Source organism: Bos taurus, chromosome 20 (genome assembly GCF_002263795.3).
Source record: "Bos taurus isolate L1 Dominette 01449 registration number 42190680 breed Hereford chromosome 20, ARS-UCD2.0, whole genome shotgun sequence".
In the NCBI taxonomy this organism is placed as follows: domain Eukaryota; kingdom Metazoa; phylum Chordata; class Mammalia; order Artiodactyla; family Bovidae; genus Bos; species Bos taurus.
Window position 1 is genome coordinate 31,134,096 of NC_037347.1, and position 126,238 is coordinate 31,260,333.

Sequence of the window (126,238 nt, forward strand, 5' to 3'; positions counted from 1 at the left end):
GGCCCAAAAAAGTCAAGTTTTAAAAAAAGAAACTATAGAGTATAAGTGGAAGAGAAATTAATCATCAACTGCCCTTGCGAGAAAAGAGCTAAGAATTTTAGTTAAGTTAAATACAATAAAAATAAGTGTCTAAGAGGTAATATGCTCATGGTGGTTGTGGTTTAGGCACTAAGTCATGTCTGACTCTTGCCACCCCATCGACCATAGCCCACCAGGCTCCTCTATCCATGGGATTTTCCAGGCAAGAACGCTGGAGTGGGTTACCATTTTCTTCTCCAGGGGACCTTCCCCACCCAGGGATTGAACTCACGTCTCTTGCATCTCCTACATTGCAGGCAGATTCTTTACCACTGAGCCACCACATGACTGAAGTGACTTAGCATGCAGGCACTCTAAAAAGAAGTGGTTGATCAATGGTGTCAAATGTTAGAGATGTCCAAGAAAATGAATTCTCAATTTATGTTTGATGATAAGGACTCATTGTTGACTTTCGAGATGACTGTCATTGTTGTCTAGTCACTAAGTCATGTATGACTCTTTTGCAGCCCCATAGACAGGAGCCCACCAGGCTCTTCTGTCAGTTAGGATAGGAACAAACAGCAAAACTTTTTGAGGCCTGAAGAGAGTATGAGCTAAAGTAAACTATCTATTGGAGAGCCTGATCAGTAAAGAAAAGAAAATAATCAGGAGATAAACTAGTATTGGGTTAATTTCTCTTGCTTTAGAGAACTTTTTTAATTTTATGTAATTTCAAGCAAAAGCCAAAACTATAATTAAAACGAAGAAGAAATATGATTAGTGTCCTTAGATTATTATACAACTTCAGTTATGCTCTGACAGCTTTATATTTTAAATCTATTATATAACCAAGCAATCAGAAAGACTAGCTCTGAAGTAATATAAAAGAACTAGAATATAGTTTAGCAGATTTATAGGCTAGTATAAAGAAAGAAGTTTAAACTATGGATGGAAAGACAGTTTTTAAAAATTTGATCAGCTCTACTGTAAAGAATCACCTCTGCAGGGAATCTGGACTATTCTCCAGGCAAGAATAATGGAGTGGGTTGCCATTCTCTTCTCCAGGAGATCTTTCTGACACAGGGATTAAACCCAGGTCTCCTGCACTGCAGGCAGATTATTTAGCAACTGAGCCACCAGGAAAGCCCCAGCATGGGATAAACAAGGTCAAAAGATGATGGAGAACTCAGATAATAACAAAAAGGAGGACCAGAAAGAAAGGACAGAGAATCTGCCCCCAACCAAACTGGATTACAGGCTTCATAACTTTCACTAAAGAAGGTATGGTAGTTAACACTGGAATCATGATGTGCTTTGGTAATCAAATTATTTGTGACCTGTTGTATGGATATGTATGCTTAAGTATACAATAAGATCTACACTACACTATACAAATACAGCTACACTATACAAAAAGAAAGAAAGGGAAAACCCAAGAGCAGCCTGCACTTAAAAACAAGCAAGTTCATACTGTAGGAGTGAAGCACATGATCCTTCTCATGGCACCACATCAAGATGACAGATTCTGTATTTCTAAAAGGTGAAGAAATCTCTTGGAAAAATTGACTCTGCCAAACACATGCATGAAGTTAAGCAAATGTCAAACTGGTACATTAAACTGTACTTCTTGCTTCTTTGTTTAGCATCCCAAGGAGTTCACAAATTACAAGTAGTTCCCAACTTACCAAGAAGTTGTTTTCTAAAAGTTAGTTGGCAAGTCAGTTCTATGACAGCATAGTACTGTGGTTCAGAGTGAAGCCAGATGGCTCCTGTTCAAATCCTGACTCCATTTAATTAATTGGACTCTGAGCTCCCATATCTGTACAATGGGATGCCTACTGAAAGGATCGCTCTGTTGTGATTAATGAATTATTACATTGAAAAGCTTTAGAATTATGTCTGGCACGTAATCAGTATTCAATGAATGTAAGTATTCTTGCCTGGAGAATCCCAGGGACAGAGGAGACTGGTGGGCTGCCGTCTATGGGGTCGCACAGGGTTGGACACAACTGAAGAGACTTAGTGGCAGCAGCAGCAGCAAGCTATTATTATAATTAGCACAGTTTTAGGAACAGGAACAGAGTTGTTTAGTTCCTAGAACAGGAGGCTCATAGGGCTGTGGTTAAGGGAAAGGACAGGAGAGAAATACATCACCAGGGATTTGGTAAATGCCAATACCTCTCCTATACCTATGCATAAGAGGATACTTCTCTCTGGGCTACATCTCCCAAAATGTTGGTGTGCTTGGTCGCTCAGTCATGTCTGACTTTTTGCAACCCCATGGACTGTAGCCCGCCAGGCTCCTCTGTCCATGAGATTCTCCAGACAAGAATACTAGAGTGGGTTGTCATGCCCTCCTCCAGGGAATCTTCCCAACCCAGGGATCAAATTCAGGTCTCCCGCATTGCAGGCAGATTCTTTACCATCTGAGCAACCAGGGAAGTCCAAAGTATTTAGTAGAACACATTTAAATTCCAAAGAACATGCAACACAAAAAATAAAGTGCTTAAAAATTCAGTGATCAGATGATAATGGGAAATGCTGTATATTATATACTTTCTTCTTGGAGATTTACAGTGCATGTTACTAATAGCAGCCCTGTAATTTAAAAGAGAAAAATATTATTGAATTTTGTTTAATCCAGCATTTCCTAAACTTTTGTAACCACAGAATCTGTTTTTCTTTTACCTGTCATTACCATCACATTTTGGGAAATGTTTCTCCAGGTCAATTACCTCCCAAATAACCTAAACTGAAGAACAAAGAACAGTTACTCCTAAGGAAATAAAATTGGAGGCTTTTGATTCAAAACTCTCAGAAAATTATAAAAATGCTATTCATAAGTGGAATATTGGCTAAATCATGACTGTGATTCTTGCTCAACCAATTCAAAGTCACAATAGCCATGTTAAAATAAAATGTCACACTCCAACACTTCCTTTTTCTGCTCATATTAGTAAACCCACATTAAGCATTAAGCATTCTTTCTGCTTAATTCCTACAGATCTTAAGGAAGATAAATCTGAGAACTGCAAAGTGTATTAAAGCATTATAGTTCTGGCACTGTCATGATCATTTCTCAGTGCATACAAATATAGAACCATTATGTGGTACACCTGAAAATAATACAATGTTATATGGAAATTATACCTCAATTTTTAAAAAGCTTTAGAGTTCTTCCTTCATAAATCCAAAATCATTTAATTATAAAAGCAAAGGAAGCTTTTAACTATTATTGCATGGAAAAATAGGACTAATTTTTATGGCAGCCTAGTGATGTTTCGGAGAAGGCAATGGCAAGCCACTCCAGTACTCTTGCCTAGAAAATCCCATGGATGGAGGAGCCTGGTGGGCTGCAGTCCATGGGGTTGCTATGAGTTGGACGCAACTGAGTGACTTCACTTTCACTTTTCACTTTCACGCAATGGAGAAGGCAATGGCAACCCACTCCAGTGTTCTTGCCTGGAGAATCCCAGGGACGGGGGAGCCTGGTGGGCTGCCATCTATGGGGTCACACAGAGTCGGACACAACTGAAGCGACGCAGCAGCAGCAGCAGCAGTGATGTTTTTACAATGCATGCTAGTACTCATGCTAGCTCTTAGTTTTCTTGCTTCTGAGAATGTTTTTATCCATGAATTAGAATTTGAGTAAGGGAGCCCACATTGCTCTGGGTCTTAGTTTCCACATTGCACTCTTAGCTTTTATTTCCCCTCTTGAAACATCTCATAGAACTTTTAGAATGCCATGTGCCTGTGTGTCCCCTTAACCACAACAGTAAGAAAACACCCAGTCCAGGCACAAAAGTTTCTAAAGTACAAAAGTAAGAGAAAATTGCATTGTTCAGAATCTCTCAGTTCATTCATTCATTCATTTAACAAATATGTTTTGAGTATGTTCCAGAAGTCAGAATATATGCTAAATATTGTGGGCAAAAGAGACAAAATTTCTCCTTTTGGAGCTTACAGTTCTAGGCAATATAAGCATAATTACATATAAGAAAGTTGAATTGAAATTTCTCTGGAGATGAGATGTTTGGTTCTATTCAGTTCAGTTCAGTTCAGTTCAGTCGCTGTAGTGTCCAACTCTTTGCGACCCCAAGAACCAAAGCATGCCAGGCCTCCCTGCCCATTACCAACTCCTGGAGTTTACCCAACTCATGTCCACTGAGTCAGTGATGCCATCCAACCATCTCATCATCAGGTGGCCAAAGTATTGGCATTTCAGCTTCAACATCAGTCCTTCCAATGAACACCCAGGACTGATCTACTTTAGGATGGACTGGTTGGATATCCTTGCAGTCCAAGGGACTCTCAAGAGTCTTCTCCAACAACACAGTACAAAAGCATCAATACTGTGGTGCTCAGCTTTCTTCGTAGTCCAACTCTCAACATCCATACATGACCACTGGAAAAACCATAGCCTTGACTAGACGGACCTTTGTTGGCAAAGTAATGTCTCTGCTTTTTAATATGCTGTCTAGGTTGGTCATAACTTTTCTTTCAAGGACTAAGCGTCTTTTAATTTCATGGCTGCAGTCACCATCTGCAGTGATTTTGGAGCCCAGAAAAATAAAGTCTGACACTGTTTCCACCGTTTCCCCATCTATTTCCCATGAAGTGATGGGACTGGATGCCATGATCTTCCTTTTCTGAATGTTGAGCTTGAAGCCAACTTTTTCACTCTCCTCTTTCACTTTTATCAAGAAGCTCTTTAGTTTTTCTTCACTTTCTCCCATAAGGGTGGTGTCATCTGCATATCTGAGGTTATTGATATTTCTCCCAGCAATTTTGATTCAAGCTTGTGCTTCATCCAGCCCAGCAATTCTCATGATGTACTCTGCATAGAAGTTAAATAAGCAGGGTGACAATATTCAGCCTTGATGTACTCCTTTTCCTATTTGGAACCAGTCTGTTGTTCCATGTCCAGTTCTAACTGTTGCTTCCTGACCTGCATACAGGTTTCTCAAGAGGCAGGTCAGGTGGTCTGGTATTCCCATCTCTTTCAGAATTTTCCACAGTTGATTGTGATCCACACAGTCAAAGGCTTTGGCATAGTCAATAAAGCAGAAATAGATGTTTTTCTGGAACTCTCTCGCTTTTTCAATGATCCAGCGGATGTTGGCAATTTGATCTCTGGTTCCTCTGCCTTTTCTAAAACGAGCTTGACCATCTGGAAGTTCACAGTTCACGTATTGCTTAAGCCTGACTCGGAGAATTTTGAGCATTCCTTTACTAGCATGTGAGATGAGTGCAATTGAATGGTAGTTTGAGCATTCTTTGGTATTGCCTTTCTTTGGGATTGGAATGAAAACTGACCTTTTCCAGTCCTGTGGGTCCTGCTGAGTTTTCCAAATTTGCTGACATATTGAGTGCAACACTTTCACAGCATCATCTTTTCGGATTTGAAATAGCTCAACTGGAATTCCATCACCTCCAATAGCTTTGTTCGTAGTGATGCTTCCTAAGACCCACTTGACTTCACATTCCAGGATGTCTGGCTCTATCTAGGTGAGTGATCACATCATCATGATTATTCAGGCCATGAAGATCATTTTTATACAGTTCTTCTGTGTATTCTTGCCACCTCTTCTTAATATCTTCTGCTTCTGTTAGGTCCATATCATTTCTGTCCTTTATTGAGCCCATCTTTGCATGAAGTGTTCCCTTGGTATCTCTAATTTTCTTGAAAAGCTCTCTAGTCTTTCCTATTCTGTTGTTTTCCTCTATTTCTTTGCATTGATCGCTGAGGAAGGCTTTCTTATCTCTCCTTGCTATCCTTTGGAACTCTGCATTCAAATGGGTATATCTTTCTTTTTCTCCTTTGCTTTTCATTTCTCTTCTTTTCACAGTTATTTGTAAGGCCTCCTCGGACAATCATTTTGCTTTTTTGCATCTCTTTTTCTTGGGGATGGTCTTGATCCCTGTCTCCTGTACAATGTCACAAACCTCCGTCCATAGTTCATCAGGCACTCAGTCTATCAAATCTAGTCCCTTAAATCTATTTCTCACTTCCACTGTATAGTCATAAGGGATTTGATTTAGGTCATACCTGAATGGTCTAGTGGATTTCCCTACTTTCTTCAATTTAAGTCTGAACTTGGCAATAAGGAGTTCATTTTCTGAGCCACAGTCAGCTCCCAGTCTTGTTTTTGTTGACTGTATACTTCTCCATCTTTGACTGCAAAGAATATAATCAATCTAATTTCAGTGTTGACCATCTGGTGATGTCCATGTGTAGAGTCTTCTCTTGTGTTGTTGGAAGAGTGTGTTTGCTATGACCAGTGCATTCTCTTGGCAAAACTCTATTAGCCTTTGCCCTGCTTCATTCTGTACTCCAAGGCCAAATTTGCCTGTTACTCCACGTATTTCTTGACTTCCTACTTTTGCATTCCAGTCCCCTATAATGAAAAGGACATATTTTGGGGATATTAGTTCTAGAAAGTCTTGTAGGTCTTCATAGAACTGTTCAACTTCAGGTTCTTCAGCATTACTGGTCAGGGATTACCGTGATATTGAATGGTTTGCCTTGGAAATGAACAGAGATCATTCTATTGTTTTGAGATTGCATCCAAGTACTGCATTTTGGACTCTTTTGTTGACCGTGATGATTACTCCATTTCTTCTAAGGGATTCTTGCCCGCAGTAGTAGATATAATGGTCATCTGAGTTAAATTCACCCATTCCATCCATTTTAGTTCACTGATTCCTAAAATGTCAATGTTCACTTTTGCCATCTCCTGTTTGACCACTTCCAATTTGCCTTGATTCATGGACCTGACATTCCAGGTTCCTATGCAATATTGTTCTTTACAGCATCAGACCCTGCTTCTATCACCAGTCACATCCAGAACTGGGTATTGTTTTTTCTTTGGCTCCATCCCTTCATTCTCTCTGGAGTTATTTCTCCACTGATCTCCAGTAGCATATTGGGCACCTACCAACCTGGGGAGTTCATCTTTCAGTGCCCTATCTTTTTGCCTTTTCATACTGTCATGGGGTTCTCAAGGCAAGAATACTGAAGTGGTTTTCCATTCCCTTCTCCAGTGGACCACATTCTGTCAGACCTCTCCACCATGACCCATCCATCTTGGATGGCCCCACATGGCATGGCTTCATTTCATTGAGTTAGACAAGGCTGTGGTCCATGTGATCAGATTGGCTATTTGTCTGTGATTGTTGTTTCAGTCTGTCTGCCCTCTGATGCCCTCTCTCAGCGCCTACCGTCTTACTTGGGTTTCTTTCACCTGGACGTGGGGTATCTCTTAACGGCTGCTCCAGCAAAGCTCAGCCACTGCTCCTTACCTTAGATGTGGGGTAGCTTCTCTTGGCTGTTCCTACAATTGGGGGTTCTGGGACACTTCCCTAAGTATGGGGAGTGAGGTGGGAGGGGGGGTCCAGGATGGGGAACACATGTACACCCGTGGCGGATTCATGTCGATGTATGGCAAAACCAATACAGTATTGTACAGTATTTAGCCTCCAATGAAAATAAATAAATTTATATTAAAAAATAAAAGAGCTTTCAAAAAAAAAAAGAATTAATGGATTCAAGAGTGGGAGGAAGAGTCATAGTTAACTAGATGGCAAAACAGGGGAGGAGCAAAACAGGAGTAAGCAAAAGTAAGCATGTGGGCAAGGTCCTCTGGCAAGCCAGAGCCAGTAAGCAGTCCCTCTTAGCCATTTCCTTGGAGAGCAAACTAACAAACTAATCCTGACTCAATGGTGAATGCTGCTGCTGCTGCTAAGTCACTTCAGTCATGTCCGACTCTGTGCGACCCCATGGACTGGAGCATACCAGGCTCCTCCATCCATGGGATTCTCCAGGCAAGAGTACTGGAGTGGGGTGCCATTGCCTTCTCCAGAGAATAAATGCTATGTATCCAGGATTAGCTGCATATTCATCATTGGAGATGGAAATTCTTGGCTTAAAGGAAAAAAAAATCATTATTTAAATAATGTTAAAGATTCATGTACCAGGACAGACTGATAAGGAAGATATTCTGGGGTAAGCAGGGGTTCCAAGTGTGTCCTAACTCTTGCTGCCTAGAAAAATGACCATCCATGCTTCCACAGGAAAAGGGAAAGTGGAGACAGCAGGAAGAAATAAGAAGGAATCTAAAAATGGACAGAGGGAAAACTACATGAAGAAACAGGGAAAGACAATCATATACATGCCAAGGAGAGAGGCCTGCGAAGGAAACATTTCTGACACCTTGCTTGGACTTCTAGTCTTCAGAACTTTGAGTAAATAGATTTCTATGATTTAAGTTGTCTACTCTGTGGTACTTTATTATGGCAGCCCAAGCAAACTTATATAGAAGTTCATGGCTGCCTTAGAAGGCATTGGTGTTTCATGCAACAAAGCATATTCATATAAAAAAGACATGAAAGAAAAAAAAGAAGGAAGGGATAAAAAAATAATAGAACTAAGTTAATGCATAGTTTAAGGGGGAAAAAAAGGGGGTCAAGTTTGCTATTAATGTTTTGCCATAGCTTGTTTCAGCCGTCCATTGCTGTATAACAACCACCCCAACCAACAATCTGTTATTTCACAGAAATCTGTTTGTTAGGCATGCCTGCAAGGTCCGTCTCTCAAGCTGCCCCTCATGACTCAGCCCAGCTTCTTTTTAACATGGCAACAGGCTCCCAAGTAGGAACTTTCCAAAAGATGAAGCCCTAGTGCACAGGTATTTATCAAGAGTCTGCATGTTACTTGTTAATGCCCACTGCCCAAAGTGGAGTCAAAGAGCCAAAGAAGGATTGATCCCCACATGCAAAAATGAGTGCACTTTGAATTTCTGAAAGTGGAGTCAGTCTTTCTCTGGATATGAGCATATACTATCACCAAAGCATCACTAAAAATACCTTTCTTCAAATGTTCAAACATCATCCCCACACATCTGCACTCTGACACAAAGAAGATAGATGTTACAAGTGTTTTAAATCTCCCTTGGTGGTGTATCATGTCCTCTAGAAAAAGGAATCATTTATTAGAAGAATCATTGAATCTATTGCTCAATCTGTTTGTAAAACGTGGTGAAATGTGTCATCTAATTTTAATGTTAGGAGAAATGGTTGCAGTCATTAAATGAGATGTTTTGATCATCATACCTTCAATGATTTATGTAAAGAACATATTGTGAAAAATCTCAGGAATATTATTTCTATTTTATTTTTGCTTGACAGCAGCATAAGGAAAGGGAGACAAGTCCGTATCAAAATTGACAAATAACTACTGAAAAGGAGTTAAAAAAAAAAATAGTGACTGTTTCAAATCATGACCTGAAGTCTCTTCCTCACAGTAACCTGGAAGATAGCAGTCCTCTAGTACAAGCTTTATATAAAACATTGATAGCTATTAATTAAAAAGCTATATTGTGTTCCACATTTGAAGAGAATTACTTCCTTTGAGTTTTCTTGATCCAGTTAATTTTCATATGCTTTCTCCTCCATTTTAAATACCTGCTTCTTCCTGTGTGCCTGCTACTGCTGCTGCTAAGTCACTTTAGTCGTGTCCAACTCTGTGCAACCCCATAGACGGCAGCCCACCAGGCTCCCCCATCCCTGGGATTCTCCAGGCAAGAACACTGGAGTGGGTTGCCATTTCCTTCTCCAATGCATGAAAGCGAAAAGTGAAAGTGAAGTCGCTCAGTCGTGTCCGACCCTCAGCGATCCTATGGACTGCAGCCTTCTAGGCTCTTCCGTCCATGGGATTTTCCAGGCAAGAGTACTGGAGTGGGGTGTCATTGCCATCTCTCTGTCCTTTGTGCCTAGTCATCTCTGATTTATCTTCCAGAACACTTCTCTGCAAATGTTCCCCAGAATTTCCCACTCTTCCTCATGCAACAATAGTCATTCTCTTCTCTAAGCTCCATCCACGACTTGCAAATCCTTTCAATTTTACATTTACACCAAACTATGCTCCTCTATGGAGAAGGAAATGGCAACCCACTCCAGTGTTCTTGCCTGGAGAATCCCAGGGACGGGGGAGCCTGGTGGGCTGCCGTCTATGGGGTCACACAGAGTCGGACACGACTGAAGTGACTTAGCAGCAGCAGCAGCATGCTCCTCTATGCATCTCATACTTCACTGCAAGGGACCATGTCATGTGTATCTGTTACCTGGCACAGCACAACGTGCACAATAAATAATAAATGGTTAGGCTTTTCACTGCCACATAATTACCTATTTTACAGACAAAAGAGACCAAACTAAGTCAGTGGTAGAGGAAACAGAATTCAGGACATTTCAAATATAAGCAATTTCTCACATCATCTTATAATCTAGAAAATGTCATTACTCCTATCACTAGCCCGTTTTATGATTTCATTTACTTTGAATTGCAACTTCTTACTCCACCATCCCTTCCAAAAACCTCATGCCAGTGAGCTCTCTGATTCTTCTCTCCTTCGACATCCCCTGCCTCCATATTTAGAATCAACAAGAAGCACTGTGAGTTGATTTTCTCTCATCTCATGAGATGCTCCTTGGGTCTCTCTCTTTGCAGGGGGGTTTCCTCCCCCTATGGTGCGAGTGAGTGGTCTTCTATGCTCAGCAGTGGCCACTGCACTCGTCTTAGCCTCTGTTCCACTTTGGCAAGCTCCTCTCATCCCAGGTACTTCAGGAACATCTTTTATGCTAAGCACTTCACTATTGCCCCAGGTTCTATCTTGTAGTCTATTGCAAGTGGTAGCATGAAAATACTAAATCAAGGCAGTTTTAAATAGCCAAGATTTTAATATCTTATGATTTAATGTCTTGTTTTGCTCAATTTCCTACAATTCCATGGGGGGGGTGGGGAATATTATTCCAGACGACCAAAAAGCTTATGCATAAAATAGGAACCATGGAATTTATTCAAACAACCAGGCACTCATGATTTAAGAAAAAACACAGCTAAATGGCAGAAGATAAGGTTCTTGCTGTTCCATCTGCCACAGGGTAATTATGGGAAGATTGTGACGCCCTATTCTCCAATTTCTCCAGCTGAAGATTACAATTAACAACATACACAGAAATTACTATTAAAAAAATATTTCATTGGTACAAAAAACATTAGTTGGGCTAGAAATACTAATTTGTGTCCTTAAAAAAGATAATAATTATCAAAGGAGGTGTGATTTGACCTTGCTTTGTTTCAGAGGTGCTCCAACTATGAATGAATCTATTAAACTTTTGATTATAGATTTAACACCAAAGCACTGTTAATAAACTAACAGAAATTAGAGATAGTCCAATTCAGGTATTCACAGAAGAATTAAATGACTCCTTAAAACTCTTGCTGGAAGCATTTGGATCAATTCCATTTCAAATTATTTAAACAATAGGGCACCTACTACATTCTTTGTAGGAATAACACTAATATTCCATTTTCACACAAAGGCAAAAAAAGTTTATCCCCAAATATAAATTGTATTTTGTTTTCAGAGCCTCACCCCAAATATAAATTGTAGGAATAGGAGAAATTTGCCAAGATATATTGAGATTATCTTATCTTTGACTTGTGCATTTCTTCCTCCCCATTCCATATTGCTTTAAATGATCTTGTGTAACTTCTTTTATTTCATTTAGTAGATGATGTCAATCGGCAAAGATGTTAGAAACCAGGACTAGGTGGAACAATGTGTATTTCAGAGCATTCCAGACTGGACAGATGAAGACCAAGGATCTGACTCATCCCTCTCAAACTCTGAGGTTATGTAATTCACCTTGCCTCCAACCCACCTTGCCTCAGAAGGAAGGAGTGCCCCCAGGGGTAGGAGAGGGAAATGCCCTGAATTAAAGGTTAAGTTTCCAATTCCAGCAAAAATCAGAGGTCTGAGGAATTCAGTTCATTCATGGAAAAAATAGTCATATTTTGGCACATCTCGAGTTTTTGACCTAGGAGACAAAAATTCACAGCAAAAAGCTTTGGCCTGACTGGTTGTCGGGTGGAAAGGTGTCAGAGGCCAAAGCAGGCAAGGACTTTCAGCAGGTGTGATCCTGGAAAGCAAAGCCCAGAAAACTAAAGCACCTGCTCCAAAAGTTCCTTTATCCTGCTCCTGAGTAGGAAGCATCCTCAGGACTTAGGTGCTTGTGTAGAGGCAAAAAGAGAGAATGAGCGGAAGGACAAACCCTGACTGGATAACCAGCAACTTTTGTAATGCCATATAAAGACAGCAGGCAGTTGTTACACATTTCTGCCTGTAAGAAGTTGGCTTCTTCTGGCTGAGATTTGAACTGTATTTTTAATAATTAAATAGTGTATAATATAAACTGCCCTCCTTCTGTCCCGCCCAGTAAAATATTTATATAAATGGCTTTGTGCTTAATTTACTGAAAAGCGATACACTCCAAAAATGAAGCATGACCAAAAGTGATTCATTATGTAGAAAACAGTAACATCTTTTATAGTGACCACTAAAAACTGTTTAACCGGGTTCATCGTTAAAATCCACCTTTGGTGCTACTTACACAAATAGTATTTGGGGTGAGATGCACTCTTTGTGTTTGTGTGCATGAGTGCGTGTGTGCATGTGCTTGGTCGTGCCCACCTCTTTGAGACCCCATGGACTATAGCACTCCAGGTTCCTATGTCAATAGAATTTTCCAGGCGAGAATACTGGAGGGGGTTGCCATTTCCAGCTCCAGGGAATCTTCCCAACCCAGGGATCGAACCCATGTCTTTTGCATCTCCTGCAGTGGCAGGAGGTTTCTTTACCACTAGCACAACCTGGGAAGCCCAAGAGGCACGACAGCAAAGACCAGAGCCAGTATAGGTACTCAAATTCTTATGCATACAGTAAGCTCGTAAGATTTTTTGCTATGGTCTCATTTACAATAATGATTCCAATCTTTATGAGACCATGTCTCCAAGTTACTAGAATTACACCCAACTCTAATGAAGCAGTTACCCCCAGTCAGACACAAGGGTGTGGACCTGAAGTATGCCTAAGTCGTCATGCCCATATATATCCCAGTGGGACAAAACCACACAGCTAACTATAATCTTCAAGAATAAAATTTTCCATGAATCAGTAAAGCCCTGAAAGTTTTAAAAGGCCTTCTAGAAGGCGTGACTTCTGAAGCATAATGTTCCAGTAAACTTGGGAGAGTGGTGACAAAACATTCTAAAGTCATGACACTATCTCATCCCTCTGGGGAAAAAAACCATCTCCCCTGCAGACATAATACAAAGGAGTTATTTATTTAGTCACACTTTCTCGCATTTCTCTGGAGAGATTCAGATGTAATCTTTCAGTTCTAACCGTGTGTGTGTGGCGAGGACTGGAATCGCATGGTCTGAATAGAATTAACCAGCACAAGACCCTGGTTTAGCCACTGTATTGTACTTCTTAGGAAAGTGCACTCCCTAACTCGGGGAAATAAGGAAGAAAAAAACCAAGGCTGACTGATAGCAACCCACGGGCATTTGGAAAATCAGTTCCAGGAAAGGACTGGTTTAAATCAAAATCCACAGGCTAAATCTAGTCCTACACCTTGTTGTGGAAGTTTCCCAGTGCTGCTTTTTCTATTGTAAACCAAAGTAGTAGGGTGGGGAAAATTGGCCTTATTTCAATTCAGAAATGATTCATTCCATGGGTTTTTACTATCCCCTACATCAGATCACATGGCTGCTGTTTTTCATTTTCCCAAATGCCACAGGAAGGAGAATGAGAAAAAGTTATAAGATCCTCCTATTCCATCTTTACAACAGAGGAAATAGGAGCAATCTTGATCCCTTTGTCCACACCAAAATCAGATTGATTATATTCTTTTCAGCTAAAAATGAAGAAGCTCTATACAGTCAGCAAAAACAAGACCAGGAGCTGACTGTGGCTCATCAGATCATGAACTCCTTATTGCCAAGTTCAGACTTAAATTGAGGAAAAGTAGGGAAAACCACTAGACCATTCAGGTATGACCTAAATCAAATTCCTTATGATTATACAGTGGAAGTGAGAAATAGATTTAAGGGACTAGATTTGATAGACAGAGTGCCTGATGAACTATGGACAGAGATTCATGACCTTGTATAGGAGACAGGGATCAAGACCATCCCCAAGAAAAAGAAATGCAAAAAAGCAAAATGGCTGTCTGGGGAGGCCTTACAAATAGCTGTGAAAAGAAGAGAAGCAAAAGGCAAATGAGAAAGGAAAGATAAACCCACTTGAATGCAGAGTTCCAAAGAACAGCAAGGAGAGATAAGAAAGCCTTCCTCAGTGATCACTGCAAAGAAATAAGAGGAAAACAATAAAATGGTAAAGACTAGAGAGCTCTTCAAGAAAATTAGAGATACCAAGGGAACATTTCATGCAAAGATGGGCTCAATAAAGGACAGAAATGGTATGGACCTATCAGAAGCAGAAGACATTAATAAGAGGTGGCAAGAATACACAGAAGAAATGTACAAAAAAGATCTTCATGACCCAGATAATCATGATGGTGTGATCACTCACCTAGAGCCAGACATCCTGGAATGCGAAATCAAGTGGGCCTTAGGAAGCATCACTATAAACGAAGCTATTGGAGGTGATGGAATTCCAGTTGAGCTACTTCAAATCCTAAAAGATGATGCTGTGAAAGTGCTGCACTCAATATGCCAGCAAATTTGGAAAACTCAGCAGTGGCCACAGGACTGGAAAAGGTCAGTTTTCATTCCAATCCCAAAGAAAGGCAATACCAAAGAATGCTCAAACTACCGCACAATTGCACTCATCTCACATGCTAGTAAAGGAATGCTCAAAATTCTCCAAGTCAGGCTTAAGCAATACATGAACCGTGAACTTCCAGATGTTCAAGCTGGTTTTAGAAAAGGCAGAGGAACCAGAGATCAAATTGCCAACATCCTCTGGATCATCAAAAAAGTGAGAGAGTTCCAGAAAAATATCTATTTCTGCTTTATTGACTATGCCAAAGCCTTTGACTGTGTGGATCACAATCAACTGTGGAAAATTCTGAAAGAGATGGGAATACCAGACCACCTGACCTGCCTCTTGAGAAACCTGTATGAAGGTCTAACTGTAAAACAGTTAGAACTGGACATGGAACAACAAACTGGTTCCAAATAGGAAAAGGAGTATGTCATATTGTCACCCTGCTTATTTAACTTCTATGCAGAGTACATCATGAGAATTGCTGGGCTGGATGAAGCACAAGCTTGAATCAAAACTGCCGGGAGAAATATCAATAACCTTAGATATGCAGATGATACCACCCTTATGGCAGAAAGTGAAGAAAAACTAAAGAGCCTCTTGATGAAAGTGAAAGAAGAGAGTGAAAAGTTGGCTTAAAACTCAACATTCAGATGCCATGGATTATGGCATCTGGCCCCATCACTTCATGCAAATAGATGAGGAAACAGTGGAAATAGTGGAGGACTTTATTTCTTGGGGCTCCAAAATCACTGCAGATGGTGACTGCAGCCATGAAATTAAAAGACTCTTACTCCTTGGAAGGAAAGTTATGACAAGCCTAGACAGCATATTAAAAAGCAGAGACATTACTTTGCCAACAAAGGTCCGTCTAGTCAAGGCTACGGTTTTTCAAATGGTCATGTATGCATGTGAGAGTTGGACTATAAAGAAAGCTGAGCACCGAAGAATCGATGCTTTTGAACTGCGGTGTTGGAGAAGATTCTTGAGAGTCCCTTAGACTGCAAGGAGATCAAACCAGTCCATCCTAAAGGAGGTCAGTCCTGAATATTCATTGGAAGGACTGATGTTGAAGCTGAAACTCCAATACTTTGGCCACCTGATGCAAAGAATTGACTCATTTGAGAAGACCCTGGTGCTGGGAAAGATTGAAGGCAGGAGGAGAAGGGGATGACAGAGGATGAGATGGTTGGATGGCATCACCAACTCGATAGATATGAGTTTGAGTAAACTCCAGGAGTTGGTGATGGACAGGGAGGCCTGGCGTGCTGCAGTCCATGGGGTCACAGAGTCAGACTGGCGTGCTGCAGTCTGTGGGGTCGCAAAGAGTCGAACATGACTGAGCAACTGAACTGAACCAAACTTGATCCTTTGGCTGAGTTCTCACTTCCCTTTTCCCTTCTCTCCATTGTGGTGGGAAGGAACTATTCATCATCAGTCCAGGTGTTACCTGCATAGCCCAAATGCACATCCCCTTCTCAATCCTTCTCAAAATCCATGACAACCACTTCTAGTCCCTGCTATTCCCTTGCTGCCACATGGACTCTCCCACACACATCACCCCATCTCACGGGCACCCTCTCCATTACAGCATCTTCATGATTTTGTTACTCACAATAACCCAGACAATGCAGCCCAAGCACCCAGTTCTCAGAAGATCTGGTTTGGTCTTTGAAATTTGAAATATCAAGGGGCAAACTGGACTCCATATCCTTTAAGCAATCTTCCCATTGGTATTAATTTTCACAAATAGGCTTTTGGAAAGAACTGAAAAGCAAAGTTCAAGGTTATAATCTTTGGCAAAAATATGAAGTACAAATAATTCATATTGAATAAGGCAGTCTTATGCTTTGACCATCAACATGACTGAGATGTAATACACCTCACTTTTAAAGTTCTCTGTAAACTGACCTTTCTCTATCTATCCAATATGGTTTTCCACTTTTTCCCCAAATGAATTATCTACTATGATCTAACTGTTTTTTTCTACCACTGTCTTAATCATTATATGTAACAGCTCCAAATATTGGTCATTCTAATTACTGTATCATCTATATCACTATTTTACCAGCATCCAAAAGACTTCCATCCACAATTACAGTATATACCATGTTAAATATCTGTAATTACTTAAGTATTATAGTAAGAAAATAGTTCGTCAGCCCACTACATAAAATGTCTAAGAGATAAGAGTTTAAGAACAGCAATCTTGAGTGTTTTGAAATTCAAATGTTACTATTTCTGCTGCCTTAGTAAATCAACACTTTAAAAGTTTCACTTAGAAAAGTTTTTTTTTTTCTTTTTTTCTGTTAATTAACCTAATTCTTCTTTCCCTTGAGAAGCTAAAGAGCAATCGGGTTATGCAAGTTACTGCCACTGGAGTGAAGTTTGGAGTTTAGGTTCTTTTCTTTTTAACCATTCTGCCCCAGTACTATTTGTTGGCAAAGACTTTCAAAAACTGGCAAGAGCTATAAATTAGCTATCTGAACTATTCTCCCCTATCTACACAAAAGAGCTGTCCAACTTTCCAGTGCTAAAACACTTTAATTCACAAGACTTATGCCTTTGGGGACTAGAAAATTTGCCTCTAAGTCATATAAACATATGGGTTATAAGTTTTTATACAAAGTAAGGCTTTGGGACCAGATAAATTGAACTAAACCCTAAAGCTGACTGATACATAATAACATAATATATCCCATATTTGTGTTGGATAAGAAAAGAGTAAAATCTAAAAATCAGGGTCATGACTTAAATGGACTCCGAAAGACCAAGGCCCACCTTCCAGATCCATTACCAAATACTTAACTGATATCCACTGGCTCAGAAAAACTGAAAGTCTACTGAAGAGATCAGTCCCCTCTCTTAATCTCTCTATTCCAACCATAGAAAGAAGAGTATATAAAATGATAAAAAGACTTATGTACTAGAAAACTGTTCAAAGTTAGATAAATAGATATACAGATAGAATATATAAAAAGGTATACATTTACTTATATAATATGTTTTAGCTAGATTAGTAACTTAAACACAAACTCCCAAATTGAGACAAACGTAAGAAAATTAAAGGATGGTTAATAAGACTAAAAACATAAGTCAACATTACCACTTCACTGCTTCTTTTTTTTTTCGGTAACAGATTGTAGGATATAATGGATTTTTTTTGATTATTTCTAGTTGAATATCAAAAAGACATACTGAACAATAGATCAATACAGAAAGAAATAAGTCATATTTACCAGTTGTATGACTTATCAGAAAGGGAGGAATAGTAAAAGAGGAATGAAAATTATTTTGTTGATCTTAGACCTCACTGTAATAATGATCCAAGATCAATAATCTTTCAGAGTATTACTTTAAGGAATTATATATATATATATATATATATATATGTATATATTCAAAAATCCCTTAAATAAAGTAAAATAAAATCAACCAGAATATGAATTTTCAATTAACACAAGTGAATGATTAGTAAGTATCAAAGAAATGAGATCATCATAAATCTTAACAATATAGAAAAATATTTGCTATAAATGATGGAAATAATAAATCCAAGTATAATTATTTTAGTTTAAACAGAATGAAGGAATTATCTCCCCCCACCAAAAAAACCCAGATATACCTACAACTACTTTGAGAAAAGGAAAGGGAATGAATCAAGATACTGTTTACTTTCTTCAAATAGAACTTTCTTTGTATAAATCACTCATGAAGTTACAAATGATCTGAGATCCATTAACAAATTGCATTTACCACTTAAAAAGGAGTCTTTCCTGATTTAAACACATGCACACACATGCAGATCTTAATCTCAGGCACAGCAAAATAGAAACTGATGATCAAACCAATACTGAGTTATAAATTCAATAAACATGAGCATTATAGTAAAAAAATTTCACACCAGTTATTTCTTTTTATGATTTACAGATAGTGTTTACATGTTAATAACTGTCTCAAGAAACAATGCTCGGACTTCCCTAGTGGCTCAGTGGTAAAAATGCAGAAGACACGAGTTTGACCCCTGGTTCGGGACGATCCCACATGCTGTGGAGTAACTAAGCCCATGTGGTACAACTGTTGAGCCTGGGCTCTAGAGCCCAGGAGCCGCAACTACCGAGCCCACACGACATAGAAGCCTGCTGAAGCCTGGGTGTCCTACAGCCCATGGTCAACGCAGCAAGAGAAGCCACCACAGTGGGAAGGCCGCACACGGCAACTAGAGAGCAGTCACCACCCTCCACAATGAGAGGAAAGCCCATGCAGCAACGAAGACCCAGCACAGCCAAAAAGAAGGGAAAAGAAAGAAACTCAATGCCAAATTAACTATATAGAGAAACAGGCATTCCGAATATTCACCACACATTCAACCTATATAGAACTTTTGGCACACTAGCAAAGACACAAAGAAAATTACACTTTTACTGCAAAAGGACAATCTTTACTGGTGCTAAAAAGGCAGAATCTGTACTGCTGCTTAAACAAAGAGGTAGCTAGAAAAATGCCACCATTTCTCTCAAACGTTATCATTTACATAACACCTTAAAATACACAATGATTTAGGGAAAAAGTCATTCTTCCAAACAGGTAAGACAATTTAATCTCATCTATTTCATGATAGCAATTCCTTCCTCAGCTGTTAACAGGCAGAATTATTTGATTTTAGCCTTTTGTCACCAGAGACAACTGCTACATCATTATGCAAACATGATGAACTCATTTTATTAGGCAAATAGTAGAATTTCATTCAAGTGCACTTAATACAGTACTACACATATAAACTGAAATTAAAAGAGATCTCCAATTGGAAATGGGGTTTAAAAAATACAGCTAATACTGATTTCAAGTTACATGTTTCATTGGTGTTCTAATGAAACATACAAAGCAAATGATTTGCTTCCAGCATCTCTGAAAGATTATCTAGTCCTTTAATGTATTGAAATAGAAGTGAGAAAATATACCCTTGAAATACAGACTTTAAAGTACAGTTTGAAAAACTGAAACCAATTTGATACGCTTATTTCAGATTATGGTTAAATGGTTAAGAAGACAGCTCAAGAGTTGATAAAAGTTTCAAATTAGTCACATTTGGTGAAAAAAACATAAATTCAGGTGGCTGTAATGTTTACACTGTGTCAGATTTTTTCAAATCCATGTATAATGTAAGTCCCCAAAATCATAGACTTAATTTCTTAAAACATTGCTGACTATTGAGGAAAATCCAAATGGAATATACCTAAAATGAGACTGTTTTTTCTCCTTTTGTAAAATACTTTTAGAATTCATAACAAAAAAATATGCACAGAAAGACATTTAGAATTATCAATCCTTTTTTAAAATCGATGGATCGCAGCTCTTGAAAATTTTCCCTTTATTGGCTTTGTTTCTTCAGAGTCTTCCTTTTCTTCCAAGAGTTTTGCTACAGATGTGTATCAGCTGTATACGTTAATAATTTATTTGCCTGTTCCCGCAAGTGAAGAAGTGGTTTGATCTTCATATTTTACTTCTGGTAGGATTCTCTAACTTTCGCCTGCAGAGCATCACACGTCTTCTTGGCATCGCCTAGAAGCATGGCTGTGTTCGGTTTGTAGAAGATTGGATTGTCCACTGCAGCATAGCCAACACCTAGGGACCTCTTCATAACAATGACCTAAGAACCAAAGATTAGGCGAGAGAGTACATTTAACAGACCTGGCCAGGACATGTCAGACACAAACTGTGTCCTGCCCTAACCTTGAACAAAGCATGTACCACTACTGATTCTTTACTACAAAGACTTTTAAAATACACAAGGAGTAGTTTTAAATGCATGTTTACTTTGTATTAACTTGAATTCTTCAAATATGCCCATACCCTTACATCCACTAGAGAAAAGGTCCTGTTAAAAACAGTGTATCTCTTGAGTGATAAGTGATTCCCCCCACCAAGTGTTTTTGTCTATAAAGACAATGTATAACATTTTACAATAAAAATAATAATAATAATAATAACCATCTTTCTCTGGGCTAAAGACAACAAATTTAGTGCATAAATTTCTACTACCAATCCTAAGATAAAAGTAGTTGAGTGGGAAAATGGTATGATTCTTAGCCCACTGATTTAAAGTAAAGAATACTGGACAAGAAAGATGTAAGACAAGAGCCCAAAGAGTAATCCAGTGTGCCCCAGAACAGAGCTAATGACTAATAGAATGCTTCCACAAATAAAAATGAAGAGGTAAGTCTTTCTCTAACACTGATGTGTTCTAGACATTTACAATTACACAGATTGTAGATGTCGCTATCCTGTTGAATATCAAGTTAATTCTTCAAGAAATAAAAAGCCTTTCTACGTTCTTCTAGGACACAGAGTCTATTCAAAAATGGAAGCAGAGCAAATGTATTCATGTCCCCTATACCATTAATACAGTAAGGTACTGTGCAAACTCTCAAATACTGATGATTGATGCAGTAACTGTTTAAATATATATGAACAAGTGCATGTCCCATCTACTCACCCACCACAGACACTATGTTTAAAACTCCACATTTTTACAATAAAGAGAGACAAATTAAAGGGAAATATATATGTTATAATGATTCTTAAAATCCAGATATGAGTTGAGAGTGGTGAAAAGAGTTGCCCACAGTTGGGACAGAGCAAAATCATAAGGGCTAGATCTCCCTACAATCTAGCAGTTAGCCTTTTCAGAAGTAATGTGCTGTGAGCAGGGCTTGCTTCTGTATGCCATGTTACTGTTTGGATTTCTAAATCACCTTTCTTCTGGACACTCCATAACGTACAAGTGAAGTGAAAGTCACTCAGTCGTGTCCGACTCTTTGTAACCCCATGGACTATACAGCCCATGGAATTCTCCAGGCCAGAATTCTGGAGTGGGTAGCCTTTCCCTTCTCCTGGGGATATTTCCAACCCAGGGATCAAACCCAGGTCTCTCACATTACAGGCAGATTCTTTACCAGCTGACTGACAAGGGAAGCCCAACCCTTTCAAAAAAATTAAATGAAAAAATGTGCTCATCTTCATATGTGAAGGTGATGATATTAACTCACTGTCCCAGAGGGAAGCCATCTGCTTCACTGGACTCGGCCTGGAATTCAGCCAGCCTCATCCCCAAAGCTCACAGGTCCTTTTTCAGTTGTGGTTACAGATTGCATTAATCCACCCAGATAATCTCCTCTAGTTCTAATTGCGGAGAAGGCAATGGTACCCCACTCCAGTACTCTTGCCTGGAAAATCCCATGGATGGAGGAGCCTGGTGGGCTGCCGTCTATGGGGTCACACAGAGTCAGACACAGCTGAGTGACTTCACTTTTACTTTTTGCTTTCATGCATTGGAGAAGGCAATGGCAACCCACTTCAGTGGGTTGGGGTCGCACAGAGTCGGACATGACTGAAGCAACTTAGCAGCAGCAGCAGCAGCAGCAGTTCTAAATGAGGATGCCTTAAGGGCATTCACTCCGTTTCTCTGGTGACCACAGAAAAGACAGAAGCTGTATCTAGAGAGCTGGACCCTAAATCTCCTCTTAACTCCTGAGCCTCCTAAAAGGCATCATCATTTCTCATCAAGTGACCAACGAAAAGTTCTGTGTACATATCTTAAGAGACTTTTAATTCTTAGAATGAAATGCAAGTCTGAAACTTTACCTGCTTTGATTTCCAGACTTCAAGGACTGGCATGCCTGCAATGATGGAGTTGGGGTCTTCTTGAGCTGCTGAATTAACAGTGTCATTAGCTCCAATTACAAGGACCAAATCAGTGTCTACAAAAGAAAATAAAAATATCACATTGGTCACTTCAGGCAAATGATGTGATCTTACTTTTTAAAAACAATATAATAGTTGTTATAATAAGCTAATAGTTAGAGGACGAACACTTGTGCCAGGCACTGTACAAAGAGCTTTATCAGAGAGGTTCAGTAACTTAGCCAGCGTCACACAGCTTAAAAGCAATAGGTCCTGAATCTGAACCTGAGCACCCTGACTGCAGCTTGTATTATTATGCTTTCCCTCCCCTCCATGGATCTACCCAATCTGACTTTTGCTGTTGCTTTTGTTCAGTTGCTAAGTTGTGCCTGACTCTGCGACCCCACAGACTGTAGCCCGCCAGACTCCTCTGTCCATGGGTTTTCCAGGCAAGAATACTGGAGCGAGATGCCACTTCCTTCTCCAGGGCATCTTCCTAACACAGGAATCGAACCTGCATCTCCTGCATTGCAGTTGTACTCTTTACCACTGAGCCACCAGGAAAGTCCAATCTGACTTTACAGCTATTATCTCAAAATGATCTTGCCAGTAACATTAAAGATATGCATTCCATTTTCAACTTTCAAAATGACCACTTAATATGCAATCTGACATCTAAAAGAACATGGTCTGAGAGTCTGTACTATATTAAAGCTGTGTCCATAATTCCTGGAACTGCCAAGTTTCACACATAATTTAGCAACAGTGAAATCTAAAACGGGGACATAAAATTAAAATGGCCTAAATTCCCTCTTTAAGGACCGCAATTTAAATTACCTTAGAACTTTGCCAAAAATGCCACGTGAATCTAGACATACACACAATTTCATTATTTTTCTGTAATAAACAGTATTTTTTTAAGTTTACAGTGGATACTTGCCAGAGGGAACTGGTTTAATTTTAACAAACATGATTTGGGGTCAAATGTCATTAGCATTCAACATCTAGCCAGTGAAAGCCACCAAGTCCAGCCCCTTATTTGTGAAGTCCCAGTACTTCAAAGAAAATAGGAAAAGTACTGACTGACCATGAATCGGTGCAACAGAAAACCAGTAAAATCTCAAGACATTGGCAAGAATCAGATACTAAGCCATCAATGGAAATGATTTTATAAATGAGAAGCCTGAAGTTGAGCACCAAGTTCAAGGGCACGAGCAAACCAGAGTCAGGACCTGGATTCCAAAACCAGCTCTGTTCCTAAAGCCTCTGCAAGGCACTCCACTCCACCGCACTGTCCCCCAAGACTTCCACCCTCCTTCAGATCTCCTCGCAACAAAATGACTACTCACGGTGCTCCCAGATCCTGTCTCGCTATTTTTCAGTATCATCTTTCGTTGATTTAATTTCAACTGCTTACTTACTAGGAGCAGGTTACTCTTCCTCTGGGAGCAGGTCTGTAGTAATCCCTCAATTTATGTCCTCAGACTGGCATTGCTCTATTCATATTAAGAACACTTGAATTTCACCAGTACCCCATCACTTACCTGGGAAATCATGATTGATCTCGTCCATTTCCAACACAATATCATATGGCACCCCAGCCTCAGCCAGCAGCACATTAAGCTGACCAGGCATCCGGCCTGCAACTGGGTGAATTCCAAACCTAGACAGGAAACAAATGAACAGCTGGCCTTACTTAATGGGCCAAAGTACAGGGACCCCAGGATCACCTCCAGACCTGCACACTCTGTTCTTGGCACCTCTGCTTCTCCTGGTACTATCTGATCTCTGCAAGAAGGAATAGAATCAGTCCAGATATACCATTAATCTACAAATAATAAGGTTGGAGATTCAAGATCTCAGTATATACAAACTATAACTGCTCTCAAGAAAGTAAGTGTGGCTTTAGAACCTGACTCATCCACATATGTTTTAAGTCCAATGAACTCCCAACAATATTAATAAATAATACCACCTTACATTTAATAAGTATTATGCTCTCTCATGATACTTTCTGATATTTTTTTAATCTTTCTGAAGTCAGCCTGGAATTAAACATTTGCCATGAAAAACACTGTCATGCACGTAAGTTAAAGGCCTACTTTCAAAGAGAAAATTATCCAACTATGTTATCCAAATTTTCTATGAGAATGAACAGCTTTACAGTGGAAAAAAATTAACTTCATTTAAGAGAAATTAACATTCATGTTTTTATATTGTGATACAATTTATAAATTTCTTATATATTATTTCATTCTATCCCTAGATCGTCTTTAATAATCTCCATCAAAAATTAGAATTCAGAGCACCTGATTCAAATTTAGGACTTAGTTAAATAAACTGAGCTATAGAGCTACAACCCTATATCTAAAAAAAGAGCGAAAGAGCAAGAATGTAAATAACAGGGGTTGCTTGCATATATTTTGGCATAACGGCTAATGCCGACTCTTCAAGATGTGCCATGCAACCTGACAACTTTTTTAGTAAACGGGTAACTGGAGATTCAAACTCAGGTCTCCTTCAAAAGTCTGTACTTTTCATTACTATACAACACAGTCAGTATGGTCAGGCAATTTAAGAGTTATTTTTGTTATCAGCTCAAGATAACCAGCTATATGATGTTTAGTAAGTTACTAATCAGCTCTCTCAAATTTCTAACCAGCTGTTATAAGCCCACCTCATGCCTAAGGTTATATAAAACCCTGAAGAATACCTATTTATCTCTGCTTAAATGGGTGAAATAAGGAATTCTAAGAATCCAAATTACAGTAGTATTCTCTGAGAAAAATTGAGAACACAGGAAGTTTCAAATAATAATTTTTTTTTAATTTTTTAAATGTTTGCATGGACACAGGAAGCAAAAAAAATGTTTCTGTACAGAAAGTACCTACAATAGTGCAAAACATTTACCAGCACCTCTACATGCTGGGAAGTAGGTCCTGAAAACCTACTAGGGGTGGGAGGTAGAATGAACTGTATAGAATGGACTATTAATAATCTAAGACTCGAGAAAGAAGGTCAGCAGCCAGTAACTTCAGGAATGACCAAGCTGTGTTGAGGCCGTTTTGGGACTTTGGAACTTTGTATGGTGGCATGCACAACTCTTCAGCTATAATTGTTTTTGTCACAGGAATGAAAAGACTGGAAATTCTCTCCACTCCACTCCGGGCTTACTCCCTTGGGGGAACTGAGCCACTCTGGGTTCCCTGAGTGCCAGCTCTGCATCTGCTCTCAATCTACATGGTAGCCTCTCTCTGGGAGTAGAAGTGGAATCTTCGAGCTATACTTTGACCTTCTGTTTGTGGGACAATGTTTTATTATTTGTATGTATGTGTGATGGTACTTACTTTGACTGGCTGAACTATATTTAATTGACTTAAAGATACGTGCTTATGAATTAAATCTAAATATATAGAAAAAATAATCCAAGACTTGTGTTTTTTTTAATGTTTACTAGAGTATAGTTGATTTACAATCTGTGTTAGCAAAGTGAATCAGTTATACATATATTCATCTTTTTCAGATTCTTTTCCCATATTGACCATCACAGAGTATTCAGTAGAATTCCCTATAGTATAAAGTAAGTCCTTATTAGTTATCTATTTCATATGATAATATTTTATATACAGTAGTGTGCATATAGAAGACTCTGTTAAAAGGCATTTATCGTCTCTTTCCTCAGTGAGTTGTTTACATTTTAGTGAGAATAAAATGAAGGCAGTCAGTTTACTCCAGACTGTGGTCACCCAACCTCACCATCTCATAAAGCTTAAATTCTTTAACCACAAATTCTATCATTTTTGGAAATGTAAATGTTCAATACTTGAGTAAAATTTTTAAATGTTCTCTAAAAACAAGATTGTTAAGACTGTTCTTATTTTATGGCTAGACACTGCTATCCTAGTATCACCGTCTGTTTCAAATGAGAGTTTTTAATCACCCCGAAAACAAAAGAAATGAGGCAAAATACTGACAGTTCATGTTCACATTCTTCATGTAGTAATACAAATTACATTCGGCACTTCCAAAATATCACACAGACTCTGGGATTGAGATGTCTACTCTAAAATTTTAACATTTTCACAATGGCAGTACGACAAGACATTTGAAAAGAATTTCTCCAGGCACCATAGTATATGTTCATTAAATGGGAGTTATATTACAAACCCTCAAATCTGAAGATAAATGTCGCTTTACTCTAACAATAATATTCTAAGCATTAATATAAAAAATGGGAGAAAATGTAGCATATTGAAATAACCAAAATATACTCCTAAGCCTTCTAATTACATGAATGTAGGAAAAGAAAAGACATATGAATGAAGTTTCAGAGGTGACTGATTTTGTAAACAAGCATCACAGTCTTCAATTCAGGACTTCTAAACCTTTCTTCAATGATGGGAAGGGATGCATAATCCCTTAGGTTCACAAGTAATAACAGAAGCAGAAAGAAAAAAAGATAATAACAGACTCAGAAAAGGTAAAGCTCACTTATATGGAATAAAGAATTTAAATTTCATAAAAGAGGAAAGATTCAATTTGTTTAATCCTCACAAAAACTGAGAAAGAAGGCAGAACACAAAGCAAAATAAACACACATACGAGAGGGACACAGATGTGTCACGCATGACATTAAGGTGCATAAAAATAAGAAGTAATTTGAACATCAAAATAAATAAGGTTAGTAATGGACTATAACCCTCTGGGGGAAAAGGCAATTCAGGAGTCAAGACTGATAACAGGGATCTCCCTGGTGGTCCAGTGGTCAAGACTCTGCACTTCCACTGCAGAGGGCACGGGTTCAATCGCTGGTTGGGAACCAAGATCCCACATGCCTCTCGGCATGGCTAAAAATTAATAAAATAAAGCTATTAGAAACTTATTTTTTAAAAAAGACTGATAACAGATTAGGTCAATAATGAAAGAAAGAAATGGAAGGAGGGAATACTCTCCCCTATAATGGCTTAAAGCTCAACATTCAGAAAACTAAGATCATGGCATCTGGTCCCATTACTTCGTGGCAAACAGATGGGGAAACAGTGGCAGACTTTATTTTTGGGGGCTCCAAAATCACTGCAGATGGTGATTGCAGCCATGAAATTAAAAGACGCTTACTCCTTGGAAGGAACGTTATGACCAACCTAGACAGCATATTCAAAAGCAGAGACATTACATTGCCAACAAAGGTCCGTCTAGTCAAGGCTATGGTTTTTCCAGTGGTCATGTATGGATGTGAGAGTTGGACTGTGAAGAAAGCTGAGCGCCGAATAATTGATGCTTTTGAACTGTAGTGGTAGAGAAGACTCTTGAGAGTCCCTTGGACTGCAAGGAGATCCAACCAGTCCATTCTGAAGGAGATCAGTCCTGGGTGTTCATTGGAAGGACTGATGTTGAAGCTGAAACTCCAATACTTTGGCCACCTCCTGCGAAGAGTTGACTCATTGGAAAAGACCCTGATGCTGGGAGGGATTGGGGGCAGGAGGAGAAGGGGACGACAGAGGATGAGATGGCTGGATGGCATCACCGACTCGATGGACATGAGTTTGAGTGAACTCCGGGAGTTGGTGATGGACAGGGAGGCCTGGTGTGCTGTGATTCATGGAGACGCAAAGAGTTGGACATGACTGAGCGACTGAACTGAACTGATAATGGTAGAATACCAACTGATAAATATAGTGGGTTATAAAACCACCATTTTGCATCAAGACTGGTTCAGATAAAAAATCATCAGCACACACTCAATCTAAGGAGTAAAGCTTGAATGAGAAACAGGATTTTGCTAGGTCTTAAAGAGAGCTCAACAGAAAAAAAAAATCAATAAAGACTTTCAGCATGTTCTCTGAGAGCTACTTCATTGAAATTGATCAGTAATAGCTGGTTCTTAGACACAGAACACCTGGATACTCTGCTGAATGGGCATCTGGTTAAGTGTGCACAGTCCATATTTCTTTTTCTCCCCAGCTAACAGTTCCTTATAATAGCTAAAAAATATATATATTACCAAGATTATAAAACCAAATCTCAGCCAAGAAGAACTTAAATTGAAATTATAGCTTATTATGATTTTAATGCAGTTTGATATGCACAGATACTTACAGAATATTGCAACTTGATGTTCTTTTAAATATCATATAAAAGTGAAAGTCGCTCAGTCGTGTCCGACTCTTTATGACCCCACAGACTATATAATCCATGGAATTCTCCAGGCTGGAATACTGGAGTGGGTAGCCATTTCCATCTCCAGGAAATCTTCCCAACCCAGGGATCGAACCCAGGTCTCCTGCATAGCAGATGGATTCTTTACCAACTGAGCCACCAGGGAAGCCCAAGAATACTAGAGTGGGTAGCCTATCCCTTCCCTAGGGGATCTTCCTGACCCAGGAATTGAACAGGGGTCTCCTGCATTGCAGGCGGATTCTTTACCAGCTGAGCTACCAGGGAAGCCCAAACAGCATGTGGAAGAACTAAAAGCACAAAGAATGTGCCCACCAAAGCAGATATTCTGTAATTAAATTTGGGGACCCTAACATGTCATTATTTTTGAATAATGATAGAACAAAATAATTTCCAAAAGAACACATCCTAAACTCAAAAATTTTAGTTTGGAAAGGTCATTTCACTTCATAGAGTTTCTTAGTAATACAGCTGATATATCAAATTATATTGTTAATCAGCTGACTTTTATTCAAAGGCAATGCCAATTTGTATTTCAACTGTGGTGATTTCAAGTCAACATTCAAAATTAATGCAGGATTGTTTTCAAATATCAGTAGAAGGTACTCTATCTTCCACCACTGACTAGATCCCATAATATAACTAAATAACTAGATTTAGTTAGGGAGCTGCAGCTTAAAAGGATCACAGGGCACTTGGATAAGGTTCAAGAGAAACATAAAATACCTAACAACTTAGAAAATAACCCACACTAAGTGAAAAAAAGATCAACTGGCTAGAAAGAAAAGCAAAACTGATTTTCAAACAGACCAAATAAAACAGAAGTTGGCCAAATATTCCCCATTTTCATTTAACAGAAAGAAAGAAAGTGGTCTTCAAATGCAAAAGAAAGAACTGGAATTAAATTTTTAAAAAAATACTTTCTGTCAAAAACTTAGGAAGTGAAAGTCGCTCAGTTGTATCTGACTCTTTGTGACTCCATGGACTGTCCATGGAATTCTCTAGGCCAGAATACTGAAGTGGGTAGCCTTTCCCTTCTCCAAGGGATCTTCCCAACCCAGGGATCAAACCCAGGTCTCCCGCATTGCAGGTGGATTCTTTACCAGCTAAGCCACAAGAGAACAAACTCCCTAGTTAGGAGAAGTTTCAGGCCTCTTTTCTGTGGATCAGAAGAGACAGTTTCATTCATCTGAGCTGATGTTCAAACCACCAATTTAGTACAAAATGGATTCAAAAGGATTTCACAAATAAATGCTAAGGATGGTTGGCCCACAGTGGACACAGTCAAGGCAGTTACGGCAGCTGAGACAGCTCTTTATTTAATGGTGGGGGTTTGGTGGGGGAGCGGGGGGCGGTGTCAAAACCACTAGGAAGAGAGAACAGCAGCTTTGGTAAAACTTAGGATTCCCAGAACAACTGCAAGACACTGCTCTACCTACATCCTATGCCACTGCTAAGTCACTTCAGTCGTGTCCGACTCTGTGCAACCCCATAGACGGCAGCCCACAAGGCTCCCCCGTTCCTGGGATTCTCCAGGCAAGAACACTGGAGTGGGTTGCCATTTCCTTCTCCAATGCATGAAAGTGAAAAGTGAAAGTGAAGTTGCTCAGTCATGTCCTACCCTCAGCAACCCCATGGACTGCAGCCTTCCAGGCTCCTCCATCCATGGGATTTTCTAGGCAAGAGTACTGGAGTGGGGTGCCATTGCCTTCTCCGTCCTATGCCACTAACTGTAATGAATTTGTGCTCTTTTGAGATCCTCATGGCAAATTTTGGACACCAAAAATTTCTCCTAATCTCACAATCCTTCTGAGCATCAACAAGTGCTTCCTGTTGCACCCCAGTCTGTTCCTCTCCCCAAAACCTGATTGGTGAGGCTTGTACTTAGTCATGTCCAACTCTTTGTGACCCCATGGACTGCAGCTCGCCAGGCTCCTCTGTCCATGGAGATTCTCCAGGTAAGAATACTGGAGTGGGTAGCCGTGCCCTCCTCCAGGGAATCTTCCCAACTCAGGTCTCCTGCATTGCAGGTGGATTCTTTACCATCTGAGCCACCAGGGAAGCCCAAGAATACTGGAGTGGGTAGCCTATTCCTTCTCCAGGGGAACTTCCCAACTCAGGAATCAAACTGAGGTCTCCTGCATTGCAGGCAGATTCTTTACCAGCTGAGCTAGCAGGGAAGCCCAGGTGAGGCTCAAGAAAGACTCAGTCACTGTGCTATAGGACATATAAGGTCTGTATTAGTGTCCTATTAGTGATATAACAAATTACCACAAATTTAGTAGCTTAAAACAATATGCATCGATTACAGAGGCCTGACATCCAAAATCAGCACCCATGTGCTAAAACCAAGGTGTCAGCAAGACTGTATTTCTCTTAGAACCTTGAGGAGAAAATCCACCCATCCCTTGCCTTTTTCCCGGCTTCTGGAGGCTGCCCCCTTTCCCTGGCTTGAGGCTGCATCGCTGTCTTCTACTTCCACTGTCACATCCCCTCTTCTGACACTGACCCTCTTCCTCTCTTTCGTAAGGACCCTAGTGATTACATGGACACAAACAAATAATTCAGAATCATCTCTCCATCTCAAAATCATCACTGAATCTACAAAGCTCCTTTTGCCATATAAGGTAATATATTCACAAGTGTGGGGTATTCAGAGGTGGGTTTCTTTGGGGGTCATTAATCAGCTTACCCAAACTCCCTTTCCAGTCCTAAAATTCCATGAACCAGGGATTCCATTCTAGCTGAATAAGTCAGTATACACTTTGTGATTTACTTTTGTATTTTGTGATTTGCTTCTGCATCCCTCCCTGATTCCAGTGATTTTGTAAAATTTTACTGCCTTTGCTTATCTTTAATCCATCTGGCTATCATCTTCATGTTTTAACTGAGGTGTCCTGGACCAAATTAGAAGTTAAAGACCTCCAAATGTATTTGTTATTATTGTAGTATTTGATTATCTGCAGACTGCATAAAGACAACGTTTCTGCTGAGCTAGTTGTGAGGGGTAAATAGCTAACCAGCATGTTATGCTGAATATCCCAAAGGACAGCTCACTTTATATCTGTTTGTATAACAATTTATTATGCTAAATTTTAAGACTCTAAAGTTGGAGAGCAACACCCGAAGGCTATTACCAGAGAATGCCAATGTTTTGAGAGAAATGACAGAACACACTAAATTTGTAGGAATATATATGAGCACGTTGATGAGTCAATGTGAATTTATAATAATTCTGGCCTATGCAACTGGCTAATCTTCAAAGTATGGATTAAAGCTAATTATATCAGACATTGGTTGCCCATGACCAGCAATTTCCAGGAACTGATGGCTAAAGTTCATCAATGTTCCATCATCACATGAAGAATATCCAGAATTCAGAAATGCAAAGCCTACCAGCCTTTTGGTTCTCCCCTTTAAACCGCAAAAATTATCTTGATTGTACACTTACTTATTAACAAAACATGATCAGCTGTCCCTGTCCACAACCTAACTTTACAGAACAGGAATAACTACTAAAATGAGATCACAGGAAAATCGTCCAGGCCCCCAGAACTCACTCTTCACGCTCCTTCTCCTTACAAAGCACTGCATTATAGGAACTGGCTGATGACTGTGCTTTCCAAACCGGCAGCAACTTGAGAACAGGGACTGTGTCCTATTTACCAGTTCCCAAAGTACCTGGCACTCTAGTAGAGCAACTCAAATAAAGAGAGGGAAGTAAGGACAGGAGGGACGTAGGGAGAGGAGGAAAGGGTTTTAAGGAACATAGCGTGCCCAATAAAGTGCACTGATTCAATAAAGTGCAAACTTGTTATATCTCTTTTGAAAAAAAGATTTCAGAGAAGTAGTAAAGAGTAGCAGCTAAAAGCTCTAGGGTGCCACTGCCTGGGTTCAAAACATTCAGACAATTTGCCTCTGTGTGCGTCCCTTTCCTCCTGTGTACTATAGGAGTGATAATAAAGCCTTTTCAGAGGATTACTGTGACATTTAAGGGAGATAATTCATGTAAAGAGCATTTTATACAAAGTACTTTAGACCAATGCCTGGCACACCTAAGTCCTTAATGAATGTAACCTGCAATTATAATACCCCACTGAGACATATTTTTGTGATATAAATGCTCATCTGTATTGTTCAAATAAATGCACATTTTTAATGATCATTTATATAAAAAGAAAGGGATATTTTCACATTAAAACAAATGTTGATTTGTCAGCATCTTCTAAACTGGTTTTCTAATTTTTACCTTGAAATCCCAATAAATATCAATATGGTACAATAAAAGCCAGAAATTCTTTGTACTTGCAATTACATGCAAAAGCTAGAGAAATTATATCATCAATATAGACTGAGGTCAATAATTGTGACCACTGGACTCATTGATCACTTGGTCGTGGCTATTATTCAAATTATTATAATAGTGTCAAATTTCAAAAGGCCACATTTAACTCTTCTATACATACTATTAAGGCAAAAAAGTACTGTTTCCTTAACTGGAAGATACAACAAATGTCACTGACAAGTCAAGGTAATCTTCTCAATTATCTTGAAGATAATTTAAGAAAAAGTTAAACACTTTTTGCTATTTTCCTCTCTCAAGCATAAAAACAATAAAGTCTTTTGTGTAACTTTATATAATAAAAACTAAGGCCTCCATCACTAGTTAAAAACAGACCCAGGCACAGTTCCAAAAAGGTGGAACAATACACTTAAATGAAACAACTGATCTTCAGAGCCTTTTAATCAACCAAGAAAGAATAAAAACAAATAAAAGTGCACATAGAAGCTATTCATAAATTCCATGTAAAATAGTTAAATTTAGTAAAAGAGCAATTTTTAAAAACTATGAATTTTAAGCCTCTTTTACAATTGTTGCTATTGTTCAGTCACCAGGCTTTCCTGTCCTTCACTATTTCCCAGAGTTTGCTCAAATTCTTGTCCATTGAGTCGGTGATGCTATCTAACCACTTCATCCTTTGCAGGCCCCTTCTCCTTTCACCTTCAATCTTTCCCAGCATCAGAGTCTTTTCCAAAGAGTGAGCTCTCTGCATCAGGTGGCCAAAGTAATACACGATGATATAAGTCCCATTCTTAGAGTTTTTCTGCAACTTCAAATTAGATGTCAGACATCACATGTGCTAAAGGGAACAACATGAGTTCCCATGATCAAGGGCCATGGGGACAATAGTCCTGATCACAGAGTATCACAACAGTTATTGACTTTTACAGAGTGTAAACCATTCACTACATGGATCCTACCACAACGTTTAAATAAACTACATTTCCCTGCTTGCATTACGGAAACATCCGGATTTAGTTTAGCAATAAAACATGATGAAGAGCCAAGTATCCCAACTCAGTACCAAGACAAAGAAACTACAGAGACAACTGGGCCCCGTTCTGAAGTATTTAGTGTGTTTTCTCCACTTTGCAGCCTCTTATTGCAAATACTGAAAAGGATCTCCAGATTTTAAAAAATCTTTTTACAACCTTCAACTATTTGGTTATATGTTTTGTGAGACACTATGAAATTAAAAGATGCTTACTCCTTGGAAGGAAAGTTATGACCAACCTAGATAGCATATTGAAAAGCAGAGATATTACATTGCCAACAAAGGTCTGTCTAGTCCAGGCTATGGTTTTTCCAGTGGTCATGTACGGATATTAGAATTGGACTGTGAAGAAAGCTGAGCACCGAAGATTGATGCTTTTGAACTGTGGTGGTGGAGAAGACTCTTGAGAGTCCCTTGGACTGCAAGGAGATCCAACCAGTCCATTCTGAAGGAGATCAGTCCTGGGTGTTCATTGGAAGGACTGATGTTGAAGCTGAAACTCCAATACTTTGGCCACCTCCTGCGAAGAGCTGACTCATTGGAAAAGATCCTGATGCTGGGAGAGATTGGGGGCAGGAAGAGAAGGGGACGACAGAGGATGAGATGGCTGGATGGCATCACCGACTCGATGGACATGAGTTTGCGTAAACTCCCGGAGCTGGTGATGGACAGGGAGGCCTGGCGTGCTGTGAATCACAGGGTCGCAAAGAGTCGGACACGACTAAGCGACTGAACTGAACTGACTGATGCAAAATTTATTCTCATACCCAAGATGTTCAAAGGGTTAATATCCTTTCTTTTACTGTTTCATATTTTAAAATTGAACTTTACACAGAACAATGTATGCTGATAGCATTTTGAAATTCTGCCTTCCCAATAACATCATTGCACAATTTTCCTAAATGTATCATTCTCAGCTCCTAGGTGGCTGACAAATTAACTCAGGAAAAGATATATAACAAAGGGAAAATAAAAAGCCTACTTATTCTTCCTGTTTTTAACCATAAATATCTATAAATCAATAAAAGTTTAAGAGTTAAAATTGACTTTCAAGTCTCTCTAATACAATGCTTCCTAAGGCAGGACGCTTTTAGAGTAACAACAATTACATGTACACTGTGTTCTGTCACAAAACAGACTGGGAATTTCACTACAGATGTAACAGAATCCCTGCTAGGAGGTACGCCCAAAGAACCTTTGTATTTTATGTTTGCATGTAGCAATGCTCCATTCTGAGGAAGGTTCATGGAGGTAATAAAAAGATTTGCTATTATTTTCAATATTTTTAATTAAATGTTTGTTTATTTTATTTAATTAAATATTTTAATTAATTTTAACCTTTGAAAAATATGACAGGATCTGGAAAGACAGGGTTCTTTGGTTTATCACATTCTGACCAGAACTTCTGATTGACAGCTACAGGTCACCTATTAAAAGCACAAGGAAAACTTATTTTTTTAAAAGAAATAATTTTAGTAAATGCATTTTGAAGTAAAATCTTATAAAATACGAAGCAGACTAAATGTCACACACAGTATCCTTCCTGGTGAAAAGGCTGGGACCAGCTGTGCGGGGTTAGTACATCCATCAAAAGAGAAGCATGGAAACAAAGTGGAAAAAAAAATCTGCCCAGCAATGCAGCTGTCATCCACAAAAACTGATTAATGAGAAAGGTTGTGGAGTCGATGTTTAGGCAAGTCTTCTTAGCAAAAGGATAGAAACCCAACTTTTTGAAACTGTGAGTCCTTTTCAGAAGTAATGGTTCAGATAAACCCACTCACAATTCTCAATGAAAAAGAAAATTCTAATTTCCTTGAACTTTCCAACTGCCAGAATTGGAGAACACTAAGTACTTTTCTCTTTTTTTTTTGAATGTGAATAAAGGCTGAACTCTGATCTGAATCTGGTATTCATCCACGGCCTCCCCTTCTTCAGGAAAAAATAATGAATGTTAAAGGGCTTACAAGAGTGTCCCAGGGGCAGTTTTCCTATTACAGAACAACAGAACCTGTTCTACAAGTATGAGTGAAGAAACGTTTGACAGGACGCTATGGCCACACGTACCATGTGTTTAGGTGGCCCGTGACACCAGGGCCATCCCAAAAATAACAAGAAGCCATCTAAACAGGACCAGGTCAGATGACTGGTGTGAATGTCAGTGCAGAAACTGTCCCAACACTTCCTTTTCCACTCCAATGAGATTATTATAAATTGTGCCCAAATCTGCCTTTTCCTTCACTGAACCAAATCCAGTACAGTCAAGAACAGCAGCTGTATGACTACTGACATGGTTTCTATTTCAAAATAACTACTAAGACTATGAAGAATGATATTGGGGGGAAAACTGAAATTCTATTTGTAGATAAAGTTCTAGAATATATATGCTTGCACACTGGAGAGAAATAGTGAAAATTATACATAATTTCTTATTTCTGACTGAATAATTTTAATGATGCTGAGTGACTCTTGAAATGCAATGGCTAGTAAACAGCATGAAATGGAAAATATTAACAAGATACTGAAGAATTTGAACATGAAATGACAAGAGGGTTTCTATTTACTTCTCCTCTGCCATGTTTACATGAACCTCATTGACAAAAATCAGCTCAAATCTCTATAATAATTAATAATAGACCTAGAAGCCAAACATCACTCTGATGGTCAGAGGCACTGGTTTCCATCAATAGCGAGAGTTTCTCCCCTTGACCACTGGAATGCCTGTGATCATCATTTCCAAGGAATGAGTCCTAGAACAGCATGGCTGGCAGGGGCTTTATAAACACCTACATCACAGCCTTTAACAGAGTCTTCTGTTCTTTCCACTATATCAATACGCTGTGGACAGCACGCAGTCAGAGGCAATCTAATCAACAGTCAAGAGTCTGGAAGGATGATGGCCCTTTTCTAGGACACCTTTGATCTGAGAGATTCCTAGAAATTTTATACAACAGGTTGACCAGAGATATAAGAGAATGCACACACACTGGTTTTCCTCTCTTCTACCAAAAGTTTCACTCATTTGACTAATTACACAAATAATTCCCATCACCCATCCTCCTGTCACCATGTTTTATAAGAAGGCAGGCTCAGTGCACAAAAACACAGCATATTCTTTCAGAACACCAGAAGCACTGGCTAATTCATCACCAAAGAGCGCCAGTGGAAACTGTGAAATAATGATCAAGGCTCCTGCTGTTCTTCATCATTTCAACCAGTGGCTGAACTGAAAACATAATACGGTTATAAGTGTCAATTCAGAATATCTCAACACCTTTTAACTAAGTTCTCCTTAAATGTCAGCTCCACATGGGTCAAGAATTTTGATCTTTGTATCCGCTGGTGTATTCTCAGAACCTACAACAGTGCCTGGCACCAAGTACTGTGTAATTATTCACACAGTGAAATGGTCACTGACATGAATAGTCACGGCTAATAAGAAAGTAATGCAAAGCTGGCAAGAAACTCATAAAAAATATCTATTTCCTTCCTCAACTGCTACACTGGATCTTTTTATCTGGCCTAACCTCTGTTCTCTTCAGAAGCACATATCTTTATTACTTAACAAATCTGCATGTCTTAGATTTTCCTGCGCCCCAAAATATAACAAATCCAAGATAGCTGAACTCTGTTTATTTAGACTGCATTTAATCCATGAAAAACGGGAAAATCCAGTTAGATCAACAAAATATTTCATCTTCAAGTATCTTCAGAGAATAGATTTCCTAGCAAAAATAACATACATTTAAACTTACAGTCATGTCACACAAGACTGTAAAACACTATTAAACTGTAAATACCATTGGCAGCTAGATATGTTTAGACAGAAGATGAAAAAAATAATTAAATATTTATTTTTTAAAACCTGCAAAAAAGTTTCATGTTATGAGTAGAACAAAAGGTTTAAAATATTCCCTTGACAGCTATCTGCTCTTGTCCTTTGCCTTCCTGCCCTCCTCCTGCTCCACTCTTCTTAGCATACTGGTACATTAAATGGAATTCATTCACTCGTTCATTTGCTGATCAATTTGTTCTCTATCTATAAACTTTTGAGAGTGGGAAATGAGCTTCTGCATTCTTGTATTCTCAGCACCTAGAAGTAAATTTCTATCAGCAAATTATTTATAGAAAGACAGAGTTGAACATTAATAGGAAAGCCATATATAACATCAGTTAGCCAATCAAAGTTGACAAATTTTAAAGCAATAATGTTTTACACAAAGAAAATCAAGCAGTGATTAATTAATTGCAAAAAGAAAAAAAAATATGTCTTTCTAAGGATTATTTGTTGGAAACACTACCTCAACTTTATAATGAAAAGCTTGTATTGACCCAAAGACTGGAAAACGAAGAGAAAAAAATGTCTGTGCTCTTGTATCATAAGATTTTTATAATAAAATGCTTTCAGAGATCAAGCATAAATTAGGTATCTGGGTGCCCAGGAAGCAACAATATCCTGGCCAGTAAAGATGGCTACGTCAGTGAACTTCCAGGACATTCTGAAACGAGCTCTTTTCATGAAATGTCATGTGCTTCATTATATAACCTCAGGTCTCTGTGAGCATGTTATGACTATGGCCAAAGTAAAGGAAAACAGGAATGTCTCTAAATCAATCATGGGCCATGAAGCCAGACAGACTGTATGACAGATGCAATTTTTCTTGGCACCACTTGGGCATAACTAATTGATGACAATCGTATGTCCACACTGGCACATTTCCATGGGGAATGTGTGAAAATATGTCACCACATCTGGATGTGAGGCATGCCGGGGTCCTGAGGCACAAAGATCTACTAACAGCAGAGGCCCAGCAGCTGTACTCAATGAACACCGTGGGAGCTCCAGAGTGATGAAAGGACCAAATTACCGCCAACTGTAAATACAGATTTATTTCATTAAAATACGAGGTAACCGCTGCAGCCATCTCTTGTTCAAACAGACATGTGCCTCTTAAGAAAAAGCCAACACCTAACTTCGTAAAGAAAATCTGCATTTCTGCTACAGAAAGATGATGATGCACATAAAGCACAATCAACAAAGTTGCTATGATTCCCTTTAAAATTAAAAAAAAATAAAAAAACTCCCGTGGAAGCCATAAAGGAAAAATATGATAATCTACTGTCATGTTAGCAAGAATAGCTCTCTTTCATTTAATACAAATATGAGACTTACATAACTTACTACAAAGCCCATGTTGAAAATTCATTATAGTAAAAAAAAGAAAAAATTTGAACATATTAATATATAATTCCATCTTTAATATGAAACAGAGTAATCAATATAAGTGGCTAACTCTTCCTAACTCACAAGTAGAAATTAGGCTGACAAATAATATCATTCACATACTAAATTATTAGCATTTACTATTAACAAATTATTATAAAAATTGATGATTATACACAACGATTAAAAACGCTCATGAAAAGCCTGATGTCCTGGTCACAAAACTACTTCTTCTTGGGGGGCGCTGTGCCATGGGAGGCTGTGCCATGTGGCTTGCAGGATTAGCTCCCCAACCAAGGATCAAATTCGGGTCCCCTGCAGTAGAAGTATAGATTCCTAACCACTGGACTGCCAGGCAAGTCCCAAAATTATTTCAATTAAAAAAAAAATTATGACTGAGAAACTATTCATACATGTTTAACTAAATACCTGCCAGAAATCTTAAGTCAAATAGTTACTTTTTCAATGCAGTGTGACAGAAATCCTCCTAAAATAGCACTTTATATTATGTCTTCATGGATAAAATTCAAATTTTAAATGAGGTCAGAAGCTAAAATTTCCTTTGTCTTATCCCTTTTCTTTATCCCTGATTTTTTTTCCCATCTCTCTTAATTCCTTCCCTTTCACATCCTGCCTTCTGTCAAGCTTCCCATCCTTGCACCCACAACCTGGGCTGACCAGTGGGTAACAAGAGAGGTTATGTCAAATTAATCATTCCTTTCCCTAAGAATAACTAAGACATTAAAGCCATCTTTCTGTTTTATTATGATTGCCACTCATCTCCTAAACATGTGGTGACAGAAGGCATCGCTAATACATTTTACATTTTTACATGTGGATCAAATAAAGAGAAAAAATTTCTTTTTAGGAAAATCATAAAAGATTCTGTAACACATCCTTTCCACTTGTAGGTCTGCAAATGCTTTAAGTGGCAAAGACTACTAAAAGGGAAGCCCCATTTAATACACTCTATGAAAAGACGAATAAGCTACCAAAATGAGACCTCTCATGTGAAAATTAAAAAACAAAGACGATGCCTTTTCTCATCTTCTATCGATCCATCTTAGACTTTACTAAACATGGAAGCCATCTACATGACAGAAATGCTGGACCTATCGTAAAATAGTATTTTAATTCTGTGTATTCAAAAAGCACAGGCTCACTATAGATCCCAGGAAGGTGGAGAGTGAGAAAAAGATTGAGAGAAGGAAAAAAGGGTGGGAAGAAAGAAAGAAAATGCAGCTGACGTTAAAACTTTTTAGATAACCCTTTGATTTAATCACCTAAGACTGTTCTACTGCTGTTCATAGAGGCAACATTCGAGCTAAAGATTCGGACTCTGCATCGAGTCTGCACAGATAGTCTGATTAATTCTAGGCCCTCTGTTTGGCTCACTTTCTTATCATCTTCCTCCAGGCAAAAGTGTAAGATTGATATCTCAAAGGAATTTTATTAACAGACATAAATAATTTTGTCAATATGCAATGACATCTTGGTAAATGAACCAATCTTATTTAACAATGGAGTTATCCTGTTGCTCTGACTTCCTTGTCAGTGAAACTGCTAGTGAACCAGTCTCCCCACACAACACGCAGCAGCTATGCTCCCAGGGACAACTCCAGCCGGCCCCTTCACTGCCTCCAGACAGCAGAGTTCCAGAAGGCAGACCCAAAGGTACAGAGGACAGACATGAAGCACTGCAAGGGCTCGCCACCCTGACCCCATTTTCACATACCACAAACCCTTTATCCAAGGTCGGGGGAATAATCTAGAAATGCAGAGTCCTTGACTTCACATTCTGCTTAATAACCATCCACCCAAGAGCAGAATCCAGGGCCCAAGTAGCACATAGCAATAACAGGAGCTGTTCTAATTCACAGTCCAAAAAGTGTATGGCTTTATTATCTATCTTATACACAGAAAAAGAAAGTTTTCTGCAGTCTTTTCTAGCCTGAGTGTGAGAGCTAAATCCATCAGCCAGTCACAGGTTCACCATTCGGGCTCACACCCTTCGGAGACCCCCTGTTTGAGATGTTCTCCTTCTGTGTGAACAACAGAAACCCAAAAGACACAGCTTGATGGGACTCAGATGCCTTGATGACCTCCTTCCCCAAGTCAAACCACAGAGAAACCAGGATCCATTTTTCCCTATTGATAAGTATCCTGGAATGCAGTACCATAAGAATTTCTGTTTCTAAAATGAGACTATATTGAAGTTGGATGCTATTAGAGACAGTGAAAACTAGGAAGTAAGACTAAGGCTAGAACAGGGTCTTTCACAACTTCTCTACCTAGTACCACAGGTAAAACCCCACTTGAAGAAACAGGCACCTGAAAGAAGCCATCGCTCTTCCTTTCCTTTCACACATGCACGGCAAGCACTTACCTGACTTTTTTGCCTTGTTCAGAGAGCATCTTCACCAAATCAGCAATGGGGTACTGAGCTTTGGCTGCACAGAGCCCGTAGCCTACAGGAGCATTGAGAATACAGAAGAATGTGGTTTTATTTCAAATTGTATGAACTACAACTTCTCTCTTGATTGAAACATATTTTTATGCCAAAAAGGGCAATCAGGTAACAGGACTAGAAGTGAAAACAAAAAACTGACAAATATGGACTTTAAAAAATACTGGCCTAAATTTCAAATTCAAAATCTCATGGTCCCTCCTCAGTCCCCTACGGTGTCTAACAGTGCTGGGCACTCCCTCCCACATCACACACACATGCACAGTGGATACACTCTCGCCCGCTCTCACGTAAATGTTTTCAAACTGTCACCCTACTGGGCTTTGAGATCACTGCCGTCCCTACTTTCTTCCTCGATTTCCTTGAACAGATCTTTTCCTTCTGTACTCCCGCTCTTAAATCCTGAGTCTCCCCAGGGCTTTAACTTTGCGCCTCACTCTCTCCTTGGAAAACCTCAGCCCATCCCACAGCTTCAATAATCTCCTGAAAGTTACAAAGTAGTCAGTCAGTCACGTCCAACTGTTTGCAACTCCATGGACTGTAGCCCGCCAGGTTCCCCTGACCATGGAATTCTCCAGCCAAGAATACTGGAGCAGGTAGCCATGCCGTTTAGGGGATCTTCTCGACCCAGGGATCGAACCCAGGTCTCCTGCATTGCAGGCAGATTCTTTACTGTCTGAGATACCAGGGAAGCCCGAACAACTGCCTGACAGCTCCCAATCTGCCTCCACGCTCCAGCCAACACTGAGCTCCAGTTCAGCCTGTCTACTGTCCCAGCTACACTGCAAACTTAATGTTTCCAAATAAGAACTTAAGATTTTTCCCCCTCTTCCAAAAAAAAAAAAAGTGCTCCATAGTTCTGATGTTCTTTCAAGTATGACCAAAAACATCAATCATTTCCCTTTTCCTTCAACCCCTGTGTTCTGTCCCTCCACCCTTTCCAGTGAATCTCATTATCTATCCCCACTTTCCTACCCTCATTTTTTCAAAGACCGATCTCTGCTCGAGGTATTCCCCCTACCTCCCCCACCCCAATACCATCCACCCTCTGGAGTCCAACACAAATCCTGACTTCCCAACAATCCTTAGGTTCCCCATGATAGAAACGTGCCTACACTGTCCAGTGCAGCTCTTATCATAACCCATCTTGCATTACTTACTGATCTGACTTCTCCACTAGATGGAAAATGCCTAAAATGAAGAGAGTATGTCCTTTACTCTCCACTTGCACACCCCAGGACAATGCTTCTCAACAGGTAACACCAATGCACTCTGGCTGGGACAACCCATGCTGCAGGAAGGTCCGAGGCTTATAGCATATTTGGTTTACCTGCTCGCACACACGCTAGCTGACAGTAGCAGCTCCATCTTTGAGAAGCCAAATCCCCAAATCCATGTGTTTCAAATACTGAGAGAAAAATAATGCTGCCCCCACTTGAGAAGACTGTCACCTGAAGTTTCAATTCTGCTAATGTTTGTTGTTTACAGCATCTGCCTCCAGTGCCGGAGACCCGGGTTCGATCCCTGGGGTCAGGAAGATATCCTTCCTGGAGAAGGAAATGGTAACCCACTCCAGTATTCTTGCCTGGAGAATCCCACAGATGGAGAAGCCTGGTAGGCTACAGTCCACGGGATCGCAAAGAGTAGGACACGACTGAGCGACTTCACTTTCTTTCACTTTCACATAGTCAACCAAAAAACTACCCACATGACAAAATCAATTGATTTCTTTATAGAAAACTTCTATGATAGCATGATAGAGTTAAAATTCTAATCTGAAATCAATGTATTTATTGCCTGTAATAAATGCAATGGCATTCTTTGATAAGTAAAGAAGTACTGGGCTAAGCCTCAGGAAATTGAAGCTTGGGGAGACGAACTGACTTGGGCCACATGTCAATTATTAGAGGCAAAATGAAAAACAGAAGTAAGGTGTTTTGACTTCTAGACCAAGTCCTTTATACTGGACTTGTTACCTCATCTTGTTGGAAATCACATGATTTTCAATGATTTTTTTAAATATTTACTTTTAGAAAGAAAGATATTAACATTTACCAACCTTTACTGAGTGAGTTGAACACTTTCATATACTATCTAATCCTGACATAGGCCCAAAATTTATCAATGAGAAAAAAAATAACCAAGACTCAACGATGACTTAAACATTTTATACTGAATCACAGAAAAACACAGGTAGAATCTACTACCTCAATTTATAAAATCTCTATATGATTCCCAAACTATTAACCTAAGCCAAGAATTCCAGAACTATTCACTTAGTAATCACAGGGTTGCTTCTAAATTTCCATTATATTTTCAAAAATGAGTAAGTTCCAATTTGATTTTTCCTATTACAAGAAATTACTTTAAGTGATTACAGGTTGTTTGCTTTCAGGTTTTGGTTTTTTACCTGGAGTAATAATAATGCTATTAGCTTCTCGAATCATGTCAATTGCATTGTCAAGGTTGATTTCTGTATGCGTGCCAGAAATTTCCATGGGTTTTCCACCAGCTGTTGAAGTGGTACCATAGCCTCCAAGAATCACATTAGCCAGGGAGCGATTCATTGCCTGGAGAGCAAAATTATCAGCTGTGAAAATTTAATCCACATAAATTTTCTGTGAATACGATAGTCAGAGTCAATTAAAGACGTTTACTTGATCACCTAAAACATTTTAACCAAATAAATTTGATCGAGTGTCTGAAAATTATTTCAAAAACTTAAATGATAAAAAGACATCTGGGAAATCACATCATTGTTTTCTACAAAATCAACTTCACACTGATATATTTTCCACAAAAATAAATTTTAGAAAGGCATTTAATGGAAAATTACCAGTGACTTTAACATATATATTTAAAAAGTGCTAGTTGCTCAGTCATGTCCAACTCTTAGCAACGACATGAACTGTAGCCCATCAGGCTCCAGGCAAGAATACTGGAGTGGGTAGCCATTCCCTTCTCCATGGCATCTTCCTGACCCAGGTATCAAACCTGGGTCTCCGTCATTGTAGGCAGATTCTTTACCATCTGAGCCACCAGAGAAGGCCTAAAAACTCTGATCTAGTCATTCTTATCTGTCTACTGACTAAGCAAGTTCTATCTCCATATTGGCATGTATTTCACCTGAGTAAAAGAGAATGAAGGCTATAGAAATTTTACAAGGTGACTCTACCTACCAATATCTCACGTGAACTCTGCTACAAGTTCAAGCTGTCAAGAGGCAACAGGGAAGAATCAAAGGATAGAGACCCCTATCATTTAGAAGTCTGCTGCCCTCTGCCGTCAAGAAAAAAAGTGAAGGAGTTGACACTTTTCAAAGCACCTACAGCTCCAAGAAGCAAGAACAGAAGTGACTGGATTCATCATTAGCCTTTTTAAACAGTTCACTTCCAAAAGGTAAATGAGTAAGTTTATACCCTGCTTCACTAAAATTTATACCCACCTTTTAACTAGTAAAACCATCTAAGGAAAAAGTAAGCAGGAGGCATTTATTGGATGCTCATTTACAATCATCCAACCTGGAGTGCTGCGGTTCATGGTATTGCAAAGAGTCGGACACAACTGAGCGACTGAACTGAACAACGTACCATACAAACACACCTGGACCATGTGACAATAACGGATTTGAAAACTGTCTGCAGATCTCGAGAGGTGTGGTGGTAAAAAAAATGACAGAAATAAAAGACCAGAAGCTGGATGTTTTTAGTAATCAAAAGCATTTTCAGAACACTATACATGATCAAAGTAGTCATCCTAAATGATCAAAACTGATATCATTTCATAAAAAAATTACAAACAATTAAACCTTATTTTAAGGGTTTGAATAAACATATCATTGATCCATCATTTATACTATTTTAAAGCTATACAAGTGTCAAACTATACTTTTTAAAAAAAGACAATCCTTTATTATTAAAGAGCAAAAAGCACCTGGAGACTTTCAGTGATAAGTAATACGTCAGAGGGGAAAAAAAAAAAAAACTCATCTAAAGATAGGCCAGCCTGCTACCACCTTAGGAGAGAGATTTACATAAACTGCTGAAGTGGGACAGAGTGAAGGCAGGAAAAGAGAAGAGGAGAGGAGAGGCTCACTTATGTTTCAAAGATGTGGATCAAAAAGTCAGAATTTTTAAGTTGTTCCTTTGACCTAACCTCATTTATCAGACATTCACATTTACAGAGCCCAGAGTCTGGTAAATTTGTCTAAGACTATTACATATAAAATAAAGCTTAGAATATGCTTATGCATATTACTAACAGATAAGAGGATCAGAGAAAAATTAAAGTGATGCTTTTAAGTTCTTCATCCTAATCCAACATGAAGTTTCAAATTCTTAACACAACCTCCTCTACTTAAATCCAAGGTTGAATGAAAATCCAAACAGCCATATCTGAAACTTCCCAAACATTCAACATCTGCTGATTCTTACAAATCCTTTCCAGTTTTGAATCACAGGATTTTGAAACTAAATTACTAGAAATGTGTTCTATCAATTTTTGCCCTTAAAAATGGTTTCAAAGAACAATTTCAAACACTAAAATATCTCTGCTATAATTTTCTTTTAGTGAAATGTACAAAAAGGCTCTATCACCTCCATCACATAGCCCTATAAACAGACAGATGACAGAGGAATAGGATGTAGAAGAATATGACCAATTTACTCTCACTTGGCTTAAAAGGAGCCCTTCTTTTCTTCCTATAAAGCTGAATAGAGGAGAAGGAAAGAATTTCTGAGAATATTTAATTAGTGTGTACCCACTTCCGATGGTATCTTACAAGAAAAAATAGGGAACCACACAGTAATTTAACAATCAAAGTCAACTTGTTAAACACATATCCTCAATTATATCACCATTACACTAATTCCACATGGTCTCTTAAAAACTAAATCAAACTTCATCTCTGAATTTACCATTGCAACATCATATTTCCAATAAACGTTTAGGGTTTAGGGCTTTGTTTTGTTTCCTTTTTTAATTTTTTTTTTTTTTTTTTGCTTGCTTAAGACTGATGAGACTACCCTGTGACCACTGATCCACAGCCTGAAGAGTTCCCAAGTTCCAAGACAAAGCATTTGCAACACTGTCCAGGACTGCCCCTTTTAAGTTATTAAGCCCCGTAATGAACATTGTATGCTACATTAAAGAGATGCTTAATTCACATAATTCTAAGCAAACTAAGAAATAAATATGAAAACAAAGGAAGATCATAAAATAAACAAAACCAAAGCAAAAATAACATGTATACCATTGACTAGCATCCCCTCATTTCAATGCTTTGTAGGTGCTAATTAGTTGATCACAAGGCAAAAAAAAAATTATTTTTGGTTTGGCTTTCATTTACTTCATTCTGCTTTATTTTCATTTGGAAACAAGCAGCAAAGTACACAAACCAGAGAATTTAGTCTGAGAATGCTGTTGCATTTTTGTAAGCCCTCTATATCCCAAACCCTAATTTAGACACTATCTCAAGTAAATGAACTATAAAATCATAAAGAGGTTAATGTCTCTATGACCTTTGGATATAAAGCAAATCATTTATTTGAACTGGCTATTTGGACACTTTTGACATTTTCTAGTTTTTATAATATTGGGTGTCATGTAACCAAGAATTACACTCAGAGGATACCCAAAAAACTTCTTTGTCAGAACAAATATTCAATTTTCAGGATGATGGTTACACTTAGGGTCCATTCCATCCCCTCTCCCATAATAAAACCACTCCACCACTCCACTCTGGTTTGGATTTTTCCTTCAATAAATGATAAAATTATGAAGGTAAACATACTAGTAATATTAACAGATATTGATAAAAGGTAGTATTTCTGCTACCATAACTTCTCGAAGAGGATTTCTAACTGGGAAATAAGCTAATAAAACATTCATTTTAAAACTGCTATATTCACTTGAATGTGCCAGGTGCGAGGGCAGGCTCCACAAACACAAAGGCAAATCATAAACGGTGTCTTAAAATAGCTTCCCTGTAAAATGAGAATATTTCCTACCTCCAGAACTAGTTTGAGAATTAGGAGTCAATATTCGTAAAGCACCCAGCATAGTATACTACATCCAATTACAAGCAGCTATTTCACTTTTATTATTATTATGAACCACTCTAAGCTGCTAAGCACAAGCCATGGAGAAACCATTTCTTATAAAAAACTAATTGCTTATTATAAGAAATAAGCAATTTCTTATAATAAAGCTAAGAATCAATGAAAATTAATACGAAAAGTCAGAGAGTAGGAAAATTGAGAAGGAAAGGAAATTTGTACTTTTGAAATACAAAACGTGGCAGGCGTGTTTTTGTTATCTTGTTTGTTTTGCAAGAAGTCATAGGAATGGACAGTGAGCAGTAAAACAAGCACCCCACACATCACTGGTGGGAGCTTTGACTGGAATGTCCTTTGAAGATCAACTTATCAATATCTACAGCAAACAAAAAAATCTTACTCCCTTTGGTCAAGTAATTGTACTCACAGAAATTTGAGCTAAGAAAATAATCCATGATGCCTAAGGAGGAACACTGCAGCAAAAAAAAAAAAAGTTAAAAACAACTACTCTCACGGACTTGGATAAATAAATTATGATATATCTTTGTGATATAATAATACGTCGACACTAAAATGTATTGGTAAGAAAACTAAATGTTAACATAGAAGGTATTTAAACATGTACATATGAAAAAAGGTAAGAATTAAGACTAATGTTAACAGTTAAGTGGTAATGGGATTGTAGATTATTTTATATATTTATTTATCCTTTTCTATTTTCTTTTTTTTTTAATGAAAGATGTTTCATTAAATATCCTTTATTTTTGTAATCAAATAATATTTTTAAAAAATTAAAGCTTCAACTGTTCTTGATTCCAAATTACTATAATTTGCTATTATAGAGTAGCAATCTAACCCAGTGTGATTTCTACGGTCACAGACAGCTATGAGACCTTGTTAGCCTTATATATAATACAAGTATTAAAAAATATCTGAGGTATGCTGACAGTAAATGCCATGCCTGAGGCAGTGAAAATAGAAAAGAACAGCAGAAACGGGTCAATAAATATGAAAGAACAGATAAAAATTTAGAGAAAGATGACATAATTGCAGAAGTACATTGGAAGGACTGACGCTCAATCTGAAGCTCCAATACTTTGGCCACCTGACGTGACTGAAAAACAACAAAGAGACAGATATAACTGCGGAAACACATGTAGAAAAGAGTACTTTCAACAAGTGCCTTTTGTACCTTATTCTAGTTAAAGCTATAGAAATGCTATTTCAAAAGTTATTATAGTTACTATAACAACAGAAGAAACTAAGTGTACAGGGAAAAAGAGAGGAAATAAAAGACACAGAAATTTGGGGAATACTGCTGATAAATTTAAGAACCCAACTGTGGTGCTGGAGAAGATTCCTGAAAGTCCCTTGGACAGCAAGGAGATTAAACCAGTCAATCTTAAGGGAAATTAACCCTGAATAGTCATTGGAAGGACTGACGCTGAAGCCCCAGTATTCTGGTCATCTGATGCGAACAGCCGACTCATTGGAAAAGTCCCTGATGCTAGGAAAGATTGAGGATATAAGGAGAAAGGGGCGTCAAAGGATGAGATGGCTGGATGGCATCACCAATGCAATGAACATGAACTTGGGCAAACTTCAAGACATGGTGAGGGAAAGAGAGGCCTGGTGTGCTGCTGTCCATGGAGTCACAAAGAGTTGGACACGACTGGGTGAGTGAACAACAAGGAAAACCATTTAAGAGAAAAAGAATAAAGATTAGAAGGTACCCATGCTGACTTTTCAAGAACTATATACAAGTCCCCCTTCCTCTCCCCACTGGCCTTGTAAAAATTCAAATCCTCCCACTTAATTTTAAAATTAGTATTTGACATCAACCATAAGTTTAAGTGGGACTTCCCAGGTGGTGCTAGGGGTAAAGAATCTGCCTGCCAATGCAGGAGACGCAAGAAATGCAGGTTCAATCCCTGAGTCAGGAAGATCCCCTGTAGTAAGAAGTGGCAACCACTTCAGTATTCTTGCCTGGAAAAGTCCATAGACAGAGAAGCCTGGCATGCCAGAGTCTGTGGGGCCGCAAAGAGGACTCAACTGAGCACACACACAGTAAGTTTTAAGTATTAGTGACAATCTGCTGCCCCCTGCTGGTCATTCAGATTTACCAAATGAAGCAAGAAAACTATTTCTAATACAACTGAATAAATTGTGCTGCTTTATAAACATTTGCTTTAAAAGAAATACTCCAAAGCCTGACACTCTTCCAATAAGAAATACCTTTCCAAACTCCTTGAACAACTTGAAGGATTATATTTTGAAACCTCTCAGCTGGTTTTGAACTGAGGCTTTCAAATTTTTGTACTCAAAGTATGTCCAAAGAAACCCAATTTTTTTATTATGAAAAGATAATTTTAGCATTCAATTTTAAATTAAAACATAAGAGAAATTCTGAGTTGTAAAATAAGGGCTTTTAAACTTCTAATAAAAGAATGAAGGTGGAGCCATTTTTCTGCCTGAAGGATCAATCGGTATAAAGGCAATCCTGACTTTACCCAGTTTCATGCTCGTCCTTTCACAGCCATTCAAAACCATTATTTAGAGAATGATAGCTATCATTTGAAAAAGTGCTTTAGTCAAAACTTCATATTTGCAGGTTATCTTCTCGCCATTAAGAAGAGAATTCGAAACAAAAAAGAAGCTAGGAAGTATCTGTCTTATTAATTTTTTTTTTTCAAACCATGCTGACCACAAAACTTCAAGATAAGAGTGTAAATTGCAGTAAGCTTTCTGGAAACCACATGACAAAAAGAAGACAAAGCCCAAAAAATGAGCACACCCTTTCACTTCTAGGAATCATCCTAAGACAAAAATCAGAAATGCCAAAAATGTACTTATGTACAAGAAAGAAATATCAAACAACACTAAAGGTAAAGCATGGGGGGAAAATTAAATCTTGAATATCCATACGATAGATTAGTACGAAACCCTAAAAACAGTATTTAAACAGCATTTTTAATATAAGCAGCAAGACTATCACTTGGAAGATTAAAAAAATTAAATATAAATCCTATGGACAGAGGAGCCTGGGGGGCTACAGCCCACGGGGTCGCAAAGAGTCAGACACAACTGAGCAACTAACACACAATATACAATATGATCAGACAAGTAAATACAGAGATCTGTAATACACAAAGAAAAAATTAAAAAATTAAATCTTAAGTGTTTTAATCACCAGATGAAGTTAGAAGATTTTTGTCTTGATATTTAATTTTATAAATTATCTACACTCAGGTACTTTACAAGCAGTCTGGAAAATTCATTGAAACGAAACCCTCCAATATTTCTGCTAGAGAGAAAAAGAACTGACACGGTCATTTCTACTGCAAATAAAAGAAATAACAGACAGGTCCTGATTTTCAGAACAGTATTTCCTTCTCCTTCACTGGCTGCTTCCTTACCACACACATGATGTAGGACAGGATTGCGCCCGAGGAGCCAATAAGCGCACCCACAATGGTCAGCAGATTGTTGTTGAGCAGGAAACCCTCTGCACACAGGGCCCAGCCTGAGTAGCTGTTCAGCACAGTGATGACCACCGGCATGTCGGCACCCCCAATGGCAGCCGTCAGAGTCACACCCTAGGACAAAAACCAGAGTGGAATTCAAAATTCACGCATTGCAAAGGAACCTCTGACACTGAGCACTGTGGTTCATAATCATTCCAGTTTTCCAATTAATATATTTACATGTAAATTCCATGCCTGGGAATGACCCCTATCAGACCAACTCTCCTACAGATATAAAAGTGAAAACACTGAACCATGTTTTCCACCTGCAAAAAAAGATCCCCAAATCCTAAGAGGCACTAACCATGAGCAGGCAGAAATTGGAGAGGGGTCTACACTTGGAAAAAAGTAATAGCACTGAGTTGATGTTACATTTTTTATGACTTTAGCTGATGAGCAGGGAGGGTCCTATTGGTGCCAAGAGAAGCAGCTAAAACTCAAATACAAGCCCAGTCTTATTTGGTTTGAAAATCTGAGGGTACAGTTTTGGGTGACTAAGCAATTACTCACTCCTGTCCCAACTGTCACGTGACACGTTTATTGCTCTGGGGTCTTCTCACTGGATCAATGTTTCGGTCAATAGGAATTTAAAGAGACAAGGGTTTCAGTTCTGTTCACCGGTGCCTGCTGTGTGACAAGCCCTCTAAAATAAAACAAGTGTCAAAGAGACCTTGCCCATTAGTTGCTCTCACACTTGATGGAAGCTCTGCTATCAAGCTAAACAATCATATAAAATGAAGGGACGACAGAAGATGAGATGGTTGGATGGCATCACCAACTTGATGGACATGAGTTTGAGCAAGCTCTGGGAGTTGGTGATGGACAGGGAAGCCTGGCGTGCTGCAGTCCATGGGGTCGCAAAGAGTCGGACACGACTGAGCGACTGAACTAAACTGAAGCCATTACTATATGTCTAACTTTGGGCTAAGCACCATAGATGACTTTTTAAATTTTTAACATAAACTTCGTCATTGAAGAATACACTAAGAGTATACTAGACAAACATGAAGTAATCCATGAACGACACAGAGCTAATACAGCAGCGCCATACACTGCTATAACAGAATGCTAAATTGTGACATACAGACTCACAGAATACTCTATGTACCCACATACTAAATGCAATAATCAGAGAGGAAGAAGAAGACCAACCTACCCTAGGAGGTTTCTCTGAACTCCCCTACTGAACACACAGGGTTTGATAAATGCATTTCACTTTATATGACTATTTGGCTTAATATCAGAGCTTCCAGCAAATGTGAGAGCAACCAATGGGCAGGGTCTCTCTGACACTTGTTTGAGGGCTTGCCACACAGCAGGCACCTGACGAACAGAACTGAAACCCTTGGCTCTTTAAACTCCTATTGACCAACACACTGATCGAGTAAAAAGACCCCAGAGCGATAAAGGTGTCACATGTGACAGTCTGGACAGGAGTGAATAAGTGAAGAGAAGGGGGATTTTATTCTTACACTTTTCTATATTGTTCAAACTCTACGAAGATGAACACATAACAGCATATTAAAACATTTTTATTCCATCAGGGGTCTTGAAGAGACAGAAATAAGGTTAGACTGTAACCTAATAAAATACTTAGTTCCTCATTAAGAACGTGCTTTCCGTCTCTGACCTCTTACCATGACAGCAGAGAGGGCTGACACAGAGCCCAGACAGGTGATGCCAGTGGTGAAGCTGGGGTCCATCATGAAGGGGATGATCCCACCCACGCTACCAGCCAGCAGGCCTGCATTGAGGAGGTGCCTCCCAGGGAGCAGGAGAGGGGCGGACTTCAGGATTCCTAGGGCAGAAGATGGGGCCATCAGAACCTAAGACGTGTCCCAAGAAATCCCCTCAAACAGTCTTAAGTCGTTTAATCATAAGCTACAAGATGTAATATTAGGATAAAAACATACTACTTAAAACAGCACTTCGTATCACCAGCTACTAAAACATGAAAACATATATTAGAGTTCTTACACATACACATTAATGGAGGTGGGAAAAGTACGGCTCAGCTTAACTCTCCTTTGATCACACAAGTTCATTACTCTTTGTCATGGAATCATGAAAAGTGATTTTTCTTCCCCATATGACCAAGACAGAAGTTAAGTGTGGTCTTATTTATTTGAAACTTCAAAACTGAGTCTTAGACCATTCGTTTTTCTGATTCTATCAACTGAGCCCAAGGGAGAAGGGTCCTTGTTTGCTGCTTTTAAAGACAGAACATATCATAGGCATTAAGCCTGTGATTTTTAAGTTTCACGGTGTTCCCCATTTAATTCTAATGACTTGATTACTGAGAGGCAAGACCAGGTTTTTAAACCACAAACCTGTTTTTCCAGAGACTCGTGTTTTCATGAAAACACTGAAAGCAGCTATCAGAGTTTTGTTTTTTTTTTCCTTCCACTTCTATTTTCATGATTGGCTTTAATGGTTGCCAAAGCTGCCACACTAAACCTCTAAAATGTGTATTTGTTTTCAAAGTAAGTACTGTATACTAATCATACAAATTTATTCAATAAGCCTCTCTCTATTCTGGGAAATCTACAAAGTTCATTTCTGTGAATGCTATACAGGCATGTCTAACCAAAAATTATGAAGATGGCATTCTGTTCATATGTATCATCAAATATCAACTAGTCCCTGTAGGCAAATTTCTGTGCACTAGTTTCCTCCATGAGCTGTCTCCAGAAGCCTTGGCTTCAAAGCTTTGTGAGATCTGTAAAGACCAATAAAGAGAAGCATCTTTCTTGAGAAAAAAACCTTCATAGTGTTTCCCAGAGTCATACAAATACTCTTCGCCTAGTAGGTTCTACTACTAAGCCATTTTCTGAAATTGAAATGGACCCCTGAACACCCTAAACAACAGATATTCACCTCCATGTTACACTCGATCACTTACCCTGCAATTTTCCATAGGCAACCAGAGACCCACTGAAGGTCACCCCACCAATGTAAGTACCGAGGTAGGCCACGATCTTGGTAAGGTTGGCTGCTGCATCCGTAGCGAAATGTGGATATTCTATGATGTACTCAGCTATGCACGTAAGCACAGCTGCCAATCCCACTAAACTGTGGAAAGCAGCAACTAACTGAGGTAAATCCGAAATCTGGATGCGTTTCGCAATTGTCAATCCTGTCAGGAAATAAAAGTCAAAGAAAAATTAAAGCATGACAGACCTTTGAGAAATAATCCAATAAAGCCCACAATTAAATATTACTTGGCTACACGAAAGAAGGAAATCTTGTCACTGGAACAACATGAATGGACCTTTAGGGCATTATGCTAAGTGAAATAAGCCAGACAGAGACAGACAAATACCATATGATCTCACTTATATGTGGAATCTAAACAAACAAAGAAGCTCATAGATACAGAGAACAAATTGGTGACTGCCAGAGGCAGGAGGTAAGGGGTGGGAAGAATGGGTGAATGGCATCAAAAGGTACAAACTTCCCAGTATAAAATGAGTAAGTCCTGGGGATGGAATGCACAGCATGCTGACTACAGTTAATAACAAAGCTATATTGCAGATTTGAAAGGTGCCAAGAGAGTAGATCTTAAAAGTCCTCATAAAAGAAAAACAAAATTTATGTATGGTGACAAATGTTATACAGACTTTTTGCAGCGATCATTTTGCAATATATATATGTATATATCAAATCATTATGTTGTATATCTGAAACTAGTATAATATTATATGTCAATTATTCCTCAATTTAAAAAAAGGCAACACTAAGGTTATCTATCACTTTCATTAATAAGTATCTACTTCCTAGGAAAATACTCTCTTACAGGACTATCCAGGCAAGAACATTGGCTTAAATAGCCTTTCATATAGCCGGTTCTTTCAACCACCTCATCAATGCCAACTCCAAAGAACCCAAACACATAACATCAACTTCTCCTTACAAAGTCTGAACACTCCCCTGGACTAATGCTTCTTCAGATTACTTAAAGTTCCAACTAAACCCCTTAAATTCTCCCCACTGCATGAACAGCCTAGGCTCCCTTCCCTATTAGGCATCACTTGCCCCTTAGCACACAAGAAACCCCTAGAATGCAGGCAGCCTAGGTTTTCAGGTGGGCAGAAGGAAGCCAAGTCCAAAGGTAATGAAATGCAAATATCTGAATAGAAAACAACCAAACCAGGAGACTGAAGGAGTTACCTGGCTACAGGTAGATGATACAGAGGACTTGGGCTCATAATATTTGCAAAGACCACATCTAAAGGTTTTCCTGCCATGAACCTACAGCACAAGCATTTTCCTTCAAGTGCCTTTCCAGGGACTGTAAGAAAGTATGCACCGCTTTCCCAGAGAAATAAAACAGGAGACGTAAAGCTAAAGCTGTGCTGCTAAGTCTTCAACCACCAGCCTCCCAGGATAAAAACAGGTGTGTGTGCCTGGATGGGAGGCGAGTTGGGGGGAAAATGGAAACGTGTATGTATGGCCGAGTCCCTTCACTGTTCACCTAACACTACCACAACATTGTTAATTAACTATACACAATACAAAATAAGTTAAAAAATTAATAGATTAGAGAATGCTCCTTTTTCCTATTCTCAAAAAAGATTCATGTAAAAATGGTGTTTCATTTTTCCCTTAACTATTTAGGAAAATTCACTAGTAAAACTATGAACTTTTCTGAAAGAATGCTTTTTTGTTTCAATTTCAATAGATGTAAATCTTTACTATAAATTTTAAAATCTCAGCCTATATCATTCTTGGGAATATATAGTTATAAAATTATGCATAACACTATTTTATTACCTTTAATATAGTTTATCTTTTTATTACCTTTTTAATAGCTGTAGGTCTAAGTCATTACTTTCTTATCCACTGAAATGATATATACAATTATATATGTATAATTATACATATATTTGTATTACTCTTCCCAATCTTAGAATATTGTCGATTTTATACTTAAATAAACCAACTTTAGGTTTTTTAAAAAAAGTGTGTGTGTGTAAATACAGGAGTTTTTACTTATAAATAGGTACGTGGTACACAAGTTTCAAAAAATAAAAATATATACAATATTCTTTATTGTAAGCTTCATCTAGCCAATTGACTTTCACCAAATGCTTTTGTTGATTTTTGCCAAACTCTGGTACCTGCAGCCAACCTAGTGTTTACAACTGATGAATGAGTATAGTTCCCACATGAATGCTGGTTGAGATTTTTGTTTAACAAATAAAATGACAGTGAAACAACGAGGTGCATATAAGAGCTTCACTCACTGTCAACCATGTGAGTGGGAATTCCGCTGAATCTGAAAATAGTTTCCAAATACTAGAAAAATATTCAATTTTTTTGTGCAATTCACAATATAATGGCTACAGACAAAACACACATTTAAGTTTAAACTGCATTAACATTTTCTCCATCACTTTCTTAGGTCTGGACAATCAACAAAACAGTAAATGAATCCCAGATTTGTAGCATTTGTTGACCTATATGGTGTAAATACAAGTGCCATGGCTGATCTGAAGCTACAATGTGAAGGCATTAAATATGGATTCAGGAAAAGATGCACAGAAGCCCATAATTACATAGTATTTCTACCACACAGACATAAGACACATGGATAATCTCAAAAGTGGAGATAATACTGCTACTGCTGCTAAGTCACTTCAGTCGTGTCCGACTCTGTGCGACCCCAGAGACAGCAGCCCACCAGGCTCCCCCGTCCCTGGGATTCTCCAGGCAAGAACACTGGAGTGGGTTGCCATTTCTTTCTCCAATGCATGAAAGTGAAAAGTGAAAGTGAAGTCGCTCAGTCGTGTCCGCCTCTTTGCAACCCCATGGACTGCAGCCTACCAGGCTCCTCCATCCATGGGATTTTCCAGGCAAAAGTACTGGAGTGGGGTGCCATCGCCTTCTCCGGGAGATAATAAAAGCTAGTTAATTCATTAGAAAGTCATGAGTATTCAGGATTATTACCTTTGTTTCTAATTCATTTAGTTTTAAGTTTATATAATTTAATTTTTTATAATGGCTGTGCTAACAACCAGTTCAAAAGATTCCTGAAAATTTAACAATCAACCACAACACACCACTGAATAAAATTAAAACAGTGGTTTTTCTGCTGGCACATGTTTTCCGTGTTTTTAACACGTCTGAAGGCGGATCGTCTGCTGTTATTTAAACCCAGCAGAATAAAACATGAGCCTACAGACAGTACACACATACAAGTATTCTAATCTCCTGTTGTATTATCAGCTAAAGGAACAGTCAGTAAAGGAAAACAAGAACTGAGTAAAGGCACTTCTTAGCCCACTTTTGTGACACAGTTCATATTACTCGATGTTTTAAAATGTTTATTTCTGAATGACAATTATAATACCAACTGTGATGACTTTTGCCAAAATATTTACTGAAGCAACTTCCATAATAGGCAACTTAATTCCTTTATCAATATAGGCTTCAAACAGATACATATATATTCAGAAACTGAAGTGCAAGTAAAAGTTCTTACTCCTAACAACATATTCCTAAATCTCTGAGCCTAACTGCCTTCAGGTATTCAAAGGGCATGCGTTTATATAAAGGCAGAACCCACAAGTGCTTACCAATGGTACCGCCCAAAGCCATTGCTCCAGACATCTGAGCTAACAATTCTGGACATGGTTTTAGGCCTCCGAGGGTGGCTGCCAAGCCTCCAGCCACCCCAATCATGCCCAGGGCATTGCCAAGACGTGCAGTCCCCTGGGTGGAAAGCCCGGCCAGGGCACCAACACAGCAAAGACCGGAGCCCAGGTACATAATCTTTTCAAAGGAAAAGGAGGAAACAGAGAGAGAAGTTATCAAAAACTTTCAGTCCATCAGCTTAAAAACAACTTCAAGGAAACATGATTCTCTAAAGACATTTCTAAGGACAATTTTAAAGTCAGACAATTTTAAAGTTAAAAGAGCCAATATGATCTATTCTTTTAATATTTCAATATATATTCCTATCCATTGGGGATATTAACATACTAAATACTTTAAATTGTACTTGCAATTAAACCATTTACGTACACTGATTTCTTCTGGACTTGATAGCATACAAATGCATATAAAAGTATGCATTTAAATTTAAATGGAGTTATTATGGGATCTAGACGTGACCCACTGTTATAAGGGAGCCAACCCCGTGAGGCTGTAAGTGCCAGAGACCATGCTATATACGCTGCATAAGTTATAACCCAGTCTCATGAGAGTCACAGGAGGAGAGAATCATCATCCTCATTTTATAAAAGAAAATCAATGCATAAAGAGGCTACATAATTTTTCTAAGGGCAAATGATCATTAAATAGCAAATCTGGGATGCTGACATAAATCTCCCTGACTCACTGCTCTAACTCTTCTCAAAGACTGTGTTCATTCAACAAATACGTGTTACAAACAGCAGAAACTAAGGGAGACATGATTTTTCAGCTGTCAGAGAGGCTGCACTCTAAAATAGTCATTGAAAAGAAAGGTATGACTGAGTTCAGAACAAAGCTGAATCTCTATTATAAATTATATTTAGATACGGAACTTTCCAAAGTTCAACTTGATTATTTCTGTTTTCCTACTCAGCATTCATTTAAAAATTTTCTTTTTTAAATGCGCTGGCATAACATCTGCCAGATCCATAGAGGAAATAAATAAATAGGAAAAGGACTGACAGTATTTTAACAAAAAATTTTCAAGTTCTTAACTGATTATTTCACTGTATCCCCACAACAATCCAGCTAGGTACATAAAAAGGACACTTATAACCTTCTTGACTCTTTTTACATGTGGAAAAATGTAGGGACAAACAGATAAAGCCATATTTGCAGAGTTAGCGGGCAAAACTGCCTCTAGAATCCAGGGTCCTGATTCTTAAGAGGATGAGAATGTTCTATTTGATCAAGATGCTTCAAGAGTTACTGTCGTATTTGATTAGTGGAATTAGAAGTTTGGTAATGGTAATCTCACCAGGACGAAGACATAGTACCAAAAAAAAGCTTTCAAAAGAGATTCTCACCTGTTCAATGTTATAACCACTGTAGAGGGAGGCTAAATATCCCCCAACAAAGGTACCAGCAGGAAGCAGATACAGGTAATTATACTCCGGAGGGTCAGTGGGACGCTTGAACATGTCCAGCATTCTCTGAGTCACCAGAAAGCCACCTTATCAAAGTAAACATAAAACAAAAAGAGGTATCTTAAGCAACATAATTTTTAAAGCGCTACAATTTTTCTATGTTAAGCATACCTTTATCATCTAGGAATAACTACCATTTTAAGTTAATATTTTAAAACCTCAAAATTAGAAGTTATTCTATCATTCCAGCCAGTTACATTGAAGGGGGAACCCTAGAGACATTCAGGAAGAAAATCTGCTATCAGAGGACAGAACCAACTATTTCCACATGACTAGAAATAAACAAGGTATTCAAATAGCTCAGGAAAGTAAAAGATCAAAAGGCCAGTATTTTTTTTCTTATAGGTTATTCTATTTGTTAAACCCTAGAATAAGTGGTTTTAAAAAATACCATGTCAGCAAGTACTAGGTCTGCTGGACACATTAAAGAATTTTTAGCTACAAAACAGCATCAAATGGGTTTCATACACAAGTCATGTGCTAGGCTTTCAGTTTTCAGGAACATGGGACAGGATAAGGCAAAAGGCTAAAGTTTTATCTAAAATTATACTTATTTAAAGATGCTATGGTGATAGATCTGCTGCTGCTACTGCTGCTAAGTCACTTCAGTCATGGCCGACTATGGTGATAGATCTAACTCAGCTTAATTCAAAACTATGCATGCAATAACCTTCCAGTTAACCTGAAGCAAGACATCATTTTATTTGTTTTGGAGCACTCAGGGGTAGGGGTGGCTCTTTTATCAAATAGTTTCTAAAAATTAGCAATGGGCAAAAATAACCAATTCCCCTTCACATAGAGCATTTATAATCTGAGTGAAACATTTTTTAAAAGGCATGATTAAATTCTTAAAATCAGAATGTTTATTTTATATATTTAATATATATATTGTAACAAATATATATCATTTTATATTTGTTTCTCGTATCTCCACCAAAAACAGCACTCTGGGTTCTTTCCCCGTCCTCGTACCTGCAATGTTGACTGAGGATATGAACGTGGCAAGAGCAGCAAGGCCCTGAGAAGTTGTGGAAGGATACAAGTGTCCTCCCATCAGCACCAACCCACCGACTGCAGTCAACCCTGGGAAGAAAGCACGCACGTGGTAAACAGAAACAATCACGCTGCCAAAGCAAATGTCATCGGGGACAAACCTCACAAGCACACGCACCATGAAGGAGAAAGCTCCCACACACATTCTCACTGAAGTACTTTCGTGGGCAAAAAGTTGACACAACATTCTCTCTTTTTGCATAAGAATTTTAACCTTAAACTTTCTAGCTCTGTTCCCCTGATAAAGATATAAAGCAATGATGTTATTAGATGACATTACTTGTGGTGAAAAGGGACCTCTGCTGGATACGAAGCATCCGAACTGGAAAATGCTATACATGAACTAAATATGACGGTGAGAGCCACAGCTTTGGGCTTTCCTGAGTAGAGTACTTCTTGGAATTGGATTTGTTCCCGGTGGAGATTTCCTGGTGGCTCAGACGGTAAAGAATCCGCCTGCAGTGTGGGAGACCTGGGTTCGATTCCTAGGTTGGGAAGATCCCCTGGAGAAGGGAATGACAACCCACTCCAGTATTCTTGCCTGGAGAATTCCATGGACAGAGGATCCTGGCGGGCTACAGTCCATGGGGTTGCAAAGAGTTGGACACGACTGAGTGACTTTCACCTCACTGGTGGAGATCCTGAAAGCTACGTACGCTTGTGGCAAGAGATGCTCACCAGGGCCATGAGGTTTCCTAGCCAGCAGCTCCCATATCTGTCCAATGTGGGTCTCATTCCTCAGATCTGAGCCATCGCTAGGGACCACAGAGAACAGTCTTGGGAAGAGCCGTGTGCACTACTGCATGAACCATCATGCTCCTGTGAAACACTGCTTCTCTTTAAAGGAAATCATAAATGAAAGAAGAAACAGTGGCTCTGCCCTGCTTGAAATGGGGGCAGCCCAAAGGCTTGACACACTTCCCTGGCTTCTTACTTCCAAACCCCACCCCTCCACCTCTGGGAGCCCAAGTCACCACAACCACCACCACGATGCCAAGCCCTACAATTTGGAAACACAGACTTTATCAACCTCATGGAAAGCACTGTGTGAGTTGAACAAGCCCTTGAAAACCTAAGATGAGGGAAAACAAGAGGGGAACAAACCTGAGATTGCATTAGTCACAGACATTAGCGGTGAGTGGAGAGCAGGAGTCACTCCCCAGACAGTATGGTAGCCCACAATGCCAGCCAAGCCGAAGGTGGTCACCATCTGGGAAAAGGCTAAATTGGGAGCCGCGATGCCCAAACCTAGTATCCCAGTGAGACCTGGAGAAACAGAAAAGAGTGTGAGCTCACATCCAGTTCTCTCAGGAGGATTAAAAGCACACGCACACCCACACACAAACATGTGGCATAGTCAAGGCTTTAAAATTCCACACCCTTGCAAATGAGTTTTTTTTTTTAAAGACATTTCCTTATTGGGAAGGGAGGTAAAAGTGAGTTAAAGGTATTGTGAGCAAAACTCAACTTCCTGACCACCACCACCATCCCCTAAAATAAATTGTAAACATCTAGTAAAATTTATGAGTCACCTTAATAATAATTTGCACATTTTCCTCTGCATAACTTGTCCTCTTCTCTGCTTTAACTTTCATTGACGATGCCACATGTGTTTATACAAGTGTTTTTATTCCAGAATTATAGGCCTATAAAGGATCTACCAAAGCATTTGCTACTTGGGCAAGACACAACCTTTATAAGACAGACTTTGGGGAGGCCCACTTCATGTCACTCTCAGATTTGGCTGGGAAGAGGGATTTTAAAAGATTAGGAAGGGTTTCATTCACTCCAGCACCTCCCCAAAACATATGGCTTCCACCCACCCGGGACAGAAGTTTTGCAATAGCTCCTGAATCTGGACTGGACTGCTGGCCAGGGCAGTCAGCTCCAGCCTCAATACCAAGTCAGCAAACAGGATTTTACAAAGAAAAAGGGAAAAAAATACAAATTAAATTAAGAATGTGCAGAATACAAACACTCAGCTCTCAACATACATCTTTAATTATCACCTTTCCTAACAGCAAACATGTGGATGGCTGTTCTGCAACAGAAGAAAGGGTTACCTAGCGGTCAGTGAAAACCAAATCATAATGGATGACCAGGATGCTGGAATTTAACTTCCTTGAATAAGGTACGTTTTCCCCTTGATATGGACTATTTCTTTACAAGTGGCAAAGCTGAAACATTAGCAACTGACAAGTTACTTTAAATTATTCAGTAAGACTGTAGTTTTAAATTTTTTTTGTTTATTGGACACCCCACATGACATAGTTCCCCATGATCTTAGCTCCCCAAGCAGGGACTGAACCAGTGTTCCCTTCAGTATAAGTGTGGAGTCTTAACCATTGGACCCCTAGGGAAGTTTATGCAGTTTTATTTCCCTACCCACATATAAGACTTCCAGGGCTCCCATGAATGGCCTGTTAACCATCTGGAGGGAGAGTAAGATAGAATATTGTTTTGAGCTTCAGTTAAACATCAGAGAATCTGTGCAGGGTTATATTTAAGGATATGTTTTCTTAAGCCAGGCTGCCTGGTTCAAATTCTGGCTCTACTGCTTGCTAGCTGTGTGATCTTAGGTAACTTATTTAACCTCTCTGTGCTCCAGTATTCTCTGTAACATTATTAATCCTTTCTGTCTTCATCTAGAAAAAGAAAATAATAATATCCCGAATTCACTGAGTTCTTATAAGGAATAAATGAGCTAAGGCATGTGAAGTGTTTAGCATGATGCCCTAGCACTCACTAAATGCCCACATTAGTTATGAAGCAGTAAGTTCTCATCACCTGCAATCAACTGTGTTGGCCATCTAAGATAGAAACTCCTCAGCTGAAGGTTTCTTATTAACTATTTAATAAACTAAAGTCTTTTCATTTGACATTCATTAATGTCAAATATACTACATTCAGTCTCTATGATAAAGGAAAAAGAAAAACAGAAAAAAAAAAGGAAAAAAAGCAAATCACATTTTTTGAAGAAAGCTAGTAAAATAGATTCTAACATATGGTAGAAGTGTTCAAGAAAAACACTTGGCTTTATTATAAAGGAGGAACTTTTAGGGTACAAAAAAATAAATAGAAGGCCATCCCTTTATTCACTAGGATATGCCACTGTCACATCTATTAAAACGCAATAAACTTTGACTCAATAAACATAAGAGAAACCTAGAAAAATAAATCATTGTTATATCTCACTACATTTCCTTATGAATCCCAAAGAGAAATGGAAATTTACAACCTACTGACCATACTCTCCTTGTACAACACAATTATATGGTTCCTTCTTTTTAATAAGTAAGTGCAAGTAGGGACACTGCTCCATCTATTCATAATATTCACAACTAAAGGCTTTCTCAGTCATTTTGCTGAAACTTGCTCTTTATTCAAGGAAAGTTACATATTTAGCTTAAAACATCTGGCCTCACATGGGAATTTGGAGAATGCTGAGGCTACAAGAATTCTGTGTGCTTGGTACCAGTCTTTAATTCTTTATAGTTTGCTTTTGTTTGTATTTTGGCTCTCACAGATCTAAACATTTTTAACTCATTCTATGAGACAGAAACCAACTTAAAATCAACTTTCCATATTTCAAGTTCTAACAATTCATAGCCAGAATGAATATTTATCACTATTTTATGACAATTCTTTAGTGTCTTCATGAAGATTAACTGGAAAATGAAGAATCTATGTTAAACTATAAAGAAAGAGATAAAAACTGAATTTTTTTTACTAGATGAATAACTTACTGTTTATTCTTAAAAGCAAATATTTGGTCCCCCCATCTTACCCAGAGATGCAGATAATCACAAGTGATGTTTTATAAACCACAAAAAATAAATCAATAACCACATTTAGATGAACTTTATAACAACACAATCTGACATACATCATTACTCTTTATATTTGGTATATATATATAAAAACATTAAAAATTATATTTTAAATGTTTTTTATAAAAGAAAAGTATTAACCACCTATGTATTATTTCTCACTTGTTCATTCCAGCATTTACCCCCGTGCCTGCTCTCTGAGAGTGGACAATGCAGTCTCCAAGTCCACAGAGGTGGGACTGGTGACATGTCACATGTGAAAACTGCTTCTAACAAGGTCAAGTCCTGAGAATCCAATGAATGACAACTGCATTTCATTTACTAACTTTGACAGTGAATACATTACTCACATAATACAGTCATAATTCAAAGAAGTCTAAATCTTCATAAAAGGAACCCTTACCTGCTGTATAGACAGAAGCCGATGTCATCGTCTTCCTGAAGGGCGTGATAGTAGCTGCTTTTTCAGCCTCCAGCTCTGCCACTGTCTTCTGTTTTACTGGGGCACCTTGAGGAATATTTTTCGGTGTGGGAGCAGGGAAAATCACTTGGCCATCCTAACAGAAATTAGAAGAACAGTACTTTTTAAACCATCCAGCATTCAGTCAATTCAGTGTTGCAGAAAAACTCTTTGAAAAACAATTTTAAATAAATATAGAAGTTCATATAATTTATAACATCACTTTATATAAATATATAACATGTGCATGCATGTTAAGTCACTTCCATCAGTCATGTCCGACTCTCTGTGACCCTACGGACTACAGCCCACCAGGCTCCGCTGTCCATGGGATTCTCCAGGCAAAGTGGGTTGCCATGCCCTCCTCCAGAGGATCTTCCTGACCCAGGGATTGAACCCACTTCTCTTATGTCTCCTGTATCGGCAGGTAGGTTCTTTACCATTAGCACTACATACATGTACGTAAATATATAATGGCTGTGTACGAAAACACACATAGATGTACAAGAACATATAAGGAAGAAAACAGAACTTAAAAGAAGATAGGTGGGGGAATGTTTCATTTTTACTTTATTCAGTTTTGGGGGTTTTGTTTGTTTTCTGTTTTTCAAAAGCAATACATATTTTAGGTGCTGCTGCTGCTAAGTCGCTTCAGTCATGTCCGACTCTGTGAGACCCTATAGATGGCAGCCCACCAGGCTCCCCTGTTCCTGGGATTCTCCAGGCAATAACACTGGAGTGGGTTGCCATTTCCTTCTCCAATGCATGAAAGTGAAAAGTGAAAGCAAAGTCGTTCAGTCGTGTCCGACTCTTAGCGACCCCATGGACTGCAGCCCACCAGGCTCCTCCGCCCATGGGATTTTCCAAGCAAGAGTACTGGAGTGGGGTGCCATTGCCTTCTCCTATTTTTTTAGGTGAGTCACATGTATATCTGCAATATTTTTCTTTAAGTTGTTCTGGATTTTTAAATAATTTTTATTGGCATAAACCCAACACATTGCTATAGGATTCTTCCATAAACAAAAATCCTAGAACAAATGCAAAATGAAAACACAGGAAGGAATAGATCTCTTTACTCACCTTCATCACTACGGTTCCTCTAATGACGTGACCCATTGTACCAAAGTCAAAGTCATCTTTCACTTCAAAGTAAAAATTATCTTTGTCTGGGCTGATGGCCTTCAGAAGCTTGGTGATGTTGTTGGAATACAGGGTGCTGGCCTGAGTGGCCATTCGGCTGGGAAGGTCTGTGTAGCCTATGTGAGTAATTCCCTAAATGAATAAAAATACAGTCAGAAAGGTCTATTACTAAACGCTCACATTCTTTCCAGGACAATTCTCAGCCAAGGCTAAGTTTTGAAATTATACATCTTTATATACACATGAACACATATTTCAAAAAGAGCTTTAAATGTGACTACTTTTAATTTTAGAAAATTTCCAGCCTCAGTTTCTCTCAATATTTAAAGCAACAAACACCCTCTCACAAATCACTAAAAGATGAAGGATCAGGATCATAGCAAGAGGAAGCTCTGAGCTATACCTTATGAACATAAAGTTCTCCTGGCTTGGTAGTTTCAAAATTTCCGCCAGCCTCAGCAGCTAAATCCACAACAACTGAACCTTCCTTCATGGACTCAATCATTTCTTTATTAAACAAAATGGGAGCTTTTTTACCTAGTAAAACCAAAGAAAACAGAAAACAGTATAAAGCATATGATGAGTTTTTAAAACTCTATATTCTAATTATTATGGTAGTCTCTGAATACTCACAAATTGAACCCTTTCAAGAAACCCCTTAAAGCTCATAACAAAGGTAAGGCTGGTCACCTAAGGAAGAAATGGGATGAGCATGAGCCGCAAAGCCAGTGGGCAGGAAGGACCCACTGAACTAGCAAACAATACTTGCCATCTGCTAACCACAGAAACCTCAACTAGCACTGCTCTTTCCAGCTGGTTTACACCCAGCTCCACTTGTGAGAAAAAAAAAAATCAACATTTTGCCTATTTTTTGTAAATGCATAATAAACAAGCTAGTAAGGAAACTGTGTGCATGCAAATTGGACAGTTCATAAACATCACAAATGTCAAGGGAATATTCAGTAGTAATCTATGAATTCCAACATAGTATTTCCAGTCATCTGAACCGATGTCACCAGATTTTCCCACATACTATATTGTGCTGTGCGTGCCAAGTCGCCTCAGTCATGTCCAACTCTTTGTGACGCCATGGACTGTAGCCCGCCAGGCTCCTCTGTCCAAGGGGTTTCTCCAGGCAAGTATATTGGAGTGGGTTGCCCTCCTCCAGGTGATCTTCCCAACCCAAGGATCGAACCCCACATCTCTTATGTCTCCTGCGTTGGCAGACAGGTTCTTTACTACTAGCACCACTTGGGAACCTTAATTTAATACAGGATAACTTCGAGAAGAGACAGAGGAGTACCATGATATGGAAATAACAGAATACCAGAACTCCAAAAAATCTTAGAAATCACCCATACATTTTTATTCCCACTCAATGAAAGTATTTATTCTGTACCTCTGTTGAGTCGAGTTCCATGACTGGTGCTGGGAATTTACTGGTAGATAAACAGAAAAGATCCGTGTTCTCACGGAGCATACTCTTCACGAGGTATTTCACACTTTAAATTATATACTAATTCTTACATAGAGGATAAAGCACCGAACACAAGGATTTTTCAAGCTAACATACATCCATCAGTATGTTCAACAGGGGCTCCCATGGTGGGTATAATATCTTGTTCAAGTTTCACAAAACAATGTAAATATCTAAGCCAAAAGAAAAAGGGCATGAACTTGTGAGACTGACTATCGGAAAGCAGAGAGCTAATAGGCTAATTATTTCTTCTTCTGAAAGTTTTCAACTCTGAGTGAATTTTAGTAAAAACACTGTCAATTTTATAAATGGAAATCAACTAAAAGTAAAATTTTCATTATAATAATCTGTTTTTCAGACTATTTGACTGGAATACATGTGATTTGAAAAAGAAAAATAACCTTTCTTTGTAGCACATGTGAAAAAAACAGCTATAAAGATACAAGTGGTTGTACCTCCTTTCTCAATGCAAACTTAACACTTCCAAGATCAAGCCCAACTCCTAAGTCTCCTGTGACTGAAGGCCTTTCTCCCCCAGCTGAAGCACTCTGCCTAGCATTCCTTCTCATTACTGCTCCAGTGGTCTGTCTGCTCCAACCATACTGGTTTGTTAGGGAAGATCTGGGGCTCTCTTCTGAGTCCCCGTGGAAAGGAGCAAGAATGCGGAGGTCTTTGCTTCCCTGATAGCTCAGTTGGTAAAGAATCCGCCTGCAATGCAGGACACCTCCTGTTCGGTTCCTGGGTTGGGATGATCCCCTAGAGAAGGGATAGGCTACCCACTCCAGTATTCTTGGGCTTCCCTGGTGGCTCAGATGGTAAAGAATCTGCCTGCAATGCAGGAGACCTGGGTTCAACCCCTGGGTTGGGAAGATCCCCTGGAGAAGAGAAAGGCTACCCATTCCAGTATTCTGGCCTGGAGAAGTCCATGGGGGTCGCAAAGAGTCAGGCACGACGGAACGAATTTCACTTCACTTTCCCAAAGGCAACTCCCAGAAGTCCTGGTGGCTTCACTACTTCTTAAAATTCTCTGGAATTTTGAATTCCTTTCCTCTAGGCTCCCACGCTACAGTCCAATGGGAATCTGGGGATACAAACCACACACATCTGAGGACTCTCCAAAATAAAGGTCATGCTGCTCAGTTCTGCAGTTATTTAAAGCTATGGGTGACAGAGTTGCTTCCACATAAGGGAGCAGATTTAAAGGGGTAAATTTGACTGTCGTCACTACTCACTTCTAGTGCCTCATCTCTACTAAGCCCCATCTAACAGAGCCTCATCTCTATTAACCAGACTCATGTTTGTCACAGTTTTTCCTCCCACCTGTCTTGTGCCCTCTGGTCTTAGGCTGACATGCCTTAAACTACTCTTTTGGCTATAACCAATTTAGATACAGGTCTACCCCCTTTGACTTCTAACTGCACCGACTTTACAACCATTGACCTCACAAATTTGATTTGGCATCTAACTAACATCTCCTGCCCCCAAAATTCTGAATTCCTTCTTCCTTCTGAGATAACTATAGCTACAGCTCAGACCCTGGATCTGTAATGCTGCCCACTTTATAAGATGTCAAGTGGCCAAAACCATTTAGGCTCCCTAGAAAACATCTAATGTACCACCTATTTCTCTTCTTTGATTTTACTTATTCAACCTACACAAAGCCATTCTACAGTGGCTCACACACACACACATATTTTTGCTGCAACAGAGATAACAGGTGGTCTGACCGTATTATCACTCTGAAATTCAATCTCTTTGAAAGAATAGCATTTTCTTTCACATAAAATATTTTATTTAGTATATAGCCAAATAATGGGAATGTAAGTCAAAAAAATATATTTAAAGTCACAGAGGAATGTTTAAAAAAAACATGGAATTATTACAAGTAAAAAGTACACAACAAAACAGTATGTATAGGATGCTCCCATTTAGTAAAAAATAGAATTATACACATATATATGAATGTTTCAAGCATACACACACACACACACACACACACACACACACACACACACACACACACACAAAATACTACAAATACTATATAGTTCCTGGGCTTCCCTGGTAATTCAGCTGGTAAAGAATTCACCTGCAATGCAGGAGACCCCAGTTTGATTCCTGGGTCAGGAAGATCCCCTGGAGGAGGACATGGCAACCCACTCTAGTATTGCCTGGAGAATTCCATGGACAGGATAGCCTGGCAGGCTGTAGTCCATGGGGTCACAAACAGTCAGACGCGACTGAGTGACTAAGTACACATGTATATAGTTCCTAGCAAATTTATAGAGTATGTTTAACAACATCAGGATATCTTTGAGGGGTAAGACTAATTTATTTTCTTCTTTATGCTTTTTCTTATCTCCCAAGTTTTCTAGAAGAGCTTGCTTTAATGTTATTGCTTTAAAAATTCAATAAGGGCTACAGGGAATACAATGATGAATGTAACAGTGCAGCTGTCTTTAAGAACTCACATGTGGACTAATTTACTGAAAATTCTGAAAAGTGCAGAAATGCAAATTAAAAACAGAAGAGAAAAAACAGAGCCAAAAGAGGAGCAGAATAGTACATAAAAATTCCAAATGAGCAAATCCTCAAAAGATTAGGTCAAGAGAGGGAAAGACTGAGAAGGATATTTCAAAATACTATCTTACCCTGATGGCCTACTGTGACAAAAATGTAATAAATGCTAAGTGTGGCATTACAAAATGGAAAGAACAAAAATTAATAAGATGATTAGCTAGCTTTTCAGGAGGAAATCCACCCAAACCTAACATTTATTTCAAATTAAACTCTGAACTCTATAGGTTAGAATTAATTATAAAAGAATCACCCCACAAAGAGAAGAAGAAAAGATATCCTTGGTAAATCTCTCTCTTGTCTTTAGACTGAAAAGTACTTCTTGAATTTCAGCAATGGGAAAAATTACAAAGGAAAATGTCAAGAAATTTAAATATGAAAAGGTATATATTACTATCCTCAGAAGAACATAAACATGACAAAAATTAATACAATAAAAAGTTCATGGAAATTCAAATAGAAACAAAACACTACACTAAGATCCTAATAGATAAATGAGCAGCAAATGCAAATGGATAATTCAATAGAAAGGTAACAACCCAATGAAAACAGTTCACCCTCAGTAAGAACCAAAGAAATGTGAGAACACACACATATATATACTACCATGCGTAAAACAGATAGCTGGTTGGAAGCTCCTATACAGAACAGAGAGCTCAGCTGGGTGTTCTGTGATGACCTAAAGGGGTAAGATGGGGGGTGGGGCGGAAGGGAGGCTCAAGAGGGAAGGCACAAATGCACACATATAACTGATTTATGTTGTTGCATAGCAGAAACTAACACAACATTGTAAAGCAATTATAATCCAATCTAAAACAATAATATATTAAAAAAAGAAAGAAAAAGAAATGCAAGTACAAAGAATGGGATATATTTTTGCCCTCAAAGTGAAAGAGTCAACAAAATCTTGAATACTGCTGAAATGGACGATCTACTGATGAGATTAGGAACTACATAATCTTCCAGGAAAGCATAGTTTATCAAGTGTTTACCAAATTGCCAAAAATACTAATATTCATCTACTAATTCTACTTCCCAGATTTGATTAATCCTGGGGAAATAACTGAAAATACAGATATAGGAATAAAGCAGAAAAAAATGGTAGTATATCATTTTTAATTGACAAAAACTGGAAATACATAAAAAGCTTAACTTTGGGAGAACAGTTAAATAAAATACAGTACATTCAAACAAGAAAATTCTAACAAAACCATTAAAATATTTATAGAGAGTTCTTAATGACTTATTATATTAAGGGGGAAACTTAAAAGAGTATTTAGTGGGGTAAGTAAGAAAGCTATTTTATCTTCATCTAATGTGATAAAAATGCATGGGAAAAAGGCTGAAAGGAAATGGTAAAATGTTAATAGTATTTTTCACTGAGTAGAAGGATCACAAATGATCTTTATTTTCTACTTTGTACTCTACTGTATTTCCAACAAAAGTCACACACTATTTTTATAAAAATAAACAAACAAAGCATAATCACAACCAGTTTCCCCTTTAAGTAGAGGACAGAGATTAAAGAGTTAGTTGTACTAGAAGAATTAAAATAATTAAGAAATAACAATTAAAATGATTAAGAAATAACCCTTACCCAGTCTGTTTACTTACCAACAGAAAACACTTCACTCAAAATCCTCTGCCCTCCCTGCTACAGCAAAGGAAGCTATACAGTTAGGAAAGCCTTTCAAAGACTGAACCCAAATACTTACACAGGGAGACAGAATCATAACTAAGGATGGATAGCAAACAGGAAGATGCACACAGAGTTTTTTTTATATAACATATAACACAGAAAAGAATAAATCCAACGTTTAGAGATGTCCCATAATACCCCAGTGACAGCCCAGTACAGGTCCTAGACATATGGATAAAAGATCAAATAAGCATATCAGGTGTTTCAGGACAGGACTGTATAAGGAGGCAGAAAGATTAATAAACGGAGGCAGATACAAGGGTTTTTCTAGAGGCATGCTTGGGCTTTCCCCTTTTGACTGCTCATTTCTGTTGATTTTATCATTTATTTGCAGAAGATGAGAAACACAAAAAGACCAAAACTTACATCTCTTCAAACCACCCTCCTCAAAAAAAGGAGATTGAAAAAACTCAATAAGGAGAAAAAAATATTAATATATTTCCTGACACAGAACAAACTGTGGGTTAAAGGTGTGGGAAGATGTCCAACTTCATGAACTATTTCTTGGTTTCTTTTGGTTCATGAACATTAAGTTCCTGGTAAGATTACTCAGTTCCCTCCCAGTTGGGAGTTTACTTCCGTACTTTTGCCAAGACAATCTAGAACATCATGCACTCATAGTCATCATTCAAGTATTCATCTATGCACTGACTCAAGTGATACCCATTCAGTGCCTACCATGTGCAGGCTAAATGGGGAAGGAAAGCTGTACTTATAGCTCTGAGGTCTAACAGTTTAGAACTGAAGGAGATTGCATTCGAAGATTAGGGAGCACTTTTATTAGGAGAATAACTGAGATATTTTATAACACTAATTACAGAGTTTCCCAACTGGATGACCATTATTTGGGGTAAGTAGAGGTGCCATGGGCTTCCCTGGTAGCTCACTGGTAAAGAACCTGCCTGCCAATGCAGGAGACAGGGGTTCAGGAAGATCCCCTGGAGAAGGAAATGACAACCCACTCCAGTATTCTTGCCTGGGAAATTCCATGGACAGAGAAGCCTGGTGGGCTACAGTCCATGGGGTCACAAAAGAGTCAGAACGACTTAGTGACTAAACAGTAACAGCAGACAAGAGGTGCCACAGATTAATATAAGGTATTCTTGAATCTCTGTGTACACGCAGAACTGATTGCAGGCTGAAAAAGTGCCTCACACATGGGCACTGTTTCTTGATGTGTGCCTATATGGCAGTGCGTCACACATATTTATTCTGAAATGTGACTGAATTAATAGTAGCTTTCATACTCTTGTGTTTTCTTATTAAATGAATACTAAGATGTAGTTAAAAGAAGCTTACTCCTTGGAAGGAAAGTTATGTCCAACCTACACAGCATATTCAAAAGCAGAGACATTACTTTGCCAACAAAGGTTCATCTAGTCAAGGCTATGGTTTTTCCAGTAGTCATGTATGGATGTGAGAGTTGAACTATAAAGAAAGCTAAGTGCCGAAGAATTGATGCTTTTGAACTGTGGTGTTGGAGAAGACTTTTGAGAGTCCCTTGGACTGCAAGGAGATCCAACCAGTCCATTCTGAAGGAGATCAACCCTGGGATTTCTTGGAAGGAATGATGCTAAAGCTGAAACTCCAGTACTTTGGCCACCTCATGCGAAGAGTTGACTCATTGGAAAAGGCTCTGACGCTGGGAGGGACTGGGGGCAGAAGGAGAAGGGGACAACAGAGGATGAGATGGCTGGATGGCATCACTGACTCGATGGACCTGAGTCTGGGTGAACTCCGGGAGTTGGTGATGGACGGGGAGGCCTGGCGTGCTGCAATTCATGGGGTCGCAAAGAGTCGGACACGACTGAGCAACTGAACTGAACTGAAGATGTAGTTGTTAAAGTGGCAAATTCAAAAACTTCTAGAAAAGACTGCATGCTAAGTCGCATGTGTCCGACTCTTTGCAACCTTATGGGCTGTAGCCCTCCAGGCTCCTCTGTCCATAGATTCTCCAGACAAGAATATTGGAGTGGGTAGCTGTGCCCTCCTCTAGGGAATCTTCCTAACCCAGGGATCAAACCCATGTCTCTTAAGTGTCCTGCACTGGCAGCACCTGGGTTTCTAAAAATAGCTTTAACAACTTCCTGCTATGTGGCAAAAGAATATACCATTGGCCTCTACAACACTAAATTCAAATAGAAAGACTTAGCTTAAACTAAACACCAACAGCTAAACCTTTACTGGAAAGTTCTACAAAATGTTATTTACACCTCTCTGAGTAAATCAGGTCTAACATGGTCATCTGAAATAATGAATTTTCAGATTCTGCCTTAGCAGAAAAAGAATCAAGCCCTCACAGACAACTTTAATGACACCAAAAAAAAAAAAAAGAGGAAAATTCAGAGGAAACCACTAAAAATATTAAGAACAACAAGACACCAAGATGAAAAAGGTTTACCACAAAGTTTTATAATAATTCCAAAGAACATTTAGCATTACTTACTGGAATTATTCAATGGCATTTAATCAGATGGGGAAATTCCTAACTTCCTGGCCTCTAAGGCATCAAATTAAGCAGGCTCAAGAAAAACTTTCTGCTTTAACAAGAACATAGTATATTTAACATAGTAACAAAGAAATTAATAATATAACTTATTAAATATATTTATCCAAACCAAAATAGATTTCTTGTGAACAAGTACTATAAACACAAGGATAATTTTAATATAATACACTCCTATATTTACTACATGCAAAACAGAGCATGTAAAGATGCTCTGAACTGTAGTATTTATGCATTAAGGAATATTATTCAAGAACACAATTTTACATTGAGCACTGGTGTTTATACAGCATCCTCTTGTCACTACTCTGACTTTCATTTTCTCGACATAGTCCATGAGCTTTAAGGAGAAATGACCTGAAACTACTCCAAAGGCAGGCCTGGCTGGCCCAAGGATAACTTATTGATGACCTGTTCAGAAATCCAGGCGTAAGTTGAGGGGCCCAGCCTACACTGATTGGTTCAAAAGTAGTGATGTTGGGACTTCTTTGGTGGCTAAGACTCTGAGCTACCAATGCAGGGGGCACAGGTTCAATCCCTGGTCAGGAAACTAGATCCAACATGCTCCAACTAAGACCCAGATAAATAAGTAAAAATAAATTTTTTTAAAAGTGAAGACATTACCCAATCAAAGTAAGTAAGAATGAGGGAAAGTGTGCTAAGGGCTTCTGAAAAAGAAGTTTCCTTGCTCTTCAAGAGGGAGTCATCAGACTCGGCTTGCCTTGTCCTCTGGTGGTGTAATGTGCTGTGCACACTGAGGCCTGAAGCTACTTCTGCCTCTACCCCTCTACCCCTGCCTTTCATCCCTGAGGATGAAACCAACCAGAGAGGGCCGAGCTGAGAGGACAAAGGAGCCCAGCAGGGTTTCCCAGAGCATACCTCTCCAGTTGTAACTGGACTTTTTTCCATTACAAGTGACAAGTGAAAGTCAGTCATGTCTGACTCCTTGTGACCCCGTGGGCTATCGTCAGTGGAATTCTCCAGGCCAGAATACTGGAGTGTGTAGCCTTTCCCTTCTCCAGGGGATCTTCCCAACCCAGGAATCGAACTGAGATCTCCCACATTGCAAGCAGATTCTTTACCAGCTGAGCCACAAAGGAAGCCCAGTTTTTTCAGTTACAAGATCCAACAAATCTCCTTTCTGGTTTAAGGCAGATTGTGCTGGAATGTCTGCTTCTGGCAGCCAAAGGCATTCTAACTTATATACACCAAAGGCTCTTTTGGAATTTCAAAATCACAGATGGGGTTCAAATATTGAGTCTTAAAATGTAAAAATGTTACAGATCAGGACAAAAGGCTTTTTATACAAATATATGTATACATAAGGAAAAAAGAGATCATTGGTTACGTAACAGATCGGATGTGGCAAAAAACTGCTGAACATTTTGATCCACTGATCTAATGAGTCTCTGATTCTGCCAAGTGTGGTAGACAGAGCAACACGCAGATCCAACCCCCTCCAGCTCTGTTATCCCTGGAGAGGCTACAGATAGCTGTGTTTGTGAACAGAAAGAGATTCTGAGAGTGAAAGTGCTGGTCGCTCAGTCATGTCCAACTCTTTGCAACCCCATGGACTGTAGCCCTCTAGGCTCCTCTACCATGGGATTCTCCAGGCAAGAACACCGGAGTGGGTTGCCATGCCCTCCTCCAGGGGATCTTCCTGACCCATCAGGGTCTCCCACATTGCAGGCAGAGTCTTTACCATCTGAGCCACCGGGGAGTACGGAATGATCCTGACCTAAGCTTAAATAGTCAAGTAGAGTACGTTACATGTGAATGCTATTCTTGGAACTAGACAAAAATTTTCTCTGCCTAATTAATTATTTGTATAAGGAACCAGAAAGAAAGTCAGGCTGGCAAAATTTTGACTTTTACAAATTGGATGCCTCAAGATATTTGTAAATGTAATACTTAGCAAAAAGGGTAACAGCATGTTTTAGCAGATTAGAGAAATCCCTAAAGATTTAAAGAAGAAACCTAAAAACAAGCCTTTACCCAATAACTAGAGAATACATTTATAAAAATTTTTCCAGGATTACCTTAATAATTTACCTGTTATAGCTATAAAATTCTGTATAGATAAAAATTAGTCAAGGCTTTACCATGCAATCACAATCTATGGGAATTCTAAAAAAAAGGAAAACAACCTACCAAACTTAAATGGTATCATAAAAAGGAAACGTATATTATATAATACATATGTAAATATGCATTACATTAAGCAATAGTCAGTCACACAGTTGTGTCTAACTTTACAATCCCATGAACTGTAGCCTGCCCGGCTCCTCTGTCCATGGAATTCTCCAGGCAAGAGTACTGGAGTGGGTTGCCATTCCCTTCTCCAGGGGATCCTGCCCACCCAGGGATGGGTGTCTTCTGCACTGGCAGGCAGATTCTTTACCACCAGCACCACCTGGGAAGCCCATCTAGGTGTACCTCAGCTACCAAAACCCCTAAAAAGATTAATGAATATTTATTATACACTAATTTATAAAACAATTAGGAAGTTATTTTTTAATAGAAATAATACTGTTTATTTTCTTTTCCATGTCAGAAAACTTAGAATGAGATTGACAAAAAAGCCTTAATGAAACAGATATCTTCAGAAAAGTCAGACGAAAAGCAAGTCACGGTTTTCCACAGTGAAATCCATGCTAGATTGCCATCTAATGGCAATGGTTTTGTAACTTCATGAGTTATGTCCATAAGCTTGAAGATTTCAGAGACTATTTCTGACATACCACGAAATGCTCAAGAATGTCCAGACTTTCTACTGCAAAATTTAACGAGCTGTTCAGTCTGGGTACCATCTGCAAGACAGGCATCACCAACGGAAGAAAGGAGATTATGCTAATACTCTACGTGCCAGGCCCTACGCTGGGCTTTTTCCCTTAACAAATCCTCAAAACAGCTCTGTAAGATGAAAATGTTTACCTCCTTTTCAGAGATGAGGAATCTGAAGTTAAGAGAGACACATCAGCTGTTAAGTAGTGGAACTAGAATTTGAATCTACTCTGTCTGGTTCTAAATCCATGATCTGATCGCCAATGAATGGATTAAACATAAGCAGTTATAAGTGATGTCCCCAGTGGCTCAGTGGTAAAGAATTCGCCTGCAATGCAAGAGACTCAGGTTCAATCCCTGGGTCAGGAAGATCCCCTGGAGAAGGAAATGCCACCCCACTTCAGTACTCTTGCCTAGAAAATTCCATGGGCAGAGGAGTCTGGTGGGCTATGGTCCATAGGGTCGCAAAGAGTCAGACACAACTGAAGTGACTGAGCACACACACAGTATAGGGGAAGAGAAAAGCAGCTTTTAGCTCCTCACCAAAATCCACATTTGCTATGGGCTGAATTGTGTCCCCAGAAAAATTCATATGTTGAAGCCCTAACCCACAGTAACTCGGAATACGACTATATTTGGAGGTAGAACCTCTAAATAGATGATTACATTAAATGAGGCCATCAGGGTGGGCTCCAGTCCAGTATGACTGGTATCCTTAAAACAAGAGACTATGAGGACACACACACGAAAAAAAAGACACCAAGACACAGCAGAAGAGGCTCTCTGCAAGCCCAGGAAAGAAGCCTCAGAAGAAACCAAACCTGCCGACACCTTGATCTTGGACTTCTAGGCTCCAGACAGTAAGAAAATAAATTTCTATCATTTAAGCAACACCACCACCACCCCCCACCCCCCAAGTCTGTGAGATTTTGTTATGGCAGCCTTAGCAAACTACCACAATGTTCTCTTATTCCTGCGGGCACTGTTAGACTACAATTTCCAGCTTCCATCACAGTTAGGTCTGACCACGTGACTAGGTCTTTAGCAAGAGAAATGTAAGCAGAGGTGGTATGTGCCACTTCCTGGCATCCCATGCACACTCCTCCATGGCCTTTTGCTACTGGTCAGTGGAACAGAGACAGTATCCTGAGTGACTTTCAGAGCCTCATCACCATTATGGTGATACTGTCATACTTGAATCCCAGAAGACTGCAAGGAGAGCTGCCCTCCAATGTGTCAACCACCTTATTCCTGTTAACTGAGCAGGAAATAAATGTCTATAATGTCTGAGCTCTGGGGTGAATTTGTTAGGCAGCTAGACCACCCTAACTCTTACTGAGACACAGGAAAGAAGGGAGAACAGAAACGTACATGGTGGAAGGTGCTGGTTGTAGCTGTAACTCTATTGGGTCGTCCTCACCAGAGCAGCATCAGTCTCCCAATTCTTTTCATCTCAAGGACTGCCAGGGAGGGAAACACAATGCTCCCCAATCTTGCAACACACTTTGGGAGAAACAACAGACCAAACCAGAAGATTCCATGCCATAAATCTTCCTAACGGATATCTGTTAATTTGGCCCAGTCTCTCACTAAATGCGCTCAAACATACTCTAAACAGTCAAGACTGAGACATGATGCAAAACCTCACAACTTTGGCATCTTCTTCTTGATGACAAGTTGTCCTGCTCTGCTGAAAGTTACAAAGAGATGTGTAGACAGCCTGTGGTAACCAACCCCTTGATGTTGCAACATTTAAATATTTCTCTCTGTCCTTCAAAATTCTCAAAACAAATGAAACTTCATACAAGTAATATTACAAAATTCCATACAATAACACAATGCATTTATTGGAGGGGAGGCTGGTATATGAGTCAGATTAGTCAATAAAAGAAAGTTAAACCATTCTTCAAAAAAAGTTGGAAATCACTGATCTGTACAGTTCTGTCATATTGGACCACAATGCTTACAGAATGAAAAGAATAAATCTGAAAAATAAAGCTTTACTTTAGAGAATAACCTTGAGTAGTTATCAAAACAATAATATCTTTGTGGAATTTCATAAATGAAGATACGTATATTGCTGAATCAATTATTCTCCTGCCTAAAAGAACAGATTTGAAAATTACTGTGGAAAGTTACTCTTTTGTACTATATTTCTACTCAATATGAAAGATGGAATCCAAGAGACAGATGGAGATCTGATGGAGAACCAGTGTTGATTTTTCAGGAGACTGTGAGAGCCCTCAGGTTTGGTCTTGTATGTGCAAGGCCCTTGCATATCAAGGGAGAACATCCCCTCCCAATTCCCCAGAGTCATGCAAAACTACCACAAAGCTCCTTTGCAGGCGGATTCTTTACCACTGAACCCCTGGGGAAGCCCAAAAATAAAAAGTACTGTTACCCTAATCTTCATTGTGCCTTAAAAAGGTCCAAGCATATATGGCTTAACCCATTATAATTTATGATCAACCAATGAATAGCCTCCCTGCTGGCTGACAGGATACTTCTAACTCCTGAACAGACCATCCAACTACTTCGTAAGTCTTTCTTCTGAGAGGCCTAGCTAATCGCCTCAAATTGCAAATATGGCAAGAGTCCTAGTTTCGAAAATTTAAGAAAACTAGCTTCCTTTCTTAGTTTAAGACTAGCCTCTGCAGTATTCCTACCCAAGAGTATTCTATCTTTCCTTGGATAGCATTGGTAAAATGAAAGGGTTTGTACCAACTGAGAAAAAAGAAGGAACCCACATTAGCTCAGGAACATCTGCTGAGCTACTGTTGCATACAAGGCTCCGTGGTAAGCACCATCCATGGCAGAGATAAGCCAGGCACTCTGGAGGCACAGGGAGATGGGACAATGACAGGGCAGTGAGCTCAGCACTGCTGGCATTCGAGCCACAGGCAAATGCTACAAATGCAGGGGGAAAAAAAGAGTGTTTACTCCAAAGTAGGGGACAGCAGAAACTACAGAGTAACTGCTGCTGCTGCTGCTAAGTCGCATCAGTCGTGTCCGACTCTGTGCAACCCCATAGACGGCAGCCCACCAGGCTCCTCCGTCCCTGGGAGGAGCTCAGTAGGACTTCAAAAGGCAGAGAAGGGCAGGGACAGCATTCTCAAGAGAAGGAACAATATGTTTAAAGCCTGAACATCCTCAGCCTTGGTACAGATCACAGCAGCCAGCAGGACTGAAATCAGGCCCAGGGAGCGTGAAATTAGTTTAACATGAGGCCCCAAAGCTAAACCGGGACTAGAAACGGAAAGGCAACAAACACTTTACCAAGGGGTACAAAATTCAGAGCACAGGTAAGGATGGGGGTGGGGAGGGAGGGGATGCGCTCCAATCCTGATGACTTTAGATGCCTTTATCTAACAATGCTGGGAACACGAGCAGTCCAAGTTACTGTCCGTATTAAACAAAATTCCAGGCTTTCCAGTGCCATTACAACATGAGGGCAGGACCTGAGGTGGGGAAGGGGAGACCAGGAATGTCAAGTGACCCCACAACGCTCATGCTTTGTAAGCAGGTGGCCATCAGGAAAGGTCCTAAATGGAGAAGGCTATTTCCATCAGGGTGGATTTACTGTGTGCCCCATGGCACTCCTAAGTGTCTCAGGAATTTAGGCAAAATCTGCTTAAACAGTCAGTGCTAAACCACTGCAATTCCTCCTCACCTGGCCCCTGTAAGTCCTAACTTACCAATCAGATTTTCAATCTGATTCAGTCTCTTCCTGATTAAATATTTCAAGTCTATGAAGAGTCTCTCTAGGTACTTTTTAATGATGACCCTAAAGGTCACAAGAAGGTTGGGAGTGCTCCCTGGTGGGTACAGAACCACAAACTGACACTCTCCACTAGGCCCTCTCTTGAAGTTACCTGCCATTAAGTTAAATGCTAGCCCTCATCCATCGCACAACTCAACTGAGAGGATCTAGAGGATCCAGACAGCATAAACCAGATGCCCATTGACAGATGAATAGATAAAGCAGCTGTGGTACATAAATACAATGGAATACTACTTAGCCATAAAAAGGAATGCATTTGAGTCAGTTCTAATGAGGTGGATGAACTTCAAAGTGAAGTCAGAAACAGAAAAATAAATATCGTATATTAACACATATGTATGGAACCTAGGGGCTTCCCTGGAAGCTCAGCTGGTAAAGAATCTGCCTGTAATGCAGGAGACGGAGGTTGATTCCTGAGTCAGGAAGTTCTCCTAGAGAAGAGATAGGCTACCCACTCCAGTGTTCTTGGGCTTCCCTGGTGGCTCAGATGGCAAAGAATCCACCTGCAATGCAGGAGACCTGGGTTCCATCCCTGGGTTTCGAAGATCCCCTAGAGGAGGGCATCACAACCCACTCCAGTATTCTTGCCTGGAGAATCCTCATGGACAGAGGAGCCTGGCAGGATAGAGTCAGTCTATGGGCTCACAAAGAGTTGGACATGACTGTGCAACTAAGCACAACACAGCATGGAATCTAGGAAGATGGTACTGATAATCTATTCATAGGGCAGTAGTGGAGATGAAGACACAGAGAACAGACTATGGACATGGTTGGAGGGGAGGAAGGAGAGGGTGAGACGAATGGAGAAAGTAGCGTGGAAGCACATACACTACCGTATGTAAAACAGATAGCCAATGAAAATTGGCAGTGTGAATCAGGGAACTCAAACCAAGGCTCTCTAACAACCTAGAGGGGTGGGAAAGAGTTGGGGGTGGGAGGGAGATTCAAGAGGGAGGGGACGTATGTGTACCTGTGGCTAATTCATATTGATGTGTGCCAGAAATGAAACCTATATTGTAAAGCAATTATCCTTCAATTAAAAATAAACTAAAAAAATAAAAGATAGCAGGCAGCATAATAAGCAGCTAGCTATAGAAACATCTCATTCTACCTACGATCCTCCTAAGTACAATGCAATTGTGTGTCCAAGCCCACTGACTAATGTGTGCCTAGGAGGAATGAAAATTTACCCACTCGGCATGATTGCTGCCTGAAGCAAGCTAACTGCCCATGCTCCTCTCTTAATGTTCTTATCCTGGCCAGGTCTTCAGCACAGCCGTGAGGATCTCTGTCTAAGGAATTGCTACTTGGGGAACTTCTGACATTTGACTTAATCCCCTTTGGATCCACTCAAGGAAAACTTTAGAACAACTTATGCTCCAGCAGTCTTTCAGGAGCAAGACACACACATGCAAAGGCTTGGGACAAACGTCAATAAGGGTATAATGCCAAGGGCACTATTTTTCAAAGAGCACGTGGACCTTTATATAATTCAATCTTTTTTTTTTTTTTTAATGCTCATACTTTCAAGTTTCAGTCCCCTAGGGATGTGAAAGATCTTTAAAAGACCATCTTCCTTATAATATTTGAATTAGCTTTTCTCTTTTGGAGGGTTTACTAAAAAAAGTAACAGAAAAGTCCTTTAAGATCAGCCTTATGAGTGCAAGCTCATGTCAATGGCACTGGTCAAGGACATTGTACAGGTTTAAAGTGCTCTGAGCCGGTTGCTTCAGAAAAGACTGAAAACAGGAAAGGCTCAGCAAAACAGATTCATAAAACTTCCTCAACAACTTCTTTTTGCATAGTATAGTATATATTATATTCCACTATCATATAATTTGACCTGTTGCTAAAGTATACTTACTATTAACTTGATTTTTTTTTTTTTTTAAATGAGAGGTTAAAGTCAAGTCAACTCATCATATGCCCCTTTTTTAGGTTAAAAAAAAAACCCTTTGTGGGGTAGGCCCAGAAAGTCCAAATGTTTTTTATACAAGAAGTCTTGAGTTCTATTACTTAAAGCTTTACAATCAATAATAATTCTATGCTGTGCAGTAGAAACTAACATAACATTGTAAAGCAACCATACTCCAACAAAAATTTTTAAAAATAATAATGATAATTCTATACACTATGCCCAAATTATCCTCAGTTCTTTATAAAGAATATGGCTTCACTGAAACTACCAGCTTCAAAGCCTCCCCATTTTACTGCATGAGTAAATGCTTTAGCACCCTCTACTGGCCACTTGTTATATCTACTCAGGTCCTAACTCCTCTGGCCAGTAGCCTGCTAACCTTTCAACGGTCACATGGTGGCTACAGCAACCTCACCTCCTTCAAAACCAACTGTGTAAGAGGTGAGCCAGCAGCCACCGCCACAACAGGAATGGATGACCCTGAAGTGCTCTCCTGCCGTGGCTTGTCCATGAGTCCTCTGCTGCCAGCAGATTTCACAAATAGCAGCTCCTGTCCTGTCTGGTCTGCACCTGTCTCCAGTAACCAACCCCAGTCTCATTTCCACACACAGATTCCTCTAGGGGCTGAGCCCAGATCACCTTCCCGCTATCTGCTTCATCTGGCCAGCTCCAGGGGGATGGAAGTACCTGGAGAGAGCAGCTCACCTGTCAGGTACCATGTGGGCAAAGAGGACACAACGGAGAGCCTGGGAGGCACAATTTCCCCCACAAGCTCATAGATATGATGCCAATCAATCTCCTGCTGTTAGGTGTATATTAGCCAGATTTGGCAGGGGCAGGGGGAGGAGTGCCAGAAGAGAACTTCCCACTTCCCATAACCTCATGACAAAGCAGCTTCCCCTGATCCTCCACAGTCCCCTAGAGAAAGCGAAGCTCCTTTATAGGTTCAAACGCAAGTAATCTGAACCTGTAAGCTCTCATTATCTGGCCCACTTTCTTTTGGAAAGGGAAAAAAATAAGAGTCAACTTGGTATTCATTATTCAATAACAGAAGGAAAGGACAGGAGAGGAAGTAGCAATAAAAAAGAGGGAGCCTCTTCACGCCCAAATCTTGCTAGATCAAGCTACTGTGTACTATTTACTATTGATAAATGCTGGCTGCTTGGATATCCATCATCTATTGACTGAAAAATATTCTTTAGAAGAAGATACTGTAAAGGACTTAAGTGATTCCTTCTATCAAGGAGCTCATGATTTGGGTGCAAAGACCAAACACTTCAAAGGAAGTAACTAGAACATGACAAAGTATCATATCCTTTAGTAAAAAAATATATACTGGAAATTCCATAAATACATACACACAAAGCCCCCTCTCTTTATCTCTCATGTATAGAAAAACAATCATCAAGATATTAATAATGGTCATCTCTAGTGGAACTTTCAATGTATGCTTTTTTCCTTCACATTTTTTAGTACTGTTTGGATTTCCTATAATAAGAATGTAGTATCTTAACAAAGAGAACAGAAGTAAATTAAAAACCAATTTTTCAAGGGTATAAACAGAGGAAACTACTTATAAATCTAATATTGTACATAATCTGTAAACACAGATAAAAATATACAGGAAAAGAAACTGAAGAAAATATATCACATCATGAATGACCATTTTTCTCCAGAGGCCACAGTGATTTTGTCTTTTCTGCCTTTCATGTGCTTTCTTATTTTCTAGAAGTAAATCTATCTTTACTTGAATCCTGACGTTAAACTCACTCTCATTTTAAAATACCGTTCATAAAGGCGCTTTAGCAATAACCCCTGATGTAATGACACACCTGGAATAAGAGCTGTGCTGATAAGGATGTCCACCTCCTTACACTGTTGAGCAAAGAGCTTCATTTCGGCCTCAATGAACTCTTTGGACATCTCCTTTGCGTATCCTCCTTGTCCCTCACCAGATTCCTTCAAATCCACCTCCAAGGGCTCAGCACCCAAAGACTTAAACTGCTCCAAAGCTGCGGCCCTGGTGATTATTGAAGGGGAAGCAGCAGTTATTTCAGGTCCTTAATACAGAAATTAAGATCATCATTTACAGAACTTATTTACAAAACAGAAAGAGACTCACAGACTCAGGAGAACAAATTTATGGTTGCCAGGGGGGAAGGACGGGGGGAAGGGGTAGTTGGGGAGTTTGGGATGGACATGTACACACTGCTATATTTACGATGGATAACCAACAAGGTCCTACTGTATAACACAGGGAACTCTGCTCAATGTTATGTGGCAGCCTGGATGGGAGGGGAGTTTCAGGAGAATGGATACATGTATACCTATGGCTGAGTCCCTTTGCTGTCCACCTGATACTAACACATTGTTAACAGACTATACTCCAATACAAAATAAAATGTTAAGAAAAAAAGATCATTTGTATACACATTGTTAAGAAAACTATAAATTCAAAAGTGGACACTCCTTTTTTTGAGATCTCTGACCAGACTGTTTCCATTTTTTTCTAAAGACGGGTAACACTTTTATGATATTTTCTCCTGGAAAAAAAAAAAACTATAGGAAATTCTACTAACTTAATTAACTAAATCACTTAGCTAAGTCACAAAAGAAATTTCACTACTGCCAACTCCAGTCATCAGTTTTGTTTCCTGACAGAGGTCCCATTGTCAATGATGAAGTGAGATCTGACCAACATTCAGATTTGACATCAGTCAAATCCTTTGTAAACATTCCAACTATGGGGACTTAACCACATAAAAGACTCTTACTTAGAAATATTGTTACAAAGCGATTTTTGCCCCTAGTCCGCACTAAATTGTGTTTGAGAAAAGCAATCTATAAATGGCATAAATAGTAAGAAGAACCAACACAATTAACTTATGTAAAAATGGCATAAATGTGAAGAACCAACACAATTAACTTATGTAAAAATGCATTCAGGTTAAAAATAAATAAACACTAGCCAAGTTCTATGTACTAGCTGGAAAACCAAAGCCAATAAAGCTCTCAGCTCTAGTGTGTTTAACTCACCACATCCAGTCCACTACAGTGAATCCCAATCTCCCTAATGACAACAATCACTCCAAGTACTTGTTAAAAATTCAGGGGAGGGAGGAGGGAGGAGGGTTCAGGATGGGGAACATATGTATACCTATGGCGGATTCATTTTGATATATGGCAAAACCAATACAATATTGTAAAGTTAAAAAATTAAAGTAAAAAAAAAATTCAAATTGCCAAGCTCCTCTCCAGAACCACTGAAATTACAATCTCCAGCAGAGGGACCAGAATCTCTATTTTTAGCAAGAGCTGCAGGTCATTCTTATCATCAGGGAAATTTGGGAAACAGTAGTTAGTGGTCTAAGCCCTTCAGCCCCATGATAACCGCCACGGTCAGGTAGGATGTAGAAGGCAGGGCAGGAAAAGTAAGGCATGGATGAACATGAGCTTCTCTCCATTTCTGCCAGCTTGAACAAGGACGTTCATACCTCAGCCAGAACTGAGGACAGCAGAGAGAGACAGAAAGATCCTGGTCCTGGATAGCCCTGATGAGTGATGAGCTGCTGCCTCTAGTGTGAAAAGGGAGTCCTTCCCCCGGATTTTCACTTCAGATATAATACATTATCTTTTGAATTATTTTTGGCCGAGCAGCACGCAGGATCTTAATTCCACAATATGGATCAAACCCAAGCCTCCTGCAGTGGAAGTGTGGAGTCTTAACCACTGGACCACAGAGAAGTCCCAATAATCCACTGTCTTACACTTTAAGAAAGTGACAGGGCTTCCCAGGTGGCTCAGTGGTAAAGAATCCACCTGCCAAGCAGGAAACGAGGGTTCAATCCCTGGTTCAAGAAGATCCCCTGGAGGAGGCAAGGGCAAGCCACTCCAGTATTCTTACCTGGAAAATTCCATGGACAGAAGGAGCCTGGCAGGCTACAGTCCACAGGACTGCAATAGAGTCTAACATGACTTAGTGATTAAACAACAACAAAAAAGTGTGTTCTGAAATGAACATTTTTTTTCATGTATTTTTTTTATTGGAGTATAATTGCTTTACAACGTGTGTGTCAGTTTCTGCTGTACAGTGAAGTGATCAGCTATGTGTATACATGTACTCCCTCCCTGTTGGACCTCCCTCCCCACTCCCCCCACGCCCCACCCCTCTAGGTCATCACAGAGCTCCAAACCAAGCTCCCTGTGCTATACAGCAGCCTGAAATGAAGAACAATTCTAATCAAACTTCTCTTTTAAAGAAATCCTAGGAAAATGATGATGTGTCTGCTTTAAACAAATATGCAATGGACATAATCAAGTACTTTCATCTGGAGGCTCTACTGCTGCCCAATATACTTCACCTGCTTCCATCCTTCAACGCAGAGCATGCCTCTCAACCCCCTACCCTTCACCCCCGCTATTGCTCTGCAAGATGTTGCTCATACTACTCCCCTTCTTCAAACTCACAACACCTTTTTTCAAGCCCTGCTGCTGCTGCTGCTAAGTCGCATCAGTCGTGTCCAACTCTGTGCGACCCCATAGACAGCAGTCCAACAGACTCCTCTGTCCCTGGGATTCTCCAGGCAAGAATACTGCAGTGGGTTGCCATTTCCTTCTCCAGTGCATGAAAGTGAAAAGTTAAAGTGAAGTCGCTCAGTCGTGTCCGACTCCTAGCGACCCTATGGACTGTAGCCTACCAGGCTCCTCCGTCCATGGGATTCTCCAGGCAAGAGTACTGGAGTGGGGTGCCATTGCCTTCTCCGTTTCAAGCCCTACCTAGTGCCTAAACACATTTCAAGCAGAAATAAAACACAGTAGAGAAACAGAAGAAAGTCAGGAGAGAGATTAGCAAACCCTGCCATCTGGTCCCATTGCTAATCTACGTGAAAATACAAGTCTGAGTGTGAGTTGTTTTCTTTTTCTTTTTTTAAATAGTCTCTGATGTACTGTGTCTGGGTCCTTAAAATTTTTTCCCCACTAAGTAATACATTTTCACTTTGAGTAAACTGTGAAAAAGTGGAAATATTTTTAAATGGAAAGAAGTCATACAACAGTTTCAATGCACTACTTCAGTTTATAAATTCTAAGGAAAACATAATATTCACCTGAAGCAAAATGTTTTTACCTTAAAGCAATCACGAGTATAGCACTCACCTTGTATCAAATCCCCTAACAATGGCACCCATGGACTTGGCTGCACCTGCAGAAGCCAGCCCAGCAACGCCACCACCAACTATCAGAATCTAGGAGAGAAAACAGAACCCGCGTGTTTAAAATACAGTTCATGATCAAGTGATTATGTAAAATCATCAGCCAGTACCTCTCAGGGCCAGGTATCACACTTAGCATCCACCATTACACCCAGTGGTGCTGGTGATGATATTCAGTCCTCAGAAAATGTACTGAGTGGATAGACTACCCTTTAACTGGACCACCACTGTTTTTCAAAAGTTTAAAATAGGGCTTCCCTGGTGGTCTAGTGGTTAAGAATCCACCTGCCAATGCAGGAGACACGGGTTTGATCCCTAGTCCAGGGAGATTCCACGTGCCAAGGAACAACCAAACCCTTGAGCCACAACTACTGAAGCCCAGGAGCCCCAGAGCCCGCGCTCCGCAACAAGAGAAGCCACCGCAATGAGAAGCCCGCACACCGCAAAGAGAAACAGCTCCAGCTCACAACTAAAGAAAGCCCATGCAGAGTAACAAAGACTCAAAACAGTCACAATTAAGTAAATCTTAAAAAAAAGTAAAGTTTAGAACAACTTCACAAAACAGTGTGATACCCAGCATCTCACTGTAAAAGCTATATACAGCATCAGCAGTGTTGGGAATATTAAAGACTGACGGTTCTTCCCCACCATATCAAAGCTACTTCTAATAGAATCCCCAGGGTAATATTTCTTTATGCTCATAAAACATCAAAATAAGTTTCAGAGATGGGTACAACTTTGTGAAGCATCTAATCCTATTTTGAGCTCAAATGCTTCTACAAGAAAGAGAGGGAACCAAGTGCCTAACTTTGATCCATTGTGAATGAACTGTACCTGAAATCCAAACCAATGTAACTAATCCCTCTAACCAAGGCAGGACTGGAGCCAAGGAAATCAAAGAATTCCTCAGAAACAAGAGTCTCCTCATTCTAAACAAGCTAAGAACAATGTTGTCTCTAGCCTAGAATGTGCCTTCCAGAGAAAAGTCCCTATTATACTTCGCAGTCAATTGAAGGCAACTCCTTGTTCCTGCTAAAAAAAAGAGAGAGAGAGACACCCACAGATACAGTGAAGTTTATAAATTCCCACCCACCCATCATGCCCACTTCTTGCACCTCTTCAAGAAGACTAGGCTAGTGGAACTGTGCTCCAGTGACCTCTGGGCAGTGTTTTAGAGATCTCATTTATCAATCTTAATGGGAATGCTTTGTTTAAGGAGCAGAGGGGATTTACAGGAAGGGAGACAAAGAGGGACCAGAGGGAATAAGATGCTACTGGGCCCCAAGGCACCATCCCACTCCACATACCAAAGCCCAATCCCTGGAAAGGAAGGAAAAGAGAAACAAAGAAGGAAGAAGGAAGGGAGAGAGAGAGAGAGAAAGAAAGCAAAGCAGACTGGGCCAAGTTATCCTGAATCAAGAAATAACAAAAGATCCCATAATTTAAAAGACAGAATCCGTTCTCCAGAGAGGGAACAGAGGCTGGAAGTGGAGTAAATACCTACTTATGAAGCCTCCATAAAAATCCCCAAAATACAGGGTTCTGGGAGCTTCCAGGAGTAGGGCCCAAAGAGGGCACTGAAGCCCCACACCCTTTCCCACCTGCCCTGCTCACCTCTCCCAACAGGACTTTCATCTTATCCTTTATCATATCCTTTCATAATAAACTGATCAACAGGAAGTAAACTGTTTTCCTGAGTTCTGTGAGCAGCTCTAGCAAATTAATCAAACCGAAGGAGGGGGGTTGGGAACCTCTGGTTTACAGCCCACCTGTCAGAAGCATAGGTAGCAATCTAGACTTGTGACTGGCATCTGAGAGGTGAGGGCAGTCCTATGGGCCTGAGCCCTTAACCTGTGAGATGTGACGCTACCTCCAAGTAGACAGTGGGAGAATTCAGTGAAACCGTAGGGTGCCCAGTTGGTGCCGGAGGAGTGCCTGGGGTGGGGAAAATCCCCACAAATTTGGTAACAGGAAGTATCAGAAACACAAGCAAGAGTGGATTTTTTCCAAAACAGTCCTAAATCAGACTTTCCCGCATCTGCAAGACAATCTGAATTCTGAGACAAGACCAAGAAGACAGGACCCACGTCATCCAGCCTTGACCTCCCTTTCCAACATCATCTCAGATCACACTTCACCTCACTCACCACACCCCAAGACCAGAGGCCTCCTTCATTTCTCCTCGAGCACAATGAATTCCATCCCATCACAGTGTCTTTAAAGGTGCTTCTCCCCTGGCCCAGAATCCCGAACCCCCCTTTCTTTCTTCCCATCCTTGAGGTCCCAACTTAAATGCTACAGGCACTTTCCCCATCACCCTAACTACAGTAGCCTGCTCCCATTACCCACCCACCATACCATCCTGTTCATTTCCTCCATATATTAAAAAATCTCCTATATTTGTTTGATGGTTTATTTCCTCTCTGTGGGCCCTACTAGAATGTAAGTTACATATGGGAGGGATTTTGTTTGTCTTGTTCATGCCATATTGCCAGCTCCTACAACAGTGCCTGGCATATCACAGCCATCAACAAATTGATTTTAGCTCATTCTGGACAAGTAAGAACACTCCATGTTTAAAGGAAACTCAAAATATTCATTCTACCCTGAAAAGGCCATCTATTATCTAATTCTTTGATATCAGGAAAGTGTTTGTGACATGTAACTAAAATCTCTTATGCTGCAGTTTAAATTCTCAGTAAAGACAGTCACTTTTCCACCTTTTAAAAGCTGACTGATTCTCTTTCCTTTACTCCTTGTCTTCTGTTTCACTTTTTAATCTTTTATAATCACAGCTTTCCTCTCAACTTTCATATAATTCCAGAAAGGTTCTAACCAAAACTGAGTAGTGGATTGTGCATCAAAGCATTCAGCCAGTTTAAGAACAGCAGCCAACTTCTGACCACCATGAGGGCTAGACCTTTACTTATGATCCTAAGAAAGAAGTCCGGATGTAATCACCTTACGTATCAGACCTCTGCGTTGTCTCTTTGTATGTTCTTGTTAAGTGTTCTGGCTCCACTTGGACCACTTGCCATCATCTTCACCTGCTTCACCTGGACTCTTTTGGGGGAGTTTTTGGTGAGGGGGGTTGATTTTTTTGGCCGCACCACAAGGCATGAGGGATCTTAGTTCCCTGACCAATGATCAAACTCTGCAGTAGAAGCGTGACACTTTAACCACTGGACCGCCAGGGAAGTCCCACCTGCTCTGTTTTTAAAGTAAAATACTATATACTGGGTTATATACTATATAATACATATACTATATAGTTACATACTAGATTTCTAGTATATATCCTAGTAGATATATACATATATCTACTAGATATATATACTATATACTAAACATATGTGTGTGCTAAGTCACTTCAGTCAGGTCTGACTCTGTGTGACCCCATAGACTGCAGCCTGCCAGGCTCCTCTGTCCATGGGATTCTTCAGGCAAGAATACTAGAGTGGGTTGCCATGTCCTCCTCCAGAGGATCTTCCCAGCCCAGGGACTGAACTGGCATCTCTTAAGTCCACCTATATTGGCAGGTGGGTTCTTTACCACTTGCGCCATCTGGGAAGCTATATACTAGGTATACTATGCTATATACTAGATATATATATCTACTAGTATATATACTAGAAATCTAGCATATAACTATTCAGTGTATATATATATATATTATATAGTATATAATCCAGCATATAATTTATATAATATACTAGATAGATATACAGAGACACTATTTACACACTAGCATATATACTAGAGTTCTCAAAGCTGCTATTGTTTTTTTTTTTTCATTTTTTCCGGATTTCTTTTGTGTGAGAGCTCTGGATTGATATTACAAAGAACGTAAAAGCAGGAAGCACCAAGTACACCTATACCCCCCAAAGTGTACTCTGCAGATAGATGACAATATTTAAGGTCCTGTTTCCTATACTTTACCAAAGTGCTTATACTGCCATTTACGACATGTGGCCTTGAAGGTCACAGCATAATCTATTCTTTCACTTAGCCACCCTGACCTATCTCCTGCTCCTCTCTGCTCTAAATATAGATTAAAGAAACTGCAGCCTTTCCCCCTGCCAAATACTCTGACTACACCACCTACTATTTACTGTCCTCTTGACCCAAAATTTGGCAAAAAGTGAGAAAACCAAGTCCTTCCCAAGCCAAAATGTCACAATCACTGGGAAGTTGAGAGCTTGCTAAATGGTGTCACGAAGTTTTAAAAAAACTAGTAATAAGTCACCCAAATCCCTTTAAGAATTCAAGTTAGAAAGTAAAAAACAGAAAGGGAAAAAAAAAACCTTAGAACTTCCAGAAATGTCAAAAATTCTTTTTTTCCCAAGTAATCTTAAGCAACTTTGAGGCGCCACCATATATTACACGTGACACAAAAGTTATCACTGTGACATTAACAGAGAACCAAAATTTTTAAATAACTGTATATATCCTTGCCTTTAATTAATTCACACTATAAAGAAACATTAAAAGTTTAACCTACCTTAGCTGGAGGAACTTTTCCAGCAGCTGTGATCTGACCAGTAAAAAACCGTCCAAAATGATTTGCTGCTAGTACAACAGCCTTGTAACTTAGGAAAATAGACAAATAAGTGGATAAATAAGTCTATAAAATTAAAGAACTTAAGCTTATATTATCAAAATTATTAGAGAACAACTAAAATTTATACAGTAAGTACTATCTGTCAAAAACAGCTCTAGGTACTGCATATATACTTACTCCTTTGATCTTCACAACAACCCTGTGGATAAATATAACTATAATCTTCATTTTATAGGTGAGGAAATTGAGGCATGGAGAGACAAAGAGACTTGACCGAGGTCCCTCAGCTATTAAATGGCAGAGCCAGACATCTGACCCTAGCATCCTGCCTGCAGACACACTCTTACCCATGATGCTCTCTGACTTCATGATGACCACTACAGAAAATTAGCTCGGATAAAATAAGAGAAGCGAAGGGAAGACAAGAAAATGCTAACAACAGTTTGCTTTGGCAGCTAGGACTACAGGTACTTTAAACTTTACTTTATCATCCAAATTTTCTTTGATGACTGTGTAGCATTTATATAATATGGGGAAAAAATCTTTAAAATTAAAAAATGAGGTTGGCTATCTGTTCATACATAACAAAATTCCAACCTCATAACCAAAAACACTTCCCCTGATCTCTAATGGTTGGAACTGTCATATTTTGAGACAGCACGATCTAATTCGAATCTGAGTTCTGTCACTAACTAGTTTTGTGACCTTGGGCAAATTTCTTTAATTCTCTAATTCTTGGTTTCCTCATCTCTAAACTGGGGACAATAAGGGTCTCTTAGAGTTGTTTTAAGGACTGAATAAGATAATTCAGTAAAGCCCTTACCATAAAGAATCACAATAAGTGCCTGGCAAGTATGTTTTTAGCTAAAGAAACACTCTATACATCAAAAACTAGCAATTTATACCAAGTTTTCTTTACTGGGTATTTTTACTACATTAAATTACCTATTACATTAATTTCATTTTCATATTATTTTATACTTAAAAGGTACTTTTGCACACTCAGTAACAAACACTCTACCTTATCATTATAATGCAAAGATTATAATCATAATGCAAGCATTATGATGATAAGATCCACCTACTAGCTGACAAAAAAACCTTTACCTGGTCATATTTTTGTAAAACAAATTTATAATAATCAATGCAAAAGCATGTAATAGTTACTACTATTACTTATAGCAAGAAAAAATATTTTAATGATTATATTACTTGTTAGTTCTGAATCCAAGTGATAAAAAGTTTCAGAGAGCAAAGATGATAAAGACTCAAAGGCCACGGGAAGAAATTAATTTTGATTAAAAGATTTAGTTGCTGTATTGGGGGGAAAAAAAAAAACCAGACAGATTACACAGGAAATGTACAAGAAAACGTTGGTAGTGGGGAAAAGTGATAAAAGTGGGCCTGTTTTGGAGGAGAGCAAAAAGGCTCACATGAACACAGTGAACTAGGAGGAGCATGTCATCACAGTAACACGCCTATGTGTGTGAGTTAGATAATGATTTATCACATATTGTATGGGTAAGTCGGAGAAGGCAATGGCACCCCACTCCAGTACTCTTGCCTGGAAAATCCCATGGACGGAGGAGCTTGGTAGGCTGCAGTCCATGGGGTCGAGAAGAGTCAGACACAACTGAGCGACTTCACTTTCACTTTTCACTTTCATGCATTGGAGAAGGAATTGGCAACCCACTCCAGTGTTCTTGCCTGAAGAATCCCAGGGACGGAGGAGCCTGGTGGGCTGCTGTCTCTGGGGTCGCACAGAGTCGGACACGACTGAAACGACTTAGCAGCAGCAGCAGCAGCAATACGGGTAAGTATACTAGACGATTCATCTCTAACTACGCCTTTTGCATATATCAGCTCAGGACCTAAGACAGTGATTCTTTAAAACTGTGTCCCTGGATCTCCAAAAGCTCACACTTCAACCAACTATTAGAGCATCATGGATGGGAAGGAAAACAGAGACACAGTGTTTCTGGATACCCTTCTGTCCCTTAATTCAACTGAAGTGAAGTGTTAGTCGCTCAGTCGTGTCCAACTCTTTGCGACCCCATAGACTATAGCCCTCCAGGCTCCTCTGTCCATGGGATTCACCAGTCAAGAATACTGCAGTGGGTTGCCATTTCCTTCTCCAGGGGAATCTTCCTGAACCAGGGATCAACCCCAGGTCTCCTGCATTGCAGGCAGATTCTTTTACTGTCTGAACCACCAAGAAAGCATTAATTCAACTAAGGCCACTTGAATTATTGGATTTGTCTATATTCCCTCATGTTTCATTTGCTCAAAAGATTCTGCAGCTGAAAACCACCGATCTAGAGCTACTGACTGGGATAACCTTTCGCACATGTGCAAAGCAACACCATCCTTAAAACTTCACATTGTTCATTTCCTACATAAAGGTTTCCCTGATGGCTCAGATGGTAAAGAATCTGACTGCAATGCAGGAAACTGGGGTTCAATCCCTGGGTCAGGAAGATCTGCTAGAGAAAGGAATATCTACTCACTCCATTATTCTTGCCCGGAAAATTCCACGGACAGAGGAACCTGGCAGACTATAGGCCATTCAGACACAACTGAATGGACAGAGGAACCTGGCAGACTATAGGCCATTCAGACACAACTGAATGACACTTTCTTTCCTATATAAAATTTTAAGTCCCACACTGCATAAGCTCTTTCAGAAACTAAATAAATGTGACAAAAGTTTACATTGTCCCTCTGCATTAATTCACATCACAAAAAAATCTTCAAACCAATCATTTGTCATATTACATAAGGAAACAAAATGTATTCTATTTGTCATTTTTGTTTACTGCATCTCTTTCACATCAAAAATGAACAGCTGGAATCCAGAGAAGAATCTGTAGCACATTTGATATGCTACATCTAAGATATGAAACCTAAGAAAACTTTTGGCTCCTAGGTCAGCTGTAAAAGTCTTTATTCAGGTTATCTTTCTTCCTATATCGTTTTATTTTTAAATTTTTTTCATTTGTTGGTGCCTCACTCATATTAGCAAGTTGCCACTATTAATCGTTTTCTGCCTAAAATCTAATTCGTTTCTTAGATAAGCTGATTTCATAAACATCATCTGATTTCCAGATTTTCCCCACTCTCCAGGCAGAGTCAGCAATATACTGCACTTACATAGTTATGCCTGTCCCTGCTCTGTGGCAGGCATAGGCACACATGACTGTTACTCAGTCAGAGACACATTCCTCTGAGCTGAATGGGTCCTAGAATTCTCAACACAGAGTCCTGGCAATAGACGGGGAATGCATTCAGGCCGGCAGGCAAATGAAGTTTATTGCCATCTTGGCCACGGTTAGCCTTTAGTTATCATGGGTTTTGACCTAAGATGAAATTTCCTCGAGTGCAGACATTTTCCCTATTTATTAAATAATTTATAAATTTCCCTAGGCAAAATGTAATTAAAGTGCTAAATCTATCAATATGTATATATTAGATGGGACCATATGAAACTGCTAATGTTCTACCATTTTTGACCCTATGACAACAGTAATTTATGTCAACTAAACTTAGTCTGGTAATAATTTCACAATATATACATATATCAAATCATTGTATAAATTTTAAGGTGGAAACAATGTTCTATGACAATTATACCACAATAAAACTGTAATTTCAACTAATATATACATAGACACACACACACACACACACATGAAATACAGTATATCACCATTAAAGTACAAATAAGTTCCAAAGAAAAAAAATTGGAACATTATGTATTCAGAAATCAGAAGTACTTTTTAAGCATAGATTCAGAAGCCTCATAATTAGTAAACTAAAATAAGACTTTCTACATTGCACCCTTTCTCATTCTATATAAATAACAGTCTTAAAAACAGTACTAGACTTATGTGAATTTTAAACCATTTGTCCTAAATTGTTATCACTACCCTTGCTATTGACTTTAGTAAAATATGAGTTTACTACATTAAAGCTTTTGGATAATTATAAATTGCTAAGACTATGGTTTACTTACCATGCAGTTTTTCATGAAAACAGATATTAAGAAAAATAAGCACACATTTGAAAAAAAAGTCATTTCCTTTGGTAGAAAGAAATACTACTTCCCTTCTGCCCATGAAGATTAAAAAGTAATGTACAATAGCAGGCAAAGTGAATAGCCATTTCCTACTGATGACCGTGGAACAACACGAATCTTAAAAGTAACTGAAGCACACTCTTGGAAGGCTGCAATCTCCTAGCCACTACAAGTAAAATCATTGTAAGAGAGAAGAGCTGTAGTGAGCACGTTTCTGTAGCACCACTGTGCTCTTGTTCAACTGGAAAACAATCAACCTACCCGGCAATGTTGGCCATGGAGCTTAGCGCATCATATCCCTGAGCAATTGTGACTCTTGGAACCTGGTCCATTGCCAGAACTGTCGTCTTCCTTTTGGACAGTTTATTTAGCAAGTCTGGATTTTGGGCTGGGTAAATAAAACTGATCAGTGTACCCGATGTCTTTAAAAGATCAGCTTCATGAACACCTAATGTTGGGTTAAGCATAGGGGCTCGCACCTGGGGGGAAAAATGTCACTGATTAAAAACGTAAATACCTTTATCTTATTTTTAAGTAAACAAGACAACTAAAATAATATACCATTATTGAAATAACACTCCAGAAATAATCTCTCATGAAAAAATTTCTTCCTCAATTCCTAAATAAAATAAAGCACATAGAAATTTATGCCACTGATTATCTGACTGAACTTATGACCTAGTCTTGAGTAACAAGCACACATACCTGGAAATAGTGTCAGGACAGGTTTGACAATGACAGGTAGAGGAATTAAAAAAAACAACAATCTGTTTTTTTGGGGGAAACAGGTTCTACAACAAATCTGTTGTCCCAAAATCCACTACTCTGGTAAAATTAAGAAACATTAGAATAAACAGACAGTAAGCTTTTGTTGAATGTTCAAAGATTCAATTCTTGTTAATTTGCAAGCATAAACATTTGGAGTGGTTAGAAGTTAAGAACATCATAAACTAAAATCTCCATGTCATGTGTATAGATTTATGCCACCTTAAAGTTTCAGAAAAATCTACAGATGGACACAACTCAAACCAGTAGCCTTGCTGAGTTGGGTTTAAGCAAAAAGCTGCAACGTACTCTGTTACGTTGAATCAAGTCAATGACACACACTATACATGCCTGAAAGTTTCAACTGTCTACTTTTTCAAGCCAAATTTTTAAAACTTCCAATTAAAAAGGTGTTTTAAAATGTGTTTTACATCCCTGTTCAAAGTCAACCTTCAATTAAAGTGTATCATTTCATTAGCTCCCAATCTGCAACAGCAGTGCTCTTAGGCTAGAAAGCACAGAACAAATACAGCTCTAGGACTTCTGTTTTAAAAGGAAATGAAACACAAACACTAGGTCAATACTTTCATTTAACAGCATTTCATCTCAATTTACCTATGAAACACCTTTATCTGTCATTCCCATTTCAGTTGTTGCTGTGGTGATGCGTGTGATTTTAGGCTCTGGACTTTAATTAAGACTCTCTGACAAGGTCTATTTTTTTCCTCAGTGAGAATCTATAATATAGATTTAATAAACATTAGAGGACAACTTTGAATTCTCCTGGCCCCTATCAAATGCTTAGCTGAAACTGCTGACATCTGAGTGAGTGAAGCCAACACAATGTCTCCCTGAAGATGCTTTTTGGGGTAACAAATTCCTCAGAATATTAACAGGCTTGAAGAGAGGTCTCAGAAGAGAGACCCTAGGTCAAGTAGTTTATTACTACAAATATAAAATTATTTAAGTTTTCGTATTACAGGATTCCTCAGTGTCTTTAACATGGCTCATACACATTGTGAATCTACAGGAAACACATAGCATTTCTAAAGCTTACGTGCACCTAGTAACCTCTTTTTGTGGGGTACCTCAAAAGGTTTTTGATCCCTAAAACATACATTAGAATGGATTACACTTATTTTTCGATTTTCCCCTAAGCTTTTATTATACTGTTATCTCAAGTATCAGTATACCTAAATGCTTAAACACTTAAATTACTATTTATTTCCATATCATAAATTTGTTATTAATTTTCTATAGAAAAGTTTTGTGTCTCCTGCAAAAAACACTATGTAAGATCCTATCAAGTTATTCAGTTGACTATATGTAAAAAAGCCTAGGTATTGATTCCCCTTTAGAAATTAATGTAGGAAAAAAGCTGGTCTATCCTAGAAAAGTGAGACTATTTTAACCTGATAAACATGCTTATTTAATCCATACCTCACTACTTGCCTTGGTTGCGTGTTAAGACATTTCAGTCATGTTTGACTCTTTGCGACCATATGGACTATAGCCCAGCGGGCTCCTCTGTCCACAGGGATTCTCCAGGCAAGAATACTGGAATGGGTTGCCAGGCCCTCCTCCAGGGGATCCTCCTGATGTAGGGACTGAACCTGCACCTTCTGCGACTCCTGCGTTGCACTCGGATTCTTTACCCCTGAGCCACCCTGCCCCACGTGGCTTGGTTACCGAAGACTTAAGATTTAAGTTACTGTTCAGCTCATCTATGTTATACTCTTGATACAGTTTCCCTTTCTCTACATGATTTTTTACTTCAGATTTTATTTGTAAAGTTCTTTAGCATATAGCTCTCTATTACACATTACCTTAAGACCTTTTATTAAAGTAGGTAAGTCTATTCTAAGCCCAACGTTACTTTTTCCAGAATAGTCCTGCCCTCTGGAAATAATACTTACATCAGTTAAATCACTGACCTATGATCCTTCAAGATATCAGAATACCACTGTGCATTCAGTCCAAGGAGTTCTTTGCCTCTTACTATTCTAGTAGGAGTTAAATACTCACCCCAGAGAAGGCAATGGCACCCCACTCCAGTACTCTTGCCTGGAATATCCCCGGACAGAGGAGCCTGGTGGGCTGCAGTCCATGGGGTCGCTAGAGTCGGACACGACTGAGCGACTTCACTTTCACTTTTCACTTTCATGCACTGGAGAAGGAAATGGCAACTCACTCCAGTGTTCTTGCCTGGAGAATCCCAGGGATGGGGAAGCCTAGTGGGCTGCCATCTATGGGGTCGCACAGAGTCGGACACAACTGACACGACTTAGCAGCAGCAGCAGCAGCAAATACTCACCCAGGGGTAATGTGGACATATAGGAACCATATGGTACGAATGTTACCTAGCCAATAAGGAAATTCCACAGAGCAAATGTAAGAAAGAAGATCATTTCTTCTTTTCTCGTGCTTAAATATAGTAATATAGTTCACATTGCCTCATAAAAGTTCTGAGTTCTGGTGGCTCAGACAGTAAAGAATCTGCCTGCAATGTGGGAGACCCAGGTTTGATCCCTGGGTTGGGAAGATCCCCTGGAGGAGGGCATGACAACCTACTCCAGTATTCTTGCCTAGAGAATTCCAGGGACAGAGGAGCCTAGTAGGCTACAGCCCAGGGGGTCACAAAGAGTCGGGCATGACTGAGTGACCAACACTTTCACTTTCATAAAAGTTCTACTGAAACGTGAAGAATAGTCACAACATGCAATCATTTCTTTGAGGAAAAAAGCATCATTTGAAAGTATGAAAACTGTAACAAAAGAGAAAGTACTTTAATCTTGGTACAAGAAGTAATCTTTCTACAAGAAGATTTAGAAAAGTCAGCAAGCCATAAATGGAAGGGGGAAAGGAATAATTACTTTGACCACCAAATCAGAAGCCAGCACTTCCTTCGCCCCTTGGATCTGGGCACCTGCTGCTCTGTAGTGATCATCTGAGAACTTGGAAGCTTCACCTGCGCCAGATTCCACAACAACATTAAACCCCTGCTTGACCAAGGCCTGAACGCCAGCAGGAGACAATGCCACTCGCTTCTCATTTTGGAAAATCTCTTTGGGGACCCCAACAGTTAGTTGCTTGTATGGAATTCCTACAACAAAGACAAAAAAAAAAATTTGGTAAGAAACAACACCAAAATTCAAAGTTTTAATAATGCAGTTCAGAAAATGGAAATGGGAAATTTGTTCAAAATACACTACATGTACAGGCTGCTGTTCAAAGTGATGTTCCTGATTCATAATCATAATTTTTTAACTTTTTTTGATAGATGATAGGAAATTCTTACACCTACTCTCCTGAAAATCCTAAATATTTAACCAAATGGCTTTCTTCGAGGCATATAACTAGCTAGCTTAGCTTATTCGTAGGGAAAAAAATGGGTTGAAAGGCCACTCAACAAACTAACTCCACTCATTAAACTAAACCTCTGTGGTTTATGGTCCCCTGGTCCTTATCTTTAAGGAAGACGGAAGTAACTGTTGCTCAGTCACTCAGTCGTGTCTTGACTCTGCGACACCATGGACTGCAGCACACCATACATCCCTATCCTTCAACATCTCCCAGAGCTTGCTCAAACTCATATCTATTGAGTCAGTGATGCCATCCAACCATCTCATCCTCTGTCATCCCCTTCTCCTCCTGCCTTCAATCTTTCTCAGAATCAGGGTCTTTTCCAATGAGTCGGCTCTTTGCATCAAGTGGCCAAAGTACTGGAGTTTCAGCTTCAGCATCAGTCCTTCCAATGGGTATTCAGGGTTGATTTCATCCGAGATTGACTGGTTTGATCTCCTTGTTATCCAAGAGACTCTCAAGAGTCTTCTCCAGCACCACAGTGCGAAGGCAACAATTCTTCAGCGCTCAGCCTTTTTTATTGCCCAGCTCTCACATCCATATATGACTACTGGAAAAACCATAGCTTTGACTACATGGATCTTTGTAAGCAAAGTAATGCCTTTGCTTTTTAATACACTATCTAGGTTTGTCATTGCTTTTCTCCCAAGGAGCAAGTGTCATTTAATTTCATGGTTGCAGTCACCATCCACAATGATTTTAGAGCCCAAGAAAATAAAGTCTGTCACTGTTTCCATTGTTTCCCCATCTATTTGCCATGAAGTGATGGGACCAGATGCCATGATCTTCATTTTCTGAATGTTGAGTTTTAAGCCAGCTTTTCACTTTCCTCTCTCACTTTCATTAAGAAGCTCTTTAATTCCTCTTCACTTTCTGCCATAAGGGTGGTGTCATCTGCCCATCTGAGGTTATCAATATTTCTCCCCACAATCCTGATTCCAGTTTGTGCATCATCTATTCTTGGTCATACCTGATTAGACCAGGGGGTCAGCAGATGGGTTAAAGATAACAGTCTACAGGCCAGACAGAAGGGAAACCAGTAGCGCATGAGACAACTTATAGAGGAACTCTGCCCTGTGGATACTCCATGTCGGCCAATGACTATTCAACCCAATCAGGATCTCTCAGAGAGAAACGGGACATGAGACCCACCAAAAGGACCAGGAGAGTAGAATGACGCAGCAACTATTTGTAAACAGAGCCACAAGGTAATCAAAGGGAGAGGGTCAGCAGCCACAACAGCAGAAACGTTGGTTGTGGGCATGCAGATGGAAAAGAGTGACAGCAATGAAATCCAGAATAACACCCCTCTTCTCCAAGAAGGAGAAGAACGGTTCCCTGTGCTCCATACTTCCCAAAAGTCCATACAACAAAAATAAAACCTCATCACAAAACATAACCTGCTGTGATTCTGTTCCCTGCAACACAGAAGAACCCGTATAACACAGTTAAATTATTTATCCCTGAAGAAGGAAATGGCAACTCACTCCAGTATTCTTGCCTGGAAAACCTCACCTTCAGAGAAAACTGGCATGCTGCAGTCCATGTAGTTGCAAAGAGTCGGACACAACTTAGCAACTGAACAGCAACAAATTATTTATATACAGTTCAGACCAGCCTTAGCTAAAATACACTAGTTTTTTTTTTCTGTTGTTTTACTCAATATATGGGCATAAACAGTATTTTTAATGAAGAGCATCTGCTTCTGTATGTCTTATTAAAGTCTAGAAAACTTACTCTAGCAATCTAAACTTTAAATATATATAATAAAAAGGTAAATCAAAATATCTCCTCAGAGTAACTTATTAAGTGAAACTTTATAGAGACTAAATCAACCTAAAAATAGCTGCATTTGGACATACAGTCTTAGATCTCATACTATTTAAGCAGTAATAATTGATAGTAAGCCAAAGGCAAACACATGCTGAATCTTCCTCTCCACTTAAGAGAGAGGAAAATAACTGAAAGATAGCAAATTTTTGGATTAAGGTGAAAAATTAATTATATAAACTTATCTAGAGTTCACTCATTGGACAACCTCAAATTCTCTAGGTCCTACATATCATATGCCAAGGAAGTTACCGAAGACAGACAAAGTCACATCAAAAGGATTTAGGAACCAACCTGGAAGGGCTTCCACTGGCCAGATATGAGACAATTTGAGCATCAAAAAGGAAAATAATTTATTTCAAATGTCATAAAATACATATAAAGATGCTAAAATCCATGCATTCATTATAATAAATATTTCAAAATTCAAAAATATTCAAAAAATAAATATTTGCTAAAAGCTTCTCAACTTTGGAGAAAGTAATATGTGGTAAGATGAATAATAGTCTCCCAAATATATCCATGTCTTAATCCTCAGAATCAGTGAATACGTTCCAGTACATGGCAAAGGAGAATTATGGTAACAGATGGAATTAAGGTTGTTAATCAACTGACCTTGAAACGGGGAGAATATTCTAAATTATGTGGGTGGGCTCAATATATCACATGGATCCTTAAATGTGAAAGAAGGGAGCAAAAGAGTCAGAGTCAAAGAAAAATTTGGAGATGCTATCCTGCTGGCTTTGAAGACAGAGAAACAGGCCATGAGCCAAGAAACGTAGACAGTCTCCAGAAACTGGAAAAGGCAAGGAGACAGATTCTCCCCTAGAGCCTCTGGAAGGAATGCATCCTGCTGACAACCAGTGAGAACCATCTCAGGCTTTGGCCTCCAGAAGTATAAGATAATAAAATAAATGTGTCATATGAAGCTGGTTTGTAATCACCTAATACAGCAGAAGTAGAAAATGAATACATAAGAGAACCAACTGATGAGCAAAACTAGTAAATACTGAACACTGATCAAACATCTACCCACCTTTTCCATACAACCTCAGAGTAACTAAATTCAGTTGGCCCTCCTTATCCACGGACTTCCCAGGTGGTACTAGTGGTAAAGAACCCACCTACCAATGCAGGAGGGTCAGACACAACTGAAGTGACTTAGCATGCATGCACTCTGTATCCACAGATTCAACCAAATGCAGATCAAAAGTATTAAAAATAAATTCCGTAAGTTCTGAAAAGCAAACTTAGATTTTTTACATTGTATCGTGGCACTAGTGGTAAAGAACCCGCCTGCCAATGCAAGAGACATAAGAGCTGCGGGTTCGATCCCTGGGTCAGGAAGATCACCTGAAGGAAGGCATGGCAACCCACTCCAGTATTCTTGCCTGGAGAATCCCATGAACAGAGGAGCCTGGTGGGCTACGGTCCATAGGGTCACACAGAGTCAGACACGACTGAAGTGACTTAACACACAGGCATCATGAGTAACCTAAGGAAGAAAGTGAAGTCACTCAATCGTGTCCAACTCTTTGCGATCCCATGGACTGTAGCCTACCACGATCCTCCATCCATGGGATTTTCCAGGCAAGAGTACTGGAGTGGGTTGCCATTTCTTTCTCCAGATGATCTTCCCAACCCAGGGATGGAACCTGGGTCTCCCGCATTGTAGACAGACACTTTACCATATGAGCCACCAGGGAACTCAACCTAAAGATGATTTAACCTCAAGATAAGAAACGTAAAGATGATTTAAAGTATACAGGAGGATCTATGTAGATTATATGCAAATACTACACCATTGTATATGAGGAACTTGAGCATCCAAAGATTCTGGTATTCACGGGAGGTCTGGAACCAATCCCCCATGGATACCAAGGGATGACTGTAACAGAAGGAAAGTTTTTTTAATAGAAAAATTCTAGCTAATAAATGAAGATAAAATGATAGGATATTAAAGCTACTGATAAAATCACATATTTAGTTAACAATCAATTAAACCGCTGCTAGTGCCTCTGAGTGAAAAATCAATGGGAACTTCACAAAAGATAGATCACACTGACAACATCTAAACTCACTGATCAATCCTCCTGATGTAATACAACAGATAGTACATAACATCACCTATGAAGTACACTAGCTGAAAAAGGCAAACCTGAGTCAGATCAAGCCTTGAGATCTAGCTAAATATTACAGAAAATACAAGAAACCTAGTTAAATAATACTAAGGGAATAATGTGGGAAATTCTACAGGACAACTAAATTCTTCAACAAATAAAAAGAAAAGAGAGAAGAGGCACATACAGACTGAAAGAGACCTAAGAGACAAGCAAGTAAATACAGCACATGGACTCTGGATCATAATTTGAACTAGGCATCTGTTTAAAAAAAAAATTTGAGAAAATATTAAAACTGACTGAAATTACTTTTCAAGCTTTTCAATGTGTTAATGAAATTGTGGCTATATTAAGGAATAAACAGAATCCTCATCTTTTAGAGATTAAAAAAATAACTATCTAGGAAATAGTCAAGAACAGAAATTAAGCAAACAAAAAAAGCCTTACTCATAATTGATAATAGAGATCTTGAAGTACATACTTTCACTTACAAGGGCAATTCCCGTGTACTCAGTGTAGTTACTGACTTTTGCTTTATACACTTTCTTATCACACTGGATAATCTGGCCTTCCAGAACACTTAATCTGAAGATAAGGCTGAGAGCTCTTAAGGGCAGGTACCCTGCCAATAATGACTTGTCACGTGAGAATAAGAAAAGAGGCTATGAAATCTACCAAAGGCAGACATAAGAACTGAAAACACTTGGCAATTTAGGCATGCTTAATGCACAAACAGTCCTACAAACAAAAAGAGAATCATTCTATATGGCAAAGACTTCTGATACCTCCCAAATATCCATGCTGTTCCTCCCCTAAAAATAACAGAATGTTATTTTTATTTAAGTATGTTGCCATCTAGAATAAAAGGCTAAATGTCCAAGTCTCCCTTAAAGCAACATATTGCCACCTGAGTTCTGGCCAATGAGGTATATAGACAGAGTGCTAGAAAGGTCTTTGGGCAAGATACTTAAAGGGATCTGACACAGCTTAAAAGGTTCCCCTTTTAGCCTCTCCTCCTTTTGGCTTGTACCACAAAACAGAAGCATGTGGGAGTCCTAGCAGAGAAAGCCTGTAGGCCACTGGAAGACTTCAGCTATTACTCTGTGTGAGCTAGGAAGCTGGTGGCAAATTCTGAAGAAAAGAGTAACATGATCTTTCATTTTTAAAAGATAATCCTCATTGTCTTGTACAGAACAGACTGTTGGCAGGGACAGAGGTAAAGAGCACAGAGACCACTTAGAAGACTAATGCAATAGTCCAGGTAACAGGTGATGGAGGCTTGGACCAGGATTGTAAAAGTGGTGATGGTGAGAAAATAACAGATTCAAGATACAATGTAGAGCTGATCTATACCGATCATAAGCACTGGGAATGACTCTAAGGTTTCTGCCCTGAGCAACTGAGATGAAGCTGCCACTTACTAAATCCAGAAACATTAATGCAGATCAATCAATCTGTTTAGTTCCTAATTCTTAAGCATCATTAAGCCATGTATGGTATGACTCCCCAATACCAACTAGGAAAGAGGAAGAGCTACTAGGAGAAATGGTTACTATGACCAATGGTTTCCTGGGTATAAACTCAATTTATTTAACATTTTTCTTTTTCTATTGTATATTCTTCTCTGTTAGCACTGACAGCCAAGAACTTCCGTACATGGAAAATATAAGAAAGCACTCATTCGGTTTTTTACTCAAAATGACCACTCACAAGCACTGGGCTATAAAACTGCGTGATTTATCCATCATCAGATCTATTGTTTCTATGACTCAAAGTGAGACTTTACCTGGTTTTACAGGGGCACTACACCACAGTATCCGATGAGTATGAAATGTTCGTAAAAAATTCTTCTTCCCTGGTAGAACCTTACAGGACCCCAAATTGCTGAGGAAAGGGCATGAACAACCAGTCACCACTGTTTTCAGTAGGTTCGCCATGTTCACAGAAGTTCCCGATTTTCTGGATCCCCAATGTCCTTAAAGGTAAATCACTAAAGGAAAGAAAGCAAAAATGTATGTGCTGAGAACAATATACTTTGCCTTTTGGACATCAAAAACCTTTTTTTAAAAAAAGCAAATTGAGAGAGGTTGGAAAATAACAGTTAAACGTGGGCATCTACAAAGAATTTACTTGCCAAGTCCTTTACTTAAAGAAGATGCTTCAAAAGGTTGTTTCCAATTTAGGTATTTAAAACTTGGAATCTGTTTTCCCACTTAAAATTGTAGTTATAAACTCATTATTCAATTCCAAGCTAGGTCACATAAGTCTAAGTGATCTTTAATGTAGCTGGAAAGTTAAGAAAAGTTGGTATAAAGTCCAGTCACATCATACATGAAAGTTATCATCTCAGTTTGTCCAGCAAAAACTGCACAAAATCAAAATTCCCCTTAGCTTTCCTTAGACTGTCTAAATAGTACAGCAGTACTTGTTTGGCCACTATACAATACAGAAAACCCCACCATCCTTTTCAGCGCAGCAGGCTATACATCCTGAGAGACATACACACCCCCACCCCAAACCCAGCGTGACTGAGTGAGATTCATGTTTGCCAGGCATACATCTCAAGAAAATTTAACATGCACAAAATACAACTCCAATTTTTAAAAAAAGAAAAAAAAGTTCCATAGTTAACTTTATCACATAGGTTTGTGCTTGCATATGTGGGCGTAACTAGGAATTCTGTGAGTGGTTCTTACCACTTGAGGCCCATTTTTGTCAGCTCTAAATGAGCTAGGTGAAATGGCATTGACCTTTGCTGTTTTGGAGATTTCAGTGGCTATTTTCTCCAACCTCCCTGGCAGATCCTGGGGAGTACACAGAAGGTTCTCCCACCATCCCCCTGACTCCCAATGCTCTTTCCTTCAAAAATGTGAAGGAACTCTTCTCAGTCAACCACAGCTAACTCCACTTACTATGCCTTTAGGCTCTGCCCCATGATGCGGGCCCTTCTGGGACCCAGCACCCAAACCCAGCAGCCTCCAAAAACATACTTCCGGCCTCTAGAGGAAGAAGGGTCTAACTCATTTTTCATGTCATAACTACTGCCACAAGTCCTTGAAGCCACTTCCTGCAAATACCATAAAGCAACACTGGGAATAGAAATGCTCAATCCAGGTAGTGCTTATTCTTGATGCTCTTTAATTCAGTAAACACACGGAGGGCTGAGTCTCAGAGGCATAGCCATTAGGAGCATCTGTAGAATTAAACTGGAATCGGTTACAGACCTGGAGATAAGAAAAGTCAACAAGCAATAACAGAGAAAGCAGAGTAACACAAGTCCAAAGTTCTTTGAGGCATCAAAGAAGATCATATCCTCCTACAGGGCTAAGAAAAGGAAGGAAAAGGCACTTGAGAAAGAGAGAATACTATGAACAAAGCTAAGGAAAAGGGAGCATATAAGATGTGTCCAGGCATGCAACCAAAAATGTGAATAATTCTTTACATGCTGATAGAAGATTTTCTATTTTCAGAGTATTTCCATATATGTCATTTCATCTCAGTCTTTCTAAAGCATCCCTGAATCAATAAATACCCTCCTCGTTCATTCAGAGGTCACTTCTAGAGTTATTCATGGCTGAGAATGGAGAACAAACAAGTTCAAAATTCAGCCACCCACTGAAAACATTCACCGAATCTATGCCAAGAACTGAGGGAGATCCAAAGATATACAAAAGATAATTCCTGTCGAAAGAGAAATTTTTTCCTACCACTACCAAGGACCTAGTCCTAGCCCAATCTCCTCATTTACCCTAGTTTCTCTTCCTGGATCATCCCAGCTCCCCAATAACCACCATTCTCACTGGTCAGGCTTACCCAGACCTCATCAGCAAAATAACAAAGCTAGTTATAATGCAGCCCGGGTATTGTCTAAACCTGCTACTCACTGGCTGTTTGGCTTGAATTTCTAAGCACCTCAGTCTGCTCTTCTATAAAAGGAGTGCAGGAAAGCTCCCTTGAAGGGCACAATCAGGCTCTAGAAGTTTTATCATTAGATGGAGATTTTGCAATGCTCTAAAGCTGAAGTCCTGTTTCATGGCCTGGAGTCTGCAAAATTTGCCCTGTCTACTTAAAAAATTGTAATTTGATGTTGAACAGAGCCCTGACATCAGGCATCAACATAGCCAAGGCCTTCAGAGACCATGTGCTCCCCCAAATTCTACTTGATTCAAGTTATGAGCATATAAGACAGTTCATAAGGAAGTAGTTTAGTGTCAAGAAAATGTCACTAAGCCTAACTCAAATAAAAATGACCCTGAAAGATATTCAGAGAATATCTGGACCATGTTATCACAGCCAAGTACTTGTTTACAGCAAAGACAGTAGAGGTGACCCTTGAACAACAGGGTTTGAACTTCATGGGTCTGCTCCTAGGTGGCTATTTTTCAATAGTAAATATCAATAGTACAATATACACAGTGTGCAGTTAGCTAAATCCTCAGATGGGGAGGAACTGCAGACACAGAGAGCTGTTATTCAAGAGCCATTCTCTTAATTGTTACATCTTCCCCTAACTTCACTTGAAAGCTCTCTGCTGTTTTATTATCCATGTGCTTCTATGGCTATTAAGAAATGGACAGCAACTTTACAACTGAAAATTGGGGCATTCACACCACCAGTTAATGTAAGTCATTTTGGTATCTCCCCTAATAGATTAAAAAATCTTTGGAGGCAAGAAGCTGAGATAGGATAACATAGAGGCTAAGAGTGTGAACTCTTAGTTGGAAACCCCACCTGCAACGCATTAGCTATGTCACCTTGGCAAGTCACTGAACTTCTCTGTATCTGATTTCATCACCTTTAAAATGGGGAAAATAATAACAGTACCTTGTAGGGTCACTGTGAGGATTAAAAGGACACAGTATCTTTACTGCTATCAGTATTCACTTTAGTATTACCTCTGGCCCAGGGCCTTGCACAAAATAGAGGAAATCAACAAGTATTGTTTGATTCAGTGAATGTGTAACTAGAGTTAGATAACCTGAAGCCTGGGGTTCTATGAATATATTTCCCAAGGAGTTTCAGGAAATTTCCTTTAAAAATTAAAGGCTATGTAGCTTTGCGGAAAAGTGATTCCATCAGCAGAGGTAAGCAGCCTGAGCACACTTGCTGATAAGAAAGCAATCCTAAACTGCCAATTCAATTTTTTTTTTTTAATTTTTAAACAGCCACAGTTTGCAGAAGAAGAGGGAAACATTTTAAATAAAAGCACACAACCCTCACTGTTCCGAATACATCCTGTCCTACAAGACTCCTTACAGATTCCTTAAAGGACTTCTCTGCACCAGAGGGCGAATAAAGGGCACCTGCAACTGTAATAAACAAGTCACGCTTTTAAAAGCGAGACATGCCAACCAAGGACACAATACCCTACCAAAGCTTAGACTAGCAGGCAGTGTGACCTCGCTCAAACCCACAGGTTCAAGCTCCTCCCTCGGGAACTAAACTGCCACCCGGCCAATATCTGCCAGGGACCGCTATTTATAACCTTCCTCTGAAGCCGATTGGTGGAGATCGGCGGCATAATAGTCTTTCCGCCTCCGGAGTTCGAATCAGCTCAGCCCCACTACACAATCTTTCCCCCATCGCCAGCCCAGACCCCACTCTAAGCCCAGTACAGGCTCGCCCAGACCAACACCAGCCTGCCCCACCCCCCCATACACTTAAAACTTTCAACACCACCACCTGTGTCTCCAGCCGGTCACCCACCCCAAATTCTCTCCGGGTTCAAGAACAGTTTCGGGGTGTCCAGGTGCCACCTCTCTGGATGCACCACTTACCGAAAGTCCTCTATGACCTTCCACCCTCCTCCCATCCTTTAAGCAGAAAGGACCTCGTAGAACTCCAGCCCCATCCCCCCAAAGCTCCAAAATCTGCATCTGAACAGCTGACACCTCGTTCCCTGCCCTCTGCGGCGAAAACCCAGTTCTCGAATCCACCACCCCCGACTCGCTTCCCAGTCACCCCAGCTTGAGACCAGAAAGAGGGCCCTCGAGGCCCGGCCCCAGGCTCCCGAGTACACCCGGCGCCCCGGTCACTGCCGACCCCGCCCCCAGCGGCTCCTTGACAGGTCTCCTTCCCACCTCGGGGACCTCGACCTTCCGTACCAGCCCCACGCCCCTTCCCCAGCTGCGCCCCAGGAGCGTGCCCGGGCTGCCCGCGCATTGACGTTCACCTTGGCGGGGAGGCCAGGAGTCCGCGGGCCGCGAGGGGACGCCGCGCTGGCAGACCCGGGCTGCAGCCCCGCGGCGCCAGCAACCCGGAAGAACAGCCCCAACCCCGTTGCTGCGGAGACCACGTGACCGCGGCGCAGCCCCCACCCCGGTTCCCCGTCCGCCCCGACCCGGGTGCCCCGACCCGGGTTCCCCGTCCGCCCCCACCTTCCCCTCCTCGCCAGGCCCTTCTTCCCGACCGGCCCCCTCCACCAGCCCGCCCGTCCGCCCGCCCACCCTCTCTTCACATGAGAAAGCGACTGCACGAAATGCCCCTTAAAGCGCAAAGACCAGTTACCCCAAGGAACCCTTGCTTCTTCTCCCGGGGCTGCCAAAACCCTCTTTGTCTCGGGCTCGACCTGCTGCTCCTCGGCCCCGCCTCCGTGCGATCCCTCCGCCCGTCCTTGTCAATCAAACCTGGAGCCCAGCGCGGGCGCTGAATTTGCCAACGGCCACATTTGTCTTCTGGAGAGCCAGGAACAAAGTGGGACTACCTGTAGTGTCCCACCAGAGCAAATAAAGTAATAAAACTCCACTTTTGTTACCTGGCTTTCCTCTAGCTCTCTAGGAAAAATCAGAACTTCTGAAACAGAAGACCAAAAAGAAAGTGAGAGGCGGCCAGGAGGTGGTGACGGGCGGGAATGGGAGCGCTGTTTTTAATTCCGGATGGAGAGGTGGAGTTAAATGCTTCCGAAACGATGTCAAGGCCCGAAAATTAACACACATATGCGGACGGGTCTTCCAATGGCGCGCCCACGGAAAGCCGTGTACTTCTTTGAGTATTAATAGCCAGGGGCTGGAGAGCGCCCTTGGTGGACGTTGTGTCCTGACCAGGCCTAGGCTGGTTTCGGCAGAACTGCTAAACGGCTTTGCAAAGCGATGACTCCCGTTACTTAGTCTGCAGGTGTCTTCTGACTGAAAGTGGGAGGAATAAGATACACATTGGTTCACTTATCCAAAGCTGAATCATCATGAAGTGTCAAGATGGTCACTGCTTTTATTACTTTAATTGAAATATTTAAAATGAGTTTAAAAATTATGAAACTCAAAGGCATGAGGCAAAACAGATATTCCATATCCTTAAAAAGAAAGAAACTACAGGGAAGCCCTTAACTTTGCGAACATTTCTTGTGTTTAAGCAATACAGAAGGTCATTCAACTTGAGGACTTCTGCATCCAGACAAAGTAAAAACACTGTTCTTGTCCTGGAGGAGTTCACAGACAGGAAAGGACACAGCCCCATGCTTTAAAATAATAATGAACCATGATAAGTGCAACCTAGAAACAGGTTCAAGATACTGCAAGTACAGTGAGGTAGGAGTATTTGATAAGGATTAAAAACTAAGCTCCTTTCCCAATAAATGTAAGTTACATTATTTTGCTATACTCCTTAAACATGCTGCTGCTGCTGCTAAGTCACTTCAGTCGTGTCCGACTCTGTGCGACCCCATAGACCGCAGCCTACCAGGCTCCTCCGTCCATGGGATTTTCCAGGCAAAAGTACTGGAGTGGGGTGCCATTGCCTTCTCCACTCCTTAAACATATGCAGTACTATATATCAATATGACACAACTGAGCACACATATGTCAATCATATCAATAAAACGGGGGAAAAACCTAAGGTTGGCTTAAAACACATGTGTAGGTGGGGGAGTGGAGCAGAGGTTTGCTTCTTTCTCTCTCAAGACTTAGAACAATGGTTGGTTCCCAGCTGGGGAAAATTTTTCCCATAGTGTCTGGAGATCTTTGGTCATCACAACTGGAAAAGGGAGGCATCTAATGGATAGAGACCAGGGATGCTACTAAACATCCTGTATTACACTAGGTAGCCCCTTACAGCAAAGAATTGCCTGGCCCCAAAGGTCAATCATCCTAAGACAGAAAGTGAAAAGTGTTAGTTGCTCAGTTCTATCTCTTTGCGACCCCATGGGCTGCAGCCCATGAGACTTCTCTGTCCATGGGATTTCCCAGGCAAGAATACTGGAGTTGGTTGCCATTTCCTACTCCAGGGGATCTTCCTGACCCAGGGATGGAACCCACATCTCCTGCATCTACCTGAATTGGCAGGCAGATTCTTTACCCCTGAGCTAACTGGGAAGCCACCAAAACACTGCCTCTAGTTAAAACTTGGACAGAGAACAGGTCAAGTTAATGTTTTTGTTGTGGTTATTATCTCAAATAGTTATCAGTAGTTTGTTGTTTCAAACTTCCTTATTGTAAATAATTATTAGCAAAGTAAATAAGTAAATGAGCTAATATACTTCATTTATGGGGATTTTTAATAATGCAGACACCAGATTTCAAAGTGACCATCACTAACCTCAGTCTCAGCCCTCTTCTCTCGGGTAGACCAAGCAAGAGTGTGTTTGCAGACTTTCCTGGCAGTCCAGTGGTTAAGACTCTGTGCTTCCAATGCAGGGAGCAGGTTTATCCCTGTTCTGGAAACTAACATCCATCACTAACTAACATATCACTAACATCGGTAGCCCCCCCCCAAAAAAAAAGAGTGTGTTTGATTGTAGGAAGCAAATAATAACCAACTAAATGAATTTATTCTAATCAACATTAATTGGAAGAGGATACAGGCAAACTGACTTTAAACAGAGAGCTCAAAGTTAAAAAATTGGCCATTAGTTTTATAAGCATTGAAAACACCAACTAGGACTTCCATTGTATCACTGGGTTTGATCCCTGGGTTGGGAAGATCCCCTGGAGAAGGGAAAGGCTAACCACTCCAGTATTTTGGCCTGGAGACTTCCATGGACTCTGCAGTCCATGGAGTCTCAAAGAGTCGGACACAACTGAGCAGCTTTCACTTCACTTCGCAGTGGATAAAAATCTGTCTGCCAACACAGGGGACATGTGTTCTATCACTGGTCCAGGAGGATCCCACGTGCCCCAGAGCAACTAAACCCACGAGCCACTATTACCAAGTCCATGCTCTAGACCCCAGGGGTTGCAACTACCAAGCACATGTGCCACAACTACTGTGCCCGCGTGCTGCAACTACTGAAGCCCATGTGCCCAGAACCTGTGCACCGCCAGAGAAGCCACCAAAATAAGAAGCCCACGCACCACAACAAAGAGTAGCTCATGCTCACCGCAGCTAGAGAGAGCCCGTGCGTATCAACAAAGACCCAGCAGTCAAAAATAAATAAAATAAAACACCAGCTCTGAGCATTCTTTTGTTGTCTCCATGCAGTAAGTGCCAATGATAAAAATCTGTGCTTTTTTAATGAATAACAAAAAATCGGTAGTGGTATCTTTGGGGGCCTGGGAAAATGGTGAGGGATAGGAGCTGATAAGAGTGAAAGAGGAGAGTGAAAAAGCTGGCTTAAAACTCAACATTCGCAAAATGAAAATCATGGCATCTGGTCCCATTACTTCATGGCAGATAGACGGGGAAACAATAGAAACAGTGATAGACTTTATTTTCCTGGGCTCCAAAATCACTGCAGATGGTGACTGCAGCCAGGAAATTAAAAGACGCTTGCTCCTTGGAAGAAAAGCTATGACCAACCCAGATAGTATACTAAAAAGCAGAGACATTACTTTACCAACAAAGGTCTGTCTAGTCAAAGCTATGGTTTTTCCAGCAGCCATGTATGGATGTGAGAGCTGGACCATAAAAAGTTGAGCGCCAAAGAATTGTTGCTTTTGAACTGTGGTGTTGGAGAAGACTTGAGAGTCCCTTGTACTACAAGGAGATCAAACCAGTCAACCCTAAAGGAAATCAGTCCTGAATATCCATTGGAAGGACTGATGCTGAAGCTGAAACTCCAATACTGTGGCCATCTGATGCAAAGAACTGACTCATTGGAAAACTTACTCATTGATGCTGGGAAAAATTGAAGGCAGGAAGAGAAGGGGATGACAGAGGGTGAGATGGTTGGATGCCATCACTGACTCGATGGACATGAGTTTTAGCAAGCTCCAGGAGTTGGTGATGGACAGGGAAGCCTGGCATGCTGCAGTCCATGGGGTCGCAGAGTCGGACACGACTGAGCAACTAAACTGAACTGAGGAGCTGCATTAGTATCCTAAGGCTGCTGTAACAAATTACTGCAACCTGGGTAGCTTAAAATGACAGAAATGTACTCGCACACAGTTCTGGAGGCCAAAAGTCTGAAATCAGAGTGTCAGCAGGGTTGATTCCTCTGGGAGCTCTGAGGGAGAAAAAGTCCCATACCTCTCTATTAGCATGTAGAGAAAGCTTCTCGTTATCGGCAGTCACTTCTGGTTGTCAGCAGTCGCTGGTGTTCTTTGGCTTGCAGAGACACTCCAATCTCTGCTTCCTCTTCACATTTCTACCCTTTCTGTGTGTCTCTCTGTGCCCAAATCTCCCTCTCCTTTCCCTTATGAAGACATCAGCCAGTGGATTTAAGGTCCTCCCTAAATCCAGGATGAATTCATCTCAAGATCCTTAACTAAAATTAAATCTGCAAAGACGGTATTTTCAAATAAGCATGATCACAAATTTTGGGGAGACACTGTTCAACCCACTACAGGAGCAGTCTGTATGTTTAAGGCTACTACAAAGTAAAGTCTTATTGTTTTTAACATGGGTAGATTCACCATTTCTTGAGTTTAAGGTGAAAGTTCAAACTGTTTGGGGGAAATCCAGGTAAAAGTTGTTTTGTATTAATAATTAGAAGGATTTTCCTATAAACTTGTTTACTTTTATAATATTCAACCTAATTGAGTTTTTCCTTCACTTTATTAAAAAAATATATAACTATATATTACATAGCTACTATTATCCAACTACCTGATTGCAAAACTCCATAATAGCAGTTAACATCTTTCTACTTAACTTTTAAATATTGCATTTGATGAAAACTCTAGTTAACTTGCTTTTAAGCAGTTTTGTGAGCATCATCTCTTTGTAGATTTTTTTTTTTAAATTCTAGATGATACCCATTACAGTAAAGCAAAAACCAGGTTCTGGTTTTCATCTCACCACTCTCCTATCTTCTCCTATTTCTTTAACCATTTGTTCTCAGTTCTTACATCATTTAAATGTACAAATGTTCACTTGACCTTCTTTCCCTTCAACTCTAATATTGTCTTCCCTCTAGTGTAATGTCAATTGTGCTATCACAACTCTCAAAGCTTAATGTTCTGCTCAAATCTCTCTCCTAACCTCCAGACACATGCAGCCAACCGCAAGCTGGCCATTTCCACTGGGATATCCACAGATGTTTTAAACTTGACCTGAGAAAATTCCCTCCTGCTCTACAAAGGACTTGTGTCTAGATAATATAAGAACTTCCAAAACTCAACAATTACAAAAATCCAAATAGAAAATGAGCAAAACGCATAAAAAGATATTTCACCAAAGAACAATATAAGCATATGAAAATATATTCAATGTCAATAGCCATTAAAGAAATGAAAATTAAAACCACAATGAGACATCACTACACATCTCTATGAATGTCTAATATAAAAAAATAGTGACAATACCCAATGCTGGCAATGAAGGGGAGAGGCTAGATCACTCAGATATTACTAATGCTGATGTAAAATGGTACCCATCACTGGAAAAAGTTTGGTGATTTCTCTAAAAACAAAACTTGTGAACAAAAGAAGATGGCAGAGGAGTAAGACGAGGAGATCACCTGCCTCCCTACAAATACATCAAAAACTCATTAGAATATGGAGCAGCTCCTACAGAGCAACTTCTAAACTACGACAGAAACCTCCAGAAAGAAACCAAAGCAATACTATAAAGCAATTATCCTTCAATTAAAAATAAATAAATTTTTTAAAAAAACTAAATTTGTAACTACCGTGTTTACACACCTGGACATCTATCCCAGAGAAACGAAAATTTATGTTTCTGCAAAAACCTGTACACTGGTAATCTCCTGGCAGTCCAGTGGTTCAAACTTGATGCTCTCACTGCCGAGGGCCCAGGTTCAATCTCTGATTGAGGACCTAAGATCCCATAAGCCACACAGTGTAGCAAAAATAAAAAATAAAAACCTGTACACCAATGTTTATAGTAGCCTTATTCATAATAATCCAAAACTGGAAACAACCCAGGTGTTCTTCAACAGGTGAACGGTTGAGCAGACTGTTGTACCTTCCTACAGTGGAATGCTTTTCAGCAATGAAAAAGAATAAAGTATTGATACACACAGCAGCTTGGTTGAATCAACAGAGAATTATGCTGAGAGAAAAAGGCCAGTCCCAAAAGATTATATTCTGAATGATGCCACACATTCTTGAAATAATAAAATTATGGAAATAGAGAACAGATTAGTAATTTGTAGAGTTAGGGAAGAGGTGAGAGTGGATGTGACTATACAAGGGCAACAGGAGGGAATCCTTAAGATGATGAAAATGTTCTGTATCTTGACTGTATCAATGTCAGTATCCTGGTTGTGCCATTGGACTATAGTTTTGCAAGATGTTACCACTGAGGAAAACTGGGTACAGAATAAATATTCTCTTTGTGTTATTCTTCACAATTGCATGTGCATCAACAGTTATCTCAAAATAAACTATTTAACCTAAAGAATTATCCTGGCAGGTGTAGTAAAATGTTAATGATAGAATCTATTAATGGGTGGTAGGTACTCAGGTGGGGGCTTCCCAGGTGGTGAAATGATAAAGAATCTGCCTGCCAGTGCAGGAGACACAAGAGACCTGGGTTTGATCCCTGGGTTGGGAAGATCCCCTGGTGTAAGAAATGGCAACCCACTCCAGTATTCTTGCCTGGAAAATCCCATGAACAGAGGAATCTGGTGGGCTACATACAGTCCATGAGGTTGCAAAGAGTCAGACACAACTGAGTGACTAAGCACACAGCACATGCAGGTGAGTATGTAAAATTTTCTCAAATTAGCTGTATGTATTTTTAAAATTTTTCTTAGTAAAATTAGGGAAAAAATTAATATAAAAGTTGTAGAGATTCACTTGTTAAAAGTATTCCTAAGTGCCTCCACCCCTGTGGCATGAATTTGTCAAATGAATTTGCCCACCAAACAAGAAACCAGTTCTATGAAATGATTTTTCATTAGAGGGGCATTTCTGAAGTAGAGTGAAGCAGATGTTGATGGTTCAAGAGGCCATCCTAAATTTGGAAGTAAAGATCTTTTTCATCCTCCCACCACACAATCTCACCTGTATTCTGCACTATTTATTAGGCCTGTTAATTTTCAGATTTTCCTCTCTACTGATCTTTTTTACCATAGAATGGCCCATGTACTCTAAGGATGGCATTGCTCACTCTACTGCTAGATGATACTTTAGCTGCCATATCTACTCTGCGGTGGCTTTTGAGTAGAGGACCAATGACAATAATTTATGGCATTAATTCAAACATTTCAAGTAGCTTCAGAGAACAATTTATTTCACAGCTTAAACTTGGCAGACCTGAAAAGTATCAGTAAATCTGTAGCAATGATTCAGGACTTTTGGTTTCTTAATCCCCATAATGAATATAAAAGCATAGGACATGACATCTTAGGACACTAAGAACAGTTAAGATCTATGTAACATTTAACAGTTTATATAGTGCTTTCACATGTATCATTTAATTTGATCATCTTAATAACTAAAGTGAAGTGAAGTGGCTCAGTCATGTCCGACTCTTTGCGACCCCATGGACTGTAGCCTACCAGGCTCCTCTGTCCATGGGATTTTCCAGGCAATAGTACTGGAGTGGGTTGCCATTTCCTTCTCCAGGGGATCTTCCCAACCCAGGGATCGAACCCAGGTCTCCCGCATTGTAGACAGACACTTTACCATCTGAGCCACCAGGGAAGTCCTTAACTGAAGTCAATAACTGAAGTAGGTATTGTTATTCCTGTTTTAAGATGAAGAAACTGACTTGGGATTAGCTGACATATCTAAAGACACATAAATAAGAAACATTACTGACAGTTAAATATAAATCTTCTGGTTCAATGATTCCTGGTAGAAATATCCCCTAGTATGGGGATGTTAAGATAATTGTCCTATAAGAATGAAGATACCAAGAGATGCAAGGAACCCATAGGCTCCTTCAGAGATAGAGATGTCTCTGTGAACATTGAGTCCCTCTTATTTCCCCCTCCCCATTCATCTGCCTAGATTATACCTGCTGCTGCTGCTAAGTCACTTCAGTCGTGTCTGACTCTGTGCTACCCCATAGATGGCAGCCCACCAGACTCCTCTGTCCCTGGGATTCTCCAGGCAAGAACACTGGAGTGGGTTGCCATTTCCTTCTCCAGTGCATGAAAGTGAAAAGTGAAAGTGAAGTCGCTCAGTCGTGCCCAACTTTTCATAACCCCATGGACTGCAGCCCACTAGGCTCCTCCATCCATGGGATTTTCCAGGCAAGAGTACTGGAGTGGAGTGCCATCACCTTCTCTGGGATTATATGGACTATTCCTTTATTTCATTTTAGATGACACTTTCTCACAGAAGCCTCTTTTGACTACTCAAGGTTGAGTTAGGTCGTCTCTCACTGACACCCAAGTTTTAACATAATCATAGTATTTATCATTCTGCGTTATTTTTTACCTATTGATTGCTGCATTTAAACTTCTTGAGGATAGATATTTCATCTTATTTGTTGATGAGTCATCAACACCTAACAGACTGTCTGGCTTTATTAGGCAGGCAACAAATATTGGTCAAAAGAAAGAAATCCTTGGGACTTTCCTGTTGGCCCAGTGGTTAAGAATCCCCCTCCCAATGCAAGGGTTGTGGGTTTGATCCCTGGTTGGGGAACTAAGATCCCACATGCCATGGGGCAACTAAGTTTGCACACCACAACTACTGAGTCCACATGTTCCAACTACAGAGCCCACACACTCTGGAGCCCAACTGCCCACAACAGAGATCCCACCTGCTACAACTAAGACTTGACGCAGCCATACGTAAAAAGAAAACCAAGTTAGCATCCTCTAGGAGTTGAAACAGAAAGAACACACTGGCTTTTGAACTCATGCCAACAGAGAGGGCAGTGAATACCAGGGAAGCAGAACATACCTTTTACGTGACATTTATAAACATTGGTGTTCCTTAAAATGGAGAAGGCAATGGCACCACACTCCAGTACTCTTGCCTGGAAAATCCCATGGATGGAGGAGCCTGGTAGGCTGCAATCCATGGGGTCACTAAGAGTCAGACACGACTGAGCGACTTCACTTTTACTTTTCACTTTCATGCATTGGAGAAGGAAATGGCAACCCACTCCAGTGTTCTTGCCTGGAGAATCCCAGGGACGGGGGAGCCTGGTAGGCTGCCGTCTATGGGGTGGCACAGAGTTGGACACAACTGAAGCGACTTAGCAGTAGCAGCAGCAGCAGCAGCAGTTCCTTAAAAAAAAAAAAAAAAAAAAAAATCGATGTTCCTAATGGTATTTCGAATGCCAAATTTCAATTCTGAAAATAGCACCTCCAGTTATTATATTACCTTGCTGCTGGCCAGCAAGCACTTCAGTTCAATTAGTTGAATCATGCAGTTAGTACAATATTGTATGTTACAACTGTCTGCCAGAACTTCCTCTAAAATTTTTAACTCTCACATCTCATGTTTGGACAACCACTTTCTTTCTTTCCAACTCTGCTTATGTCTTTCTTTTGATCCCCCTTTCCCTTTCCATCTGGCACTTGTCTTTTATCTTCAATCCTTCCACTAGCTAGCTTAAACCATGAACAGCCCCTTCTGTCTTTACTCTTCTGCCTTAACTGCATCATGAAATTAGACTCCCACTAACAGGTTTCTCAGATTTCAGACCAGGTTGGGAAGAGTTGCTCGAGAAAAATCACAAAATTTTTCAGTATTGTCCTTACAAGTCCCTGGTCTTCAACCTCAGCTGGATTTTCTGAACCACCCGGCACTCCTCCTGTGAACATGACCGCTTCCTCATCAGCTTCTTCTCCCGCAGCAGCTTTTGCAACGGTCGCCACCCTCCTTAAGCCCTTCTTTTAAGTCTCCCATTCTCACAGAAAAGGCATTTCCTCCTCTTTTACTGAGAACATAGAGATCATTTGAAGTTTCCAGCACCTCCCTTTTTCTGTAATTCATCTGCACCTGGTTCCATTTCTTAGTGACATAGCTTTTCTCTCATCAGAAGTTATTAATATTCCCGTTGTCTGTACTTTGGTCATAACATTCCTTCCAAGGAGTGTCTTTTAATTTCACGGCTGCAATCACCATCTGCAGTGATTTTGGAGCCCCCAAAAAATAAAGTCTGACACTGTTTCCACATCTATTTCCCATGAAATGATGGGACCAGATGCCATGATCTTCATTTTCTGAATGTTGAGCTTTAAGCCAACTTTTTCACTCTCTTCTTTCTCTTTCATCAAGAGGCTTTTTAGTTCCTCTTCACTTTCTGCCATAAAGGTGGTGTCATCTGCATATCTGAGGTTATTGATATTTCTCCCAGCAGTCTTGATTCCAGCTTGTGCTTCTTCCAGCTCAGTGTTTCTCATGATGTACTCTGCATAGAAGTTAAATAAGCAGGGTAACAATATACAGCCTTGACATACTCCTTTTCCTATTTGGAACCAGTCTGTTGTTCCATGTCCAGTTCTAACTGTTGCTTCCTAACCTACATAGAGGTTTCTCAAGAGGCAGGTCAGGTGGTCTGGTATTCCCATCTCTTTCAGAATTTTCCACAGTTTTTTGTGATCCACACAGTCAAAGGCTTTGGCATAGTCAATAAAACAGAAATAGATGTTTTTCGGGAACTCTCTCGCTTTTTTGACGATCCATTAGATGTTGGCAAGTTAATCTCTGGTTCCTCTGCCTTTTCTAAAACCAACTTGAACATCTGGAAGTTCACGGTTCACATATTGCTGAAGCCTGGCTTGGAGAATTTTGAGCATCACTTTACTAGCATGTGAGATGAGTGCAATTGCGTGGTAGTTTGAGCATTCTTTGGCATTACCTTTCTTTGGGATTGGAATGAAAACTGACCTTTTCCAGTCCTGTGGCCACTGCTGAGTTTTCCAAATTTGCTGGCATATTGAGTGTAGCACTTTCACAGCATCATCTTTCAGGATTTGAAATAGCTCAACTGGAATTCCATCACCTCCACTAGCTTTGTTCGTAGTGATGCTTTCTAAGGCCTACTTGACTTCACATTCCAGGATGTCTGGCTCTAGGTGAGTGATCAAACCATCATGATTATCTGGGTCATGAAGCTCTTTTTTGTACAGTTCTGTGTATTCTTGCCACCTCTTCTTAATATCTTCTGCTTCGGTTAGGTCCATACCATTTCTGTCCCTTATTGAGCCTATCTTGCATGAAATGTTCCCTTGGTATCCTTAATTTTCCTGAAGAGATCTCTAGTCTTTCCCATTCTGTTGTTTTCCTCTATTTGTTTGCATTGATCTCTGAAGAAAGCTTTCTTATCTCTCTTGCTTTTCCAGTGGTCATGTATGGATGTGAGAGTTGGACTATAAAGAAAGCTGAGTGCCGAAGAATTGATGCTTTTGAACTGTGGTGTTGGAGAAGACTCTTGAGAGTCCCTTGGACTACAAGGAGGTCCAGCCAGTCCATCCTAAAGGAGATCAGTCCTGGGTGTTCATATGCTGAAGCTGAAACTCCAATACTTTGGCCAGCTCATGTGAAGAGTTGATTCATTGGAAAAGACCCTGATGCTGGGAGGGATTGGGGGCAGGAGGAGAAGGGGACGACAGAGGATAAAATGGCTGGATGGCATCACCGACTCGATGGACATGAGTTTGAGCAAGCTCCGGGAGTTGGTGATGGACAGGGAGCCCTGGCGTGCTGTGATTCATGGGGTTGCAAAGAGTCGGACACAACTGAGCTACTGAACTGAACTGTACTTTGAGTTTGTGACCTGGTATATCTTCTGGTCCTTTAATCTCTCAATTTTCCCCCTTTCCCTAATGTGTTCCCTTACCTCATTATTTTTACCTAACAAGCTAATCTCTCTCCCATCTTTAAAAGAAAAATAAAAGCAACAAAAATGTCTTTAATACACTTGCCTTGAACACTTCCCAGCTCTCTCTCGTTTATTGCACAGTCAGGTTTAGATCTGTCTATACTTCCTAATCTTGACAACTTCTTGCACCCAAATAACTCACAAATCTTTATTATTCCCATTGCTAATATCATTGGAGTGTCTATTTGTTCATTTACAGTGAGAAATATAACCCAAGCAAAACAGAATGTTTGCATCAGTGTCATCCACTTATTCTGGGGATAAAGTATAGCCTACTGGCTCAGTATGTGGACTCTGGACTTAATAAAACTGAGTTACTCATTAACTATGTGATCTTAGGCAAATTAACATCTCTGAATCTCAGTGTTTTTATCTATAAAGTGGGGTAAGTATCAATAATAGTACCTACCTCATAGGGTTTAGAAGATGAATAATTTAAATGAATAATACATGTAAAGTGTTTACCTGGAACAGAGCAGTTGCTAAATATTAGTTATTATTGTTGCTATTGTTCTTCTCAAAATGCAAATCTAGCTAGAAAGTCAAATTATAATCAGAAGATCTCTTGGGGAAGAAGGGCATGGTTCCCCGAGGCAGTTGTTCATTCAGTTGTATAAATGACCTCAGATAAGCACACAGCCACCTGTGAAGAGGTGTGCAAGTTCAGGGAACGAGTATGCTTTCCTAGATTCTTAGGAATCCTACTTTTACTTGACATTCTGGCACAATTTGACATTCTCAGTTTTAGTTCTATGTAAGCAAAGTAAACAGGCTTCTTTTGTGGCTCCACAGTAAAGAATTTGCCTACATTGCAGGAGACTTAAGAGAGGCAGGTTCGATCCCTGGGTCCAGATGATCCCCTGAAGGAGGGCATGGAAACCCACTCCAGTACCCTTGCCAGGAAATTCCCATGGTCGGAGGAAGCTGTCAGGCTACAATCCATGGGGTCACAGAGTCAAGCACGACTGAAGTGACTTGAGAATGCATGCAAATAGAGTAAAGAGATTCCTCTTCTTCAACCTCGCCATTCAACTTAGTGCTTCTCTTTCCTGCCTCTATGTATCCAATGCTTTCCTTAAGTGACGCTACCTACCCATCACTAGGTGGCATCACTGACTCAAAGGACATGAATTTAAGCAAACTCTGGGAGTGGAGGACAGAGGAGCCTGGCGTGTTACAGTCCACGAAGTCACAACAAGTCAGACACAACTTAGCGACTGAACCACAACAGTACTTTGCTTAGGTAACCTCATTTCTTCCTATGACTTCAGCTATCAGATATATAACTCTAGGCAACATTCCTTTGAACTCCAAGTCCATGACTTAACTGTTGAATTAACAATTCTACTTCGACACTCCAGGTGCCAAATGAAATTTCTGAAATGGAATTAGTGAGAGGCCACTGTTCAGTGAAAGTCTGCTTCCTGCTGGTATTCTCACTCTTAGGGACTGAGGCACCAAAGTTGGAGTCATTTTTGTCTCTCGTTTTTCCTTAATGCCTTACATGCATCTGTCAGCTTCTTCCTAGCATCTCTTGCATTTGGCTCCCCTCTTCAACCCCACAACCACTATCTTAGTGGCCACTATCATTTCTCACCAGGGTTTCTGCCGCTGCCACCCAACTGGTCTTCCTGATACTAGTTTCATACACATTATACCTACTAATCTCACACCTCTGAGTACCCTCAGCACCTAGAACAGCCTGGCACTTAGTAGACATGCAATATTTACTGAATGAATGAACAAATAAAATGAGTGGATTCCTATCCTCACGGAATTTACAGTCCAGCTAATAGATCATCATTAAACAAGTGACTACACTAAATGTTGGGGGAGATTCCAGACAGCATTCTGACTCTTGAAGAGGGATTGGAGCCCTGATCCAGATTGGAGTCAAGTGCTGCCTGGCTGGAACTACATCTCATAGATGGCCCAAGAGACTAGGAGAGGAAGAAAATTTACAGAAATGAGACCCAAGAGAACCAACACATCAGCTAACTCTTCTCTCTGTTAATGAGACCCCCAATAATTTATAATGTTGCCATGATATATAACTTGTCATGATGATTTGAGCAGGAAAGAGTGAACAGAATTAGATAGGAAAGAGTTGGGAGTGATGGAACAAAATGAAACAAGATTTACTTATGTGTCTTCAGTTTTTTAAACTTTTTACTTAGACATAATTATAGATCTACATACAGTTGTAAGAAATAAGAGATTTTATTTCTCCTTTATTCAATTTGCCCTGATAATGATATCATGCATAAATATGCAGAACTTTAATACTAAAGGGCTTCCCAGGTGGCTCATTGGTAAAGAATCCACCTGTCAATGCAGGAGACGTAGGTTCCATCCCTGGGTCAGAAATGGCAACCCACTCCAGTATTATTGCCTGGAGAATCCCATGGACAGAGGAACCTCGTGGGCTACAGTCCTTGAGGCTGCAAAGGACTGCAGGAGGAGTCGGACTCAATGTGGTGACTAAAACAACAACAAATAATACAGTATCACAAATAATCCAGGAAACTGGTAATAATCCGCTTACCTTAGTTTTACATGCATTCATTCGTGTGTGTGCGCGCACATGTATTTAGTTCTATGCAATTTAATCAAGTGTCACCTTTTTAAAAGCCACACTTAAGCGGGCTTCCTTGATGGCTCAGACGATAAAGAACCTGCCTACAATGCCAGAGACCTGGATCTGATCCCTGGTTTAGGAAGATTCCCTGGAGAAGGGAATGGCTAACCACTTCAGTACTCTTGCCTGGAGAATCCCATGAACAGAGGAAGCTGGTGGGCTACAGTTCATGTTTTATGCAATTTAATTACATGTGTTACCTTTTTAATAACCACACCTCCTTCTCTCCAAACTCCATCCCCTGCTTAACCCCTGGCAATCACTAAGCCATCCTCCATCTTTATTATTATTATTGTTCAGTCACTAAACTTCTAATTTGGTCATCCTCTGAACATAGTTGTTGTTGCTGTTCAGTCACTCGGTCCTGTCTGACTCTTTGCGACCCCATGGACTGCAGCACACCAGGCTTCCCTGTCCATCACCAACTCCTGGAGCTTGCTCAGACCCATGTCCATTGAGTCGGTGATGCCATCCAACCATCTCGTCCTCTGTTGTCCCCTTCTCCTCCTGCCTTCAATCTTTCCCAGAATCAGGGTCTTTTCCAATGAGTCTCTTCTTGGCATCAGGTGGCCAAACGATTGGAGCTTCAGCATCAGCATCAGTCCTTCCAATGGATATTCAGGGTTGATTTCCTTTAGGATTGACTGTTTTGATCTCCTTGCAATCCAAGGGACTCTCAAGAGTCTTCTCCAACACCTCAATTCAAAAGCATCAGTTCTTCAGTGCTCATCTTTCTTTGTGGTCCAGCTCTCACATCCATACTCGACTACTGGAAAAACCATAGCTTTGACTATATGGCAAAGCTTTAACTTTGTCAGCAAAGTGATGTCTCTGCTTTTTAATATGCTGCCTAGGTTGGTCATAGCATTTTTTCCAAGGAGCAAGCGTTTTTTAATTTCATGGGGCACAATCTGCAGTGATTTTGGAGTCCAAGAAAATAAAGTCTGTCACTGTTTTCATTTTTTCCCCATCTATCTGCCATGAAGTAATGGGACCGGATGCCATGCTCTTAGTTTTTTGAATGTTGAGTTTTAAGCCAGATTTTTCACTCTCCTCTTTCACCCGCATCAAGAGGCTTTATCTTCATGTT

At 39.8% G+C, this 126,238-nt stretch overlaps 1 protein-coding gene across 4 annotated transcripts; it reads right to left on the reverse strand.

Moving 5' to 3' along the window:
- Nucleotides 1-19,070: 19,070 nt before the first annotated feature.
- NNT (nicotinamide nucleotide transhydrogenase) lies at nt 19,071-111,370 on the reverse strand. Of its 4 annotated transcripts, none has more exons than XM_005221530.5 (22): nt 111,139-111,370; nt 106,171-106,374; nt 99,945-100,174; nt 96,568-96,785; nt 92,172-92,259; nt 87,615-87,703; nt 84,293-84,480; nt 66,122-66,255; nt 65,659-65,850; nt 64,522-64,675; nt 61,393-61,554; nt 60,208-60,318; nt 59,116-59,261; nt 57,691-57,886; nt 54,015-54,248; nt 52,750-52,910; nt 51,005-51,184; nt 43,943-44,102; nt 41,452-41,533; nt 23,879-23,997; nt 22,296-22,411; nt 19,071-20,301 (listed from the first exon to the last, which is right to left on the reverse strand). In XM_005221530.5, exons 2-22 carry the CDS (start codon nt 106,319-106,321, stop codon nt 20,152-20,154), a joined length of 3,261 nt encoding a protein of 1,086 aa, XP_005221587.1. In that variant the 5' UTR covers nt 106,322-106,374; nt 111,139-111,370; the 3' UTR covers nt 19,071-20,151.
- Nucleotides 111,371-126,238: the final 14,868 nt, after the last annotated feature.

Bases quoted from the DNA above. Each gene is read 5' to 3' on its own strand.
- NNT (XM_005221530.5), bottom strand. From the start codon at position 106,321: ATGGCGAACCTACTGAAAACAGTGGTGACTGGTTGTTCATGCCCTTTC. The intron at 100,175-106,170 runs GTAAAGTCTCAC...TCTTTGTTGTAG, and splicing joins TAGTGCCCCTGTAAAACCAG to GAATTCCATACAAGCAACTA. The intron at 96,786-99,944 runs GTAATTATTCCT...TTTTCCCCCCAG, and splicing joins CTTCTGATTTGGTGGTCAAA to GTGCGAGCCCCTATGCTTAA.